General features: G+C 35.9%; 14 protein-coding genes, 1 long non-coding RNA gene and 1 other non-coding gene across 19 annotated transcripts in view; 9 read left to right on the plus strand and 7 right to left on the minus strand.

Moving 5' to 3' along the window:
• The first annotated feature begins 9,826 nt into the window (after positions 1-9,826).
• On the plus strand, positions 9,827-15,791 carry LOC113731222 (protein DETOXIFICATION 46, chloroplastic). Of its 2 annotated transcripts, XM_072074589.1 has the most exons (14): positions 9,827-10,444; positions 10,598-10,692; positions 10,855-10,963; positions 11,067-11,122; positions 11,507-11,562; positions 12,727-12,865; positions 12,992-13,129; positions 13,211-13,279; positions 13,383-13,493; positions 13,712-13,840; positions 14,314-14,391; positions 14,911-14,982; positions 15,223-15,285; positions 15,381-15,791. In XM_072074589.1, the coding sequence occupies exons 1-14, from the start codon at positions 9,964-9,966 to the stop codon at positions 15,480-15,482; spliced, it is 1,698 nt and encodes a 565-aa protein (XP_071930690.1). In that variant the 5' UTR covers positions 9,827-9,963; the 3' UTR covers positions 15,483-15,791. The 2 variants fall into 2 exon arrangements, with proteins under 2 accessions (XP_071930690.1, XP_071930691.1); XM_072074590.1 differs by lacking the exon at positions 13,712-13,840.
• A 361-nt stretch (positions 15,792-16,152) lies between these two features.
• Positions 16,153-17,421, minus strand: LOC140035080 (uncharacterized). The gene is made up of 3 exons (XM_072074592.1): positions 16,798-17,421; positions 16,502-16,708; positions 16,153-16,414 (listed from the first exon to the last, which is right to left on the minus strand). Exons 1-3 carry the CDS (start codon positions 17,314-17,316, stop codon positions 16,349-16,351), a joined length of 792 nt encoding a protein of 263 aa, XP_071930693.1. The 5' UTR covers positions 17,317-17,421; the 3' UTR covers positions 16,153-16,348.
• Positions 17,422-17,512: 91 nt separating this feature from the next.
• TRNAP-CGG (transfer RNA proline (anticodon CGG)) lies at positions 17,513-17,584 on the plus strand. The gene has a single exon. It is a non-coding gene; the product is annotated as a tRNA-Pro (tRNA).
• Positions 17,585-21,570: 3,986 nt separating this feature from the next.
• On the minus strand, positions 21,571-23,911 carry LOC140035844 (uncharacterized). Its single transcript, XM_072077233.1, has 4 exons — positions 23,172-23,911; positions 22,550-22,687; positions 22,309-22,450; positions 21,571-22,235 (listed from the first exon to the last, which is right to left on the minus strand). The coding sequence occupies exons 1-4, from the start codon at positions 23,822-23,824 to the stop codon at positions 22,035-22,037; spliced, it is 1,134 nt and encodes a 377-aa protein (XP_071933334.1). The 5' UTR covers positions 23,825-23,911; the 3' UTR covers positions 21,571-22,034.
• A 6,419-nt stretch (positions 23,912-30,330) lies between these two features.
• LOC113731224 (D-ribulose kinase) lies at positions 30,331-35,000 on the minus strand. The gene is made up of 9 exons (XM_027256368.2): positions 34,707-35,000; positions 34,308-34,552; positions 33,825-33,964; positions 33,477-33,729; positions 33,215-33,347; positions 32,487-32,575; positions 32,030-32,307; positions 30,853-30,922; positions 30,331-30,749 (listed from the first exon to the last, which is right to left on the minus strand). Exons 1-9 carry the CDS (start codon positions 34,771-34,773, stop codon positions 30,546-30,548), a joined length of 1,479 nt encoding a protein of 492 aa, XP_027112169.2. The 5' UTR covers positions 34,774-35,000; the 3' UTR covers positions 30,331-30,545.
• Positions 35,001-43,636: 8,636 nt separating this feature from the next.
• Positions 43,637-54,239, plus strand: LOC140035081 (kinesin-like protein KIN-7D, mitochondrial). Of its 2 annotated transcripts, XM_072074593.1 has the most exons (25): positions 43,637-44,391; positions 44,529-44,626; positions 44,792-44,881; positions 45,076-45,128; positions 45,681-45,746; positions 46,009-46,062; positions 46,330-46,389; positions 46,513-46,591; positions 46,698-46,765; positions 46,997-47,053; positions 47,140-47,244; positions 47,352-47,456; positions 47,672-47,779; positions 47,865-47,996; positions 48,209-48,391; positions 48,659-48,829; positions 49,096-49,236; positions 50,072-50,191; positions 50,355-50,405; positions 50,571-50,618; positions 50,771-50,926; positions 51,410-52,150; positions 53,211-53,340; positions 53,419-53,520; positions 53,915-54,239. In XM_072074593.1, the coding sequence occupies exons 1-24, from the start codon at positions 44,051-44,053 to the stop codon at positions 53,499-53,501; spliced, it is 3,240 nt and encodes a 1,079-aa protein (XP_071930694.1). In that variant the 5' UTR covers positions 43,637-44,050; the 3' UTR covers positions 53,502-53,520; positions 53,915-54,239. The 2 variants fall into 2 exon arrangements, with proteins under 2 accessions (XP_071930694.1, XP_071930695.1); XM_072074594.1 differs by lacking the exon at positions 43,637-44,391 and having other exon boundaries at positions 44,720-44,881.
• A 2,323-nt stretch (positions 54,240-56,562) lies between these two features.
• On the minus strand, positions 56,563-57,712 carry LOC140004266 (B-box zinc finger protein 20-like). Its single transcript, XM_072077234.1, has 2 exons — positions 57,193-57,712; positions 56,563-57,110 (listed from the first exon to the last, which is right to left on the minus strand). The coding sequence occupies exons 1-2, from the start codon at positions 57,376-57,378 to the stop codon at positions 56,589-56,591; spliced, it is 708 nt and encodes a 235-aa protein (XP_071933335.1). The 5' UTR covers positions 57,379-57,712; the 3' UTR covers positions 56,563-56,588.
• Positions 57,713-62,247: 4,535 nt separating this feature from the next.
• On the plus strand, positions 62,248-68,346 carry LOC113731227 (uncharacterized). The gene is given in 12 exon segments (XM_027256370.2): positions 62,248-62,427; positions 62,559-62,641; positions 62,930-63,035; positions 63,889-63,987; positions 64,081-64,146; positions 64,253-64,369; positions 64,630-64,704; positions 66,256-66,358; positions 66,760-66,807; positions 67,452-67,490; positions 67,493-67,563; positions 67,673-68,346. Coding segments are annotated over 12 exon segments (972 nt in total). The 5' UTR covers positions 62,248-62,355; the 3' UTR covers positions 67,766-68,346.
• A 12,451-nt stretch (positions 68,347-80,797) lies between these two features.
• On the plus strand, positions 80,798-83,363 carry LOC113729571 (protein SHI RELATED SEQUENCE 3). Its single transcript, XM_072074595.1, has 3 exons — positions 80,798-81,391; positions 81,941-82,318; positions 82,919-83,363. The coding sequence occupies exons 1-2, from the start codon at positions 81,127-81,129 to the stop codon at positions 82,288-82,290; spliced, it is 615 nt and encodes a 204-aa protein (XP_071930696.1). The 5' UTR covers positions 80,798-81,126; the 3' UTR covers positions 82,291-82,318; positions 82,919-83,363.
• A 4,568-nt stretch (positions 83,364-87,931) lies between these two features.
• LOC113731230 (DNA replication licensing factor MCM4) lies at positions 87,932-93,932 on the plus strand. The gene is made up of 19 exons (XM_027256375.2): positions 87,932-88,086; positions 88,190-88,849; positions 88,953-89,081; positions 89,214-89,295; positions 89,959-90,091; positions 90,203-90,274; positions 90,412-90,534; positions 90,617-90,730; positions 90,829-91,041; positions 91,121-91,219; positions 91,349-91,509; positions 91,759-91,855; positions 91,951-92,112; positions 92,453-92,533; positions 92,616-92,694; positions 92,814-92,950; positions 93,042-93,095; positions 93,207-93,295; positions 93,402-93,932. The coding sequence occupies exons 1-18, from the start codon at positions 88,050-88,052 to the stop codon at positions 93,279-93,281; spliced, it is 2,508 nt and encodes an 835-aa protein (XP_027112176.1). The 5' UTR covers positions 87,932-88,049; the 3' UTR covers positions 93,282-93,295; positions 93,402-93,932.
• Positions 93,933-106,254: 12,322 nt separating this feature from the next.
• Positions 106,255-106,754, minus strand: LOC140035845 (uncharacterized). The gene is made up of 2 exons (XR_011839758.1): positions 106,616-106,754; positions 106,255-106,486 (listed from the first exon to the last, which is right to left on the minus strand). It is a non-coding gene; the product is annotated as an uncharacterized lncRNA (long non-coding RNA).
• A 1,562-nt stretch (positions 106,755-108,316) lies between these two features.
• LOC140035082 (V-type proton ATPase subunit a3-like) lies at positions 108,317-118,847 on the plus strand. The gene is made up of 18 exons (XM_072074597.1): positions 108,317-108,596; positions 109,157-109,201; positions 109,517-109,639; positions 109,718-109,825; positions 110,472-110,582; positions 110,672-110,845; positions 111,521-111,658; positions 113,139-113,246; positions 113,394-113,501; positions 113,690-113,838; positions 114,886-115,039; positions 116,376-116,536; positions 116,616-116,822; positions 116,966-117,149; positions 117,281-117,361; positions 117,501-117,694; positions 117,828-117,887; positions 118,246-118,847. Exons 1-18 carry the CDS (start codon positions 108,444-108,446, stop codon positions 118,448-118,450), a joined length of 2,463 nt encoding a protein of 820 aa, XP_071930698.1. The 5' UTR covers positions 108,317-108,443; the 3' UTR covers positions 118,451-118,847.
• A 551-nt stretch (positions 118,848-119,398) lies between these two features.
• Positions 119,399-122,066, minus strand: LOC113731232 (cysteine protease RD19A). The gene is made up of 4 exons (XM_027256377.1): positions 121,528-122,066; positions 121,143-121,262; positions 120,204-120,450; positions 119,399-119,920 (listed from the first exon to the last, which is right to left on the minus strand). The coding sequence occupies exons 1-4, from the start codon at positions 122,002-122,004 to the stop codon at positions 119,646-119,648; spliced, it is 1,119 nt and encodes a 372-aa protein (XP_027112178.1). The 5' UTR covers positions 122,005-122,066; the 3' UTR covers positions 119,399-119,645.
• A 2,785-nt stretch (positions 122,067-124,851) lies between these two features.
• Positions 124,852-127,648, minus strand: LOC113731235 (E3 ubiquitin-protein ligase RSL1). 2 transcript variants are annotated; one of them, XR_011839044.1, is made up of 3 exons: positions 126,748-127,647; positions 125,294-125,824; positions 124,852-125,182 (listed from the first exon to the last, which is right to left on the minus strand). XR_011839044.1 is itself a non-coding variant. In XM_027256378.2 (2 exons), exons 1-2 carry the CDS (start codon positions 127,443-127,445, stop codon positions 125,008-125,010), a joined length of 873 nt encoding a protein of 290 aa, XP_027112179.1. In that variant the 5' UTR covers positions 127,446-127,648; the 3' UTR covers positions 124,852-125,007. The 2 variants fall into 2 exon arrangements, 1 of the variants encoding a protein (XP_027112179.1); XM_027256378.2 differs by lacking the exon at positions 125,294-125,824 and having other exon boundaries at positions 126,748-127,648.
• Positions 127,649-136,594: 8,946 nt separating this feature from the next.
• Positions 136,595-139,501, plus strand: LOC113731236 (purple acid phosphatase 2). Its single transcript, XM_027256380.2, has 8 exons — positions 136,595-136,936; positions 137,103-137,303; positions 137,410-137,521; positions 137,705-137,934; positions 138,229-138,367; positions 138,634-138,854; positions 138,937-139,058; positions 139,162-139,501. The coding sequence occupies exons 1-8, from the start codon at positions 136,745-136,747 to the stop codon at positions 139,358-139,360; spliced, it is 1,416 nt and encodes a 471-aa protein (XP_027112181.1). The 5' UTR covers positions 136,595-136,744; the 3' UTR covers positions 139,361-139,501.
• Positions 139,502-140,105: 604 nt separating this feature from the next.
• The window catches only part of LOC113731237 (uncharacterized), a 5,012-nt gene continuing 4,922 nt past the window's right edge, over positions 140,106-140,195 (plus strand). Inside the window, exon 1 of the mRNA XM_027256381.2 lies at positions 140,106-140,195. This exon is cut by the window's right edge and continues 342 nt beyond it. The gene's annotated coding sequence lies outside the window, so the exon portion shown is untranslated.

Below are 140,195 nucleotides of genomic sequence, written 5' to 3' on the forward strand. Positions count from 1 at the left end.
GGTTCTTCAAAGTTGATTGATTTGATCTAAATAGGGGGTCGTAGCAAAGCCATTATTTCAAAACTTGCGTGCGGAGTAAATTTTACCCCGAAGAGGACTCACCTATCGCAAATCACTTCGAACCCAAGTGGTCACCTCTATTTTAAGGGGAAAATAAACGTTGAAAGCGAAATATTATTTTTTTTAAAAATTTGATATCCTTTGATCGAACCTTTACTCTTTTCACAATCCAAATAAATTTGGTTTATGTAATGATTAAAATTCACATCTTATATGTATAGTTTAATCTTTGAATAGGAAATGCTACTGCCAAGTGCAAACTAGCGCCCCTTTATTCAAGATCCGTTCTCATTTGCATTGGATAGTAGTTTTAAATATGCTCCACTTTTAATATGTTCAATGAGTTCGAGACGCAATGTAACAATGAAAAGGCATTGCACTAAGTAGTAACATATGTGTATTAAAGTTAATGGAGTATAACTTAATGAAATTTAATATAATATTTAAGCCCAAATGCAATACAAAGAATATATACTTTTCATACAAAATTCCTCGTCACGCTGTAAATTATTTGTTCTTAGTTCCAAACACTACTTAAGAATTAGAACAATTATTGGAATCCTCTTATTAAAATAATATGTTTGTTCTCTTTCTTGTTGCTTCAACTCTGATCCAAGATTTTGCTTCCAAGCGCTGAAACTCGCGGCTAGCGCCGCGATGTGGATATGCTTGGCTTCGTCGTTACTACAAAATTGTATTAGAGGAAAACCATTGTTACGTTGTGTTTGATCGACTAGAGGAATTGTTATCATGAGTTATCTAATGTGGCACAAATGTCTTTTCAACTTGAATAGTCATCTTAATTTAATAGTTTTTTAAATATATTTGGTTGCATGGAGAGCACATGATAAGTAGAAAAAGATTAAACTCACAGCTCGAGTTTTTAAATTATCACTCAGTTGCAAAATTACTAAATTGCAACATTTTTGCGAAGTAATTTACCTTTTTTGATAAAAATAAGAACGACCTACTTTGTATTATGTGTCAATACCAAATAGATGAATCCTTAAATTATAAATTAAAACCATGAAGTTGACCCACAAACCCCCCCCCCCCAAAAAAAGCCTTATTTGCATTGCAATTTTTTTTTAAAAAAAAATTAAGTTTCTGGAATATATTTTTTAATAATTTTTTTATTTCGCAAACATCAAATTATTAAGTACAATTTTTTATAAAAATTATTGAAAATAGCAATCCAAACGGGGTCGATTCATCATTACCTTGTATAAGACTAAACCTCAATCTTCTCCAAAATAAGAAAAAATAATGTGGTTGTAAAAACCATCAAGCCTTTGAAATCGTCATAAAAGAGCGGAGTCACGAAGACGCCAACTTGGGCTTTTAAATCAACTTTAGTCTTTGGCGTATGAAAGGTTAAATTACAGTAGTGACTTCTTTAAATATTTGTCATAATATTGCAGCCTATCAGATAGAGTGTTACTGCATTGACTATAGACGCCAAACGGGAACAAAAGAAGGGAAAAATGTGTTTGGATTGTAATTTTTTTTTACGTTTTTCGTAGACACATTTTTCAGTTTTTTTTTTCAATTCACGTATATCAAATCATTACAGTAATTTTTTATAAAAAATTCAGAAAAAAGCAATTCAAACAAAGCCTAACTTTTCGTTCCTATTGTTTGGGAATTGGACCAATTTGGTCCCTATTATTTAGGAGAAAATATGTTTCATCTCTTACGTTTCAATTTTTGATCAATTCAGGGCAATTAATATCGCTCAATGTAATAGACATTGACATTTAATCACTCAAATTTTGATGGAATAAAGCACATGAAAGGCATGCATTATTAGTAAACAAAAAATAATGGTGACCTATTTCACCATCGCTATGACTTTTTATCCTCAGCCATTCAACAAATTTTGATGAGTTTTATTTGATGAATTTTGAAGGCCTGATGTGTTTTTTCCCCCAAGGTCTTTTGACTAATGGTGCATGCACTTTTACGCGTTTTATTTCGTCCAAATGGAGTGATTATAAAAGTCCTTAAAAAAAAGCTTAAAATTGGCCGTCAAAGCCGACGAGTTCAGCTACTTTAGTCCTGTGCCGCTGAGAAACCAAACCCACTGTCGATGAATACGCAGAGTACCATTGTACACTACACTATACCGTCAACGAATTTCGCCCAAAAAGCATGTCCATATCAGCGACATATGACTAGTTAGGACAGTCGCCAGCTGTTTCATCAAACACAAACTATTAAGTGTCCTTGTCCCGACTCCACCAGCCGACTTTCCGTGTTATTTGATTGTTGTGGAGTAACAAGTTTGAAGGCATTATTGGTTCCAAGTGTCACACGTACTTTAACTTCGTGTGTCACGTTGTTTTTTCTTTATCCTTTTTTTTTAGACTATGTCAAATGCATCAAATCGTACACGATTAAATTATGGTTATTTAATTACTAAAACTAGTTTTGCTATAATTTTTTTTATTAGGGATAGCTGATCAAATCACGTGTCATTAAAGGCCAATATAGTTTAGTGATCATGATTTGCTTTTAAGGAAATCAATTTGCATCCTCATAAAGAAATCAATTTCCCGCACATGATAGTTTAGTGTGAGGCTCAGACTGCCAGACTCGTGAAATCATGGTAAGCCAATCAAAGGCCAATATAACCGTTTTCCCTCCCTTTTTTGCTTTTAAACTGCTCATCCACTATTCCTCAAAGGCAAAAGAAATCCAAGAAAAAGAACTAGCAAAACATCCATCGCGGCGAGAATTAAACTCACAGCCCAAGTCTTTGTAAAATTGCCACAGAAGCTGGTCTAAACTGAGTATTTTTTTTTTCTAATATTTTTCTTGTGGTGCTTGATAAAGTGCTTCCCTTATTCAAGTCTATTTGGAAACAAGTTATCCACAATTTTATTTTTTAAAAAGATTGTTTTCTAAATGAAATTTTCCATCATGTTGTTATTTTTTTCAATTATTTTTGTATTCTGCGTGCGCCATCTTACACAAAAATGTTGAAATATATATTGAATTTTTTCGTCAAAAGATCTGCAATCCAAAAGGAGTTGTAATTTTTGCTTCTCCCCATTTTTATTCTTGTCTACGTCGATGGCTCTGTTTGAATTAGCTTTTTTTTAGGTGTTTTTCAAAAACTTTACTGTAGTTGTATATATGAAAAATTTTTACTATTGATGATTTTTTGGATTATTTTTAGAAATATTTTTAAAATATATTTTTGAGTATTTTTATAATTTACAATTTTTTTGGAATATTTTTTTAAAAATTTTACACGACCCACCACTATCCCCCCCCTTTTCCTCCCCCTCTCTGCTTTCTCTTCCTCTCCTCCTCCCTCTCATCCTCCTCCCTCTTTCCTCTCCCGTCTCCCTTCTCTCCCATTCTCTTATTCCTTCCAATCCCAAACCCCTCTCCTGCTCGCAGGTGGTGGTTGCGACTTTAGCCACCACTCTAACCACGACTGTCTTGGTCGCAGCTTTTGGCTGCTTTCAAATTTGATCGTGACTAAGAAGGTTGCAGTCAATCGAGAGAAAGGAAATTGGGAGACAGGGAAAGGGAAAGAATGAAGGAGAAGGAAAAAGAAAAGGAGAGAGATGAGGAGGAAAAAATGAGGAGGAAAGATGGGCGAAGAGAAAAAGGAGAAATAGTCGTGGGTGTAGGGATGGTGACGGTAAGGTGGTGGCCGTAGCGGTGGACAGTAATAGGTAGTTGTGTATTTTTTTGTATATTTGAAATTATTTTTGATATATTGTATGGATATGGTGTTTTTTGAATTGTTTTTTGTTTATGTATTATTGTAGCACTAGTATTTTACCCCATACTATGCACGGGTTTACATGAGAAGGAGGCGAAATATGGCTAAACACAATATTATTATCCCTTTCTCTCATATTCTCCCCCTTCGTGTCACTTTTGAATATAACTTTCTCACTTCCTTACAAACTTTCGTTGTTCCTTCAAATTCTACTGATTTTTTTTTGTATCCCTACAACCCTTTCTCGTTTTATCAAATTATATTTTCTCTTTGATCTATCTCGCTCCCACCCAATTATCATATCTCTTATCCAATTTTACAGCTCACTTGTCTCCTATTTTACCATATTTTCATATATTTATAAATGTAAATGGTAACCTATTTACTTGGCTCGCCTATTAACAAATGAGTTTGCGTGTGTAATTTAATTGGATTCAAATAAGTGACCAATTTAACCCATTAATTAGTGGGTATGAAATTGATAGGTTTGGATCACTTATTTTGACTTAATTAAATTAGACGTAGATTCAAACTCAATCATTAGTGGGTAAATCTAAATTACTCTAATAATTACATTCTAAATTTTGCAAAGATGTATTCATAATTTTCCTCTTCTTTAATTTCTATTATTTTATTTTTTAAAATTTATCCAACTTCCTCCATTCCTTTCATAAAAGTTTAATAAATTTCATGAATGTTAATTGATTGTTTGCATTATTACCTAAATTATTTTTAGATTGCTGTATAGTGACAAAATTTGAAACTCACTATGATGATCATTTTAGGCTCCTTTCAGCAATTTTTTATATTTTTTCTTTTTCTTTGGGTAAAAATTGATTATTAACTTGATATGTTTATATGATTTACTATTTTGTTACTAAACAAAATGTGGATAAAAAAGTAAATAAAATTTAGTTGTGGCCCGTGAATGAGTGTTTGGATAATCCAAACCCATAGAAAACTATATTCATTGACTACTCGTTTATTTTGAACCATTAATTAAGTAGGAATATATAGATTAACCTAATTATAATTTGTCCAGACTCACATAAATTATCAAATTTGATAACTGTCGCCTAATTTTTACCTTCCCTAACCCTACAGTTCTATCTTTCTAATTCTTTCACTATTTAGGATTCATTATCTCACCTTTTTAAGTGTTTTTGGACATATAAAAAGTTAGAATTATTTTTCCAAGTTGCTGCCCCATTTTTTAAGTGTTTTTAGTCAAATAAAAAGCTAGAATTGCAATCATCGAGAAAAAATAAACTTTCGAATGTTAATTTGGTGAAATACAACCTTTTTATCAAATTTTTCCTAAAATACCACCAAAAGCAACTTTCTAAATACACTTTTATTAATTTAAAATTCGTACATAAATTTTTCTTTACATACATTTTTTGGTGTACATGTGCTCAATTAAAAGTCATCTAGATGCTTGCACGATATTGCTATTGAGTTTATTCTAATTGCAAATAAAATGTCATAATTGTTATTTACATACTCCAATTTAATGTTAGAGTATAATTTCAACATTCAAATTTTAAAAATTTAAACAAACAGACCTATTGACAACTGATTATTGCACCCAGAAAGAAAGCGATAAAGAAATAATTGGGTTAATAACTTAAAAATAGGACTAATTACATTATCTCAAGGATTTGGCTAGATAAATTAATCATCTTTAATGAAGGAATAAAAGGGGTTAAAGTGATAAAGATATAATAGGGTGAATAATTTTAAAATGAGACTAATCAATTATTCTTGAGAATTTTGGCTTGACAAATGTATTTTATTTAATTAAGGAGTAAAAAAGACTTAAAGTATAAATAATAAACTGTAAATGGTTTATGAAGGAGATAGTGGGAAAGTTTTAAAATTTAAATTTGACTAATGATAGGATTAGTTATAACCCACTATTTTAAAGTTTTTAATTAGATTTTATATATTAAAATTAATACAAAAATATAGAAAAAAGAATGAAAAGTTTGGAAGCCATTGAGAGAGTCTCTGCAAAAAACCCACTCTACAATACATATATATATATATATATATATATATATATATATTGTAGATGAAAAAATTGTTTTTCAAAAAACTCCGAATCCAAACGGAGTACAAACAACAGAGTAATTTACAAGAGTATTAATTTGTGTTACCTTACAATTAAGGTGGGTTTTTTATTCTCACATCCCATTGTTTCATTCAATCATTGTGTTTTTTATTTTGAATTTTAGAACACAATACTACTTATTATTCAAGGGGAAAAAAAAGATACAAGACAAATGAAAAAATAGAAAAAAATGCAAAAAATAATTTTTTCATATACAATTTTAGAGTAATACACAGTAAAAAATAATTCTAAAAATACCACATCTATACAATATATAAAAAATAACTCCAAATATACAAAAAATTTAAAAAATAAAATATACACTATATTCTTCTTCTATCTATCACCGCCATCCACCACCACCCACCACTATCACCGTCCCCTTTATTTTTCTCTTTCCTCTTACTCCCTTTCTCCCTTCTCGTCCTTTTTCCTGCCATACTCCACCCCTTCCCTTCCTCCCTAAATATGGTATTGACCAAAGGCTATGATCTAGCTGCGACCAGATCGCGAGATGTCGTGACCAAAGGTCTGGACCTGGCCTCGGTCAGATCCGGGGGAAAGGGGAGGGTGAGGTGTGACGAGGATAGAGAGGGGAAGGGAGAAGGGGAGGAAAGAAATGAAGAAGGAAAGAGATGAAGGAGGAGGGGACAAGGAGGAAGAAAGAGAAGGAAAAGGGGGGGTGGCAATGCTGATAGGTATTGGTGGTAAATTTTAAAAATTTTTAAAATATATTTCAAAAATACTTTCAAAAACATAAAAAATATTTATAGTAAACAGATTTTCATATACATTGTTGCAATAAAATATTTTTAAAATACTCAAAAAACACTTAATTTGAACTAGGGATGTACTCGAGCTCGACTCGACCTATATGTAACTAGACTCGGGTTCGATCGAGCCTAAAAATCGCAACGCAAGGCTTGACTCGAGGAAATTCTTTTAATCTCGAGACTCGATTCGATAAGATTCGACCAAAGATCAAGCCTTATCAAGTCAAGTCTATCAAGTTTTTTGACTCGACTCGAAAAATGTACACTTGTAAATTCAATATAAACTAGTGTGAATACCCGTGCTACGCACGGTGCTTACATTATTAAAAAAAAATTACAATCTATGGAAGAATTTAAAAATAATAAAATATTATTTTACTATAAAATAATATTATAAAATATTATTTTTTAATTAATGAATGGTAATATGTGTATTTAATAGTAAGATTTGAGAAAATCTATCCTTAATTTGGCAATGTTTCTGATAGTAGTTGATAATATTTAATGTTTGAGACATTATTTAGTGGGTGAACTCGATGTGAAATGTGAAGCATGATTTCGACCATATGAGTTTTGAGTCACTATATTTTTTATGATATGTAATTAAACATTTAGAATAGTAAAATATATTTTTTATTATGTTAATTATTGCCTCAAACAAATTGTCAATTTTGGTAGTAAAAATGACAATATATTTATGTTAACCTTTGATATTAGATAAGATTGTAGTGATCCTATTCATTAGAATTGACCACTGCATATGCAATAATAGCTTTTAGTACTATTTGTTAACATGTAACATATTAACAAAGCCATTGGGGAGCTTGCGGTGGCATTTATTAAAGTGCTTATAAACAATTGGTACTATTTCCACATTCTTATAAACAATGAAAACAACAATAATATTATAATATTCGAAATGTTATTAATACTTAGAAGTACAATAATAATCCCAATAATATTCCCAAATTTTAAAGAATACATAAGACCTAAATTTCTAACTTGATTCTTACAAACAATGAAAACAACAATAATAATATAATATTGAGAATATTATTAATAATTGAAATAACAATGGAAACACCAATATTTAAAGAATAAGTACCGTAACGTCTAACTTGATTCTTATAAACAATGGAAACAGCAATAATATTATAATATTGGGAATATTATTAATAATTGCAATTATAATGAAAATGGCAATATATAAAGAATAGATAATACCGGCTTGATTCTTATAAACAATGAAAACAATAATAATATTATAATATTAGAAATATTATTAATAATTGTAAGTATAATGAAAATACCAATATTTAAAGAATAAATAGTGGCGAAACTTCTAACTTGATTCTTATAAACAATGGAACCCATCTAATTCTGAATTGTGCCCATGCATAGCACAATCAAGATGTGACATGAATTTTAATTTTTTTTAGAACCTCATTCCTAGGATCCATCGACTACAACACACACACAAGCTGTTGAGACAATTTTGCGACTAAATATATAACTAAGGTTCGAGTATGTTGGGGGATTCATTTTATTTGACGCTTAAGAAATATAGGATTTTTTCCAGAGTTCGAAATTTAAAAAAAAAAATATATATATATATATTTAAGATTTTATCCGGAGAGAGTTTGGGCACGACATGATTTTATCCCGATTTGAACAGCCCAAGGACATGTAATGCAGTAAGACATAAAATCTGCCAAAAAAAAAACCCAAAACACAAAAAACAAACCTACTCGCTAGTAGTAATCTCTTAATGTCAACCTTCTAAACATCTTATTTCAAAGTAATTAAGAAACTCCACAGATCACAACTCATAATTAATAGTAGTATTATTTTTCGTGATCAAAATTGATGGTACTACAATATGTTACCATATTAAGAGTTTGGGGTAAACACTACATAAGTCACATCATGAGCACAACTCATGATATGATCAGGTTTTCAATATTAAAAGAATATCAATATTAAAAGAATAAATAGTACCGAAACTTCTAATTTGATTGGCGCGGCGTTTGAGTCGATGTAGTCGAGATTTTATCCATCGTAGTTGATGTGAGATTTCTCTTTCGTCGGCGCAAAATTATTGGAACTGTTCCAATTCTTGTGCGGGACCGTGGTGGCGTCCTTTTCGTTTCATTAGCAAATGTTTCCTCCGTTGCAATCTTGCGAGTTTGAAATTCAGGTGTTGATGACATGCCTGTAAACGGCCATGTTCTATTGTGAAGCTAATTAGAGAGGTTCGAGAAGGAAGTTGATTGAAAGGGTTTTAATTGAAATGGAAATGTGGGTGTGGAGTGAAATTGTAAGAGTAATTCCCAAAAGTAGTACCAAGTATATTCCGTGGCAGTTGGGAAGAGATCAGGTGCAATCCTCAATTCCGTTGGATCAGGGGCCAAGTACCAACTATATTGTAAGTGGGAAGAGTTTTAATGTAAGTGGAAGTTATTTTTTTGTTTGAGGGAACGTGGGAGTGTTAGAGTTTTAATGTAAGTGGAAGTTACATTTTTGTTTGAGAGAACGTGGGAGTTTTAGTTGGAATTAACTTCTTATTTGAGGGAAACGTGGGGATGTAATGGGCCCATGATATTTTTTACGAAATAAGATAAATGTAAAATGTTAGGAAAATAGAGTTGAGAGTGGGAAGGGTTGTGGAGGCTTGTTCCTGAAAATCCCTTCTCAAATTTATATAGATATAGATTATACTCATAACAGTCATTTTATAATTATGATACATATATATTATTTAAATTATATATATTAATTAAATATATCCGGTTCGACGAGTAGCTCGTCGAGTCATAAGGCCCAAATTTCTGACTCGAACTCGACTCGAAAGTATATTCGAGTAGCTCGAGACTCGACTCGAACTCGATTTAACCGAGTTTAAACGGGGTTGTTGAGCGAGCTACTCGACAGTGGCTCGCTTACCTCCCTAATTCTTACATCGCTAATTCGGACGAAACCACAAAAAGACGGAGAAAAAAGCAATACATTAATCATTGTTGGTTGTTCGTGGAGTAGAAGTTAGCAGCAGTTGCGTGAGAGACGTCGGAGAATTTTGGCAGCCGCAAATATCTCCCACTTCCCAGTTGCCACAGGGCTCATCCCCAAACCAAAAACCTCATTGCCAGCAGGCTTGCTGCAACTCCATATAACTTTCACGGTTTCACCTCATTCCATTTCATAAAAATCCATTCTCCCATTTATACCATCTCCATTCTCCCGCAACTTTGGACGACAGAAAAGAACCCTCACAAAACATTATGTATTGCTCCAAAACCTTTCCTCAGCATTCCCACATCCTCTTTCTTCAAAATCCTAAATTCCTGAAAGATTCTTTTCTTGTTCAATCCCATTTATCCCTTCCCACACATCCTTCTCCAGCTCAGATATCAGCGGCCGCAGGAATCCCTATCCGGAACCGCCCAAGGGATTGCTGCAATAGAGTTATACCGTCTTGCATTAGTCCGGCCCACCATATCGAATCGGAAACTTCATCAGGGAGTTCAGAAAGTGCCGCTACAGTTTCTTCAATAGAAGAACAAGAAGAAGGAGGAGTGGAAGAAAGTTTAGAGTCTAATAAAAGAGAGGAATTTTCGGCTGACGACAGCCTATGGAATCAAATGGTAGAAATCGTCAAGTTCTCGGGGCCAGCCGTTGGTTTGTGGCTATGTGGGCCCCTGATGAGTCTCATTGATACTGCCGTTGTTGGTCAAGGAAGCTCCATTGAACTCGCCGCTTTAGGTACCCGGTTAAACCCCCCCCCCCTCATCCCCAGCCCCACACAGCTGCCTCCCTAAGAAAAGAAAAGGGAAATAGAAAATAAGATACTGCTTCGCTGGAATTATACTACTATTTTGTTCTTGTTCTAATGGTCGGTTTTGAATCTGTTGGCAGGTCCTGGAACCGTATTTATTGATAATACTAGCTATGTTTTCATGTTCCTTTCAATTGCTACTTCCAATTTGGTTGCTACTTCCCTTGCCAGGCGGGTTAGTTTCTTCATTATGACTATTCCCACTTAATAACAAGGTTCTGTTTGGTTATTCATTAGCTTAATTTCATTAGGAAACAATTCAAACCCTGATAGAGAATCAAATATAGCTTAATGGAAATGTTTTACATATATGGTGTTAAAACTGCGTCTTCTGCAGGATAAAGAGGAAGTGCAGCATCAGATATCCATCTTGCTCTTTATTGGGTTGGTTTGTGGTGTTTCTATGCTTATATTCATGAGATTATTTGGCCCCTGGGCATTAACTGGTGAGTCATCTCTCTCTCTCTCTCTGGGTTAAGCAATGAAGGATTTGCATCATGTATCTAATTCATATGTGGCCCCATTATTTTGCTGATATTGCATTTTCAGTTTTTACGGGGGCAAGAAATGCTGATATCATTGCTGCAGCAAACACTTATGTTCAGGTTAGCATTTAAGTTAATCCTTTCCTGCACCTAATGAGGTTTTACTGATTGTGACATGCTATTCGTAACTGCCTATATCTATATTTATTTCTTCTCTAGGAGTTTTTAATATTAACTTCTGAATCATTTGTGTTCTTCACATTTACGTTTGTGCTTCTTCACGACTAGTTCTCAGAGAATGCATGTCTAGGTGACTTTATCTAATGCTCTTTGACAGTAAAATTGCCATTTATGCCTTGGTGCTGGGGAAAAGATTTTACTACGTTTGACAAGGGAGTCAAGAGTCCACTTATTTCTCAGTGAACAGGAATGAATTTGAGCCTTTTACCCTGTGGATGATTTTTCAGTTTCATTTCAATTGAACCTATATATTTCTGTTCACAGATTCGAGGCTTAGCCTGGCCGGCAATACTGGTTGGATGGGTTGCTCAGAGTGCAAGGTGCCCAACTTTTCTGTTTGTACAACTTCTTTTCAGAGCTGAACAAGAGTTTCAGTCTAAAAAATGTAGCTTTATTGGTTTTTTAAGTAGCAGAAAAAGCAGTGGTGTCTGAATGCATGTCGTGGTAATGCGATTTTGTATTCAGTGCTTCTATTTATGTCATACTTGAATGCTTTTTTATTTGCTTTGTTAGTCTGTAACACGTGACGAAGTGGTTTGCTTGATTTATCGGATGCAACTTTTTCTGATCTCTGTGTACTAGCTGTTCAGTTGCCATAACTCCACAACAAAAGTTGATCTTTTTAGTTGTTATAGTATCTCATGTTTGGTTATTGCAATCCTCTGAGTTTTCCACATAAGAAACACGTCTTTCTTATTATTTGCAAAAATTGTCTTCGAAGAACTTCTGCACATTCAAATTTTGACTAGTTTTTCCAGAAATGTGTTGTCCATGAATAGTTCTCTAGTGGAGGCAATGAATCTGGCCGTTGTTGATTGTATGAGTTTCCTTCTGCTGGAATGAAATATTCACCAGCTTACAAGTTTTTCCAATATTCTAGTGGATATAGTTGGTTTTGTGAGGAATAATTAGGACTGATCTTTTATTTCAGAGACAACCAAAGAAGTAAGCAAATAATCTACCTTTCCTCTGCCTAAGTCAGCCTAAAGATAGACATTTCACTATTCATATTGTAATTCAGATGCGATCTTTTAATGAGATGTAATCAAAAAGGGAAATGGCGCATAAAGTTCATGATCTACAGGGTTTTGTTTGAAGTCATGTGAACATCGTAGTGCTCCATAACTGTAATGAACATGGTGATCCATTGCAATGGTTCTCAAGCTGCATGACTGCTAAAGTTGGGCCTTTAAAAAGGATCCAGACTATTTTTAGTGGGAAAGTATGATATATAGTCTGACTAAAAGCCTCTGCAAAAGTTGCAATACACATATCTATTTATATGAATTGAATGAGTAGTGTTGTTCCTAATTGTGGAATTTCCTCCATTGCTGTACTTGGAATTGTGGAACTTGATGATGTAGTCTTGACTTTTGCACTTTGACTAATATTTTCTGTTCCTTTGTTGTCTTACTGGGAAGCTATATTCTTATTTCCCATTCAAGATAGTCATTGTGCACATTTTATCTGTTCTTTGCCATCAGCCTAGGCATGAAAGACTCGTGGGGACCATTAAAGGCTCTGGCTGCTGCCAGTGTAATTAATGGCATTGGTGACATAGTTTTATGCAGATTCTTCCAATATGGTATTGCTGGCGCAGCTTGGGCAACAATGGTTTCACAAGTATGACCAGCAACTATTTTCACAGTACTTGGTTTCATAATCCCATGAAGATTGTGATTTATTGTGATTTTCTTCTTCTACTTGCAGATTTAATTTATGTTGTTCCTTACTGGACATTGCTTTTAGGTTGTTGCTGGTTATATGATGATTAAAGCTCTCAACGATAAGGGATATAATGGTTTTTCCATGTCAATTCCATCACCTAATGAACTCGTGCAGATACTTGTGCTTGCAGCTCCAGTGTTTGTAACAATGATGTCAAAGGTTGGTGAGCTTGAGTTGCACTTTTGTGCTAATTTCCTGTTCTTATTATAAAAATGTGCATCTGATGGGAAATGCGTTTAGGTGCTATTTTACTCCCTTCTTGTATATTTCGCCGCGTCAATGAGTACGCAAACAGTTGCAGCTCATCAGGTAAGTTTAGTTTGAATCTTGGTCTCGTGAGCTTTTTATATTTGGAGTGTCAATTACCTAAGTGCTTGGTTCTTAGGTTATTTAATCCTGTATTTCATTTTAGGTCATGATACAACTCTACTGCATGTGTGCCGTATGGGGTGAACCGCTTTCTCAGACTGCCCAGTCATTTATGCCTGAGCTGATATATGGAGCTAATCGAAGCTTGTTAAAGGTTGTCCACTTCTTTCCTGTTCCCTTCATAGTATTCTTGTCCTTGCTGCAAGACTTTGTAAACTTCCTCCAAATGTCAATTACGTTGTTTGCATATACTTTCAGGTTTCCTAGAGAAAAATAAGAAAAGTTTTTGGTTCTGGAGATGCACTACAGAATTTATGTTCTTTCATTCAGTAATGTAGTTGTAGGACTTTAATTTATTAAGGTGTCAAGCAGGCTCGGATGCTATTCAAGTCACTGGTGATTATTGGAGCTTTAAGTGGATTTATACTTGGATCTATTGGAACATCAATTCCCTGGTTGTTCCCCAAGCTTTTTTCACACGATCCTCTTGTCATAAAAGAGGTCGGTATTCTTGTTTTTGGTTACTTTCAGTTTTTCCATTTCAGATACCTTTGGTGATTTATTAGTGATTTTTTTTGTCTGGGTGCTTTTAGGTTGATTTTTGTGCAGTCGTATGATTAACAAGCATCATATGGCTTATGAGTTTACTGGGGGGCAAGTCCTTTCCTACAACCCAATAAGTTTTTCCAAGAAGTCAATATTGAGATATTGGCATTGGGTATAGTTTGGTTAGGCCTCAATCTTGGCTTGTTATAAGTTCTAATGCTATGATTGTTGAGAACTTTTAATATTACAAACTAGAGAATGGACTAGTGTACAAAGTTTTAATTCTGTTATTCTACTCTTTGCCTTGATAACTGAATTTATAGATACCTGAATCAGAGAGTCAAACAGTTTAAGAAATGCTGTTGATATTCTGTAAAATGGTGCTGTTCTCACCAGCAAGGATCCTAATTGGGCTTCTGTGACTGCAGATGCACAAAGCGCTGATTCCGTACTTTCTTGCACTCTCTGTGACACCCAGTACGCACAGCCTTGAGGGAACATTGTTAGTAAGTATCAATGCATCACAGCAACAGAACCTTTTTCATTAAAATTTGTTTTGTACTCTTTGTATTGCTTGTCCAGGAGCTTCCTTCTCAATAAGAGAATGAGACTTCAGATCAGGGATTAAAATTAACCTGTAACATTAGACTGTCCCCTGATTCCCTTGAAGAAAAGTGAAGGCAAGGGTCAAGAATTTTGTAGAGCTGCAAAATGGAGAAGTTGAAGAGGGGGGATGGTGGCAATGGGTTGGGGCATCTCGTGTTATTTCATTAGCTACTATCACACCAAGAGTATTTGTGTGATGGCATCTTTCGCTGCTGGACTCGAGTGAATCTTCAACACTTGAAATTCATGCTTCATCTTCATTAGTTGTTGCCTGCCTTACCATGTACTAAATGTGTTAATTAGTATTTTCCCCCCCTCCATATTTTTCCCCTATAAGCCATATTGTTGTAGATATACATATTGAGAACTGATGTATCGGAAACTCATCTAACATCAATATTCTCATTAACTTCTTGTAGGCTGGGCGGGATTTGAAATTTATTAGTTCATCGATGAGCACAATCTTCTGTCTAGGTTCTCTTCTTCTGCTGGTATGCATACTCGATTTTTACTTTCTTGTTCTCAGTTTTATGATCTCTATACAAACTGTGTGTGTGTGTGTACATGTACATGTGTGTGGAAACACCTTTTTAAAAAAAAAAAAAAAAATTAAATAACAAACTTAGATGTGAAATTTCATGTCCTTGAAGCTAAAGAGTAGATAGAATTATTTTTCTCGAACCACTAAGCGCTTGGTGTGGATTATTAAAGCATGCTTCCTTCTTTACCAGGTGTTTAGCAGCAGAGGATATGGCTTGCCTGGGTGCTGGTTTGCTCTTGTTGCATTTCAATGGGTAAATGGCGTATACTTTTATTTGTGCCTAATGTTGATTTACCTTCATCAGGGTTTGTCTGATAGCTTTATTACTGCCTATATATATATCTGCAGTCACGATTTTCTATTGCTCTACGGCGTCTCATTTCGCCAACTGGCCTACTTCACTCAGAAGATCTGACCGGTTACCAGCTGGAGAAGCAAAAAGCAGCGTAGTTTCAGAGCCTAAAGATAAAAGATCCATTAGATAGCTTTTTAATCTTTTGCTGCCTTAGGAGTAGCTGCATTTACAAGACTACTACCGAAAAAGCAGTAGTATTCTATCAAATCAGCGTAGGAGCACCTCTTATAGCCAAAAAAACCAAAAGATGTTGCCGAGTCTTCAGGCGCCGTTAGATTCTAGGTTGTATGGTGCTGCTGTATTTACTATCAATACAAATTGTAGTAGTTTCCTCCAATGTAAATGATGATTACTTGTGTCATTCTTTCCAACCAGAAAAAAAAAAATGAAAATGCTTGAAACTCCTCTTTTTTTTTTTTTTGGGGGCGAGTCCTGAGTTTCTTTCATTGGCGTTTCTTCGGTATACCTGATGCAACATAAAATTTTCTTTCTTTTCGCATTTGAGTGCTGAAAATATCCTGAATTTGCTTTTGACAAAATAAAAACCGACACGCGAAAACCCATAGCCATAAGTGTATTTCTTCCCTTCCTCGTAGATTTGACGCAGCAAGCTTTTTCCCCTTGAACAACCTTTTGTTATTTGTCAAAAATCCAATTTAATAATTCCCTTCAACGGAGGATGAGGTGGTTAGTATAACAGGCTTGGATAAAATGCTGACAGCTCAATCTAAAGCTCAAAATTCTTTAAAGCGTCAACAAGAGAACTTCCAGAATCGCATGTATGAATTTTATCAGCTGAATGAATAATGCACTAAGCCTATATAGTAACGTAGTAGTAGTAGTGTTACGGCACAATCTCTTCGGACAAGTAATATGATATGAGTTGTGTTTTCCCAGCCCACTCATGGTACTAATTCTAATCCTCCGGCGGCTTCAAACGAAGTTTAGCAGACGTAAAATTCTAACCTGAAGCTCTGCTACTTCCTCGGCGGCCACGAGTGGATTGTCTTGGTCGTTGGCTTTTGTTCTGCATTTGTCAAAGAGAAAGGATGAACATCTCTATGCTACGGCTACCGTTACGGCAACAACTACCAGAGTATGTCTATCACACAACCTGGATTTGTCTCAGAGTTGGTTGCTTCTTCACAACAAGTCTGCTACGAGACCGTTTCTTCTTCTCTTCCACCTTCAATTTGGTTAGGCTAGGCCTGTAGAGGATCGCAGTCCTACCAATCCGACCAACAACCACTGATCCAGTGCCCTCCTCTATTTGCTTCACAACTTCATCTAGCTCCCCAGGACAGGTGTTATGTATTTTGAGCTGTAATCAAGACAGACATCGGTTATGCCCATATTTTTCAGCATAGAGGAACGACACACGGTATCATAAATTTTACAAATTTGGCGTACCTTGAGAAGCTCATTGGCTTCAAGTGTTTCAATTAGAGCCATGACAACGGTATGAGAAACCCCAGACTTCCCCACCTGCTGAGATTTGAGCTTTTTCCCAAGACTCTGCGCATAGGAAGCCAATTCTTTCTTCTCTTTCACACTCAAATTCGGCAATTTAGCACTTGTATTACGCTCCAGTTCTTTATCGGTTCCCGCCTCCAAAACCTTGTCTAGACCCCTTGCAGAATCCAATGCTACTCGTGATGTTTCAGCTCCAATATCTCCATCCTCACTCTCAATTTCGTCATCGTACGGGCTGCTGCTTTCCACGTCTTTCGGCACTTCTAGGAGAGCTTCGGAGCAAAATCGAGCGCAGAACCATGAACGAGAGAACGGAAGGAAGCGAGGTGAGAGAGTTGGGAAGGAGGAGATGGAAGTGGTGGAGAGCGATGTCGTTTTCTCGAGGGTAACCGATTTTTGCAAGAGAGGGAAACAGGGAAGAGGCGTGGGCCGGAGGAGTATACGGTGGAGTAACATTAGGCCGGGGCCAACGGAAGAGAAGTGGAGACCGGCGATGACTGACGACGATGAGATACACTTAGAACTGTACACTTTGACTATTATCCTTTTCTTTCAGTTACCAAATTGATTTTGTTTTATTGCTCGAGAAAGAAAGGGCGTCTGATTCCTTCTAATTCTTTTCAGGTTTGGTGGTAGCTACATTATAAATGACGGGTGTTTGGTCTAGTGGTATGATTCTCGCTTCGGGTGCGAGAGGTCGCGAGTTCGATTCTCGCAACACCCCTGATCACTTGCTGCTTGATTGTATTCTTTCTCGAGCTAAAGTGAGTGATTTTTTTTTGTTAAATCAAATTTTTACGTCATCACTTCATGGGAGGAAAGAAGAGCCAAACTGTTTACGTGACATGACCATGATCCACCTTACTTCACGACATTGAATTCACGTCCTGTACGCTTTCACTAAATTCTTCCTGAAGAAGAAACGGTCAGAACATTTGCCTTTCATCTTCGACGTTTAACAGAAACATTTGTCTAGATGTCTTGGAGAAATACTACACAATAGTTATCTATTGAAAAAATTACTTGATGCCAAACAGACAAAAAATTTCACTTTGTGGTCAAAAGACTTAAAAACCATTCTACCATGCCGGATCTTTCCTCTTGCTTTTAATTCTGGGAAAACTCTTTTTAAGCTAGGGAGATTATATGGGAACTAGGGCATTGATTCATCCCGTGCTAGTTCAATCCTGCATGTTTTAGTCTTGGAGTTTCAGTAACAACCAATTTCAAGTATAATGGCAATACATATGATCGATATTCCTAAAAGCATGCATGTTCGATCAAGTTTTTAGAAAATCAAGAATTAATGAGTCGCCGTCAACAGGATATCCCTTTGTTCTTCCTCTCCTCTGCCTCTTAAGCATTTCTATCTGAAAACACACAAGTAACAATTCTCTTTTAATCACTTGATGACAACTATTTCTCTTTTAGTTTCTTGTACATTAATTAGGATTTTTTTTTTATTTTGGCGTGAAGTGAAAAGAAATTCTCGTCCAATTTGTTGACTACTCCAAATGAAACTCCCGGTCCTAGTTCTTATATATTTTGCATCGTTTTATAGAACTTTAGATTTAGAAGGATGATTAAGTAAAGCTGAACGTTTAAAAGGTGAGTAATCCATTGAGCTTTGCATGTCCAACAATTTTTTGAAATCAAATTATCTCAGCGCATTTAGGAAGGAAACGAAGCCGATGGACCTTTCAGACTCAAGCGGCAGCTACTGTTCATGGTAATGGGGTGCATGATGAAAATATATATGGCGTGCTTTCTTTCTAACTATTGACAAAGCCAGGTAAACAAACTACACAACACAACTTCTAACGCTTAAAGAGTTATAGTTAAAGGAGTTTTGCAAGGTCCCAATAGTGGAATTGTACTTAAGCATGGATCCATAATATATAGATTTTTCTGAACCAATAATTATTTAATTACTCCATCGAAAAATGCCATGTGGTGTCAAATTAAGATGATAAAAGTTCGCCAAGGCTTAAGAAAGTTTTGGGATTAATTAAATCTTCTTTTTCTGTCGCAAGAATGGTAAATTAACAAATCAATAGAAGTACAGTAAAACCTCTATAAATTAATGTTCGATATATTGAAACCTCTATTATATAATAAATAATTTTTTCTAGTCTCGATTTAGGTTAACAAACTAAATTAATAATCTAGATAAACTAATGAGATAATAAATTTTTTTGAAAACTTTACATAAGCCTTCTATCTCATTCATATAATAAATTAATAATTCACAGAAATTACATATCATATTTTTCTAAGATATAAGTCTTTGGGATGCTCTCTACTATAGTCACATAATACTTTTGTATTTGATCAGTTATTTATGAACACCTTTCAAATAGGAAGATGTAGTTTAACAATGAGATATATAAGAAATTTTTTGTGTTTGTTTATTATAAGAATATTTTCTTGTCATTTATATATATGTAATATTATTAATTTGATTCATTGCATGTATTTAATAAAATAGTGGTGGACATCTCTCGTTTAGTATTCCTAAGTCTTTTGGACAATAGGAAAATGATATCAGTTATGCACGTTACTAGAATTAAATTATACTTGCAAATCTGGTTGATATGGATTGATTTGTACTTTATGAATTTTCAGCCTTCTTTTAGTAATAGAAGAATCATTTATATTATTATAAATTAAAATAAAATTTTAATTGATTAAGCGAGTGTTTTTTTGAGTTGTAAGGACACTCAATAAAATTAATAAATTATTAATTTATCAATTAATTAATAACTCTTTCAATTAATAGAATTTGTACTGTTTCAAGGTTATTAATTTGTAAAGGTATACTGCAAGTACATGTTACTGTAAGTACTGTGAGTACACGCATCTGTGCGTGTTTTGGGACTGGTTCCGGCAACCTACTAACCGCGGTAATCATTTCCCTAGAGGCAGCAAAATCTAAGTAAGATATACTACTACTCTTTTCACCTATAAATTCTATGATTATTCTAGTAGGAGAAAAACTCGTATAATCAATCACACGTTAACTAAAAGCAAACATGTATTTTTCGTGTATCAATATGCATATACAGTTTTACCATACCAAATATTGGTTTTTCTTTTGAAACTACCATATTGAATATTGGTTAATTTTTTTCAAATCAAGAAACGTGCTGGCAAAATTAAATTCAAACTTGTACTACACAGGAGTAAATTCATTGTCCGGAAAGTCATCCTGCCTGGCCTCCCTCCGCTCCCGAAGAGAGGTTGAGAGAGACAGAGAACACACTACCGTCAAATCTTGATGACGTGAGCCACCAAATCCATTTTGTAATAGTAGTACTTACTACTTACAAGAAAGATGTGTAATAATTTTTTAACTTTTCATTTTCATTTCATATGTGTGTAGAGTAGCAATGATGATAAACAGAAATCAGCTTAAGCTGTGAATAGGGATAATTTCAGAAACGTCCCTGAGGTTTCTAACAATTTCACTGAGCTCTCGTGAGGTTTTAAAAACTACACTTACCTCTTTTAATGTGATAGTTTTAGTAACAAAACCTTAAAATAATATTTGACTTGATCAAATTTTTAAATAAATATCCAAAAATATCCTTGTGTAAAGAGTTTTAATTTACTTTTCTATATAACTATAAGATTATCTGGTATAATTATAAAGAAAAGATGTCAAATTTTTTATGCGCATACCTATTATTTGATAAATAACTATAATAATAATAATTTTATCACTATGATAGAATACTTTCGATGGTATTTATTATGGATTTAGATTTATAAGATAGAAAAGAAAATGTTGCAATAATTTATTTAAAGTTTATGAATTTTTTGAATAGTAAGATTATCATAATTTAGCAGTGATTTTGAATTTTTTTTATTTTAATACAAAAATAGAAACCAAAAATCAACAAAAATATTAGATTGCATATAAAATTAACTCGTAAATCAATAGTTCGACATTTGATTATAATATAAATTAGAAATAATAGTGGTAGTTCTATAATTTTATTGGCAAAAAAAAAAGGAAAAAGAATGAAAAAAAAATTTGAAAAGTCATGCTAAATATAAGCATACAAAAATTCATTAAAATAGTTAAGGGCAATATGTCATTTCAAATAACAAAGGAGGTATGTGTAAATTTTCAAAACCTCAAGGGAGCTGAATGAAATTATTAAAAATCTCAAGGGAGGTATATGAAATTATCCCCTGTGAATACGCAGAACAACTTGCAAAGGCTACATGCAACGTCTCCACTCTTCTCTAAAGCCTAAACCAAGACGAGCTGCCACCAAAAACGCTGATTTTGCAGTTGGTTGAAGTGATATGACTTGAAAGGTTAACCGCAGAGCTTAGAAAGATATCATCAAACATCAAAATTTGTTAAAGATAGATGGTGCCAAAAGTTCATTTTCCGGACAGTTCGGAATGTCTATCAACCACTGTTGGAAGACCTGGGAATTCTAGCAAAAAGACCCCAAACCATTTGATCGTCCTGGAGATGTGTAGTCCCAGTCCAAATGTAAATGAGAACAGAAAATCAAAAGCTAAACCAAACAAGAACATTTTGTGATTGTGCTAAAAACAAAACTAGCTTTTTGTTGAATTGACTGAGTAGTGTCAGACACAAAAACCTTGAATCGAATGGCAACATTTACCTGCCTCACCTAACTAAAAAGTGCAATATCCATAAACAGAAACCTGAATTATACGTGCTAAAACTATAAATAAGGCTGCAGAGCCTTGGAGTTTTGCAGCTTTTATTTGTTACATCTCGCAGTGTTTATATAAAAGATGCACCATATCCAACAGCATCATACTTCATATCACAAGCCTAACATAGGGTGGAACCAATCACCTGACCTAATTGCTAACCAGAGATTCAGGTGCCAGGATCCACCCTCTTTTGTTACAAACATTGAAAACCCTAATCGACCACTCTAAAATTTCAAGTCTTTTTGAAGACTGCGACGACCACTCAAACTAGCAAAACGGATGTAAGGTCTAAGCAGTAAGCACCAGACAACGAGTTTGCATCGTCAGCAGGGCACCACAACTGGAAAAGATAAAAAAGGGTACGCAAGACTGCAGTGGAGGAGAAGAAATCTTTTACTCAAACCACGAATGCGACGTAAAAGAACACTTGATGCATGCCTGGTTTGCTCCGGGTAACCAAACGATGAAACTCAAACGAGGAAGCGATGCTTGGTTTGGTGATAGCGTCCAGAGCCGTTGCTGAGATATCTCCCTCCAACATTTCCAATAGGGGTGAGTTTGACCGAATCCCCGGAACCATCCCTAGGTGGGCTGAAGCACAAGGGTAGGAATTCGTCTGATTCACATTCGAAATCAGTCTTCTGGAAATGTCTAACTAGTGCTTCTTTACCCTGATCAATAGCATAACTTAGGTACAAAACCGAGGCCAAGTTAAAAAAGAGAAAACAGTGCCTAGATACTTACCTGGATACTTGCACAGACAATTTTTCTGGTCTTGGGAGAATCCTTGAAATCCCATTTTGTAGAGTCACATTCTTTAAAAAATTTCCATACAGCTTGTGGTTCAGTGAAGTTCACAAATGCATAGCCTTTGTTCTTTCCAGTTCTGCAAAACCCACCAAAATAAAGATTATGTCGCTAGTTCATTTGAAATTGCAAACTTAAAGGACACAGAAAGCCCAGAGGAGAATGTATAGAGGCTTACCCGAAATCAATGGGCAAGTACAGGAAATCATAAGCTGAAAGAGGTTCTTGTTCAGCTTCTATAGACGTAATCCCCTGCTCAGTCTTTCTATTCTCCAGCACGCAATGCTTGTCCATGAACTCCACAAGCATCCACCGACTACAGATTTCAGTTGCCGAAGCTATTAGATGTACGAGGTAGAAAATCCAACTGATAAGTAAAGAATCAGAAACAAAAGCTTCTTTCAAGCATACAGAATTAGTACTCCTATCCTAATGTCAGACCCCGTTTTGCCTTCCCACTGAAGTGACGAACTAGTAATTAAAACAAGCAACAGACAGATATTACCCCAAAAAGAAGAACAAACAAAATGTAACTGCATGTAAGCAAGATACACAGAATAGAATTTTGACCCAAAAAAGGGAAAAAGAGACACAGAATAGAAAGTGGAGCAGCAAGAAACACATCACTTTATAAAACTTGGTACAGTGGCATTAAATTGTCGAATCTTCAAGTTCTAATACTAACAGCCACCTTCAGCGATTTAACTTTCGGCCTGATGTTAAGTATTAAATGAGGGGAATAAATGAAAGAGTTTAATACTCAAAGTAGAGTGAGCAAAGGAGTTCAGTAGTACTAGTACGTGTATTCATTAGGTATATTCTTGATCATGACAGTAGTTCTCTTTTCGTAGCTTCTAAGTGGTAAGGTGCCATGCTTCTCTACATAAATCCTGCTCTGGTAGCCTCTCCGTTCTTCAAGCATAGAAGGACTAGATCCTCTTCTTCTCAGCCATTCCCTAGAGCTTCCTCTTCTTCGAGACCCTCCTCCTCTTCCCCTACCATTTAGCCAAGAGCCACCTCTTCCAGCTCTCGCCCTGGAAAGCTTTGGCTCATAATACTGTTTATGAGTGATAACTCTTGGACCCCTTCTTACTGGCTCACTTGTTGCAAGAGGAGAAGACACCGCCGGTGGTGAAATTGGTGAGACATCTATATCGGCATCATCCTGTGGTGGTGGTGGAGGAGGAAGAGGGAAGTAACTGGATTGGTGTAGAAGAAAGGAGTCAGTGTAAAAGGGTTCATTGTGGATGTAAGGCGGAAGATGGAAAGCTGGCTGATTTGGATGAAGAAAAGGTATGCAGGAAGTTGGGAAGGCAGGCGGCGCTGGTATGGGGGAGGAGCTTGGTCCGTGTATTAACGAAAGATTATTTAAGTGAGCAGTGATGGACGAGGCGTTGAATAAGGGCATGTATTCAGGAGCTTGAGGATTGAGACGCTTGGGAGCTGCAGCCATGGTTAAGAAGAAGAAGAAGAAGAGACGAGAAAGATTTGGAAATGATCAAAAGCGAGCCATTTTTTATTTAGTACCAAGGAGAGGAAAAGAGGTGGGAAGACGTACAAGTTGATAGGTATAATCTCGAGGCTCGCAAATACTCTAATATACAGAAAGCCAGAAGGAATGAACCCGAGAAGAGAGAGAGAGAGAGAGAGAGAGCACTGGACTCTGGAGAGTATCTTGTGTACCTTAAAAAGTTCCTAGACTTTTTGTTAACCAACTAGTAAAATAATTCACTCGTACTATTTTTAGGATCTGGTAATTTCTTGCAGAATTTTTTCACCCTAACAATAGCTTGTAAGAATATATAAAAATAATAAATACCAAACCTTTTTTTTTCCTGGGCGTATAAATACCAAACTTGATACTAGACACAATTGTAAATATCATGCACTAGAGAATGTTTAATTTTTCAAAATTGATACTATTAATTAGAGGTAGCAAATCAACCCAATTAACTAGATTTACCCATACCCGCCTATGAATAGATGGGTATGGGTATCTTAAAGTTTTGTACTCCCTCCGTCCCACTTTGATAGTCCTATTTCTTTTTTCACACAGTTTAAGAAAAAATAGTTAACTTTATTGGAAAAGTAAATTTAGATTGCTATTTTCCTAAAATACCCTCACATTAAATATGGTACAAATTTATGGGAACTTGAATTGATGGTAAAAAAAAGAATCAATTCTCATTAAATGGGTAGGTTTATAGTAATAACTACTTACATTGAATAAGGGTATTTTAGGAAAATTAAAATACAACTACATTCTTTAATTGGAAAGTGGACTATAATTTGGGACAGATGAAAAAGGAATACAGGACTATCAAAGTGGGACGGAGGGAGTATATGGGTATAAATGGGTTATCCAATAATACCCATTTATTAAATGGGTATTATTGGATAACCCATCAAACTCAATTAACCCATTTAAAATTCTCTTTCTCCAACTCTCTTCTTTTCCCCTACCTTTTTTTTTTCCAAAATTTTCATTTTGTCATTATGTTAACATTATTATTATTATTATTATTTGTTGGTTTTATCTTATTATTTTATTTTTTCTTAGTTTGTTAACTTGCTCATTTTTTAGCATTACCAATTTATGATAAATTTTAGCCTATTTTCTTATCTTTATAAAATGAAATTTTAAATTTATATATGAAAAAAATGTTAGGGGTTCAAAATTTTTGGATTAAGTTTTTATATTAATTTTTATAGTACTTAATTCAAATTTTTATATTCGTATTATTCAATTATTAAATAATAGGTAATTTTGTGACATAGAGTATAAATGAAAAAAATTGGTAATTATGTTTATTGAACATTATAAGTAAATATTTAAAACTAATGATGGGTACAAAGAGTGGTATAAATTGATAACTTAGTTTGCAAAAATGAATTTAAATGAGTTTGCAAAAATGAATTTAAATGAGTTTGCAAAAAGTTAAAATAAATGAGTTATAAATGGGTAATTGGGTTATCCAATTCATTTTTTGACTAACCCATTTATACCCATCTAATTAAATGGGTATAAATGATTTGACTCACTTATACCCATTACCCATTTTACCCAACCCAAACCCGCCTAAGTCACCCATTTTGACACCTCTACTATTAATGTAGCGAATGTCATGTAATCAATAATATCTAGGTTGTTTGTTTCTTAATCAAATTTATCTCGTCATTTGAAGAAACATGTAAATGGGTAACCCTTATTTTAATAGTAGTATAACTTACCCAAATATAAAAGGTATTACAGTTTTAAAAAAATTAGTGTATAATTTAGAAAAAAATAGGTGATACAAATTTGAAGGGTATAAATTAGGAAGAGTTGCACATATGACATCATTCGTAAAGGCCAACGATCTCCAATTTGAAATCTCCTTTTACATTGAAATTGAAAGGAACATGAGTTACGTAAATATGACTATCATTTTCATTTTTTTTTTGGTTTGAATTTTGTTGTGAAATCATTGAAAAACGTACTTAAATGTATCACAATCTTGTTCAAGTGTGATATCTAATGTTAGGATATTTCTCTTGAATATTATTTGAAATAATTATTATAATATTTTTTATAATGTGATGTATATAAAATAAAAAATAATTAAAAATATAAAATAATAAATTAAAAAATATATTTATAATACAAACGAAATATTATTTTAAAAAATCAATTATGCAAATAAAAAAATTTAGTATGTGACATATGCGCTGCGCGCAGACTAAAACGTCCTAAGTCTAACAGTTACATAAGCTACTTTAAAAAGTCGATTACAATAATAAGCTCCTTTGTTGTCATTTCTTATATACTGTAAAGTTGAGAAATCTAAAACGTCTTGTAGGTACACTTGTAACTTTAACTTTCTATGAACTGTGGCTCTTGTTGCGTTTTACCTCTCTGACGGTTAGGTCTGTACTCAATTAACCTCATGATTTATATTTAAATATTAGGATTAATTTTGTCCGTACCGTCAGTATTTGATGAATGATAATTGTGCAAAATTTAAATTTAAACTCCGACTTTTACATATATATCATGAATCTAACGGTAAAAATGTATATATTGTCAATGCATATAAGATTTACTCGAAAGATTATCCTTAATATTTACTTATTATTAAGTTTTCTTTGTTTCCTTTTGTGTCTTCTTCTCTCTCATGTACTTGTCGTCATTTGAAGTGTACAAGTATTTGATGGAAGTTAATGATAATAGTAAGCTATTTATAGGTATAAAAACATCAACCTACGACTTCAATTGTTTAAAAATCTTTAACTAAAGATAAACCACAGTTTGATTGAGTTTGTGTGTTGAACTTTTAATCTTCAGTTACCATGAATGAAAAATTCATTAGTGGTTTTTGGATATCTCTTGATAATGTGGATGGGGAGTGTCCTGGACGAAAATCACGATCATGAGGTCTCCACTATCAGGTAAATATCTAAAGGTTCGAACTTCGAGGAGTGCCTTGTTAAATTTACACGTAATAATTTACTACTTCCTCTCCCACTTTGATAGTCTTGTTTTCCTTTTTTGTCTGTCTCAAATTGTAGTCCACTTTTCCATTAAAAAATGTAATAATCGTTCAAATTATCTAAAATACCCTTATTAAATATATTATTATTAATACATCGTTATTAAATACTAATACACTACATTGAATACATTGAGTTTTTTCAATACTAATCCATTAGCTGTAACTGATATAGATTGGCACTCTTCGTAATTAGCATAAGAGTATTTTAGGAAATTATTAATCTAAATTTATGTTTCCAACTAAATTAATTATATTTTTTTAATCTGTATGAAAAAAAAATCAAGACTACTAAAACGGGACGGAGGGAGTACTTTACATCGATAGACAATGCCAGGGAACATGGCGAGATATTTTTAGGGCTAATTCGCGGTGTAGAATTTCCCAAATAGAGGGTGTAGAGAAAAATTGTAACCAAAAAAAAAAGGGGGAGGGGTGCAACCTTCATCCTATTTTTATGGATTGATTCTTTTGCATAACCCACAACTATGGGGCCAGAGTACAGATCAATCGGTAATAAAATGGACTGGAAAGATTTCGAAAAAGAAAGAAATATATATATATACTTATATAGTAAAAGAAAAGCAAACTATTACCACCCAGGAGAAAAAAAAAAAAAAAAAGGTAAAGCAAACAGCAAAGTCGGTGGTGGCAGGGGCGGCCGGTTGAGTTTAGATATCGATTTTCTGAAGTACACTTGGGGAAACGAAGGAACATTCGCCATCGGAAGCTTCAGACAGCATGCGTGCCTTCCAAATCACTACCGAATCCCTGCATTCAATGCATTACAATCATGGTCTAGTTACCTAACTTTTTTGGGTGTCTTCCACGCGCTCTTTTGTTTTTCCTTCAAATGTTTTGCTGGAATTTGTTTAAACAACCAAATTGTAATAGTCTATGCCCTAAAAATAGTAATACCAAGTATTTTGGTAATAAAAACTGCTAACAAAATCCCAATTGAAAAAGATAGGCCGCGCCGTAAGTTGACGAAAATAGGTTTAATTACATTCACACCCCTTGAGGTTTGTCAATATTACCATAGAAGCCTTGTAGCTTGACTAAATTTTATGTACCCCTGTTAGTAACGATTTCTTAACTCTGTTGAGTCTTGACTGATGCTATAAAATGACAATAATGCCCTATTTTAACAGATTTGGGAAAAAGAAAGAAACATAATAAAAGGCTATTTTTTCGTAGAAGAAATTAGCGGATAAAGAACTAAAACAAGAAAAACAATTCATTATGTGAATTGCCACCCCTAATTCTCCTGCTCCATTGGCACCACCACCTATACGCCCTTTCTTTGTTCTCCTTTCTCGTGTATAAAAACATAATATGCAAACATTGAAATTCGGGCAAGATCTAGAATATGTAGAGGCATTGAAATGTTGTAAGTTATTCATATTATGGTGTTATAATTGAATATAGGCATTCATATTCAACTTGATTTTAGCTTCTAGGATTTGGTATGGACATACTAGCATGATGCTCATGACTTTTGTGCATATTGTTTTTTCCTTTTTTTCGGGTGATTGATGTTGGATTTTTAAAACTCATGTTCTTGGATCACTAAAACCTAGATAGCATATTTAATTTATTTGAAAAGAAGAGGCTGATGGTATAGGAATACAAATATTGAGAACTCTCTTTGCAAGAATCTGCCGCTAAAAGCTGTAGTCACAAGTAAATATGTTAAGATTTTTTGTTTGGCGGATTGGGCAATAAGAGGAAATAAGTGTAAGTGAGAAGTATATAATTCAAGGCCTTCCATAGTCCCACTAACATTATAAAAAAGTTTAACAAAATTTTTTTTGGTAAGGCACTTGACAATATAGCGAAAAGGGCAAAAAAGGGAATTAAGACAGGTCACTCGTTGATGGGCATTTGGAACATTCAACTTGTATTTTTGCTAACCCAATCAATTTTCAAACGGCGATTGACTGACAGTAAGGGGCTAGTTGTCATAGACTTATGATTTTACGAGTTGTTAGGTAATGTGGTCAAATCTCAAGATCTAACTGGTAATATGACTAAACCATGGGGCAGGAAAATGTAGGGCCTGTTTGGAACTTGAGTTTTTTGATAATTTATAAATGTGGCCTGTTTTTTTGGAAAATTTTTTTAAAATGAAAAACTTTTTTTTTTTTTTCTTTTCTATCCTCTCTTCTTTTCCTTTTTCTTCCTTCCTCTCCCCCTTCCCTTCCTCGTCACCTCTGTCCCGCCATTGAAGAACCAGCAGATGGTCACCATTTTTTTTCCTTTGCTTTCTTTTTCTTTTTCTTTCTTTCCTTTCTCTTTTCTTTCCTCTCTTCTTCTTCTTCTTCTTCTTCCTTCACCCTTCCCCGCCACCTCTACCCCTGCTTTGAAGAACCAGCACCTCTGTCCCTCTTTTGCTCTCCCTCGACACCTCTGCCCTCTCCTCCCTCTCCCTCTCCCTCTCTGCCCCTCTTTTTCTCTCCCCCGACACCTTTCCCTTTCCCCACCCCTGCACCTCTGCCTTCTCCTCCCTCTCCCTCTCTATAGCCATGGAATTTTTTTTTTTTTGCTTTTTCCCTCCCCTTCTCCTCCCCTCCCTCGCCACAATTCCCCCTCCCCTAATGCGACCAGATCGCAACCCTCCTCCCCCTTCCCCTTTGCGATCTAGTCGCGCGACCATATCGCAGCTAGCGGGAGGGGGAAGGTGGTGGGGAAGGCAAGAGAGGAGGGGGGAGGGAGAAAGAAAAAAAAAAAAGAAGCACTAACAAATCGGTCGCGCGAGGGGAAGAGGAGAGGGGGTGAGGGAGAGGGAGAGGAAAAAAAAAAAGAGGAAGGCTGGCACTGGCAACCGGAATAGTGACCAGCGCCGGAAGCGGTGGTGAAGGTGATGGACGGCGACGGAGGATGTGGTGGGTTGGGTGGGAAAGGAAAAAGAAGAAAAGTTGAAGGAAAAGTTTTTTGTGTATTAGATTTGAAGTGTGTAAGTTAAAAACTTTGATAAGTTTTTTAGAATTTCTGTAGCAAAAGTTGTTAAAAAATTAATAGCAAACAAACGTGTAAAAAACTTGAGGTTTGATTTACACAAACGATAAAAGTAATTAGAAAGTAAATACAGAATATCTACCGCCAACTACCTAATGCAGCTGATCATGGCTCATGTTCCCTTCCGATTCTGGTAAATTCTTAATCCAAAAGTTTTTTTTTGACGAATTAATTAAGGAAATAAAAAGAATGGTAACAACGCCCGTTCCCCAACTCAGACGGCTGGGGCAGGAATTCCTCAACAGAGAGTCGAAAGCGAACCACGGTCCAGCTGGTGACCTTTTAGGGGGTGTTATGAGGAGCTCGCTTGCCTGCGCATATATTTCACCAAGCATTTTGCGCTTATCAACCTAAATGCCCTTGCTGCTTTATCCGCAGCTTACAGGCTCAGGGTAAATATTCCCCTAATGCATCTATGAAGGCATCAAAATTGATGGTTTTGCTAAACAGTGCGAGTGATCGTTACTAGACAATTTAGGAACGCAGAATTTATTAGATAGAGGGAGACATTGATGAGAGTCATGAGACCCAAAAAGGGGAAAACACACACACACAAGGGGTATAACCAATCATTTTTTCTGGCGTTTATCCTAGTATAACAAGTTTAAAATTTTCCTACTAGTTAAATTACCTTCCTTTCAATGAGGAACCCTTCATTGCTAATAATGCAGCTCCATAGCAAGCTTCTGTCTGCAGCGCCTTGTGCACAGGCAATCCTAGCACTCTTTCTCGAATCTTTATCCACTTGTCATTTTTTGATCCACCTCCAGCTGTAAAAACTTCTTCAACTGGGGTTGCCCCAAGATCCTTCAATAAATTGTAGCCTTTTGCCTATCCAATATCAAAGTAAATGATCTCTCTCTAAGCATATTTAAATGACAAAAAAAAAAAGGGAAAGTGAGGGGTTTAGGAGACTGCCATGCAAGTACTCTACCTCAATTCGGGCTATAGATTCTAAAATGCCATGCAGGTACTCTACATCGCTTTCCGGGCGAGGATGTAATCTGCACAAGCAGGTGGCTGATGTTAGAGGAAACGGGAAAGAAACAGAGCACCCACTAACAGAGTTAGCAGCTCATTGTTATAGGTGGAATGTTTTGTGCAATGTCAATTAACTATAGAAGCACAGGAATGTTCAATTTCATACAAAATCTCAAATGCAACAGAGAAAGAAGCTTTAAATCCTAAGCAGAAAGTCTGCAAACAATATGATAATTATATTGAGTTCTGAAGAAGCCCTCCATTTGCATTTGTTCTCAACAGTACCAATAACAGACAATCCACAGGTAGAACAACAAAGCCCTTGATACATCAGTAAAATGTCGCCTCCAGGATGGCTAATGAAACCCAAGCAGGCTCCATATTTGTGACCAACATTTTTTTCCTTAAATTTTCTCTTTCCCTTTACACCCTTTTCACTGTCAAAGCTATTGGATCTGGGTAAGAAGAGTATGAAGTAGACCACGGCTTCAAAAAGTTAGGAGTAAAATAAAAGCATATTTGAGTTTATTAGTTAAAAGCTATTGCTCTTTGGCCCTTGCAATCACATCCACTCGAAACTTTCTATACTACCCCAGTTATATATTCAGCAACTCATGATTACAAAATTTCAGGAGTACAAATAACTTCAAACTCAACATTTTTACCAGTACCAAGTTGCTCATTCAACTTGAAGCAGAATACACCATTAATCATCAAACAGGAGATCAATAGTTAATCAACACCAATGGATAATCAGGAAACCAAGCTTCAGTACAGTAAAACACATGATTAGTTGCAGATTCTCCATATAAACAGACTGCATGTCAGCAGCAAACGCAAACTTGCAAGAATAGACCCAAGGTTCAGTCATTTGCTTATTTATAGACCGTGGTAATCAAGCCCACAACATAGTTTCCTCACAGCTCTAATTATAGTAATGCATAACAGAGGAATTAGTAAGTACCAAAAATCAGGAATAGCAGAATTTCTCAATTTTGATGAGTTTGCTAACTAGAATCAAGGACTGAAGAATTGGCATAAATTTTGCAGATATGTTCTTTTTTTTTATCATCATGCCATTTATAAACTCTTTTACTAATTTCCTCATAACGTCAAGACCTTTTGCATACCTGGGTTGCATATCTGGGTCTGCCACAGGAAATCTCTCTCCAACTGACAGAAGGGGATAGTAGTCAAGAGGAGATGCTTCTGAAGAATTTATCTTTTCACTTAGTTTCTCCAGTTGATCATCTGTAAACATCTGCCTAAGAACAGCTCCACCAGTGTTTGAAGCACCTCCAACGAGCCATTTATCATCAAGACGATGGCTATACACCCCATATCTTGAATCCTCAATCCTTCTGGTGCTAAGAAGTTTTATGGCAAGTGTGGAACCCAATGACGTGACCTGAGTAAAATCAATTTGAGTATGTTTTATTTGCAAACTCGATACAAGATGAGGTAAGTTCCACGCACAAACTACACCAATCTGCCGGCCCTTTAAGCAAATTTGCACAGCAATGAAGCAACAAGAATACACAACTTTCTGATTTCAGAATTATATAAACAAATGAAGAAGAACCTCACAGCTTTTCCAGGTTGAGTAGCGCGTGCTGCAAGAAAGGCGGCTATGCTATCAGTTGTTCCCGTGCAGATAACACAATTCTCTGAGAAACCTGTCCAGATGATGCATGATATGAGGGCAAGACTGTAAATGCCAATAGCTAGAAGGGATGAGGTGATCATAGTGTAGAAAGCTGTATCATACATTAGTAGAGTATCTCATGGTTAATAATCATGCAAAACTTCAAACTGAAAAAATGACGTCCTTTGTACTACTCTAACCACTTTTATCCAGCATAGATTAATAAGAAAAGCTGCATCATTTGGTCGGGAATTGAAAACAGACTACCTAATTGGAACTTCATTTCCTGTCATAACTGAATATGAATTTGACAATGGTTTTGTCACCAAGAGAAATGACATGATAATGAATGAAAAATAGTTCGATCTCTTAAAAGTGAAAGAAAATCTTTGCATACTAGCAAAGATCTAAAAAAGAACTTCATAGGCATAACGCTCGAGACAAGGACATGCAGACTGTTGAAAAAGGGCAGGCAATTTATAACATCAATGCGGATGTTTACATCAGAACTATAAATGATGGTACAGACTAATTTTAGTACAAATAAATATTCACATCCATATTGGTTGGTGACCAAAATTACATGAGCATATAAGAGGGATATATTGGGTTTATGAGCCGGTTTATGATCATTTACTGATGACAAAAATGTTGTAGAACAAAAGCGTACCAAAATTTGTTCTAACGTCCTCTTTCATATAACCAATTGGAGTACCAGGAGCTTGCACTGAAGGTAAAACAAAAGAATAGGGTTGAGCGAGCAGCCAAGGTGGATAGGAGTCAATTTCAGGATCGTAGCCCACCTGAGAGAGAATTGGCCAATAATGTGTAAAGGGACGCAAAAATCTCAATGCAATTTCCGGCAGTCCCAATGGCTTTGTGGGGGGCGGGGGGGGGGGGGGGGAGAAGATTGGGAATGAATAACATAATACCTTCAGTGCATTATTATAATCAGAAACTCCCAGCTTGCCATGAAGGAGCCACGACAACCAATCTGCTTGATGCAACAGCACCACGGAATCCTTATTTGAACCACAAGAGTTCCACCAGGATACAAGCTTGCAAAGCGTAGAAGATCCTATGCATACTGTGTGGTTCTCAGGAGCAATGGACTTTACCAATGGCAAAGCATCAGGACAACTGTCGTTGTAGAGAAATGGTTTGGATAAAGATTCTCCAGTTTTGCTAAATTTACATTGGAGCAGATTTTAGTCAAAAGTAGGGAATTTGTGAAGCAGAGAAAAAAAAATAAAAATGAAGTCAAATTACGAAGTATCTACCCATCTATGATCATGGTTGTGGCAGAAGTTCCATCAACGGAAATGGATGCAATATTTGACCGAAGACTCACAGGGACATCTCCGAGGAGCGAGAAGAGTGTCTTTTTCCAGGACTGCACCAAATCAACTTTTTCCTTGTTCTTTCTAGAAGATAAAAACCAGCTCCAGGTGTTAGTGATGGAGTAAACAAATTAATTCACTTCTTAATCCCAAAAAAGAAAGAAAAATAATCCTTGTAAATTCACTTCTTAATCCCAATTTAAACCCCGTGCCAACACTTATTAGTTAATTAATTCAGTTCTTGAAATTCAAGTTGCTATACTTCTACGGTTCTACCTTACCTTTAAGCAACAATATACGGGAAGACCAACTTAACTTTAAAATATATATACATATACATATATATATATATATATATATATATATATATATATATATATATATATGATATGGATCAACAAACCATAAACGAAGGCAGGCTACCATAAACGAAGAGTAGTCTCTTTTCCCCTCGGCAAGTATATTCCCTTCCTCATCAATTAAAGCATAGCGTGCTCCAGAGGTACCAAAGTCCATCCCCAGATAAAGCCGCTTCCCCGCTTCAAAATCAGCATTAGCATCCCTTTTACTATTCCGAAATGTAACCATTGGCTGTTTTGATTTTGATTTGTGTCCAATTGTAAAGACTGAACCACTTGATATTATTAGCTTTTTTGAAGTAGGAAGTCCTGAAACATTAAGGTAAAGATTAAAGACAGCTTCACCAGAAATAAAAAATAAAAATAAAATAAAGGTAAAAGATTAAAGACAACACAAATTATCAGAGCAGCGTCTTATTACATTTACTTGCGTCTGAAAACGGAAAGCAGGAACAAGACTTACTCCGTTTGAGGCATGAAGGTTGGACCAGAAGCAACAGACTTTGGGACGCGTAAACAGAGGTCACCATTTTCTTGACGTTTTCTATCTCAGCTCCAGCGGATAAAATTGGTGACCAGCGGAGTAGTGGTGTACGATTAGGAGATGGATGAAGCCGCTACGATTTGCGGAAGCTGAAAGTGTGTTGTTCCCAGGATTTTTATGCGGTGGCTAAAACTTGGCAGGGCGGGACTGCCAGAATAATTATGATGCCTCGCTCCAAGATTTCGTTCCCACTAAGATGATGGTAATAAAGGTTGACAAGAGAAATATTACCCGTAGGCCGTTTTATTAGTCTTCGTGCTCCAAAAAATTGGGTATCCAAACACATAAAAATTTTACTCCGTTTGGTTAAACTGTTTTTGAGAATTTTTTAAAAAAATTTTACTATAATAATGTATATGAAAAATTTTTATTATAAAATTTTTTTAAAAATATTTGATATATTGTATAAATGAGATATTTTTTAAGTTATTGTATATTACTGTAGTATTGTATTTGAAAATTTTATTTTTAAAAAAATGGCCAATCCAATAATTGATCCTGGTTCCTAGCTCTTTATTTCCATTTTTTAAATAAAATTACTCATTTTGTACGTTATGATATTTTATTTTCTTTCAAGGAATAAAGTAATGAGTTCATATCTAAAAAAGCGGTTGAATTTCACCACATATAGGTAATGGAGTAAAGATAAGAATCTTTAAAAAAAAAAGTGAACCATCATTTAGTTTGTATCCATCATATTAATTCTATTAGCATTAAGTGCACACCCAATGTGTCTGCAATTAAGGAATAATTAAAATAATCAATTTTATGTAAATTTTATTTATTACATATAAAAAAATTATATAAAATTTTTGTGAAAAAACTTTGATTTATATGATTATAGTAATTTGGTAGATACAATACGTAGGGTGTTTATGTAGTTTTATTGAAAAATGTGATAAGGTAATTAGAGTAAAAATTAAACTTTATAAGGATTAAAAATTTTAAAAAGGACCAAAATTGTTTATATCAACTGTTATTGCTCAGATATTTATATTGTATAGATTTTGCTTAAAGTAAGATTTTTTTTTAAATAAATGCTTCAAAAATTGTTATTTCCGTGTTTAACTCACTTCACCAAAACTACCACTTGACGGGACAGGGTGAAGATTAAATTACCTAAATGGCTCTAGAACTTTTAAATTTTTATACCTTTGCCCCTTTAACTATTATGTGTGTCACATTGCCTCCTAAACTTATAAAATGCGTACAATATTAGCTATCGCAATTAATTTCCGCCATCAATGTTGACGGAGACGTGTGTATTTTCATGAGATTTTGACATTTGAATGATAGCATTCAAGTCATGATTAACTATCTTTAACTGACAACTAGTAGTTTCAGTAGTTACTAGACAAAGTTGGGAGAACAAGAACTTTAAAACTACGTGGTTTTGATAAAACTTTTGTAAGGATTGACTGATAGATTTGACGAAAGGACTAAGAATATGCAGTCCTTACATTTTCAAGGTGCAATGTCATATACTTCATAGTTGGATGGCCAAAATATATAAACTAAATAATTCAAGTGCCATTTAAGTAATTTATTTTGAAAAGAATAAAAAGGTAAACTCCTTGGTTTTCTGCCGGCTGAGGCCCCTTTTTTATTATCTAATTCAACATTTAAATTTAATAAATTTTAATTTTAATATGTTTAGACATGTTTTATAACAAAAAATACAAATCTTAATTAATTAAGTGATTCCGAATTATTTACTTATCATATGATAAAGAATACACTCAAATTTTAAAATTTCAATACATAACAATTCAGCAATTTAACAAATTTATAATTCAAATTTCAGATTTAATTTTTATCAAATGCACCTAAGCCTAGATTGCCGACTTTGGTCGACGGCTCTTCTGCGATAGCCATCCGTTCTAAACTATAGGTGCAGGCCTCTGGCCGAAGTTTGTTTATGAATGGCTTGGGCTGAATGCACCATTCGCCAAGGCCCAGCCCACTTTTCATCCTAAACTAATGTTCCAAAGCCTATAGAAAATCCTACTTGCCACAAAAATAGATTTCACTTTCACTTTTACCTAGATTAAAAAATGTAAGTTAATGTAATCAATTTTGTTTAGTACTTTACTCATATGCGATACCTTAATACAAGTTTAGTTTTGGATTTATTACTCCTATAATGGTTCATCAATAGAATAGAATGTTTGGTTAACTAACTGCCCATGTAAAAAAGAAAGACGTCTATAATTTGAAATAATCACAAGAGAAAAATGAACTTGTCTTTCTGTGATGGAAGAAATAACTTTTTGGATAACTTTTGATATACTGTGCAGTATTTAACTTTTTTTACACTAGTATGTTTAAATCATGTCGCATAACATGAATTTAAATTCAAAGTTCAAATCGTGGACATGTAGTATACGTTCAAAAATAATAGCGTTAAAAAAAACACTACACTATCAACACATAAAAAGTTAACCATAATTTTTTAAGGGCCCGTGGACAAGCTTAAGATAACTCCCCCACCCCGCCAAAAAAAAAAAAACCACAGCACATTTTTTTTCACCGGTTGAAAGGCCCTGAAGAAAGTACAAAAGAAAAAAAAAAAAAAATCTCGGTTCTAAAGTACAAGAGTTCAATTGTGAACAGGGATAAGGTTCATGAATCTAAATCTTTACTGTAAGGAATATTAATCCATCAACCTCCAAAGTAGCAACATTAGCTTAAAAAATGGTGTGGCTAAAAGTAACTTGCACGCATTGATATTGGACGAAAAACTCCTTTATATCTTATCAACAAACATTGTAAAGACTAATGCAATTGAGCTAATGCCCAAGAGTTAATTTGGACCCAAAAAAAAAAAAGATTAGGCATACAAATATGCAATTCACAACATACATGATGCTGAAGGCCCCAGCCCCGTCCCATTGCGATCGCACGCAAGGACCACAGGCTACTATAGTAGTAAAAAGGTTGCATGTGCTGCTGTCAAGCTATAGAAGAAATATGATGGGTTAATGATGGGAATTGGGAAGTTAGGAACTCCCCACACCACCTATCCTTCTTGTCTTACACTACTCTTTCGAATTTACTCCTCTTTGTAGAATATCAACCAGAAATGCAAAAAGAATTATTAAGCCAGAGCAACTCATTGTCCGAGCGCAAGCAATTGTGAACTCGACGTTTGAATAGCGTATCATTCAAGCATCTTTGTATAGATTATTATTTGAAGTAATTATTATAGTATTTTTTTTTTTTTTACGATATCATATATGTAAATTAAAAATTAGTTTTTAAAAGTTTAAAAAATAATTAAAACACAATCGCTGTTTCTCTCTCTCAAAAGTTATTAGATTAATCTCTCGTGCTCTAGTTAATTGAACATAAGTCCATCTTAAGTAGCATATAATAACTAAACCAATAATCGTTCTCTACTCTTTCTATACTTGGCTATGGAGATGGATAAATAAAGCCGCATGCTCCTGATCATGGATGGAAGAATGCGACGTTTCTGTCTATTAGTATTCCCCAAAAATTGTTGCACGAACGTAAACGTCGAGAAGCGTAGCGCGTTGCTTCTCGACGTTTACCTCGTCTTTATTCGTGCACTTCTCAATATTCATCACCAGATCATTTCGTGCTCGATTGATTTCCACGTCGAACGTTTGTATTAGCTTTTCTGCGATAGAAGGGTAGACACTCGTCCTTTTTTTTATATAAAAAAAAAATCTTAAATTCAGAGTCTTTTATTTATAATTCCTTACACCTCGTCACCTAATCTAATCCTCCCCCAAACACAGTCTAATTAACTTGCTATTTTAACCACCACCACTAAAAACTGGTCCTAAAAATATTTTTTCTATTTTTAAATTTTTAAATTTTTTGGGGGGTAGGTTGGGGTAGTAATCCGATACCATTTTTTTTAAAACAATATGCAACTTCAGTGAACTGGCTGTGTATCTCGCGTGCGTGGGTTGGTTGACAAACATTTTGGTGTGTAGGTTTCATTATCGTTAGGAAAAAAAAAATTAGTGGTAGGTTTCATGTTTGGTGCAATTAAGATGGAGTAATTCGTAGCAAGCCTGATTGGTTTCATTATTCGTCCTGAAGCTACCAGCGATCTTTTCGAAACTTATTGATAATATGTCCATAATACATATACGGGCGAATTTTGTCAATCACGAGTTCATGAAAGCCGAATACCAGCTAAATTTTATCTCTGTTTGGCGTCTTAATCCTGGCATGCTTGAAATGACTCCAAAGGCACGGTTATGGTCCAATTTTATCACCAAAACCCTCACCATTTTCACGTGAGAGAGGCCAAAAAGTAGATGCTGCAAAGGCAGACGGTTGTTGATCTGATCCAACTCCCGATATTCATTACGTTTTGAGGCATCCGATCCTGATGGCGGCGTGGTTATTAATTTGTAGTAAGAACAGGGGTTCGTTCGGGTCTGGGTACTCCGTGGAGCAGAAAGTTTGGGAATTGGGCCAACTCCCAAGCAATTAGTATCTGTAAATTACCTGAAAGTAACCACCTTGCTTTTTCGTATGTAAAAGTGTGTTTGTTCGGCGAAAGAAATCCGTTTGCCGTCTCTCCTCCTTTAAAAATAAAAAAAAAAATCGCATATATGCATGCCGATGTAATTGACAAAAACAAAAAATTAAAAGGAGAGGAAATGCAAGGCACGTTATTGGTGCACTAAGTGATTTAAAGTAGTTCTTATGTCACAAATCACCTACCAAAGACTTCATCACAATTTGTACGTGTTTATTATGTTTCAACTTCTCAAGTTTTTTAGATCATATCTTGACCTAAATCCAGTAAAATTATTAAGAATGTTAAAGTCTGGGTATATTTGTTGATTATTTATAATCCAAACTCAAAACCCGCATAGGGTCCATTTGGAGTTGCAGTAATTTATTAAAAAACATTTTTTCCAAAAGTAGTTATTAATTGCTTTTAAGTATGCTCTTTGGAGATATAATCCAATAAGTGTTTATTGTATTGGACAACGTGTGATTTGAACATTTTTTAATATATTTATCTCTTTATTTAGTTTATAATAATATAGGATAAAATGATTAAATTTAATATTTTATTTTTTAAATCACAAAAACTACCCTAAAAATATCAAATTTGAGTTTTTTGTTAAAAATATTTGTAACACCAAAAGTTTCACTCCTAATTTTATAGAATGATATTCACGAAACGCCTTAAAAATAGTTTTTTACCATGCAACTCCAAACGAGGCTATACTTTCATGCTATGCAACGGCAACGGTACCAGTCTCGTACACACTCTCCTTTCTCCTTCTTGTCCCATACACGCTCGTTGGGCTATCGTCTTTGTAAGCAATATGTTTGTTTCCATAACTCTCAAATTATAGTATGTAGAACAGATTTTATACATTAGCATGTGCATGTCTTTTATACTATCACTCAAAATTTAAGATAAGCCTTGGGTATGGTCCACAGTCTCGTGCTGCCCACTTAATTGGGATTCGGGGTTTTCACAACTATTAGTTTTAATTGTATGGTACGCTGTAAATATCAACAACAGATAAAAGTATTAATACTCCTACAATGTATGTGAAAACCAAAGACTCGTAAAAACTACAAACAAAATTTGGTTTTCCTTCAAAAGTGTGTCACATAATCAATATCAGTCGGTCAATTTCAAATTAAATCCAATCCCGTCATTAATTGCACTGTACAATCAAACCTGTGATTATATAAATCTCAACCCTGGTTAATTGTTAGCTTAATACTCAATGCTGATGGTGGCATGATTGTTAATTTGATCATCTTTGATATGCGAAGCTTAATGAGTATTAATTTGCTTTCAAATAGCTTCTTGTTATTTTTCCCTCATTTTTAACTACGCTTCCAGAATACATGAAGTGAAGGGCTATCTTTTATTTATTTTTTAGATAAATTTACCAAATTGTTCTCTCACATTTTGAAAAAAAAAAAAACCTTTTTTAGTCCTTCACATTTAAAATTAGCAAAAAAAAAAAAAATTTCCATCAAAAACAAAAAATTTGCGCTTGGTCCCAAAAGTCCTTTTTGGTTAGTTTTCTAACCAAAAAAAGCTTGCCTATCTCCCCTAGATGTCTATAAATTTAAAGTCAAAATGGGAACAAAATTCGTTTCCCTTCACCAAGAAAAAAAAAACATGTGACCTCCCTTTTCTCTCAATATTCATCCAACCAAACTCTTCACACATAATAGCTATTTCTTGCACAATTGAGATCCTCATATTGGTTAACTAACTATGAAAACTTTTACTAAGGGGGTGCTCTTGATCCAATGAATATCACTATTTTGGTGTTTATTAGCAGTGGCATACAATCCGCTCTTACGCACCAATTATGATCTTTTATACCGGAGTTGTTTATCTATATTTTTTTTTGCCGTGTCCTTAACAATAGGTTGGTTGCACCTGCAACCCAGATGAAAATTGAGTATTCCATTTTGTCTTGGCAATTATAGGTACGTGGGGTAGCGCACATTTTTTGGTCAGCAAAAATGAGCTCTAGGACCAAAAGGACATTTTAAAAAAAAAAATATCTGTGGGGCTAATTTTGTTGATTTTAAATGTGAGGGACCGAATTGGCAGTCTTTCCTTGTTTTAAATCCATTTAACCAAGAATTTTACGAATTTGCATTTGTTTCTGGATTTTTTTTTGTCTTAAGCAAGGAATTTCGGTAACGACACTGCCAATGTGATTAAGTTTTAATTAGATGTACATTATTGATTTCATAGCTTTATTCTCCGAGAGTCATCTTGATTTTAGACTTTAATAAGAAGAAAATACTTGCACTTCTATAGTTATTAATCACGCTCTTATGATCATTTTTATTATATGGATTTCATTTATTATATTATATGATAAAACAAATAGCGAAAGTGTAATTAACAAAAGATTGAATGCAAATAATATTTCCCTGATAAGATTGTAGACAAATCGAGTTCGTTCAAAACACTCCTGAATCTGTACAAACTATGAGCCCGAATTCATTCTCTTTCATGTTGTTCGGCATGTACCATTGGCTAATAAGCCTGCTGTACAACAAGTTATTAAAAAAAAAAAAAAAAAAGAAAATCCCGCAAAGGAGAGGAGTTAAACAAGAAGCTGGCCAAAATCTGACGCAAAACAAAAAAGTTCAACTTAATCAGCGATGGGTCGTCAGTCGTTATGCCGCGATAGGCAGGATTCGTCACCACGCCTCTCCTTGCCTCGAAACGGTTAATTGCTTTCCTTTAAAAAATATATAATATTTTATTTCAATTTTAAACGTAAAAAATTCAAAATCCCAACATACTATTGTCCACTTATTGCAGACTTGTCCTCAACGGCATTTTGTCATTGAGATAATACTTAATAGTTAGTTTCTTTCTTTTTTTTTAAAAATTCTTAATAAAAAACTACTTAGTAGTTAGTTGATTATCATATACGATGCATAAGTATCATATATTGATTATTCTTCTATGTTGATAACTTCCTATGATCTTAATGTTGTCAAAAAATTTGATTACACGAACATTATTTATATCACTTGTTAAATTAACATTTGGCATTTATTTGTCACATACTAAAGTAAGATCAGGAGAAAAGAAAAAAAGGAGAAGGAACTGTGCAAAATTGAAAATACATCAATGAATAAATAAAGTCCAACTACAATCGCATTGTTAATTAGAATTTGAAATTTATTTAATTACAATATAAAAAAGATGACATATTAGATGGAATTATTGTCCATTTAGTTCAAGTTTAATATATTCGTAAATTTAGCAAAAAATTATGAAGTAGGATTTAGCATATATGAGTAATTGGAATGTTCTGTAACATTTTTAACTACCTTTTTCATTTAGCATATATTTTTATTTATTTGGTAACCAAATTTTCAACTACCTTTTTCATTCAATATACATCCAGTCCTATCATCGGAAAATGGTATGACATATATTTTATAAGTAACACAATCCAAATGATGATGTTTTTAAATTTTTTTTTGAATAAAGTTGAATCAAGAAAACATATTAGTTGCAAAGATGTAATCAATAATGTGAATTGTTCCTGGTATAAATGAAAAATGCATGAAATATATATATATAAAAAAAAAACCCTTTAAATAGTCATCACCGTGTAATTCTGAAAATTGACCAACTAGTAATGAGAAATTTTAAACCATTTCATGGAAAGACAGACAAAGATGACGTGTTTAAGGGAATTTATTTCGAACCAAGTATTTGTTTGTATTTGATGGAACCTACGTTTATGCATCATATAAATAAATGTAAAAGTAAGGCATTTGCAAACTTAGCTAAAAATTGTGTGTATTTCTAAAATTGATGATTTCAATCAATAAACTACCAGATGCACCCAGCAACTTTGGGACGCGGTCGGATTATCCTGCTGGCAATAAACCGTTTGGTCCAAGACTCCGAATATTACCGGGTATTAATCCATTCAAATTAGTTACTCCACTTAACACTTGACTAACAATGCCCTTAACTTTCAAATGATGCCACTGTTATTCCCGCTCATTTTACTTCTCACTATTCAAAATACTGCCCGTAAAAACTGAAAACCCCTTACCTTCAGCGCGGGCTACCGCTGCGCACTACGCAGTTTAAACTCCACCTCCCCGCACCACGTTACTGAATTCTTCAATTCTGTGATTTTTTTAATCCTCATCTCCAGCTTTTTTCTGTTCCAACAAAATACTTACTCCTACTATTACTTTTTTAATTTTCCCACAAAAATCAACTCATATACTAAAATTTAAATTCAAAAAAAATTCAGGACAGAAAACAAAAAACAAATCCTCCTATCGTTCTCACTTCCCCCTCTCTACTACTACTCAGCACTCACCTGTCACTACTCTCTCTCTCTCTCTCTACTCTGCAACTCACTTTGTCTTAAAGAAGAAGAAATGAAGACTTCACACTCTCTCTCTACAAATTCATAAAACCACACCATTCTTCTGTATATATAATTAAATTTATTTTTTGATTTCTTTTCCTCTCTATCAACTGAGCTGAAGCTTCTTCCACACTTGGCTACCTGCATTTGCTTAAAAGCGTGAAACCAAATTAAATAATGTTCTTCACTTTATGATTCACGCCATGTGACCTCTGACACATTCTTCCTCTTCTTCCTCTCCTTCTACTCTTTACTCCTCCCCTCTCTCTGTCCTAGGACACGCACTAGTATATATAGGGAAGGGCGGTGCTGGTCTCTCTCTTTATTTTTTTTTTGTTGTGAATATATCTGGTTGGTCGGTGGGCAATGGCGGCGTCTTCATCGAGAGGACGAAGCAGCTCGCCGTTTCACTACAGAAAGCAATCGAGTCCGTACTCCTCCTCATCGTCATCGTCATCTTTAATGAACGGTCGGCTTATGCCGCGCTCCTGCTCCTCCTCGGCAGCGTCATATTACGGCTCGGCAAATGGATACGCGGCCAGATCCATGACCCCTGGCCGAAGTAGGAGTGATTCGGCTTACTCGCGAGGTTATAATAGCCGTTCGCCTGTTGATTTTCCATCCGCGGATGAGCTTATGGCGGAGCCTGTGGATACATCAAGATCGGGGGATAGTATTTCAGTCACCATTCGATTTCGGCCTTTGAGGTAAAACTGCTAGATCTGATTGGATTGACATAGATCTTTAGGTGTTTGAATTGAAGACTTTTTGAGTAATTTTGAGTTAGGGTTGAGTTTTGGGACAATGTGGCAAGTTTTGTGATTTATTGAACTTGTGGTGGTAGCGAGCGGGAATATCAGAGAGGAGATGAGATTGCTTGGTATGCAGATGGCGATAAAATTGTGCGAAATGAGTACAATCCTGTGACAGCTTATGCATTCGGTAAGGTTCCAAGTATTTTAGTCAACAAATTTCTCACATTGTAAATAACAGTTTGAAAGACTACGAAACGAAGCTGCCGTTTGTTTTTGATAGTTTGCCAGTAGGATTCACGATCGATACAGCTGAAGTTGACGTTCAATTCTTTGTCCATTCTTAATTCGATAGATAGAGTATTTGGACAAAATACAAGTACGCAGGAGGTTTACGAAGTAGCAGCTCGACCTGTGGTTAAGGCTGCAATGGAAGGGATAAATGGTAAGAAAAAAAGGAATTATGTTTACTCCAAAATTATGTTTGAGTAAGAGAAAGAAATAATTCGTGAGGCTGAACTATTTTTCAGGGAACTGGATCTGAAATTCTTTGCTTCCTATAACGATGTGGCTCAAAAAATTGATAAGCTAATTGTTATATTCCTATCAGCTCCTCTATGATTTGTATTAATTTTGTAGGAACTGTATTTGCTTATGGTGTTACGAGCAGTGGAAAGACACATACTATGCATGTAAGTTATTTAAAATAGTGATACTTCTTTCTTTGGTTTTTTCATTCATTATTATGCAGATTCAAAATTCTCCTCAATTCGTTCTGAAAGCCATAGTTAGAAGAAGAGCTGTAACAATGGAATGAAGTCCATTCTGTATTCATATTTTAGTTTCCAGTGTCAGATTTGGGTTTCTCTGGTGTGTCTGCATGTTGGCATTGGAATCATACTAGAAATTTTCTTGAAGTTGTTAAATACAGATTAATCAGAGTTAAACGTGTAATTAATCTATATCTATATGGTAATTAATCCTTCTGGGGCAGTAGGATTGCAGTGTTCTTTATTCTTTCCTTGTTCTAGTCTTTCAAATATGTGAAGTAAATGTCTGTTTCTACGGAATCAATTATATTCCTGGAAGTTAATAGATCTCATAATATCTTATGTACTGGCTTTTCCTTATGTTGCTTATGATGTCTGGCAATTGAAACTTACGACTGCTACTATGTATTATGCATTTCCATATTAAGTGTCAGTTTTCATACCTTTGACATGTTGGCATGTTGGTCCTCACAGGGTGACCAAAACTCTCCTGGCATAATACCACTGGCAATAAAGGATGTTTTCAGCATTATTCAAGATGTAAGCAAGATCCTCATGTCCTTGAATTGTAACACATTATCTTTCAGTTCCCCTTGCCAGTAGAAATTTTTGTTTGGCTGTGATGTTTCATCACTTTCTGCAATTCATTCAGTATGTTATTCTTTAACCATCTTTATTGGTTGTGGATTTCTTTATTGCTCCTTTGCCTTTTGCTTTTCCATTCTTTGGTCTAATTTATGTCTTCACTATCTGGGGATGTTTGGTTCATTGGTTTAATACGTATCACTTGTTTTGAATCCAGACTCCTGGGTGTGAATTCTTACTTCGCGTGTCCTATCTTGAAATTTACAATGAGGTCAGTTACCATTTTTAATCTAATCTTACTTTACTAAGGCTGCAACTCATGAAAGGTTTTAGCATATACAATGTTCTTTTAACTCATGCCATACATGAGTAACTTGAACCGTAATCATACAATCAATTTATACTTCTCAGGTGTGTCAAAAGTTTATAGAGATGGTTGCTTCTGCTTTTCCTTCTTCAGTTTTTCTTGTATATTGACTCATGAGCATTCTTGTTGAAGCCAACTGAAATGCACTTTTCTTTACGTTTCTAATGTTAGGTGATCAACGACTTGCTGGACCCAACTGGTCAAAATTTACGTGTAAGAGAAGATGCACAGGTTTGTGTAGTTGTTGAGGCAATTTGGTTCTCAATTGACATCTTGCTTTGCAGATCTTCTATTCCTTGAAATACTCTGTACCTTAAGCTCTTTTGGATTTGTAACACTTGCACAATGTCGCAGGGAACTTATGTTGAGGGTATAAAAGAAGAGGTTGTTTTGTCACCTGGCCACGCTCTGTCGTTTATTGCTGCAGGGGAAGGTATCTAAGTGATTCTTTTCACTTCTCCTATCTTTTAATTTTGTAGATAATCATAATATCTTATAGGTATTCTCTACTTATTTTACTGATTGTCCTTTAATCGCAGAGCATCGACATGTGGGTTCAAACAATTTTAATCTATTCAGTAGCCGTAGTCACACAATATTCACTTTGGTATGTGATTTGCATTTTGTTTAAATTTCAAGTATGGTGCTTAACGGAGAAGACTGTCAACCAAATTTTCATTTGTTTTACTTTAAAATCCATTTTTAAATGACTATGGGTCATATTGCTGGATGGGTTTTATTTCTCCAGTTCTTTGCATGATTTTTGTTCATATAGCTTTTCTGTACTCCTAAGTTCCTTTTTTCCCCTTGTTTCATATTGTAATGTCTGTGTCTGCAGATGATTGAGAGTAGTGCCCACGGAGATGATTATGACGGAGTTATATTTTCTCAGCTTGTACGCCTATATTCCTCAATAATTTTAAATGAAAGCTTTTTGTCACATTTTCCATTTTGCTTATGTTTATTTCCTCTTTGATTCAGAATTTAATAGATTTAGCTGGATCTGAAAGCTCTAAGACAGAAACAACTGGAATTAGGCGAAAGGAAGGATCATACATCAATAAAAGTCTTCTAACTCTTGGAACTGTGAGTCTCAAAAAATCTCTCTCTCTCTCTCTCTATCTCTCTCTCTTCTGAATTTTTCTTCTCTGTTACATATTCAGTCTTACTTTCTACTCACTGTTCTTCTTAAGGTAATTGGAAAACTAAGTGAGGGCAAGGCATCTCATGTTCCATATCGAGATTCTAAACTCACCCGCCTACTGCAATCATCACTGAGTGGGCATGGCCATGTTTCTGTAAGTATGGTTATCTGCTGAAATTTATTTTGGTTTTTGGAATGACATGTTTGTTCAAATTCTTCGAATCTGTATATTCTGGTAAAAGAAGTATATATTTGGGTTTCTAAATTTTTCTTTGCAGCTCTTAGGAAGTAGTTAAAAAGCATATTTGTGTGAATTACTGCCTCTCACCTCTTGTTTCCTCAATTTCTGTTTGATCCTTCCTCTCCCAGCTTATATGCACTGTAACTCCTGCATCAAGTAACATGGAGGAAACTCATAATACATTGAAATTTGCAAACAGAGCCAAATGTGTAGAGATTTATGCCTCGCGTAATAAGGTTTGCTAACATTTGCCAATGTCTCAGAATTAAGCTTACAGAGTGTTGCATTAGTTCAATGTTATTTTTTCTTTTCCTTTGTCAGATTATTGATGAAAAATCGTTGATTAAGAAGTATCAAAAAGAAATATCATGTCTTAAAGAAGAACTTGATCAGCTAAGAAGGGGCATGCTTGTTGGTGTGAGTCATGAAGAGATTATTAGCTTAAGGCAACAGGTATGTCTCCCAACTCTCAACCTCTTTCAATTGGAAACTGCAAAAAAGCCACTATATTGAGGGGCCTTAACTGGACTTTGTTAATGGGCTCATCGTGTTTTGTGTGCGTGCATATACATATACATATATATACATATATATGTGTATATATATATGTATGTATGCGTGTGTGTGTGTATGTTTGGCTTCTGACTTCTTTATATTGTTAATAGTTGGAAGAAGGACAAGTTAAAATGCAATCAAGATTGGAGGAAGAGGAAGAAGCAAAGGCTGCTCTGTTGAGCAGAATTCAGAGGCTAACCAAACTAATCCTTGTTTCTTCTAAAAATACAATTCCAGGATGCTTGAGTGATGCATCCAGCCATCAGAGGGCTCAATCAGTGTGTGAAGATGAGGTAGGTTTCTTGCCATGATCATTTTGTTGGAATCAGACATCATGTGGGCTTAATCATTTGCATAGATTATTTTGACTTTTCATTGCCTTTCATTTTTTTTTTGGCTGAACAATTTCCTCAAATATGTTTTGTTATTGCCTTTTGAACCAACCTAGTTCCAGAATCATGTTATTGACTTTCTTAATCAATATTTGGTTGTCTGTTTATGTGTATAAATAGAAGCATAAGCTGTTGTGACTTTTTCCCTACCCTTTTTTGGTCCATCAGAAATTGGATGTTCTACGTGATGGTTCTTTGCTCATAGATGGAGAGAATCAGAAAGATTCCTTATCCAGCAAATGGAATGATGATATGTCGCAAGCTGGAAGTACGATTACCGAATCAACTCATGCGGGCGAAGTTATCAATGGTTCTTCCTGTAATTTGAAACTGCCCACGGTATGTTTTAGCCTTTCCTTTTCACGTGCTTCTCTTTCTTCTAAGGGTCATGGACTCTTTATTTAGTTTTACAGTCCCTTTACTGCTGCCTTGCCCAGATAAATATGATGTTGCTGCTTAATTGACTTTACATAACTAAGTAGTTTTCAGATTGGGGCTAAATTGCATCTTAATTTGTCTATAGGCAATGGTTCAGTTGTTGCCAAGTTATTAATTCATTATGGTTTTCTGAGGTATCTAACATGGTGTCTGATGTGGGCTATCAGGATGGGATGACAATGTCAGATCAGATGGACCTTCTTGTTGAGCAAGTGAAGTTGCTAGCTGGCGAGATTGCATTCAGCAGTAGTACTTTGAAACGATTGGTTGAGCAATCTGCAAATGATCCGGAAAGCTCAAAAGATCAAGTAAAATTTCATTGTCCTACCCGAAAGTTAATTTTAAAAATCACATGGTCAGTTCAATTTTCATAGGCCAGGATATGGCTAAACAATCCTACAACCCCCATTGAAAACATAAATGGACATGATGGTGAATGGCCATGCTGCAATAAGTAATTAGTTTTGCATGGAAGATATATGAAAAAAATGCAAAAATAGAATACAATTGGTGCCTAATTTAAAGCGGCAGTTGCCAGATTCTTTGTGACTTTCGTTAAACTTCGTAGAAGAATGTTTAAGTCAGCTTTGATACGGGTTTTATCTGAATCAATTGACATATTTACTAGATTAGTTTCTTCACTCTGCTTGCTTTCTGTTCCACTTATTGGAGGGCTGAAAACTGTTATAAATTTGAGACTATTTTAGAGATTAAATTCTCTGTTGGCTTAAGCAGGTTCTTAATTAAACAGGCATGATCTTGATTGCTTCAGTCTTTCACATTAAAGCAATTTTGAAAGTATAGTTTAATGCTTCAAGTTTTAAATGCCAAAACATGTTTTCACAGCTGGTAATTAACATTTTTGTTGGCTTAAAATGAGCTCAAATGAAAAAACCAAAAAAATGCCTGAAAAGGGTGCAGTTTAACAAATATTGGAATGAACTGATTTCTAAGTAATGGAAAGTAGGGCTGAAATTATATCAGCCCAATGAGTAAGACCATCCCTAAAATTGTCTGACATCCCTTTTCTTGGCTTATTCTCTCAATTTGCTCCTACATTCACATATTAGCTAGATATGATATCTTTTTCTTCTGCAATCGTTTTTGGAGTGATAAGACTTGCCATTATTTCTTATGGTACAGATTCAGAATTTAGAACACGATATCCTAGAGAAGAAAAAGCAAATGAGGATCTTAGAGCAACGCATAGTTGAGAGTGGTGAAGCGTCAATTGCTAATGCTTCTATCGTTGAAATGCAGCAGGTTATCCTTTATTTCTATCTCTGATTTTTTAGTTATTCTAGGAGCAGTTTTCTTCCTTTGCTGGTAGCAGGGTGGTTTATATTCTGTTCATATGCCTGTTGATGGTAATGTTTTGCGATGTGGACCTACTTAATATTTGTCTGAATGCTGTGTGATTCTACAGACTTTGATGAAACTGATGACCCAGTGCAGTGAAAAAGGTTTTGAGCTTGAGGTTAGTGCCATCAGCATTCTTGTTATGTCTTACCAACTTTGTAGTACTAAGAGCACAAAATTTGCTGTAGCTTTTTGAAAAGTGATAGTTGTATGCTTTTATCTTGCTTTAATGTTATAAAAACATGTTTTAGGGTTTGTTTAGTATTTTGATCTCTTGTTGCAGATAAAATCAGCAGACAATCGTATCCTGCAAGAACAATTGCAGAACAAGGTCAGACAGAGGAATACTAAAACTGTATTTTAAACATTAGACAGTTTTGCCAAGTTAGTTATTTAGTCACTGTTTACTCTCAAGGTTACCATGGCCAGCCTCTGTCTTGTCATCTTCTTTTAGTCATTTTGTTGTCCTTTCGCAATTGGCAGTGTGCAGAAAACCTGGAATTACTAGAGAAAATTAGTTTTCTGGAGCTCCAGCTAGCATCAGCCACTGGTGACAAATCATCACCTTCTGCACCCTTTCCTGAGCATTGTGCATCAGATGAATATGTTGATGAGTTGAAAAAAAAGGTTCAGGTTCAGGTGATTCATCTACCTTGTAGATTTAAAGTGTCTGCAATGTTGCATGATAAATCATGAGGTCTGCTAATTCTAGAGCCTTTAATCATCTTTTGTTTAATCCTTTTGAAATGTAAAAGTTCATATGGCATCTCTCAGTCATGGATTTGATGAACAGACAGACTAACTGTATCATTTGAGTTGTTTCAAAGAACATATTAAATAGTTTACTTATCCTATGCACCGAATTCTGTTTTTATAGGTTTTGTGATTTAACATTGGGCAACTAAAGCCGCTATTCTGCTTCTTCCATGGTCTTGTTTGCCTCTTTATGCCACAACATCCAATTCATTTTCTTCTTCTCTTAATGAATAACGTCTAACATTTCTGAATTGAAATTCCAAAAAATTGCCAAAATGCTGTAATCTGGTCAATAAAACAAAATGTCTATCAGTCATGCACATTAGGGGCATTTGAAAATGGTTGATGGCTTTCTTTCTTTGACAGGAGATTGAAAATGAGAAGTTAAAGCTTGAGCATGTCCAGTTTCTAGAGGAGAACAGTGGCTTGCGAGTGCAGAATCAGAAATTGTCTGAGGAAGCTTCCTATGCAAAGGAACTGGCTTCTGCTGCTGCCGTGGAATTGAAAAATTTAGCAGGTGAAGTGACAAAGCTTTCGCTGCAGAATGCAAAACTAGAAAAGGAATTGTTGGCTTCTAGAGAGCTAATAAACTCTAGGAGTTTGAACGTGCAATCCGGAACTGGAGGCAATCGTAAGAATAATGAGGGTCCTAGGCCTGGACGCAGGGGCCGTGTATCTAGCCGAGTAAATGAAGTTTCAGGACTGGTCCATGATGATTTTGATGTATGGAATCTTGATCACGAGGATCTGAAAATGGAGCTGCAGGCTAGGAAGCAACGAGAGGCTGCCATGGAGGCTGCCTTGGCAGAGAAAGAAGTTCTAGAAGATGAATACAGAAAAAGGGTTGAAGAAGCAAAGAAAAGGGAGGCAGCCTTGGAAAATGATTTAGCAAACATGTGGGTGCTTGTTGCCCAGTTGAAAAAAGAAGGGGGTGCTATACAAGAACCAAAGCACAATGACATTCAGAATGATAGTGGAGAACATCCAAATGATTCCAAAATAGATGTTGTTTGTGAAGATCAAATTGTAGTAGAGGTGAAACCTCCGGATCCAATAACACTGTCTGCTGACATTCACCGTGAAGAACCTCTTGTTGCGCGTCTTAAGGTAAATAAGATCCTTGTTGCATGCATGACATAGTTGTGTCTATAGATTTTGGATGTGATTTTCCCTCTTTATTTGTCTATATTCATCTACTTTTTTCTCTCTCTTCTCACTCTAGGTCGTCTCGAGTTAAAAATGAGAATGTTCTTCCTATGTTTAAGTCTGTGTGTCGTATTCCAATAGTTTAGTTTTAAACACTGTTTGGGTATCTCAAAATTGACATTGTAACAGAAACTTGATTAATTTGGGTACATTCCAAGGCCAAAAGAAAAAAAACTCGCACATGCAAGTTGGAAATATGAGATAGAATAATGGTAGGGCTTGGGGAGAATCAAGTGGATCTCATAACTTGAGGCAAGAAAAGGAAAATAGAAACTAAAATTTGGAATTCAAACAAAATCTGTTACTACCAAAATGTAAAAGTGAAGCTAATTTTTTTTGAACTCAACTAACAAGATTTGGCATGAAGTTTTTGTTGTTTTCAGATCATTCAGAAATTGAGTTTCCAAATGGTTAGAGTTTGCATGATGTTGAATTGGTTCATATCACCAAGACTGAAGTGTAAGAATGTGGTTTTGATCAAACGTTTCGGAAAGTGGCATTTTTATTTCTACGTGGTCGTAATAATATTTGTTCTCTGATTAAAAGACAGTATAACATACTACTTAACAAAGAACTGGGAAGCAAACTTTGTTAATGTTGTCATGGGTTTGCAACTTCCTTAGCTCTTCTAAAAAAGGATATGATGTCGGTCCTGTATTTCAAAAGTTGCTTTTATGTTCCCTTGTCCACGTATAAATCAGGTGTTGAGAAAGGATATATAACTTTAGAAGATGGTTTCTTTCTTTTACAGGTTTTTTATTTCGTTTACAGCCTCTAGTACTTGGAGTATCATGTTATTAGCTGCTTTCTGATAAATTATCATCAGCTTCATAAATATGCATTCTTTGTTGACCTTGTGATCTGATCATCGAAAAATTAATCAGCTGGGCAGAATACTAGTTAATGTTGGTATAGTTTAGGTTGCCTGTTTGATTGTTCGTCCTTTTCTTTGTGCCCCTAGGCTCGGATGCAAGAGATGAAGGAAAAAGAACTCAGGTACCTCGGAAATGGAGACATAAATTCTCATGTCTGTAAAATATGTTTTGAGTCCCCTACAGCAGCAATGCTTCTTCCTTGCCGTCATTTTTGTTGTAAGTTGCCTACTCTCTTAGCAATTCTCTTTCTGGGTCATCATTTTGCGTTGTTCATATTGCCTGTACTTTTTGCAGTGTGTAAATCTTGTTCCCTTGCATGCTCCGAATGCCCCATTTGTCGAACTAAGATTGCTGATAGGATTTTTGCCTTCACTTGACAATGTAATCCAACATAAGGTAAGTACTTTAAGTTCAGCAAATTATGTTCAACTTTCAACAAAATGCTTGTCTTGTGCCTTCTTGAGCTGTGGTACTAGTGCAGACCTAGTCAGTTTTGGTGCCTTTCGAAAATGAAGTGTATGAATTGTTAGACATATTTAATTTAACTTTTTATATAGACTCTTGTCAAAACTGGAAAAAGAAATTTGTTTTGGTGATACTTTCATATGGGATGCATGGTCCATAAGAGGCGTTTTTTAAAAAAAAAAAAAAAATACAATTCTGGTTACGTTCATCAGGGAAATTGTTTTTCTTATATCTTAATTCGCTTCTTTTTATTCTCTTAAGTGATTGTCGTTTTCTGCCTAATATGGTCGACTTTTTGACCTTTTCCTTGTAATTTTTTCCCCAGGGTTTGGTGTCTTTCACCAGTTTACCGTTTTAGCTTTGGCGGGTAAATTCTTTTATTAGTTAAACTGTATGTAACTCTTTTAAGTGGCATACAACTATATTTTCTTCGTATTTCTTCCTATGGGACTTTAAAAAGAAAAAGAAAAAGTTCACCAAATGAGAGAGAGAGAGAGAGATGCAATCTTATCCAGCAAGCTACTGCTTTAATTCTGAAAGCGTAGTACTATGCCGCATTTTTTCTGGGCTGTAATGTACAGAACACATTATCTACCATGAGGGGTGTCTGCCCCCGTTTGTATAAAATTCTGGTTTCTTGATTCTTGCCACTTTTACCAGTTTTAAAGTAAGCTTGTATCAAATGGATGAATTTGTGAGCCAAGGAATATAGAACATTGCGAATTTTTGAGAAATGCAATGGATCATCAAGTTGAACCTTAGCGATGAGCCAAGTATTCCTAGCATTAAACTTGTCTAGCACTCTTTACTGACAGTTGTAGCATAAGCAGGCTAGTTATATCCCGACGTTTGTCCTCGAGTGGATCATAAAGTTGAAGTTTAAGGAACAATTTGTCTTTTAACTGAATGAACTTGAAGTGGTTTTGGGAAATGATATGGATCTCATGTTTTCTTGTCCTCAAAAGTGGCCACAAACTCCATTTTAAAGAATCCTTTTGATCTAAAGTTTGAAACTAAAGATGTTTTGTACACTGGCCTATTCGGATGATGCAATGGCTTCGAGGAATTGTGTTGGGCCCCCAGCCCCCGTTACGGCGTCACTTTTATAGCTTTTTTTGGGAGTTTCAAACTATACCTATCGTTTGGATGGAGTAAGTTCCAAGCTACGCAAGTGAAATGATACGCTTGCACTTGAAAATCTACTTTTAAACTGACCTTAAATTCTTGTACAAGCTGAAGGGATATGATTCTCTTTTGTTGGGTCGGTGCAGGATGTCTCTCAAAAACCTAAGAGAAGTTGGCATTTCTTTATAGGCTTATGCAACAGCGGAGCCAAAACCATCGCTACTCGTCATTTGTTACTGGCCCCCATTTTTTGGCTCAATTTCCTTTGTTTTTTCTTTGAGTGAATGGTTAAAATAATCATTAAACTATTCAAAATGATAGAGTTGGTCACTAAAATATTTTTTGGTAAAAAAAATCACTCAATTACAAAAAATGAGCATTTTGGATCATGTAAATTAAAGGGAATTACAATTTTTCAGAGACAAAATATCCAAATAATGCCACGTCACTCTCCTCTCCATCCCTGCCGTAGCAGCACATTCTAAATTAATTGGAATTACAAATTTTCAGTGGCGGTGGGTGGTGGAAGAGGAAGAGCTTGATATTGGTATTTTTTTTATTAATTGTATTTACCTCCTATAAAATTTGGCTAAAATAGGGATTAATCCTTAAAGTTTGGTTTTTCTTTAAAGAAAAATTGTGTTTTTACCCTTTAGAACTTACAATAATAGGTCAAGTTTGCTTCTTTTTTTTTTCCCATTGATTTACTGATCAAATTGGTCAAAATAATCCTATGGGCTTGTTTCGGGGAGTTGAATGACTTTTTTAATTTAAAAAAAATTATTCATTCATGGTTTTTTAAATAATTTAACGACCATTTTCGTGATTCAATCTTTTTCTTTATTAGAATTGAGGACAGGAAGGCAGTGGATAGCAAAAAGCGGCGAGTGCACTTTCCTTGTGTACTTGCCAGCCACTAAAACGGGACTTTACAGATATGTCCATTTTGTTTGGTAAAAAAAAAAAAAGCAACGTCGTGTTTGGTATTCTTTGTGCTGGACTTCTCAGGTGTATCAACAGAAAAAAAGGCATGAACAAAGTCACAAACACGCGAGATACAGACAACTAGATTTTTATCCATCTTTGAAAAATCAAATCCACAGACATCTTGCAGAATACTCGGTTAAGAGCCAAAAGGTCCAAAAGTCAGCAGATGAAAAAGGCAATGATGTATGTACTGTATATACGGTCATAACCAGTACGTCCAGTCTGTTGACTACAAAAATTTGTTTCTTTGGTTTCTAGAAAGACGGTGGATCGATCGGCTTCCAGTTTCATGTTAAACTTTGTCACATGTTTCAATTCATCAGACTCTTCATCCCCTCAGTTTGAAACTATATTGGAGCTTGCGGTACCCAATGGCCTAAATCTTTTACATTTGAAAAATAACCCGCAGTGCATTCAAATTCTTCGTAGGCAATTGGTGACGTCGTCTGGTCATGAGTCTGCAATGAATCAGTCTGGAAATTACTGCATCAGAAAAAGGCCATAGTCCTTAAAGCCAATACAATGCTTTCGATTATGCCTCATATACGTAGTCTTGTTTGGCAAGCAAGTTTTTTGTCTAAGTTTATCTGCTACAAGTTTTTTAACAACTTTAATTTTTTTAACAACTTTAGTTTAGTTACAGTAATATCAAAAATTTCTTAAAATTTTTAAACTATATACTTCAAAATATCCAAAAATTTACATATTTCAAAAAAAAATTTCTGCAACTTCTACGATAAATTACAGTAAAATTTTAGACAAATATCTAAAAAATTCACTTGACAAACAGGGCCTTAGTTTTACTAACATTATTGATTTCTACTATTTATTAATGTATTGTTATTAACAGTCCTAATGGCTGTACTGCCATGTTTTCTGTATCAGCATCACTCCATTCCACCACCAAGAAAGGATATTATAAAAAAGAAAAAGGAAAAAGAAAAAGCAAGAGTGCTGCAAACCTTACAGAAACCATAAGGAAAAGATGAAGGTGGATCAAGAAAATCTTCAACATGCCATCCTGGTAATGTCTCCGTGAGGTACTCTGATATACTACTGGTAGCGACAGAACCTTCTTGGTTCGTCCAGTGACTCTCAATCTCAAAACTAAGATGATTTGATGTTGATTTAGAAGTCTTTGCAGTTGAGTTGGCCCTGAGATTGTGTGGATCATTAACACTCGAAGCACTCTTGCTTTCAGTTTTAGCAGTTCTTGTGCTGCCAGCAGCGTACGAGACACTTGAGGATGATGGAGTTTGGTTTGCGGATGAAGAAGCTGAGAGCCTTACTCCGGTAAGAAGAAACCTGTTATGCTTTTGGGTATGTTGGTTGGCTTTGTGTATTGGAATATCACATTCCCTGCAAAGAAGGGCTCTATCTTGCTGACAAAACAGCACTGCACGCCTTTCCTGCAATATTACAATCAAAACGATGCTATAAAAGGAATGGAACAGTACCTCTTCAGTTCACAAATAGTATAAAAATTTGTACCTGGCAAATGTCACAGATAGGGGAGTCTTTCTGGGGATGGTGTAGAAGAGAGAAACGATGATGCTTGCTAGCAAGCTTGTTTGCGTGATGAACTCGATGGTCGCATGCTTGGCATAGAGCTGCTTCATCCGCGGAACAGAAAACGGATGCCTCTTCTGTATTGCAAACGTCACACTGGATCTTCATTCTACCTATTAAGGGGTACAGTTCTGTTTCTCAGGAACGAGATTGTGTCTGTTTTCAGAGTATTGTAGTACTTATTCCTCTGTCTAAGTCTGAGTACGAAGGAGAGTGCTTTGATTATATAGTACTATTCGGAGAAGTAGTACTCAATTTGGAAGGTGTTATAAAGAGGTAGAGCTGCTTGGTGGGAGTAAATTTGGGAATGAGACGAAATATTATGGGCAGACCTCAGAGATGGGGCAGGAAAGCACAGCTAAGATCTCAGGAGTCATAAATCTATTCTTTCTGACTAAAAGAAAGCTCTGGAAAGGAGACTAGAGAAGACATCAGACGGCTTCATAGCTACCTCTGTGGATAGCGCGCTCTCTCTCTCTCTCTCTATATATATATATATCTAGTAAGTATTTCTCTACTGATAAGAATAGTTTGTCCGTGTTGTGCAGGAACAAAGACGCAGGCAACGGGTTGGCTGTAATTCAATTATCCTGATTTGCTTTCGCTCTCAGTTTTGGAGTGTCTGTCCTTTCTGCAATCTGCACCTTGAGGCATGGCCGTATGGGCTAAGACTTGGGAGGCCTTTATCTACTCATTTATTGACCCTTTCCATTTTCATATGAATTGAATAATGCAAACAGATCCTGGCAAAGTGGTAGGTCCAGAGTGGATTAAGAGCACAATTTGACTCATTGGGATTAATTGGTCCAATTAACTAATGCACATTGGCAAGTAAAATATATATACTTTTTAAGTAATCATTTCTTCCCTACGCTGCGACTTGATTTAACCGTACAACTTTAACGTAGATCTTTAGTAGCAATGACAAAGTAAATGATATACCTCTCTTATGAAAGTGTAAGAGTTAATAATAATTCAGGGAAAGAAAAAGTCAATACGTGAACGCTACCTGATATGACCATAAATGGATGATGTGGAAATTGCTTTATTCAATCCCATGCTCGGCGCTTTAAATGTTGCCACCCAATTGATGATATGAAAACATAATTCGACGGGTCAAATCGTCATACTTAACTAGAAAGGCTAAATTTGTTACATTCAATTGCGTGCAGTCACAGCCTCTTTAGGCCATGCGGCAGTTACTACCGAGGAGTTTACAGATGAGGAATCCAGGCAAAGCATTTATAAACTACGGTAATATACTCTTTCAACGATTCACATTTCCTAATTTGCTCTTTCTTCACCTTCTTTGCCATTACTTGATCTATAAGAGAGTGGGATAGATGATTATTTGAAATAGTTACTGCAATATTTTTTACGATATAATTTATATATGAGATGAAAAAGTAATTATAATTCAAATATACTGAAAAAAATGATCACTAGATTCAAGATTATAATAGGTGTAATTTGATCATTGAATTATTCTTTTATAGGAAAAAAAAAAGATGATGATCTCACCGATTCATTCATTATGACCTTATGGCACTTTTTCTTTTTCTTTTTTTTATAATAAATACTATATCATTTGTCTTCAGATCTAAATGTATGTAGAGTAAAAAATATATATATGATCAGAAAACATTTAAAGGGAAAAATCAAAAGATTTTTTTTTTCCCAAAACAACGGCAATTCAAAGCCTTTTTTTTTTAAAACAAAGTTTTAACCAACTCTTGACTCAAGTTTTGTTTTGAACAACCACTTTGATTCATACTTTAAATTGATAATGAATGAACTAATTGAACTGATGACACAAATAATCGACCAATTCTGAAGAAACTCATCTTCATAACATCACAATAGTTACTCTGGCGGGGTATTCGTGTCATATACTGAATTTCTGACTCTAATTCACATTTAAGATCGAATACATTTCTTAAACTCAGATCTATTAAATAAAAAGAATATCCAGCATTGAGGTTTCCAACCTGTTTGGAAAGATTAAAAAAAAAAAAAAATTGTAATGGCTGATCATTTAAAAGAATAGTCTACTAATGCTGGTACACTAATAATAATAATAATATATTGATCTGCTGACGCGATGGCTGACATATTTCCTATGAGTCAATTATGTCAACTACAGCGCCAAACATGCCAATAAACCACTGCTTGCTTCTACTGATTATGTCCCCTGAGAAATATAACTATGCCATGAGCATGATACGGAATCGGAAGGCATCGCGAATTCCCCGCAAAGCTGCTGTAGCTTTAGTTAGGAAAGCAACTACTTTGATGGACACTGAATATTCTTTCTCCGAAGGCAAAATAGTTGAATGGAAATTTGGCACTTCTTTTCTAGTTGGACTTGCGGCAACCAGAAGGGAAGTCAAAGATTCAGCATGACATTTGTGTCACGTTTTTCGGATTGTAATTTTTTACCAAAAAAAATTATATTATATTTTTACGTAAATATATTTTTTAATTATTTTTTTATCTCGTATATATCAAATCATTACAGTAATTTTTCAAGTTCATAACATACCATCCAAACAACATTATAATTACTGCTACCATAACCCTAAGGCACAAGTTCTTGGACCAAAACTAAACAAAATGACAAAAAGAAGGGAAAAAAACGGTAATACGTACAGGGAGACTGATAATTGGATGGTAGGTGGGAAAGGAAGCGTGAAACCGGCATTCCGAGCTACAAATTTTGTCAGAAGCTCAAATAATTGTGATGTAGTCCCACGCTTTCCTTGTTTTCTCATTATCAGAAACTCACGTAGAAGTCAATGATCGAAATGGAATACAAAACATACGACTACCCTCCTTTGCAACGTATGCTTAAAATCGAAAACTGAGGCGGAATTAAATTGAGAAACCTTCAAGTCTCTTTTGTTTTTTTTTTGTTTTTCAATTATTTCCCATATCTGACTTGTGGATTGCTGAGGATTCAACGGCACTGAGCTAACAAAATTAAATACGTGCACGTCCCGTTAGACGAGACATCAAGAAATTAGACATATGAGAACGATGATGGTGGGGTTCACCAAGCACTAGATGACAAATAACACTTTTTTTTTTTTATAAAATTTTTCTCATTGAGATATGGATGATGTCTGCGAATCTTTGATCATACACAAAAGAACTGAAGAAGCAGAGGACTCGGGGCATCTGCAACCGTCCCGGATAATTTTGATCATTTTCAATTACACGTAACTTTTTTTTGTATATTGTGTAATATTTTTTGCACATCGCGTAACTTTAGAGTAAATTTTTGTGGGATCCACATATGGCGTGAAAATCGAGTTACAACTTATAATCTCAGCCGCACAAATTTTTGAAGTCAGATCATGGTCATTAACCGTTCAGGGACGGTCATATCCCTGCCCCATTTCCGAAGAAGTATGTTGATGTGCAAGTTGTGGCAAAACTCATCCATACAGTGAAAATTGCAACTAAAAGTCCAAAACAAAAGAACAATAATAATGTAGCTTAGTATATTTTTGTTTGTATAATCCGCAGGTATTTGCACTAGTTTTATGGTCAGCAATTAATCTTATTCGAGTCGAGTCGACTCCTTATAAAGGAAAACTTTTTTAACGTTGTCTTTTTTATTTCCATGAGTTTTGAATTCGAGACCTCATGATTAAGGAATGTAAGTCCCTTCCACTTGCACCAATATCGGCCGCTGGTACCTAGCATATGACTGTGGATACACTCCCAATGCTTCTCACATGGAAGGGATATATACATGTGGATCGAAAAGTGAAGCAAGCTCATGGGCCATAGCGGTACTAGAAATTTGAAACCATGCGTAGGTTTCTCAAGCGAAGCAACAGCAACCATCGATAATGGTAATGACTATTCTAACTTGTAAAACCAAGAATAACGGCCACCTACGAAAGAAAAGAGTGATGAGAAAGTATACGGTGGATTTTAGAAACACAAAGCATGAAGTGAGAGAATGACTTAATATAAGGACTTCCGCCAATTTTAGGCAGTAGTCGACCATATAGGAACGATTCACAGACTCACTTGGATTTGTGTACGTATAGTATGGAAATCAAACGTTGGGTTGGGCATTTCATCGAGAGAGGTAGGATAAGTGTAGTTGCTGATTTTCAAGTATTGCATGGCCAATGTTGTTCCCTGTGAAAAACTAGCTGTAGCTGGAAGCAAACTTCCGTTCCATTCTGAACATAAAAAAAACAAGATAAAAATAATAATAATAAAACAATGCGCGTCTCTCTCTCTCTCTCTCTCTCTGCGTCTCTTCCATTTTTTTTTTATTTCTTGGGCCGGGACCCAATGACCCTTTAATTGGACCGAAGCTCCAAAAACGAAAATGATAAAGCAATAGGAGAATCCTGAAGATGGCGGAGGCCCGATTTAAGAAGAGTTGATATTGTTTGAAGCCAATTATGTCGGGGCAGGCTGGGACTAAGCTGTTTTGTCTGTGGCCCACAGAAATATCTGAAAGCCCTATCTCCAATGCATGAATCCATGGTCATCCTGAAGCATTTGTAGCTGTGTTAGGATGTAAATGAGTCTAATCAAATCAAACAGTTTAGTTTAGTGCTCGTTTTTGTTTGATTATTTCAATGATTTTATTGAATGTGGATATTATCGAATATAAAATGTCATTCAAATTTGGCAACAAGTTTGAGTTTTTATCAAGTTTAATTAGGCTATGTTAGGGTGTAAACGACTCTAATCGAGTCAAACAGTTTAGTATTCAAACTTCTTTTATTATTTTTAACAACTTTGAAATTTTGTTTAAGTTTAACTTATATATTTTGTCGAATTTAAATATTATCGAATATAAAAGTTATTCAAATTTAGTAATAAAGTTTTTAAATTTTTACCAACTTTAAATTGATTTGATTATTTTAACGAGTTTAAAATTTTGTTGAAATTCCAAAATGTGAGTAACTTGATTTATTTCAACCTTACCTCTGAGGATGGCTTTATTATTGTTGCTCTCGGTTACTTATTTGTTAACACCAGAAATGCCCAGCACCTAATCCTCATCTCTCGGCAGGGAAAGTTTAAAAGCAAGCGAAAAAAAAAACCTGAAAAATGGCAACATCTGTTATCACACCACCTGCTATACCATACGCCTTGCATTGGCCGTCGCATAATCGTCTTCCGGTACGATTTCACTCCCATCTTCTTCCAGTAGTACGCACTCTTGTTACTTTTCTTTAAATGTTTGGATTAATTTTATTTTGATTTTTGTAATTTAGTTTCAATTTTAGTGTTATTTTTCCACAATCATGCAGTGCGTAGGCTCTCGTCGACAATGCTTTGCTCGGAAGCTTGCGTTGCAATTCTCGTCCACAAATTTCCCACAACATTATCGCCGGTAATCAATTAAATCTTCTTAATATCTGCTTTCTTGTATCCCTTAATTTTTCTAGTTTGTTGAAATTTCAGCTGTTAAAACTTTTTCTGCGCTGTTTGGCATATCAATTAACCTATGCTGATATGCCAGAAAAGATGGTTTTTGTACATTTTTTGACAAAGCAAAGCAGTCTGCTAGTGTGATGGCAGTGTTGCTGGTCAATTACGTCGAATTCAACAGGATTTCTTACTATTCGTCATGTGGTAGGCGGAGCTGTTCATAATCACATTACTTGCATATAATAAGCAGGAGAACTTCGGTCTGGGCAGTAAATCAAAATGCTGAGGAATCATTCAAAAAGACCGTGGCAGTAGACAGACTCATAGATATGCTGAGGGATGCTAATGATAAGGAAGTATGTCTTGTTTTGCTTTATAAGTTTTTTTCTAATCATCAATTTGTTTTATACCATTAGATGAAATCGTCAACCATGTTGTGGAACCTATTTGTAGTAGCATTTCCATCAACCATATGCTGTCCACGGGGGTTCTCAAGTCAGCTACACTTGATGTGGGATGTGGTAACTGGTTTTCCTATCCCGATCAAGTTGCTATGGCTTATTGCACATATTCCATCACCGTTTGCTAGGGTGGATAAATGAAGGAACTATAAGCCCAAATCCTGTTCAAAAGATTGCTTGATTCCTTTCTATGCCGGAGTTGTTGTGCTGTAAGATAACTGGTCAATGTTGTTTGCAGACAAGATGCTGTTTATGCACATTTGGATGATCTTTTACATAGACCTCGCAACAATATTAATATAATTAAACCTACGGAAGAAAATCCATCCTTTTGATGTTGCAAAAGTTGGACTGCACAAGTGAAGTAACTTGATAAATATTTGTAATACAAATTATTTTGAACTTACTAGCTGTGCTTCTTTACAAAAAAAAGGTTCGGAAATTAAATGCAAGTTGTATTAATGTGTTGATATTGCCGCAAAAACCTTTTACTACCTGTTTCTCAATATAGTCCATTTTCAGGCATTCAATGATAAAGATATGGAAGACAGTCCCTCCTAATTTTGGAACCTCCGTAGCTTCTCTCAACTTCCTTTTTTTTTTCTCATTTTTCATCATTTGCCTCCATGCCCTTCAGTGCAATTTTTTTGGAGGTAAATAGTGCATGTTACTGTGTTAGTCCATTTGTAATGAGGTCATCAAGCTGAATTTGGGTAAAGTTATTTTATTTTTTTCTTCCCTTTTGCAGCTTCAGAAACTTGTTGCCGAAAATATTCTTGCTTTCAATGAGAGCTTTTGGATAAGACTTGCTGCTAGATCTGAAACCTGCAAATCTGATGATGATAAAGCATGGTTCTAAGCAATTTGATTTTTTTTTTTTAATTCTAACTCTACTCCTTACTTTATGTATATAATCGCTTGCTTTTTTGTTGTTTTGCAGAAAGATTACGAAGAACTGGCATCGTTGTTAATGAACTTGGTGGATCGTCTTGTCGACAAGACCAATGTGCTGTTGTCTTTTCCCCATTAATTATGCTTTTGCACTTTTTAGGATGAAATCTGAAGAATTTGAGTTTATTCTTTTCCTTTTAATCTCATTCTCCTCTCTACAGGAAAAGATAGAGTCAGCTACTGATGTTCTGAAGGCAATTTTAAAACCTGTAGTTGATGAAGTAGAAGAGATTCCTTGGCCTCCTAGGGACCCTGAAACTCTCAAGCTCATGGAGAAAGTATGTTTTCTATCTTGTTCTAGTTGAACCTACCTCACCTTTTATCTTCAGGTGTTCCAGGAAGTGATGATGAATGATTTTTCGGTGGTTTATTTTATGTTGACGCCTCTTGTATTGTAGTTATGTTTCAAAAAACTGGCTTATATGACTAGGGTAAGAGCAGTTGAAGTTGACTTTTTTTTTTTTTAAAATACATCTTATTAATGATAATTGTTGCAAAGCTTTACTAATATGTGCAGCTTCACAACTGAAAAAATCAGGAATTAAAGCAAAGGGAGCAAGAAGGCCATCTGGATGAAGGGTTCTTATCGGAAGTTACTGCACAGTTAAGGCAAGTAAGTCTACCCGATCTTTTACTCCTATTGGAATCATTTGTGTGAGGGACGGAACAAGAATTTTTGTTTATGGGTGACAGACATCAAATTCACGATCCTACAAGGCTGCCCTAATTTGGGTCAAAATTTGATTAACTTTGTTAGGTAATACAAACATTAAAGGAGAAGGATATTAGCTAGTGATTGTAAGGTCTGTAGTTTGGCTGTCAAGCCCTCCCCTTGTGAGGTTTAGAATCTTTCCTTGAATAAAAGAAAAAATTATAGATATCAAACTCTCAAGTCTCTTTCAAGTTCTTCTAAATTAAAAACAATAATGGTGCACCTTTGTATTCAAACCATCTTTAAGTATATGTTAAATTGATTTGTACAAAAAAAAAAATTTTTGAAACAAAAATTATCCAAGCTCATAGCATAAGGGGAAAATTTTGACAATTGAAAATGTTCCCAATAAAAAAGAAAAAGAAAAAAGCTTTAGGTCAAAAGTTAGAGTCTAATTGACTCCAACATTGAAGTGAAATTAGTTATTTGCCAACTTACTCTCACACCTTACTTTTGTTTGTTATACATTTTTTATTTCACATGTAATAGTTGTAATATTAAAATTTTAGTTTAACTAGGTGTTAGTTTTTTGAAAATATGTCGGCTCTGTTTGGATTGGCCTATTTTTCAAAAACTAGTTTTTCAAATACAATGCTATAGTAATACACAAACAAAAACAACTCCAAATCTATGAAAGTATATACAAGGAGTAAAATTGTTGTGATTGTGTGTATTCACATGGTAAATTACATATAATTTAGATGTGTTAACAACTGCACAAAAAACATCGTTAATAATTTTAGAAGATTCACTTTATCTATTATCCATATTTTTAGTTCAGTATACAAATTCTATCTTTCTTATTTACCTCTTTGCCGAATTTATCCCATAGAATAGTCATTTCAAAAAAAAAAAATCCTGTTGTAGAGAAGGGGAGGTAAAGGATAACCATGAAAAGTTTTTGAGGGGGCAAGAATTATGAAACTCTGGATTTTTGGTTAAACCCTGTGGTACAAATTAAAGGTTTTAAAAAATTTTGAGGGGTGGCTGCCTTCCCCACCCCCACCCCCCACCCCCGCACAAAAAAAAAAAGAAAGAAAATCCGTCTTTGATTTGTGCTCTGTTGCGAATGGATTGCATGTGACCCCACTTGACATAATGGTTGAACCTCAAAGTTGTTGTCAAGTATTATTTGTGAACATAAAAGCTATAAATATTGCAAATGTTTATGAGCGAAGGAGGCTTCCTTGTTTTCTAAATACTGTAGAGATGTCAAGTTTTATGCAAATGGCTTCAATGACCTTGGTTAGTGATGGAGTTATTAATTCCTACAACTTTCTCTTATTCATGTCATGCTACAGAAAATTTTTTCTTTGAACAATGTATAGATTTTGCTGTTTCTTTTTTGAGATAGTGGACATGATATCAAACTGATAAGTAAGATTTGCAAGAGTTTCCCCGGCAAATGCTTTGGGAGTTTAGTAAATGATATCGTTCTCCATGATTTTTCAGGCAAAAGAAGATGGAGACAAGCCAGGGCTTGAGGCTATGTTGCAAAAGGTTCTGCAACTCTATGCTTCCCGGATCCTCTCTAAGCGTAGTTATTCCACAAAAGGTACCTTTCTGTTAGTGAGTTTTGTTAGAATTATCAACTATAGTAATACGTGCTGTTTTTTGTTGCATAGCTTTTTAATTGTCTTTAGATCATGGTTTGTTCATTTTAGGAAGTTCTCTATCATAGAACAAGGTAGGCCAGGAAAGAGCTGTCGCTTGCTATAAGTTGGAGTTTAATTAGGTAGTCACTGGCGGTTTGCTTTTTCAATGAAACCAAAGGTTAAGGTCTGTCAAGTTTCCACTAGTAATAAGTTATATATTACTGATCATGTAGCACTTATGTCAAAAACTATTTGCATTAAGTTTGCAGTTCATGTTTGGACCCAAGCATCTTCTTTCTACTTTTTTTTGCTATAAAGAAAATACCATGCTTTATTATTCCTTGCTTCTGTTCCTTTGCAGGGAATGAGGTGTTAAGAGATGAGCAGTTCCTGGAAACAATAATTAAAGGTAAGTTTATCTTTAGTCTTCTAGCCTGGTGTACTTCTTTTCAAGCATGAGATTGAATAGGTTTGTGATGTAAATTTAACAATTAGACTTGCATTATTAGTCCACTCAATGGTTGGTGGAGCCTTCATGTACTCAACTTAATTTTAATTGAGGTATTATGCATTTTCTCACTTTTGCCTGTGGAGATGAAGCTTCTTCAAAGCTGGAAGAATTGGAAAAGTTTGGATGATCAGCCATGCAGCAAAAGTGGCTGAGAGACAACTCTCATTTCTTAGGAATGATGAGTCGACCTTAAACAAGCTAATTTTCCTTCATGATGCTCACTACATACCTTGGAAAAGGGGGAAGAAAGGGAAACAAGGGAAATAGAAAAGGAAAGTGCATAGAAGTTTAAGTGTTGCGTAGTGAATTGCTTTTCTTTCTTCAATCCTTTTTGTGCCAAACGATGGTGTGTGCTTGCCGCTGTGTATCTGATTGTAATCTGGTTGCATTTCACTCCTTATTTGTACTTCTCAATTTAATAAGAAACTTTTAGCCTTCTCAAGGTTTAACTTCCTAGTTCACAGAGTTTTCTTTCCTCATTTTATTGCTTATTCTGGGATAGTTGTCGAAGGATGAAAACTGACCTGCTTGTACTGATGCAGCTCCAGAGGGAGAATGGAATAAGATGTTGATTGATGGTATGAAGGGGAAATTTCACCAGAGGAACTGGACAATGTTATTAAGAAACGAATTGAAAGGACGTTGATTCGAACAGTAGGCTAACGTTTCCATTTCTTCTTTTATTTGAAGTTCTTTTTCACTGTTAGTGAATTTGGCGTGCTCTCTCTCTCTCTCTCTCACATATTGATCTCTCTATTACTAGGAAGCGGGCTCTTACCAGCAGCGAGTTCTTGTTGAGTACCTGAAAGGCATTCAATCAAGATCAGATGAGATTGTACAATTACTCCAAGGATAGACTAGACAAAGCATTAGCAATCAAAAATGGTGTGAGGGCGTTGATTTACTGCAAAAGGTTATTGCCATGCTCTGGATTCGACGGATACAAAATACACGTGGAATAGGATCGGTTCGGAATACAGTTTATTTGGGCATCAGAGATGTAATCAGTATGAAGACCTCGTTACAGCTCCGTGCACAAACTGCAATATACTACTACGGACGTAGACGTAACTCGTTTTATCCCTTTCACCAATCCGCCCTCTTAACCTGCAAGAAACCACAGTGCATTCGGGTTCTGGTTTGGGCCAAGGTTAATGGTGCTTACTGTTTACAGTTTACTGGACTGCCTTGGATGCATTGACCAACTTAGCAAACTGTTTCGATGGGGGAGGGAACCCAAAAAAAAAAAAAAAGAGTGAGAGGGAAAGGAAATTTTTTATGACAAAATGTATGGTTGACTAGTTTCTCATCATGTTTTTAATCCTCTTCTTATTTTAAAACTAGAAGTGATTATTAGTAAAACTGTATAAAAGTGTAAAAGTCCCCCAAAGTATTAGAAGTTTGATAATTCTCGTAAGGTTATGCCTTTATTGTGTTTTCCGGCTAACTTTGACAAGTATTTCAATGGTGGATGAGGAATTTATACGTAACTAAAGGTAATACGTGTTTGACAAGCATTTGCATTACAATAATTTTTTCTTCTTTTCTTTTATGAGTCTATTACTTTTATTTTTATTGAACCATTTTTAATATTAACTTACACAAAACCAATGACAGATATTTGTATGAAAAAGTTATTATGATTGCACGTCTATCTTGAAAACTACTAAAATTTTAATTTTAGAGACTTGAAATTTAGTGTATGGATTTAACCCCTCCATTTATTGATTCTTCAGCGATTAATTTAAATTTTGAAATAGATGAAAGACTAAGGATTAATGTTTGGAAGATGGGCTCCTTAGGTATTTGGCAAAATGAAAAGATCATGAACAAAAAAGTTTTTTTTTAAGAAAGAATAACAATTTCTTGTGAGATTGAAACTATCTAAGCCCCATTTGGATTGCGGTGCTTTTAGTAAAAAAAGAATTTTTATATGCTAAAAATACTTCTAAAGTGTTTGGTGAACATTATTTTATAAAATTAGGAGGAGAGCTTTGGTGTTAAAAGCACTTTTAACAAAAACTCAAATTTGGTGCATTTAAAGTAACTTTTATGATTTAAAAAATAAAATATCAAATTTAATCATTTTATTCTATATTATAAATCAAATAAAGAGATAAACACTTTAAAAAATTTTTAAATTATACATTATTCAGTATAATAAGTACTTATTGAATTATATATCTAAAAAATATATTTAAAAACATTTAAATAATTAATAAATATTTTTATTAAAAATTTTATTTACAAAATATTTTTCAATAAACTATGGCAACCCGAATTGCGCCTCTAGTCTCCCACTGTAGGCTACAACTTGAAAGTGGGAAAAGTTTCTTGCGAGAAACGGCAGGCCCTCCACCACTCCACGTACTATAAACCAATGGCTGTTGAACAACACGCTTCTGGGCCAATACTCATTTCTGAGCGCCACGTGGACTCTTGCAGTTATCTCGGCCGTTCAAGATTAGTAGCAGGGCGGGGGAAGGGTCTCTCCATATTGTTAAGAACCCAAAAGTGTGTTGATTTCGATTTGCGTCTTCCAATTGCGGTGGTGAACATAAAGAAAGTCGCACCCTCGACTCTACCGCCCTGCCCTGCCACTTGAAAATAGCAAAAATGTTGAGAATCCTAAGCCGGGAGAGAAAAACCTCCACCGCAACAATGGTTGTCGCCGGGTCTACCCCTTCTGAATCAGTTGACGAGTACGCCGTCGTTGTGGATGATTTGTCCGAGGCGTGGGAGTTCGTCAACGCAACCTCATCCGACGATGATGAAGAGGACTTGGATGATTTCTCCTTCAGCGAAGAAGAAGAAGAAGACGCCACGCCCCGTGAGGTCTCCTCTGGGCCCAGCAAAGAAGAGGGACCACTCGAGTTGGGATCCCCATCTTCTGACATCTCCATGGATTCCTTCTCGGCCCAACTCCATCTTAATCACGATGATGGTCGTGGTGTTGACGACGGCGATGTTGGCGATGAGTATGACAATTATAAGAACGATGATGATGGCGATGACTATGATGATGGGTATGATTTGGATGACGAATTGGTGCCGTGGGGATTGAGTGATAAGTTCGGGGGGAGACAGAGGATACGGAAGTTGGGGAAAAGGGTTGGTCCAAAGTTGAACAAGGCCAAGAGGTTAGCCTATCGTTACAATCGCCCAGGCTGTGTTCATGGCAAGCATGGCTTTGGGGTGCAGCACTGTTACATTTAGTAAATACATGTATATTTGCTCCTATCTATGATTTATGGAGGTAATTTGACTGCAGATATGTTTGGGGTGGGATGATTGTTTATCTGACTCTGTAAATAAGTAGGACCGGTTGGACTGCTTTCATTTCTGCTGGTGTTTATTAAACTTTCTTATCTTTTACTTAAACTTATGTGGCCGTCTGGATTTTATGATTGTAGGCATGATTATTTTAATGTATTGTAATTATGAGATGTGGGCTGCAAAAGAGGTTTTAATTGAATGGTTTGTGAAACTGTATTGGTCAGTGGGACTATGGGAGGGCTTCTAGGTACAACCTTCGTCTTTTTTTTTTTTTTTTTGTAATTAAAATTTAATGCAATATGTCTGTATTCTTAGTGGCACGGTAGTTGGTCTTCCAGATTCCAGATTGCTCAGACTGGAGAGGTATGGAGATCTCGACGCTCTTGTTTCCAAGCTAGGGAATCATGCCGTTCTATGTAGTTCTCTTTTGCTTTGGAATTATGTTCTAGGTCTAGGCAGCTCTTACTTTTGTGTTATGTGTGAGACATACAGAAGTAGGACTGGTGTAGGTCTACAAGATTTTCAAAAACCCGAAGGCGAAAAGTATTTGAGGAAGGTATATTGGTCTTGCAATTAGCAGATTTGGGTATAGGGTTTAACAGGCTCTGCATATGCATGCTAGATCTTCCAGGTTGAAACCGCTGATTTAATTCTCTGGGGTATGGCATTAATTCTTTAAACTGAGACAGAAAGAGAAAAGAACCTAGTTAGCTGATGAGAAGGTATCTGAAGGTTAATAATCATTGTTTTGGCAAGCCCATTGGTCCTTCCTAAGTGCTCTTTTATTAGTTTATCTCTTTTGGTTCCTACTTCCTTCAAATACAGCACCAAGTAGGTGAACCATCATGTTGTTTTTAAACACAGGGCTCCGTATTTGCTTACGGAATTTAGGAGAGACGATGATTTCTAATATGTGTTAAGACAAAATTGGACAGATAATGCTACGCTAGAAGTCTAACTCTTTGGCCCCTCCGTCGGTAGTGGGTAGAGTGTAGTTTCCTGAGTTACATACCTCCTTTTGCAGCAGTAGACTTGTGGTTGTGGATACTGGTGGTGCTACTGCTGCTTAAGCTTTTGGTTGAGTTCGACTGGATATCAGTGAAATTGCAACGTCTAAATGGAGGGACCATGTATGGATGTGAAGAACTTGGTGGTCAGCTCTTAAACGTTTTTTTCTGAGTTCTTGTTGAGGTGCCTTGGACAATTACTCAGGTCTCGTGTGCTTTCTGCACTGCTCTAAATAACAAGTAGATATGTTCTCCTCTCCTTTGGTGAGTATCTCTTGCGGTGGGATTTTTTAAGACAGACTTGACTGATTTGCTTGTATCATGTGGATTAATAAAGAAAAAGCTAACCGGATTTGAAAGTTTAATTAAGGACTTGTTTTAGGATTGTAATGAAAGAATTTAGCCAAGATACTGAAGACGGTTTTTCTGAGTTTAAGAGATATCATATGCTCTGCTTGGATGAGGGAATTGATACCATAAGATGGGCTGCGAGGTTCTCTCTCCTCCTTCCAGCTGCTCGGCGGATGCTGCTTAAACCGTTCAACCCATCAAGGAAACGGAGTAATTATGTACCAGTTTTTGGCTGGTAATGAGGAAGATGTTTCTTTGAAATTGTCTAATGGAGTGGAAGGCGTTATGGTTATACCTGCTGGCTGCTTCGTATTTGTTAGAGGACAATTTCCTGTGACTCAGAATCAAAGAGGCTGTCTAATGCAGTGGAAGAAGTTAGAGGCACATGAACATCTGTTAGATACTTCATCTTTCTTGAGGATAATTCTCGCCTCAGAATGAAAGAGAAAATTCCGGTGCGCCAAACCAAGTTCCAGTGGCCTGTCTATTAAATGAATTAGTCGGTGTCCAGTTCTCGCTCCTACTCCTCTGCGTAAAATTTGGTCATTCGAGAGGTTATATTCTTCTCCAAAAGTGTTATGGGATAAATTTCCGAAGTGATTTATGGAAATGTGTTCAAATTTTCCAACTGGTTATATGCCCAAGTAACAAATCCGGACGCATATAATTCCCCAACTCCCATGCCCACGAAGTCATCCCAGTTTGTAATTTTTTTTCCTTTGCAATCAAAGAGCCCCGTTTGGATTTGTATTTTCTGGAAAGTTTTTAGAAAAAAAAATAGTATGGTACTTTTTTATTATATGATGTGTATGAGATAAAAAGATAAATAGAAATTGTATTAAAGGAATACTCGCAAAAAATATAAAAACTTTCTCTAGAAAATGACAATTCAAATAAGGTCAAAGTCATTGGGCTTGGAAGGTTAGAAACAAGTTTAAAAAATCAAATTATTATCACTTTACCCCCTTAAATTATATCATTATTGTCAGTTTATTCCTTAACGTTATCTTTTAGTCACTGCACCCCCATAAGTAATTCAACTCAACATATTAATAAATTTTGGACAAAAATATCCCTTTATTCTATAGCATTACTACATTGTTATTATTACTTTATTTCTTTAAATTATAGTGATATAATCGCTTTAATTCCTAAGATTATTTTCTAGGCATGACTTTATTTCTAACATTATTTCCAACAACTTTTTTTTAACATAATTTTTGAAAATCGCTTTAATTCCTAACATTATTTTCGCTTTAATTCCCTTATATATATAATTAAAAATAAAAAAGTTGAAATGATTATTTTTCTTTTTTTTTTCACTTTAAGAGATTCAAAAATACAAAAATAAAAAAAATTTCAAATTTCTTTTTTCACACTTATTAATATTAAGAAAAGAAAAAGAGAAAGAAAAAAAGAAACAGAAAATTAGATTTTACAAAAAAAAAAAAAAAGTCTTACATTATCGTATTAATTTAAGGTTGTTGGAATTATGATTGAAATTTGGTGGTAAATAATAAAGTGAAATAATTTTAAAATAATAAACGTATTTAATTCTTTTTTATTTGTATTTCTTAAAAAAAGGAATTGAGTTATCTCCCCCCGCCTCCCCATCTTTCTATTTTTTAATATTAATAAAATTGGCAAGAAGAAAGAGATTAATATTTTGACTTTTTTTCTTGATACTAAAGAGGAAAAGAGCCACTCTAAATTTTTTATTATTTTTGTTGTACAAAAAGGAGGGTACTTTTTTTTAAAAGTTTTTTAACTTATTAAGTTGGTTTAATGGTGGAATAAATAGCCTAAAAAATAAATCTATGGGGTAAATTGATAATGAGGTTATAGTTTATGGGGGTAAAGTGATAATAACTTTAAGGGTTAAACTTGTCTTTTCACTTTAATTAACAAAACTCCGTTAAGTTTGACCCTTAGTTTTGAGTGTAAAATAACTAAAAGATAACGTTAAGGGGGAAATTGATAGTGTCACCAAATGTTAAAGGGATAAAATAATAATAACCCAAAAAAAGAGAGAGAGAGAGAATTCTTTCTAAAGCATTTTTATGATCTTTATCCTGACGCAATAAACTTACCATTCGCATTGAAGTTGTAGTTCATTTTCTACCAACTGATTTTGCTCGTTGCTGATTTTAATTAGTTCGTTGAAAATTAGTCGAGTTCAATTGAATAGCTTGTAAGCATATTTGATCAAAAACTCTATCAACATGAATGCAAGTAGTTGGAGCTACTTCATGAACTCGAGTTCGAATCTAACATGTGAAACTCAAAAGCTTATTGAGTTCAATCTCTTCCGAGTTTCACACACACATATATATATATATATATATATATATATATATGTTTTTTTTGAAAATTTTTATTTATTAGTATAAAAATTTTTATTTTGTCCCTTATTTAAAATTTTATAAATTATAAATTTATATTTATTATACTCGATTAGGCTCGACTGACTTCAAATTAAACTCAATTTGACTCAATTTGCATGAATTCGAGTAATGCATAACAAAATTGAATTCGAATTTAAACTCAACCTTTTAAGGGCTCGAAATGCTTGAACTTGAATTCGAGTTCAAGCTTTTTTAACTCAGAGTCACGCTCGTGTAGTGTATTGAGCTCGTTTAGATTCAATTACACAGTGCTTAACATAATGTCATGTTGCAGGGCCTAAAGCAAAAGGAATCCTTTCGGCGGCCAAATATGGGTCAATTCGGCACCTTATTTTCTTTGACCGTGTTCGTTTTCCGAGAAAAACTGAGACTGAATTCCCTTTTTCGCCAAAAACAAAGAAGGGATAATTTCATAAATCTCCTCTGAAGTTTTTAATAATTTCATTAGTCTCCTTTGAAGTTTACAAAATAACACTAACTTCCCCTATAGTGTCTTATTGAAGGAAAATTACTCACATGCCCTAATATATTATGCTTTATTGGAAATTAATCTCTAGTAATTAAGTAATTGGGGCACTAATTAATTGAAAGTAACTAATTAATGAAAATAGTTGTTGAAATTTTTTTTAATGATGAATAATAACTGGCAATTACAAAATAATGCTAATTGATATACCAAATATTTGTTCACTCTTAGAAATTGATACACCAAATTAAAACACTAAACAGCAATTTATTTGGATTTTTTGTACTCTAAAAAATCTTCACAATTGTTTTGCGATTACACTCGCAATATTCATTCTTGATGCTAAAGTATGCGGGTGAATTTTACGATTTCCTCCTATAGCTTGACGGGGCTATAATTTCGACACCTATACTTCACTTTCAGCTTGTAAAATCCACACAAAATTACTATTTTTTCATCTCAAATTTTACTACTTCAAATGAAAGTGAGTTCTATCTTAATGCTTTTTGTTGTCTTTATATATGAAATGGTAAAGACTTGAAAAAATAGTCGTTATAATGCAATGCACTAGCCGTTGGTCCAACTTTGTAGAGAAAGTCAATTGTTACTTATTTTTTATTCTTTGTTATTTGTATTTACTTTTCCTCACTTCTATTAATATATTTTTCACTCATTTACAATACAACTTGTACACAAGTATAAAGAGCATTTCTTGATTAAAAGTTTTATCTCCCTTCTCAAAGTACCCTTTTAATGGTTTTTTTTTTTATATTTGGATTGATTTTGTTACCAAAATCTTAATTTCAATGGAGGTTAGTGTAATTTTACAAACTGTAAAAGAAGTCAGTGAAATTATTGAAAACGTCAAGGGAGGTTTCTGAAATTATCCCAAAAAAGAAGCACCTGTCCAGGAGTCTCTCTGCAGCGAGAGGCAGTGAATCTGAAAGCCTATTTAGCACCTCCCAAAAAAAAAAAAAAAAAAAACTACTAATGAAATTGGAAAGCTGTCGGTCTCCTGACCAGACTCGCTGCATTTCAGGCGCGTTTCCTTCGTTCTTTGAAGGAGGGTAGGACCGTAGGAGGAGAAGTACCATTCTGGTCTGTGCTCTGAGATATGGAACATGTCGGCAAATTGTCTTGAGATACGCATGGAGCCCCTATCACTGTCCAGTCCCCTATCACAGGTCAATTTTGCACAATACCACAATCAAAACAAAACGCAGTACGTAAAAAATCTGCAACGAAAAATTATGGGATAGAAATGGCTAAACGAGGAGGAGATATGACTCTATATATTTTACCAGATGTAATGTAATTAAACATCTCTTACGTTACAAGGGGAAATGATGGGTTCGTTTAGTGGCATGGCTTTTTAGCCTTCCTTCTATCAACGGATAAAAAGAAAAAAAAAAACATGCATACAAACATTCTATCAGAAGTGTATATTGTTTGCAATTTTACTGGATGTTTTCCTATCTGGCTCCGTTTTGGTTGCTATTTTTAGAAGTTTTTGTAGAAAAAAATGTATTGTAGTAATTTGATATATGTGAGATAAGAAGGTGATTTCAAAATTTATTTATGAAAAACATAAAAATTTTTCTGCAAAACCACAATCCAAACAATCATGCCTCGTTACAATCTCTAGTGAATATTTGTTGGGAACAATAAAGCATACAGAGATAAAAGCAATTTTTTATAATTTGACAAATATCTATATCTATATCTATACTATATATATAAAGGGAGAGAAGAGAATTTGGTACAAACATTATATTGTCACTTTATTTACTTTCATTTTTACCCATATAGAAACTAATTTTACTTTAATTACTTACATACATTTTGTCAAGATGACGACTTACAAGCATTTCTTGATTTAATATTTGAATATTTTTTTCAATGTAACCACTCCTAAGCAGTAACTACCAACATGACAATCATTTTGTCAAAATAATTTAGAATATTAAATTTTGCTATAACAATAAAAATTTGTATAAAATTCATTCACCATAAATGTTATGCGTTTCTTTATTAACATACATTGAGTGAGTATGCGTTTATCACTAGTATACATCATAAGCATTAGATCCATGATAACTAATTTGAATTTGAATTTGAAATATAAATTATATATATAACCCTCTGATGTATATACTATAAGATTAAACGAGAAGGATATATTTTATTAAGCAATTCTATCTCCCTATTATTTTTTTTATTTCGAAGTTTACTTGCTAATTAGTTCATTCAATCCCCTTTTCGCGAAACATAATAACGAAACAAATACTAAGAGGCTGCTTGGTTCAGGGGTTTAGGTACTTGGAATTACAATAATTCCAATACTGCGCGCTTAATCCAGTGCAATGGGAATTGAAATATTGGAACCATATCTTAAAATTTGGTCATTTATGATTCTTGACCAAATTGGGAGGAATTGATCAAAACCTCATTTTAATTCCAACAGTGAACACATGAAGGATTAAAAAACTAAAAATTTCGAGGCAAAACTCTTTCCTCTTCTCCATCAATTATCCTTTCTCCCCTCTCCTCATCATTGACCCTCCGCCCCCTTACCTCTAACGACTGCATTCTCCAGGACATTTAAGAAACTTTCCCCCTCCTTTCTCGCCGCTAACCACATTCCCCCTCACACACCCAGTGGACTCGCTAAATTCCTTTTTCACTATCAAATCGTCCCTCTCAGCAGGCAACCCAACCTCATTCTTCTCCTTGTGAATAGCAAAGCTAATGTTTAATGGCAAGAAGGCTGGTGGCCATAGGTGGATTGCAGTGGTGCTTGCAAACAGATTTCAAGGATTGGGATGGAATTCGCCATTTCATTTTGGGATTTTGGTGGTGGTCTGGTAAAGTTAGCGGTGGTGAGGCATTGAGCCAAGAAGACAAAAAGTCCAAAGGAGACAAAAAATAAAAAGAGAAGCAAAAGTAAATTTTAATACGCATCCCACACCAAGAATTTGTTCTGTGGGAATGATAGCACCAGTTCACATTATTCCATTTCCCTTTCCAATTTCAAAGCATGAACCAAGCGCCCCCTAAATGGTTCAAGTGATTGTCGCTATTAGATTGGGAGGGAATGTCAACCGTGCTTTTCTTTCAGGAAATCCACATTACACGCATTTAGGGCAAAAATAAGATAATACAAAAAAGCCATGGAATTAAATCAGCTTCAACAATGACGTGGTATGATTGTCCAATTGTTTCCTTACACATTCAAAAAGGTAAAAGATGCAAATCTACTGCCATTTGAAAAAAAAAAAAAAAAAGCTTGAACCCATAGACTTGGCATCATGGAGAGATTTCTTTGGAAATTGATGTCACGTCACTTTATAATGGTACCACTTTGTTTTCATGATAGGTTAATTTTTTTTTTTAAGTAGACATTGTACTTGGCTTAAAAAATAAGTATGTGTTTAAATATATATAGAGTAAATCTTATATACACTGATAGTATATATATTATCACCGTTTGATTCATGATATGTGTATAAAAGTTGAATTTCAAATTCAAATTTTATATAATTGTCATTCATCAAACGCTGACGGTGTAGGAAAAATTAATCATTAAATAAATGCACTCTAGTAGCTTCAAAAGTAAATTGAAGCATAAATGCTATTTCCCTTTTCTTTTCTTCTTAATTTTAGTTGATTATCAATGGTAAATCGCCTATTCAACCTTCAAATACGTAATGCATGTCATTTTAATCACGAAATGCCAAATAAATGTCCAAAAGAAAACATAAAACCTTTTCTCGGTCTTGTTTGGATTGCTATTTTTTGAAGTTTTTTGTTTTCTATAAATATTTTTAATATATTTTTTTAATTATATTTTCACATTATATATTACATGTCAAAAATGGCTACAATATTTTTTGTCAAAAACTCTTAAAAGAAATGCAATCCAAATGGACAAAATCAACTTGCAATGAACTTATAAAATGAGAAATCAGCAATAGGTTTTGAAATTCATGTGACTTTCTGTATTGGATAAATAACCATATAACGAGAAAGACAAAAGTAACGTGGTATATGTAAGATAAAAAGTTAATTTAAAAAGTAAAAAAGGAGTTTAAACATTATTAAGTTGATTTGGAAGATACAGGAAATGGAAGCAAAACTGAAAGTACGTGATGCTACTCTATGCAAAGAGAATTACTAATAAAATAACAAAAACTTGTGGCCAAAAAGTCTAAAGTAATTCTTTTTTTCTTTATGGGTAGATGATGGTGCCTGTGTATTAAGTGCTCCATAATATTTGTGCTCCTGTAAATGGGGCACTAGACTATAGGACTTTTTCTTTACCCTCCTTTAGAAAACATTTTTAACTCAATTCGGATTGCTTTTTAAAAAAAAGGGGTTAATTGTAGCATACGTGAGATAAAAAAGAAATTAAAAATTAGAGTTTAAGAAATTTTTAAAATTTTGTTTTGCGAATAAATAAATGTACACAAAGAATGAACCATTTCAGATTGCTACTTTTGCTACCAAGCTGGATTGGATCGACCTTTGTTTTGCTCGTTTGGCAACCGGCAGTAGCATATGCTATTATGCTCCTCCAGTCAAATCACTTAAGTCAGTCTTATTTTTTCTCCGGACAAGGGCCGAAGTATTCTCAGAAAAATCATTCGGAATGATGTTGCGTAAAATGCACGCGGCGTAACTTTGCATGTATACGGCGTAACTTATTTTCAATAACATGTAATTATAAAATAAAATTTTATAAGTCTCACATGTATTATAAAAAATAAGGCACAAAATTTGAACCTTACAATTTTCTTTTTTTGCCAAATTTTGGCCATAACCTGCCAGAGTTCGTGCCCCTCTTTCTTTTTCTCCCCGCTTCTTTCATTCATTGATCCAGTCTAGAAGGACGAGGGGTCACAGGCGCCAGCAGCGGGTTTTCCGGAGATAGACACAAGGGCGTGAAAGCTGTCACTGTCTCACTTGCTTGCAAGCTGAAACTTAGACCGGGAATGGGATCTCAAGTTCCCAATCCCAGTGATAATTCCAATCCCACGCCCCCACACCCTTCATTCGACATTGAGTAACTTATTAGTTGTCCCGCAAATTGCTCAATAATTAATTAAAATTTGTGAATTAGATGATTCATGTGTTCATTTATAATAGTAGTAGTGTATGCTAAGTCACTATCAGTAATTTTTTTTTTATCACTTTGGGCAAATCTATAAAATCAAAATTGTTGAAGTTTGCCTTTTTTTTTTTTTTTTCTTTTTCTTGAGAGCATTCCCATTTTTCCCGTAGACTGCGGAATTCAAGATGTCTGTGTGCTGGCAAAACTCTCATCAAAGATAATAACAACGTTTTTCTCTTTGGTTTCAAGCCTGCTTTCGGGAACAAATTTGCCCTTATGTTGAATGAACATACCTTACTTGGCAACGCGTGAGCAAAATATAGTGAGATTGTTTGGATGGTGGATGGTTAATGGAAATAGAAGAGACAGTTCAATTCAATGTACTTGCTTGCTCAGGTTGTACTTGCGTTTTATGATCAAAATTTTGCTACTCCCTTGACACTCTCATTCCCTATTTTAAGATACTTTTTACAGAGAACTATTGAGAAACATGATGATTGCACTACGTGTTTATTCCACAACATTTTGTGTCCTTCATTGCTGTGCTTTTTATGCTTGGGTTGCTTGCTAATCTATTTTTTTTGCTTAAAGACTTTTTCGATTAAGTTTTAATTGACTGTTGAACAACTTGTGAAACAACCTATAAGTCACTCAATGAAAGAGACAATAGTAGGCTACAATAAGTAAAATTCTGATTCAGCATTATTTTGTCAACTAAATTCTTAATCATTTGGTTATTAGTAAGTTTTAATTGACCGTTGAACAAAACGTAAAACAATCTACGAGTCGCTCGATGATGATAGTAATGTTTGCCATACTTATTAGTAGATTTCCGCAAATTAAATTAGATTAACTGATGGTTCCCTGCTGGCAGACTTGTTAATGCTTAAACCAACGCCTGAAACTCGAGTCTTTTATGCGTTCCTTCAAAAAAAGAAAAAAAGGAAGGAGGTCTTCTATGCGCCGCTCAAGTATAGCTGCTCTCGTACTGCCGTCAATCCCATTTCACGAAATATATCACTAGGAAAAAAACAAAATATTTTACTGATTGATAAAGTCAAAAATAACTTTACCAAACCACAAATGTGTTAGTGAGCTTACCCCAAAAACAAAAAAACAAAATTGGGAGTTTGTTTGTGTGTTTCGTTTTCCTTTCTTGTCTATGTAGCATATGCTTATTCATTACTTGCTTTGTTTTGTTTAAATGCTAGGAATCAAAATCGACTGTAGTACGTGTACGTACATATTTTGGTGGGGAATGGGCTGGGGAGGAGGGGAGGGGGTGGGGTTCCTTTTTTTATCAAAAATAATTCCGTTTAGCACAGAGGTGGAGTGAGAGAGAAAAGCTTCGAAGCAGATCCCTTATGTAAGAGCAGTAGTACCACTCCTGATATGAGCCATGAACAACATAACAACTCATCAGTTCGGAAACCTGCAGGAGCCAAACAGATCTTCCCAAAATTAGCAGCAAAAAAAAGGCACAGACCAAGAATTCTTCTTCTTCTTGGCAGAAGAGATGAAGGGTGCCGACTTGAGAAAAACTCTTCGCGTTATAGACTCCAGAGAGTGCGGCAAATGATTACTAACTAGTCAATTAGGGGGATGATGAGACAAGACGAATCAGGTGGAGCAGTGGGAAGCAGCTCATCAACGACAAGGTGCCAAGACTGCGGGAACCAAGCCAAGAAGGACTGCGTTTACTTGAGGTGTAGAACTTGCTGCAAGACCAGAGGGTTTCAGTGCCAAACTCATGTTAAGAGCACTTGGGTCCCTGTCTCCAAAAGGCGCCCCAGACATCCTCACCAACTAATTTCCTCTACTCCCCAACACCATCTCTCTGACCCAAACCCTAAAAGATCCAGAGAAGGTACTCATCCCTCCTTTGGTACTTTTACCAGTACACTCTTCGCTCTGCCCTCTTATACACACACTCACACATCTCTTTTACCTTATATTACTATGTGGTATGGGACTAATTAAGTTGAAATACTGGCAGTGGTTTTTATCATCATGTCGAGCAGTATATAGTACTTTATGACATTTTAGCTTACTATGAAATATGAAATTGCTACATATGGTACATACCCAATATCCAAAAACCCTAGGTGGCGGCTTCTGTTTGTAAGAAAATACTACTACTGCTAGTTGCTTGTAGTATTTTGGATGCAACCCCAACAAAAATATATATAGTGTATACATATACACATATATATATATATATAGAGAGAGAGAGAGTGTGTGTGTGTGTGTGTCTGTGTAATTAAATTAGGTGTAGTTTTAATCTTGAGAGACTACTAGCTAGCTAGCTAGCTAGGTAAAACTAAACAAGTGCCTAAATTCATTCATTATACTATTCCCTATTCTTTAGTTTGTTTGGATTAGTTTTTATTGTTAATGTTGAGCTCTGTGTTTCTAGAGTTAATAGAAGGGAACTTTCCAGCCGAATTGAACGTTCCGGCTGTATTTAGATGTGTTCGAGTTAGCTCCATGGACAATGTGGTGGATCAGTTTGCGTACCAGACGTCGGTGAACATAGCGGGACATGTCTTCAAGGGTGTGCTTTACGACCAAGGCCCTGACAATCAATACAATATTCCCGGCGAAAGCTCCTCTGGTGGTGGTGGCGGCGGCGGCGGCAGCTTCCAGCAACCTAATCTCATCACTCAGACCACTTCAACTAGTACACCCTCCCCTCATTCTACTTACCCTAGCCCTTATAGTGCTTTCATGCCCGGTGCACATTTTTTCCCCTATCCAAAATCTTGAACGAGCGTGCGGTAGTCATCATTCACTGGTGAGGCTCCTAGCTAGCTGGCATTTTATGGGCATTATTCATCTAATTACTCGACATTTAACTTGATCAATGGAGAAAAAGAAAATAATAGGATAATGATTTAATTTCCAATTTGATTACTCATTCATCATTGTTCTTTTCTAATTCCAATGAAGAATTATTAGTTCTTGTCTGTGATTATTATATGACCGGCTAGATTGCTCATGGTCTTACAAATTTGTCATGTTGTCAATTCATCTCCTTTGGCCTTGCCTCAAATTAAATACACTCGTACTAGCTGGTTGTTTTTTTTCAGTTGTTTATGAACTTCGAAGCCACTTTTCTCCCTAATGTCAGTCTGTTTGCCGGGCTCATATGGGTCGGAATCTGTGTCTAACACCAAATGTAACAAGCTGGAGGGTTCTAATGATCACCATTATTCATGTCATGTCTCCCCATTCTTACTTTTTTACATCCATTTCCAGGATCAAGAATGAGTTTATAATATATGCATGGAGACCACGGGAAAACATTCATGGCCGACTAATCTAAATGTGTATCAACCTTTCGGTGTCTGAGTTATTAGTATATGATGGAAGAATTAAATTTTACTTTATGCAGTTTCTGGCCACTTATCTCTTGGACGGCTGAGTTGGGCTTCGCCGAAACTACACTGGTAGCTTTTTTCACGCCCTAATCCTTATTGTCGTTATTGATAACCCCCCCCCCCCCCCCTCTTTGGGTGGTCTGTGACATCAAGCAGAATCAGGGAATTTAACCAAAAAGAAGAAGCAGCTAACCTAACCATCAATAATATTTATTCGCGGGGGGCTAAAAGGAGGATGGAGAAAAGCATCTCGTAAATATATATTTGATGATAGTGACTCCAAGCGAAAGGCACCTACTAAGCCACATGTTTAACCTTTTGTACTAAAGAGACATTCACACTAACGCCAAAGGAAAAGATTGATGCCCCCTCGAGTACTGCTCCTGAGAGTGAGATTGACACAACCCTAGGAATATATCCTTGAGTACTAAAAGGAGTAAAAAAAAAAAAAAAAAAAAACCAAAGTTCATCATATGCAAAGGTTCTGTTAGGTTTAGATGCAACTAGAATCAACAACATCGATCGATCGTGATCAGCAATTCTAGGAAATATTCAGAGTGCATTCTCCCTCGCTCGCTCAATCAAAACCAGCTGCTGCTGGACTACTTTCCCCTTCCGTCAAGATTAAAAACTCCTTTTTTGGAATGAGAAACCAACTTCCAATGCGAGTTCTCTAGCAATAATATGCGAAACAGATAGTGATGTTTTCTTTGATTATAATACTGGGATAACAACTTTAACATGCTTAGATAAGCATCCTTATTAGCAGTCCCTTGGGGCCAGGCATGCATCAAAGCGTTTCCGAAAGGAATACTGCCTCCATTTTCAACTTTGCTCCTTGGACTTACTGAGGAGGAAATGGTTTTCTCGTATTCTGCTTTTCTGGCTTGCGCACCTCATGGGTAAAGATAAAAGAATCAGTACTTGTACGGACTCCATGCATGTGGATTCTCTTTGTGTAATACCATACTATAATATATTATTAGTGGCATTTTCATAAAACAAAATTATCTGAGAAATAAGAGATGCCGCTTAATTTTGAGACAGGCATGAGCTTACTTATCTGAGATTAGCTGATGAGGTCTATCTTAAGTCTTAATCTGTCTAAAAGACATAACGTTCAAACTTCCCACTTCTTCATTGACGAACCAGACGATCGACCAAGTTTTTCACTTCCCTGGATAATAAAAATTATGTGCAGGGCTTTGAGTTTTAAGACTTGGCTGCGCTCCTCCGATTGACAGATTCCCAATAAAACCTGTAGTAGCTCTTTTTTTTTTTTCCGTCAATTTTTTTTAAAATTTTAAGGACTGCCTTTTTATTTCTCGGAGTGCAGTTTTTGATTCGGTGAAGAGAGCCATGCAAATAATATATAGGACTGTTGTTTTCTCATGCGAGCAACTTATTATAATATAATCCCATAATCTACTCTTTAGTTCGTGAAGATGAATAAATGAAAGGTATATACCTTTTTTTTTGTGTCAAACGACAGTTATATACCTGTGTGTTCTTAAATATAATGTACTACGCTAGCATTTTCAAATCAATAATGTCCATCAATCAGCATACACATATAAAAATATATATTACAGACATGCACACACACATATATATATATATATATATATATATATATGTACATATAACGACCCCGAACTACAATCACAAACGCAATGATGGATCCAAGGGGGCTGAGGGGGCCCAAAGTTTTGAAAATTTTAATTCATAATATGTAAATATATGTATAAGCCAAAGTTGGCCCCCTAATTTTTTACAATTTTAGTTTATATTATGAGAGTTTATATATATATATATATATATATATATATCTGTGTGTGTGTGTACGAATTAGCCACTTTTTGATTTAATTTTTTCTTCAAAAAAAAGTTATTTAATTTTTATTGTACTAATTATTTAACATTCAAAAAATTAAACATATAATTTGATGATCCATAGTAAATTGACCCAATTTGATGTATTATAATAAAAGACTCAATTCATAATTATCAATGGGCTAAAATAAAAATAATTACTTTATTGGTCCATATACAAATATACACCTTAGCCTAATTGATAAAAAATTTAAAATTAGTGATCTATCCTCTTGTTGACTCGTATACAAATATACAAATAATTACTTGAAGGATGATCAAAATTTAGCACTGATTCAATTATAGATGAATTTAGTTTTATGAAAGAACGTAAAACTCAATTTGCTTTTAAGAAAAGAGGTTGAAATTTCAAGGTATGCTAACATAACTTTTATCTTTTATTAATTGAAAATAGTTATATTATATTGTATAGTTATATTTTTATTTTTGCACAAATGACATATTGAAGCATCTTCTCATAATGTACAATTTGGGTAGTTTGTTATGTTATAAGATATTTAATCAAGGTTATTTTTTGTCCTAATTTTTGTTATGACTATGAGCATATTTATGAAATAGACATACCTTTCTAATTAAAATTAATATTTGATATTTTAAGATGTCATATATTTAAATAGATGAAAATTATTTTGAACATAACATATTAAGATAATTTTGTTCGGAAAAATTTTGGCCCCCCTCCCAAGGAAAAAATCCTGGCTCCGTTTTATAGTCTATAGAATGGACATTTTTCAATTATGAAAATAATCAAAATAAAGCTCCAAAACAAGATAAAAGATCATTTCTTGAATCATTGCCTAACAATGTACGCAAAAAAGGAAGTTGTTTGAAAATTTAGCATTGATTCAATTAGAGATGAATTTAGTTATATGAAAGAAGATTTACTTTTAATAAAAGAGGATGAAATTTTAAGGTACATTAACATAACTTTTATCTTTTTTTAATTAAAAATAATTATATTTATATTACATAGTTATATTTTTGTTTTTGTTTTTGTACAGGTGACATATTGGAGCATCTTCTCATAATGTGCAACTTAAGTGGTTTGTGATATTATAAGATATTTAATCAAATGTTATTTTTTATCTTAATTTTAGTTATGACTATGCTACATATTTATGAAATAGACATATCTTTATAATTAAAATTAATATATGATATTTTAAGATGTCATATATTTAAATAAATAAAAATTAGTTTAAACATAATATATTAAGATAATTTTGTTCGAAAAAAATTTGGCTCTCCCAAGGAAAAAATTCCGTCACTGCACAAACGTGAGACAAAAGATTATCAGAATTGATGACTTTTTATTTGGTTCCACAGAAACTTTAAGCGCTTAAACATGACTTAATGTTTCTTTAATTATATATCGACAATGAGTAAAGTCTCTGCCTTTTCAAATTATCAAGGCTGTTAATGGTAGACCTTCTTGTTTAAGTGCTTGTGATTGACTTTAAACCGGTCCGTGTACTTTAACATGGTTTTTAGTGATGTTTAGTCCGAACGTATATTTTGTTGCAAAACTTGGCCATTGTGAAGGATATTCTTAAAAATCTTTCTTACCAAACCCTAGTCCACGTATCTAAATCTTTTGCTAAAATCTGTCGAGTAACTTTATGGATTTTAACTCTCATCATCAAATCCTCTTGTTTCGGGTTCGAGTTACCTATTGGAACTCCACTACTGACTAATTTGAATAGTTCAAAAAAGGAGGATTAACTTTTATGAACTAAAATTAGTATACATCATGTTAAATCAACATACTACTTTGAATTTTAAATATGGGTAGAGTCATTGAAAATTTCAACATTTTATGAAAGGAAAATTTGACAGTCTTTCAAAAGAAAATTCAAACGACTCTCCCATATTTTTTCTATAAGAAGTTGTACATAAAACATGACAAGTAATAATTTACAAGACGAATATGTGTGTTAGTTAAATACTCACTAAACTAAAGAGAATAAATAGGTTCCACGGAGGTATCGATCCCTTGACACACACACGTACATACAAATACACATACACACACATCAATATAGCATTCTCTTATTAAACGCTATCGGATTACTTGTCGATAACCTCTCATCAATCTCAAATTCTAATGGATTACCCATTGACTATCTAATTGGATTAACTATCAAGTTGAGTACCCGTGGATATTGGGTTTTGCCCTTCCCGCCGCCATCCTCAGTGAAGTTTTCATTAATCTAAGTTGATTTGCGTTTTTCTTTCCTTTCAAACGTACTTTATTTTTCTTGTGTTCATCAAGGTGATTTAGACTTTTAGTTGTGTGTGCAATTTCCATTTTTCTTCTTTAAGGAAGAGTTTTGAAAAAGTATTATTACTACCCTCTGATAGTAACTTTTTTTTTCCCAACCCAAAAGAATGTTGCGGGGAAAAAAAAAGCGATAGAACAAATCAGGATAATTCTATACGATCTTAGGGAAGTGGTGAGAACGCAAGCAGGGAAAGTGGAAGTAAACTCAGGCAAAGAGAGAAGAGGGAAACTACAAAAAATTTTAAGACCTGCGTTGTAATAATTTTTCGTACTGTAAATCATTATCCTTTTCTAAAACAGGCATTTACGGGAATTGAAAGGTGGTTTTTGTACAAGATACTATGGGCCAAATTCTCCTCAAGTTGGACAAGGTCGGTCCAGCACAGTCCAGTAACAACTGACTTTGGAGTGGAGGACCCAGGGCATGACCGTAATCTTTTTTCTTTTCAAAGTATCACCGATTGGTGGTTTGTACCCAAAAGTATCAGTTGTGGCGCTCTAGAGAAATTACTCTATGAATTCATTGTTCAAAGTTGTTGAAGCCCATGATAGTGGACAAAAAAAAAAAAAACTTTAGTATCCGTTAGTGAATATAAGAGTATTTTATATGCAAATTAGGGGTAATAAGTAGAAAATTTTATTGGTTGTCAAGTAATCTGATTATTAATGTTTAAAAGTACTAAATAACTAGCACAAGTGGAGGCACAAGTGGAGGCATGTTATTTCCAAGGATTAATGCCTTGCGGAGGGTCCAGGCATAGCTTCTCCCCACCTGAAGCCCATTTACAAAGCCCAATCAATCACGCAACTGAGTGACGACTTCACCTCACCCGCCAATTTGGCGCCAAAACTACCAATCCTTCCCGCCAAAAACCAATCAACCAGACCAGACCTGACCTCCCCCGCCAGCATCTATCCAGCGCCAAATCCTCCCCAACTTCTCTCTCTCTGTCATACAGATCCGCATCGACCATGGCTTCCGATTCATCTCCGGGCAACATCAATGGCGGTAAATTTCCTTCTCTCTACCGTGGAATACCTTTAGAACAGTTTACGTTATACTTTTAAAGTTCTTAAAAAAGTAGATTGATTTTAGTTCTCTCTCATATCAGGTCCATCATCACCTGATGACATAATTTCGAGCCCAATTGGGAACACGCTGTCATCCCCTGGAGATAGCACTCGCCGAAAGCGAGGTCGCCGCTCCACTGCTGCATATGCCACCCCACCGCCGCCTGCAAGCTCTCGTTTCGCCACTCCCGAGGGCACCCCAACCCTATCCAGCACAAATCCACGCCGAGGCAGAAGGAGAGTATCTACCGCTACCCCCACTGGTGCTGCAGCTACGCCTTCCTCCACCGATGACGGCCCACCTTCTTCTGAAGCCGGTGACGCTGATGATGCTGATGAAACCCCGCCAATGTATGTCTGGGGAACTAACATAAGCGTTCAAGATGTGAATGCGGCAATTTTAAGGTTTTTGAGGCATTTTCGCGAAAACCCTTCTCAAACTGAAGGGAAATACATGAGGGCTATCAATTATGTAATTGAAATTGAAGGGGATTCACTTGATGTCGATGCACATGACGTGTTTGATTATGATAGCGATCTTTATGCCAAAATGGTTAGGTACCCTCTTGAAGTTCTTGCAATTTTTGATATTGTGTTGATGGATATGGTTAGTAGAATCAACCCTTTGTTCGAAAAGCATATACAAGCAAGGATTTTCAACCTAAAGGTCTCCACTTCAATGAGAAGTCTCAATCCATCTGGTCAGCTTTTTTTCTTTTCTTTTCTTTTTTTTTTTAATTACGTTTCAAGTTTTCTTACAAACAGCTAACTAAGACTGAATTGGTGATTTTTTTGGTTCATTAGATATTGAAAAGATGGTGTCGTTGAAGGGAATGATTATTAGATGTAGTTCAATTATACCTGAGATCAGGGAAGCAATTTTTAGATGCCTTGTATGCGGCTACTACTCTGATCCTGTTGTTGTGGACAGAGGTAAGTGATGGCAATGTTATTCCAGTTCACGCCCTAGTTACCTAGAAAATGTAGAATATCATGGATGAACGATAATATTGAACTCTACTATTTTTTTTTTTTCCATCTTTTGGACGTTGTGGGTGCTGACAGGAAGGATTAATGAGCCTTTGATTTGTGGGAAGCAAGAATGTCTTGCCAGAAATTCCATGACCCTTGTTCATAATAGATGCAGGTAATGCACTAATACACTTCGTTTCATTTGTTTATTTCTGGATGCCGTACTTATCTGAATTAGAATACAATACTTCTAGTTTGATGTAATGCTGGCCCGGAATCACTGGTCCTTTTGCCATTGCTGCTGCCATCGGTATATCCTATCATTATCCATGTTGCACGTTTTTTTTGTGTCCTCATCTTCCTCCTGGTGGTATATTGATCAGCATATCACTGTTTCTGACAATTCCTGACCATTGAAAATGAACTCTCTTGTCTGTAGACGTTGTTTGATGACCACTTGCCTGCTTATCCGTTTCCTTTGTAGCATAGGGCATAGCATTCATTTTGCTATGTCAGTGGCCTAATTTGATGATTTAAGACTCACCTTATACTTGTCAAAGATGCTTGATTTCATGTAGAGAGTGTTTTGGAATTAGATTCATCTTGAAAAATAGTGGTGCCATTTAAAAAATCAGATAATATGTGAAATTCCAATTGAGAGGCAAGGAAATTGAATGCAAAAGCTAACTTATGCTTTTTATAGCATAAGCTGAATATATCTTCTAATAGACATATAAACCATGTTTCTTCAGATATTGTACTTGGAAAAGCCTAAGCAAATCCTAATCTAATTCAGGTCAATTAAAACATCATTTACTTGTAATGCTTTGGAAAACAGGTTTGCTGATAAACAGATTGTAAGACTCCAGGAGACACCTGATGAGATCCCAGAGGGAGGAACACCTCACACGGTAAGCTTGTTAATGCATGACAAGCTGGTAGATGCTGGGAAGCCTGGTGACAGGGTTGAGGTAAGATCATCATATGTAAAATTCTTTGCCCTTTTAAGATATGAAATTTATTTGTCATGTCTCTTTTGACTTCTTCTATCATTTCTGATTTGTGGGATTCGTGCTTTTCAGGTAACAGGAATTTACAGGGCTATGAGTGTCAGAATTGGGCCAACACAGAGAACTGTGAAATCACTGTTTAAGGCAAGAAATCATTTTGTGCTTGACTTCCTGAATTAATTTGAAAACTTGGAGAGAGCTTAACTTTGAATTACTTTAACTATTTCAAATGTGGCCAAGAAGTTAACTACAATTTATGGTTGAAATTGTCTTGGTCTCAGACATACATTGACTGTCTTCACCTGAAGAAGACTGACAAGTCAAGAATGCAAGCAGAAGATCCCATGGAAACTGAAAATGGCACTGCTAGAAGTGATGACGACACTATTGACTATGACAACAAGGTAGTTAATGTGTTTCTTTCTTTGTTAACTAACGAATTTTATTACCAATATTTTCCTAAAAAATCTTCTAATTGAATTGCAGGTGGAAAAGTTAAAGGAACTTTCTCAGCTGCCTGATATATATGAACGGTTAACAAGATCTTTGGCACCAAACATATGGGAGTTGGAAGATGTAAAAAAGGGACTTCTTTGCCAGGTACATTCAGTGAAAAATCAGTTGAGTGGTGAGAAAGATATCAGTTGCTGATACTGATTTTATTTATACTGATATTGAGGGTCCTGCCTTGTGTGTAGCTTTTTGGTGGAAATGCATTGACATTACCATCTGGGGCAAGCTTCCGCGGCGACATTAACATTCTTCTAGTTGGTGACCCGGGAACCAGTAAATCCCAGCTTCTTCAGTACATTCACAAGCTGTCTCCTCGTGGAATCTATACAAGTGGACGAGGAAGCTCAGCCGTTGGACTAACAGCTTATGTTACCAAAGATCCCGAGACTGGTGAAACTGTATGACATGTATTCCATTGATTTATCGGTTTGCAATGCAACATGGGGAACCTGGATTTGATTTCAGTGATGATTGTAGGTTCTCGAAAGTGGAGCCTTGGTTTTGAGTGACAGAGGAATTTGCTGTATTGATGAATTTGATAAAATGTCTGATAATGCAAGGAGCATGTTACATGAGGTAAGACCCAAGTTATACTCCTTTACTTTATATAGGTGAAAATGGAGCTTGAAATCTGGAATTCTTTTGTTACTTCATGGTTGCATGAACTGAATTGTTGAATCGCTTATTTGGCTCCAACCTTTGCAGGTGATGGAGCAACAAACAGTTTCAATAGCCAAGGCGGGAATTATTGCTTCACTAAATGCTAGAACTTCAGTTTTGGCTTGTGCAAATCCAATTGGTTCACGTTATAATCCTCGTTTGTCAGTGATTGATAACATACATCTTCCTCCTACCCTGTTATCTAGGTGAGATTCTTAGATCTAGTGCTCCAAGGATGTAACCTTCAAACATGGATGAATTTGGTATTATGATGAAAAATGCTTCTTAGTATATGCTCTTGTAGGACTCTTACATAAATTAAGTCTAGTAGAAAATATAGGCCTTTTACTGAGGACACTGGCGAAAATACCCTTTGTTTGTAATTCATTTTTTTCCACTGTTTATTAGACTCAGACTTCCTCCAGAACACCCTGACCAATCACTCATTGTTCCAGGTTTGATCTCATCTACTTAATTCTTGACAAGGCAGATGAGCAGATAGACAGGCGTCTTGCAAAGCACATTGTTGCACTACACTTTGAAAATCCTGAGGTTCCTTTTTTTTTTTATCTTTGTAATTTTGTTGACTTTATAACCATTTCTGGAAAATCCTTTATGTTCATTTGCCAATTTTCATTTTCTTGCAGATTTTGCAGGAGGACATCATCGACCTTCCAACTTTAACTGCTTACATGAGCTATGCAAGAAAAAATATACATCCTCAACTTTCTGATGAAGCTGCTGAAGAGTTGACTAGAGGTTATGTTGAGATGAGAAGAAGGGGAAATTTTCCAGGCAGTAGCAAGAAGGTAAATTATGAGGTTTTTATTCTTTTCTTTTATTGCTTTTGGTTGTTGTATTCTATCTAGTGGTACCTTTCGATATTCATAATTAGGTTTTTAGAAGTAAAATTTTTCTTATTCCTGGAGAAGTCATTGTAGTCTCTTTAAGTTATTTGGATGTTTCGCTCACAAAATTACATTCAATTGTAGTATGATGGCTTTAATATGTTCCTAAACATGGAGTTTTGTCGTGATGTATCGTCTTAAAATTTGTTCTGTCTTTCTGCCTGCAAATGTTTTTCAAAGAACCAGTAAATAGTTCTCGGGTATAAGCTTTGTGGAGTTACTTGCCTTTTATCTTCTTCAGGTCATAACAGCAACGCCAAGACAAATTGAGAGTTTGATACGCCTGAGTGAGGCTTTGGCTAGGATTCGATTCTCTGAATGGGTGTGTATGCTTTTGCCAAGTGACCTTGCAGGCACATTGAGGAAATAAATGATTTACAGTAATTATTTTCCCATGCACATAGGTCGAAAAGCAGGATGTAATGGAGGCTTTCCGGCTTCTTGAAGTTGCGCTGCAGCAGTCCGCAACAGATCATTCTACTGGTTTGTTTCTTCTATTGTATAATTTTTTTAAACTTTTACTACCTGAAGTGCTTCTTGGCTCCACTTTAACATTTTCCTGATTATGTCTATTGTGGCCAAATTTGTGATTTCTTGAATAGGAACCATTGACATGGATCTAATCACAACTGGAGTTTCTGCAAGTGAGCGGATGAGAAGAGAGAATTTAGTATCAACCACCCGCAACATAATAATGGAGAAAATGCAAATAGGTGGATCCTCAACCCGCCTGCTGGAGGTACGAGTACAACTAGTTTTCCAAGTCTACTTGGTCTTTTAGCTTTCACAACATATTCAGAAGCTGATTTATGCTGAAAATCTGTAATTAGTTGCTGGAAGAGTTGAAGAAGCAAAATTCTGGTGCTGAAGTTCACCTCAATGATGTAAATGTCTTTCCCCACTCTTTACCCCTCTGTTTGTCTCTTTCATGCACGCAGTAAAATAGTCCACAATGGCACTTAACAATATCTATTGCCGTGTTCTTGTTGTATCAGCTGCGGAATGCTCTAGCCACTCTTGCAAGTGAAGGTTTCGTTGTTGTCCATGGTGACAGTGTGAAAAGAATATGATTAAACCTTAACCGGTACGGGACACTTGCTAAAATAGTTTCAGATTTTGAGTTCATTATACATGGCACCGAAAATTGACGCAAGAGTTTCCATTTTCGGGTCTACATGAATGTTTATCAGGAGGAGTTGGAATGTGACTGGCAGGCCATGCACTTGGTGCTGGGAAGCGGTTTTGATTATACGCCTAGAGTCTCTTGCAGCTCGTAAACTCGTTGTGCTGCTCGGAATGGCCAGCATCTTGCATTCATCATAAAGTCGTTTTGTTCTGCTGACATGGAGCTTCGACCTCCTAATCTGTATCGGGGCATGTGATGCTAGTTGGACAGTGATGTCGCGCGTTAAATGAAAATCTTGAAAGAGGTTCTGAAAAGCTGCTGTGATGGAGAGGTCATCCATATTGTAAATTATGTAAATTTCTTTGCTAGACACCGGGAAGGATGCAAATGCGAGATCAATCATCAATGAAAGATGAATTGACTTGAGCAGCATGCCTTGATCCTTTGAATATGAGTTACTCCGTCGTGTCGTACGGGTGCTTATTATTCTTCATCAGTTCTTAATTTCCAATTTTTTTTTTTTGGTTCTTTTTTCCCTGGAGAACGCTATAGCTTAAAATATTTTATGAAAGAAGTCCTGAAATATTAGCAATCTCGCCGGTGGCTTCCGCGATTATATAAAGGGTAAATTATATTTTACCCCCCTGTGGTTTATCCTTTTTTTACATAACCCTCATATGGTTTCAAAAGCTATACATAACCTCCTCATGGCTTGGATTAAAGTGTCAAAGTAACGGAAATAGTCACTCGTCACGGAACTTCTAAAAATGTCGAAATTACCCTTATAAATACATGACACATTAACCCCCTATGATTTTTATATTTTATCATATAACCCCCTTATGGTTTAATACTTTACCATATAACCCCCTTATGATTTTCAAAATATACACATAACCCCCCTTGGTTAATACATAAATTTCAACCTTACATAAGGCTATTTTTGACATTTTAGGTGACGCCGTTACGAGTGACTATTTCCGTTACTTTGACATTTTAATCCAAACCATAAGGGGGTTATGTATAACTTTTGAAACTATAGGGGGGTTATGTGAAAAACGCTAAACCACAGGGGGGTAAAGTAGAATTTGCCCTTATATAAATCAGAAAGGGGGAAATTGTAATTAATCCCTTTTTATGCCCATAATTGACAACGGACAGTTTCTTCCTGTTGTCTTACCCTCAACTAATTCTTTAATTGCATCTTATTGATTCTTTTGGTCCCTAATTAACCTTAGCTAATATCATCTTTAAATTAACGATGAAAAGTTGATAAGATCAAATTTAATACGTACTTCCACGTGATGTCAGGCAAGAGGGAAATGGTATTACAAAAAACATTTAAATTGTAATAAATAAGTATAATTATGATACAGTTAGAAGATCTAATAGTTGCAACGTGTAATTTTTTAATTCACATTTTGATCCTTGTAAACAAATGGCATTGAGCCTTTCCGCCTAAGCTCTTTGGACCGAAGTGTAAAAAAAGTAAAATAAGATGATAATGGATAGAAATTGTTTTTTCCCCTTTTGTAGGAAAAAGTTTAGAAGAAGAGGAATGCCATACCATTTCAAACGCTGAAAGTTCAAATATTAGTGTATCTCCATGAGACGTTAGGCGGAAGGAAAATGGTTAGACAAAGGTCATTTAAATTGTAATAAATAAGTATAATGACGATTAAGTTAGAAGATCTAATAGTCGCAACATGTAATTTTTTTTATTCAAATTTTGATCCTTATAGACAATTGCTATTGAGCCTTTTCACCAAAGCCCTTAGGACCCATAATGTAAATGTGAAAAAAAGGATAAAAATTGGATTTTTTTTCTTTTTGTAGGAAAAAAGTTTAGAAGGAGAGGACCGTTATATTGTTATGTCATTTTCAAGGGCATAGCAAACTATCAATGTATTTTTTTCAAAAAATTATAGTAATTTTTACATATTCCATATAAATAAAACTTATAATGATTCTTACATATTTTCTAATAATGAAAGACTTATAATGGATTTAAATGAATTTGGGGGCGGGGGTAGGGTGAACAAGCCTTATTAATGTACTTGGCCAAAAAAAAGGGGAATTGACATCACTAATGAACAATGAAGATAAGCCTGTTGTTTCTCAAGAACCTGAAGTAGATGGCTGTTCTTATGCATCATTTGATTAGAATAGAGACCCCTCCTATCTTTTGTCTCCAAAGTTTCAACAACCCCGTGTTACCACCAGCCCACCAACCAACAGACTAACTTTTTCTTCAATTTCTATGTGTCTGTCTAGTGTATGTACCTAACTAATTTTTTCATGTTGGAAGAGGATGACTTCTTAGCAATCCCACTTTCCTACTTACTCGAAGTTTTTTTAGGGGTAGGGGGGCCTTACACGTAATACCCAAATATTAATATCTATCACTCTACTGGGATTACGATTTTTTGTATTGTACATTTTCGAAACATACAAAAATTTTGATGCAACATATTCCTTATCAGCCAAAAAGGCCTAAAACCAGCCTTTTGCTTGAAATAATAATTGGAAGGAACCTCAAAAAAAAAAAACTTCAAATTCACAACTGCATAAGATTAGCAGCATCAAGCTTCGACATCATCCAGTAATAATAAGTACTAGATACCCATCTCTGCTGATTGAAAGAATTTGAGACTCAAAATTTCTCAAATATAGCAGTAGCAAGCATCAATACCTGCTGATTACACTAATAAATAATAGTAGCTAGCATAATATCACTACAGATGTTTTCTAACGTCATTAGTTAGTTTTACAAACCAGTAAATGTCTCCAAATAAAAGCTGCAAACACAGGTCGAAACAGGGATACCCCAATTTACAAATATCAAATGCACACCTTGCAAATAAAAGTAGCCAAAAGAAGCAGAGAATTCTGCTGCATCAACTCTTCTAGCAGCTGCTTTCTCTCCTTTTCTTGATGCTGCACCAAATGAAACCCTGCAGAACATTGATGAAACTTTGTTTAACAATTCAACAACTTGAAAAGTAAGTCAATTGTGAGACAGAAAATGGAAAGCAAGGCAAGAAGATCACACGATTAGGAAACAAATTATCACGTCCAGAGGTCAACAACAACTTCATCCTCCACATCCAAATTAGGCTCATTGGCATTCACAATCTTGGATACCATCAAATCATCGAATCCCATATCAATCCTCGAGTGTTGCTTCAACAGTTGTTGCTCCGACTCATCCTCGCTAACTGAATCATCTCTCATGAACTTCTTCCATAGTTTCTGATCAGCAATTTTTTTCAATTCTGCCATTGAAGTGTTTGCCTCCTGATCATCTTGGTCCATGCCACAAGCTCCATCATCCGTGGACTTTGTTATGGTTTTAGAGCTTTGTGGTAGAATCACTCTTCTTCTCTTCATGGTCTGAAGGATTTCAAGTTCTGGTTCTTCCTCCACACGCTGAATTATCTTCTCAACTAAGGCGGGGCTGAATATTTTGGCTAAGACCTTGATCAATACTTTTGACTTAGCCTCCATTATTTTCACATTTTTCTTGAAAGTGGCTATGCTACTCTCAAGTTTCCCCATATGATATTTTGATCTTGTGATGTCTTCCTTCAGTGCATTCATGTGATCCTCGAAAATTTTCAGCTCTGCCTCCATTGAAGGCCTCGTAGCCGTTATGTATTGTTCCCTCGGTCCTCGTCTTTTCCTGATTGTTGGATCTTCATCATTTCGCCTTCTAATGTTCATTAGCAAATGTTCCTGCCCTCTCTGAAACCATTTATTTTCGTATTCATATTGCCTCAGTCCAATCTTCCTGAATCCCTGTTAAGTTTAGAAAACAAACAATCAGAAATTAGTGGGAAATGATCCCATTTGTTGTTGAATTCGAGTCTCAACAAGGAATTTATTTGACATTCAAACTGCAAACACAAAGCATGAGCAAAAGTAGCAAGTATAAGTACAAGAAAAAGGCATTTACCTAGGTTCATGAGTTGTGATAGACATAACAAATTCTTGCAGAAACTTTCTAATTGTGATAAACAAATTATCTAACGAATACGATATCCATGCTATGAAAAAGGATTTACTCTAAAAGGTATGCAATAATCTGAAATGCATAAACTCACATAGTTGTTGAGTTGGTAGATGAAGCTTGAGAAATTGCTGTGCTTGAAATATTTTGGTAGAACCTCTGCAGCAAATTTGAGATGGTCCAGGACTATTAGGCTGGTACCTTCAGAATTCCAGGAAATCATGTTGTTTGTCTCTGTATCCTCCACCATTTGAAAGGTCTTCATCAAGAAGGGGGGCGGAGTGAAACCACGCACTCCCTTCATGAATTCCATCTTTTCTGAGGCCTGCTTGAAGGGTAGCGAAGATGGCCTAACAATCCCACCATTTCCGGCTATTTCTCCACCACGTACTTCCATTGTATCTTGACAAGTTGTTTTATATTCCATGAGGTAGTAGTCAAGACAGTTTTTAAGTTTGAAGATGTTTAGATGGGCTAAACAAACTGCCCCTGCATGCAATGGCCGTTCTTAAGTAAAATTCCATCCCATCAAAAAGGTTAGTCCCACTCTGGTGAAATCATGACTCTCAATTCACTATTTTTTAATTGCCAACCTTAGCAAGAACGAGTCTAATACTGTTCTATTATTGCCTTATTCACCAAGAATATATTCCTCTTGCAACTTATTTCGTAAACAAAGCACAATCTGATTTTTATCTCCATATTTGAGTGGCCTTGATTGTTCACCTAAGAATCAAAGTGAGGGGGAGGACAACATCATTTTTAAAGCATGTTTCTGATGTCCTTGTACTTCAAAATGAGTTGTTAATAGAAGCTGCATTAGTGTACTCTAGGCTTATATAGATCAGCAATCTACCTCGTTTATTTTTCTTTCCTTTCCAAGTATTATTCGAAAACAAGCAACTAGGATGTAGCTACGATTTGTGCCATAACCGGCCTTGTTCCTTAACGTGTCATGTAAATTAACTTTGATGCTATTACAAGATTGAAGCATTTTGGAATCTGAGGGGAAACAAATTGAAGAAAAGAAATGAGACATATGATATGAATTTTGATCCATCTAGTCATTATTTAGTTTTAATGATGAATTGGTTGTCTTTTTCATAATCCAAAGCACATCGATGTACAATTAGGACAAGGAGGCAGGATGATAAGTGAAACTCCTGTTATTTGTTTTGGCAAATGAGTACAACTTCTGTTAGTGTGACAGAAAAAACTGCGGAAGATTAACAAACATTTCTGTATAGGAAAAGAGATAAAATCATTTATCCGTTTATAGTGATCACCTCTATTCCTAATTGATAATGATAGATAATCATAGTTAACTGAAGAATTTGGCCTATTTCCTAGAAAATCTTGTTTCAAAATGTTTATTGCAGTGGGGGACAAACCTTGCATTTGGAACATTTTCTTGTTTGTCAAATATGAGCTTTTACAACAGTAGTAAAGCAACAAATAGAAACATGAGGATTTCTCAATTGAAAACAACTTAGTTTTTCCAAAGAGAACATGTGATACTTGCAACTACAGTGCAATACCTCTTTCCGCATAGGATACAAGCGCAAGCTTAGTAGCTTTAACACTTGAAGTAAAGTTCTGGTTTCATTTACTGGTGTTATTGTGATGAAAAATAAAACCCAGACCAGATTGTAAATAGACTAATGGAAGAAAATTTGTTCCAAATAAAAGGCACTTTGAAACCATGTTTAGAGATCATTGCTGAGTTCAAACCTTTGCACTAGCAAGGCATCCAAACAAATTAGAAAGAAATGTAGTTCAATTGATCAAGACATCTTTTACCTTTAAAGTACACTAAAGTAATACAGGTCTCAAGAAGTCTGACAAAATCAGTAGCGAATAAATTGAAATAGTCTGATGGACAAAAGAAAAAAAAAGAAAAAAAAAGATAGAATAAAAGTTGGACATCATTTGATATCCATAGAGGGAATTGCTCCTGAATTGGTTTTGCAAGAGCTATGGCAATCCAGTGAAACACAATGATGAGGTATCTGACATAGAATAGCAGATAAATGTGATTAAGAGAAACTAATATCTCAATTGTGAAAAGAAATTACAGGTCCAGGTAATACCAGTAAAATCAACTCTTGAACTCCTAACTCCTGGCTTTGTTACCTATCCCTTTGGCAAACTCATTCCAATCTGTCGGTCCTTCAATCAAATCCTCCAAAGGGATGACATCATTTTGCTGAAGCTTTATTCTTTCTTCTTCAGGCACATTCTCACAGCTTATATCATCCATTAGCTGCTTCTCTGGCAATGAGTATGCTGCAGTATAGAAATCAGAAACCATGAAAGCAGTACAATCCTCCTCCTCCTGAATAGCAATGCTCAAGTCAACATTTGAAAATATCTTTCCCGTACCCGATTGTGCCCTAAGAGAGTTTTTCCGGCTTCCATGAGATGTTTCCCCTTTATTTAGGAGCTCTACTGAGCTCTCAATGCTTTCTGCTTTGCAGCTTTTCTTATCAGAAGTTCATGGATCGTATGCTTTACCATATTTTGTAGCTTGGATGTAATACACTGAGCTTGTTTCTCAAGGATTTCCATTTCTTTCTCTAAATTTTCTTCCATGTCTTTCAGCTTCATTGTTTCCACCTTCAACGCATCATGTTCTTGTATTAGACTTTCAAATTTCTTTTGTTCTCCAGACAAACTCAATTGTCCTTCAGTTTCTAATGGCTTACATAGATGTGCATTTTGCGTTCCTTGAATTCTTCTCTTAATTTTTTTTAGCCAACTCTTTTTCCCTTTTTGAAACCACGCATTCTGAAATTCCAATCTATCCCAATTGATCTTTTTGAACCCCCAAAATGTTATAACAGCACAAATTAGTTATGTCTCATTTTTTTCTAATTTCAAAATTCTAGTTATTCGTCCCATGTTACTAAAGGAAAAATAGAAAGAACCATGATATCAGATCACACAGCAACAACAAAGAGGAGATTTTATAAGATATGCAGAATATGATACCTCACATACATTTATACTAATACTGGTAAGCAAGTTCATTTGACATTCAAGTTTTCTTGCTTTGATTTGCAACTTATGCACTACAATGCACATAAGAAGAGCGAGAACTCTTAATATAACAGTAAAAAGTGCCACTTCAAAAGGAAACAATTCGCAAAAGTCACATACACTAGGCAAAACATTATTAAATAATCAAAGAAGTCTACATGAAGATGAGAAAATAGGAGACAATGCAAGTGGTATGATTGAATGATACTCACGTATGTGTTGAGTTGGCAAATGAAGCTCGAAAAGTTGTTGTGCCTGAAGTATTTTCCAAGAACCTCAGCAGCAAACCTGTGAGGATCCCACACAACGAAGCTGGTGCCACTGGAACTCTAGGATATGATGGAATCTGTCTCAGAGTTCTTCACTATGTCATAAACCTTGAGCAAGAAGGGAGGTGGGGCTCTCACCCATGAGAATGAAGAGGATGCACCATTAGCATAACCTTGTTTCGCAAAGGGAGTTGTAGAAACTGCAGCAGCAGCTGTAACAATAGCATTGCTACTACTTTCACTAACATCAGTTTCCATTGGTATTGTTGGATTCATTCTCTCTCCCTCATTCTCACCGTTTTTCAGCTCATATTTGGTATAGTTTGTTACCTCACTTGTCTCCTGGTTTGCTTCCATAATTGGCAAGCAGATTTCTTTATTCTTTTGGAGAAAAAAAATTACAAATATTTTTTCATAATAAAAACTGTAGCAACTTGGCAACTTGATATTTGCTAATGGTAACCAACCCAATTCTTCAGGATGAACCTCTAAAAGCTTATGAATCAAAGCTTTTGTTTTGAATGCCAAACATGCACTAGTTACTATACCATTTTCTCATCCCTAATTCTATGTGAAATGTTTCGATACATTAGAAGATTGTAACTCACCTCATATTCCTTGTACACCACACCATCTTCACTTGTTACTCTATCTTGGTAAAGAAGCAGTGCTATTTGTCCTTTATATTTCGTTTTTCATCGTGATATTCCAAATGTACAAGGATAATCAGTCCGCTGTTTAGTTGTAAAAGCTACACTCTGTTCAATGATTATATATTAAAGCTCTATTTCTTCCGTGATCTAAACTGCTAAAAAGTTCTAAAATAGGTACACAAAATTTTACTTTTTTTTAAAATTATTATTTATGAAGTATTATTATTATTATTCTTTTTCTTTTCGTGGGGATGGGGGGAGGGGTGGTAGGGGTAAGATAGAAGCCCCATTCTTGACATACGGGATAGATTGTATAATTATTTAGTGCTATTGCGTGTAACCCAAGAGGACAATATGATTAACCGAATTGAATTGAATAAAAACATTTTGTTTTCTGTTGGTGAACTTAATGCTTAATAGCCGCATTATCCCATTCTTTAATGATAGATACTAGTACCCTGGGGGAGAATGTGAGAACCTTGAAATATATATAAATATCGATGCATATTTCATTTGCATTTTTAATTCTTTAATAAATTATAGCATTATAACTACTTGTTTTTAAATAAGAGTGTAAAGATAATTTTTATGTTTTAAATAATATAATTGTGCCAAAATATTAACATACTTGGTTTCGCTATGTTAAATTAATATTTCTTGAGTTAGAGTAATTTTAATGCCTTAATATAAATTTTTCGAAATTTCGATAGCTCATTTTAATCCCTAATAAGGTTAAGTGTTAATTGGAAACTTAGCATTATAACAAAACCGATATAAGTATACTAAGTATACTTAGGACATAAAAATTTCGATAATTGAACTCTCGTAAGATTAGTACATTATTAGGCATTCAAATTACATTTGGGGTAAATTTTGGGAATTAGATTAGAATTGAGGTCTTAGGTGGAAATTCGAAAGAAATGTGAAAAGACTAAAATAGCCTTCACAATTTCGGAAAATTACCATGCAACCACACAAAACACTTTCGGCCAACCTTAGAAATCACCAAGTCATTTCCATTCTGCCGTAGCACATTTTCCTTTCACCTCTCACACACTTCACCTCTCAACCGCGAGCCATTCTCACTATTTCTCTCCACTATCTCGCCCCACACCACCCCAAACTCCACTACACATTCCAATTCCTGCATTGGACCGAGAGCAAGAGGAAGAGAGAGAGAGAGAGCCGTAGCCTTGGTATCATCGACGAGAAAAGAAAAGAAGGAAATCGCGAGCTGAATCTTTTTCTGTTCTGTCCGTGAGCTAGAGGGAAGAAAGGAGAGAAACACTATGTGAGCTTCATTCCTTGCTGCACCCTCAACCAGCTGCAAACCATTCCCTAACCGCCACACCATCGCAACTGCAACACCACCAGGACCAACCATTCAGCCGCGAGCAAGCCGAGAGAAAGAGAGAAAGAATTTCAGTTCTGTCACGCGTATAAGCTTCCAGCTGAGGTAGATTCTGGTTTTAGATTAGCTTACTAGAGGTAGACGAATTTTTTAAGGGCTTGCATGTGTTATCTAAGCACTCAGATGATGAATTAGGACACCAGAAATGTGATCATGAAGGAAAATTGAAGCTGCCGAGAGCTTGAGTTGGAAATTTCAACTTTTCAGCGGCCAATTTGTGATAATCTGAGATTAGACATGTGCTTAGCTAACTAAAACTTGGATGATTAAGCTAGTTATGGCCTTGCATGTTGAGTTTATGCGTTCGGATGATGAAATCAAAAGCACGAGAAAAATCTGGTTTGATGGAAATGGAAATTGCCATGAGTTAATTAGGAAATGCAGCTTTTAATTTGCTTTATTGTGATGATCTGAGCTTGTAATTGTGATTAACCAACTAAAAACTAAGTGATTAAGTCTTGCATGAGGATAGTTAGATCGGTTAGGCAAGAAAAATAAAAATGAAATGAAAGCAGCTTGCATGCATGATCATCCGAGGCTAGCTGGAAAATTTTCTGGAAAATTTGATGATTATAATTGTTGTTTGAATCTGGTTTTGAACTGGAAATCTTAATTAGCTAGCTAAATGTTTGCATGACGAATTTGAGTATCTAAAACCATGTTTCAGCCGAGGAAAAATTGGATTTATGAACACCTAAGTGTTGGAAAATTCTTGATAGCCGAGAGGTTTGAGCAGGAATTTTCAGTTTGTTTTTGGAAATTTTAACTTGTTTCTGGAATTTTTTTTCCGTGGAATATAACGGTTTAGAAATGCATGAGCAATGTGTGCTTTAAGCCTAGTAAGCCACGTAGATGTGAAACTTCTGATACGATTGATAATTTGATTTTTATTATGACTAAAATGTTGAGATGAAATTCTTGGCATTGGAATGGATATTTTGGAATAAAAATTGCTGGAAAATATTTAATCTGTATTTGGTTACAAACAATGAGATTTTGGTTGAAATCTTGGATAAGATAGTGTTGCAAATTTTGTCCCTGTGTTCATGTACCTGTTAGTGATTCTAAACAGTTAAATTTTTGGCTAAATTGCTATAAGAAATTATTGTTGGATGCTTGAGGCTAATGATTGACGAAACCTTGGTCATTTGTTTTATTTTTGATCAGAAATGAATCTGTTGAAACCTAGGGCTAATGATTGACGAAACCCTAGTGATATTGCTGTTTGAAATGTGATTTTGCTATATTGGCAAATCTGAGACATAATGTGCTTGTGAATCGGAATCTGAAAAGTTCGTTTTGACCCCGTGAACATGAATATTTTCAAATCGGGTTACGTGAATATATTTTACTCTATGTATTAAACTACAAAAATTCATCTTGTACGATCACGTGAGAAATTCGGGATTTGAAATACATTGTCGACTAGTTATTTCTTCTCCTGGCTTAAATTAGCTTTATTATTTTTAGGAAATGATTTCACTTGTTTTTAAAATCCTAGGTATTATTTTATTTTCTTTTCTTTCCTTAAAATTTGTCCCTGACTAGTTGTTTTTGAGAAACTCATTACAAACGCGAGATTTTAATAATTTTAAACAAAAGGCGTAGAAAACTTGTTCGATAAGAAAACTCATTTGACATAAATAAGTTCTATTTGCTTCTCTAGAAAGAAAGTATTTCTTTTAAAAGAAACCATACGGAATGTTTTATCACTTTTACTAGTTTTAATTTCAAAAGAATGGTTGAGTTACTTCGAAAAAATAAACTATTTATATACTAGAGAATCTTTTATATTTATAAACCTAGAACTTGGATAGAAAACTTATAGTTCTTAAAACTTGGTTTTCTAGGATTTAGCGAGGACGCAGATTTTGATTCCCAGCTTGGCTGGTGACTCCACTCTTGGTGAGCGTCCCTGCTTGTTCTATACTTACGTGATTAAAGCGCTTTCTTGACTTGATATGTGACATTTGGGAAGAAAATGGTTTCTGATCCATCGAAGTGAGCGGTGTGTACTTTATCACACTAGTCGTTCGAGTGGTGGCTTGTTTGAAATGTTTTCATGAATACTTGCTTGCACTTGTTAATCACTAGGCAGGGGAGTGTACTACACCTTCAGGGTGAAAAGGACTCTTACCCTGACCTGGTAATCTTGTGTTTGACGTAACGTCGTTGGATGAATTCCTCAACTAGTCCCTAATCTCGTGTTGGACGTAACGTCGTTGGATGAATTTCTCGATTAGTCCCTAATCTCGTATTGGACGTAACGTCGTTGGATGAATTTCTCGACCAGTCCCTAAGGTATACTCGAGTATTACCACTATCGTGTTTGGCGTTCGGGCCCAATAAAGGGGTATGATTGGTGGCCGGAGTTAAGAAAAATAAAAAGATCTACATGGACCTTAGGTAGTGAAAGTTGACGAAGGGTCGTCTACGGAAAATTTTGATCAAACTCGTGAAGAAATGGCTCCTGAGAGCTCATGTATCCTATCTTGTGCTGTTACACGCTTTCCTATTTGTTTACTTTAGTTGAAATCAATACGTATTATTTGTTTTATTTGATTGCATGTTTTGGGGCACCACTGAGCTATAACTCACCCCACGTTTATTTGTTTTCCTTAACAGGTCTTGGTATTTGAGAAATCTGAGCCTGCTTATATTTTTCTTATGAATGTAGTTGAACTTTATGACTTCGCTTAGCGGTTTGTAATGTATTTCGAATCAAACAATGTACCTTTGTTTTAGGTTGCCGCTTGAAGCTGGAAAAGTGTAAACCCTAATTCTGATATCTGGTTTGTATGTATATATCTGAGTTGTATGAATTTATATGTATTTGGGATTGTACGACTTTATTTCTTGTAAGTTACGCGTGAGGTGTCTAAGAGCCGTCGATTGGCTATCTTCAAATGCTGTTATCTCTGAAGTTAATGTGGCCTTAACAATTGGTCTATTTTGGGAGATTCGTTAATGTAATAGTTTAAGTTATTCTTCGGAAGGTTTTGGGCTAGATTGCTTGCGTGAGTCCTGGCGAGAGTTAGGCAGACGGCCCGCCAACCCTCTGGTTCGCCTTAGGGGGAAGTGGGGTCGCCACAGAGAAATGTTCCTGAAATAGAACGACATTCCCATCCAACTGTTGCAATTTCAACAAATTTATAGATAACGGATGTCTTGACTTTTCAACAACCTTCACCTTCACTAAACTGAGGTTAACTTACGAGAGATGAATCGTTCTTTTTTGCCCCAATCAATAATCGCAGCCTTCTTTTATCTATATCGCTTATGGTCATTTGAATTCTCTTGCACAGGACCCGAACTTGGAAAAGCAATGCATCATGCACGTATCGAGTATAATAAGCAAGCAAAAGCATGAAACCAATTAAACGGAAACAATAACGCCGTTTAGTCAATATATCTCTTGGTAAAAACACCCGCTTTGTCGCCTTTTGGTTCCTCCGCTGCTTTTGTAACAAACCAAGGAGATTACGTACCCCCTATAAACCAACATTTAGATTTAACACCAAAACTAGCTGCAAAAATTGTGATCTCTAATGCCTTTGTTCCAAAACAATTGACACCAAGTTGCTTAAGACAATTGGGAGAAAAATTTGAGATAGATTAATTGCAAAATTTCCGTCAAAGCCTGTAGAGTTAATGAAAGCAGAAAATGAAGCCTTGCTCTCTCAAAGGTTGCTGGAGTCCCTGCCAAAAATGAAACGCCTCATCCAATCTGATACAACCAATGCCCTTGTACGCCAACTGACTTGCTTGCTGACAATTCAAAGATAGTAACCAAATGAATCATAAGTATAACAGTACGTGGACATGTATCAATTGCAAGATCTTGCAAGTTCAAAGGACCTTATAGTAGGTGAAGTGAAGAGGAATTGAGTAGCAAACCTTGCATAAACTGAGTACCAGAGCCACTGGGTGCTTTGCCCAATTGAAACTTAATTTCCTGGAACTTGGGCAGCTGTTTGTTCACCTCTTAAAGGAGCAAATTGTCCAACATGCTGGTACCTGAAACAAGCATCAAAGTACATTGCACAAGTAAGAAATCTACAAGCTGCTCATGCAACAACCTTGCAACTTTTCAATAGATTTCTATCTTTGCCAACTCTATACAGACAAAGTTTTTTCTTCTGATCCAAGTATCATCCTTATATGGTGTTTCTTAAGAATCTCTTATCATCTGGTAGAATAAACTACCTCCAAACAAGCTAACATTCTCAAATTGCATTCGAAAAGAAGATTTTTTAATCTCCAACTTCATCTTATTCTCCAAATTGCATTAGTAGGTGTCAGAAGAGTGGAACTGTTAATGAGTGGGGATACAGAAGATATCTAACTAAAGGTTCCCCTGATACCTGAAAGGGCGAAAACGATGGCGTCCTTCTCCCCTAAACCTAAGAGGACCTTCTGGATTTGTCTCAACCTCCTTCATCCGATTGAAACAATAGGCAAGATAGACACCTTGCTGAGATGCAACCTGTAAAAATATCCTAAAAAAATATTGCTTCCTGTAACTCGCATGATACGATTGACCAAATTTGGACATCATAGTTAACAAACCTGGGCAGTTGTAAGAAGATTCTTCATCTGAGAATCAACTTGGGAGATAGCCGATTTAAATTCTTCAATGTTCACCTCAACGGATTCTTTTACATCATCCCCTTTTGAATCTTTCAAAAGATCAACTAGACTATGCATCTGCTTATTTTTCAAACATAGTTCTAGCGGAGGATATCTCTCACATATGTCATCAAGGACTTTTTGAAATTCTTTGACCGTAAGAGCACCAGAGTTGTCCTTGTCCGTCTTTTGAAATATGGCTGCAACATCCTCCTGATGAATTGGCCAAAAGACACTGATAGCAAAAAGACTAAGAGAGTTCTCATCTATCTTTTAAAAATAGGTGAGACGTAGGTTGTATTCATTTGTTCGATAAATACAAATACTAATTTGGAAATGGTGACAAATGTATCCGTAAAACACTAAATATCGGATCGTAAGCCAAATTCAATAAGTTTAACAGATTAGTGGGTTAATTCCACATTCCACCCCTTTAACCATACCTAAATTTTCATTTTAGACCTTAAACTTAAAAAATGGGACACCTTAATCCCTCGCTTATAAAATTTATCCCACTTTTTTTTATTCTGAAATTTGTCCTACTTAAGTAATATTATTAAAAAAGTGAGACAGATTTTATATTTACAAAGGGTGTATATTAGGGATTAAATTGGGATATAATTTTATACTTTAGGAATTAAAATGGACGAGTTCTATATTTTAGGGATTTAGGTACAGTAAATTTTATAATTTAGGGACTAAATCATCCCATTTTGAAGTTTAGGAATCAAAGTGAAAATTCGGTTATAGTTAAAGGGTGCACAGAATTAGCCAGCAAAAGTTTAGGGCGTGTTCTCACAAGAGCGAAAGATCAGTGGGCATCTTATAATAACAATAATGAAAGATTAGATAGATACTAATGCAATAATCTGAATATTGGAATGCAATAAATGAAGTGGAAGATTACTGAAGGCGGTAAAGAAATACTGTGATTGAATCTGTTACAGCTCCGTTACGACGGAGAGAGAAAGAAAGATAAGTGGGGGACTGCATACATATAGAGTCGGGGTGTAATTTTATGACAAGGACTCGGGGAAACAGAGGGACAGGAAGATAGAGAGAGACAGAGAGAAGAATCGGGAAGGGGGTGTAGAAGATGGCAGAGCGGCGTGGAGGAGGAGGATGTTGCCCGCCAATGGATCTGATGAGGTCAGAGCCGATGCAGCTGGTCCAACTTATCATCCCCGCCGAGTCCGCTCACCTCACCGTAGATTACCTCGGCGAACTCGGGCTTGTTCAATTTAAAGACGTCCGTAATGCTACCCTTTTTCCCCCCTGAATTGCTATACGATTTGCATTTACTAGCACAGACTTAGATAATTGTTGATATTATCAGTCAAAAGCAGAGCTGATTGGATTTTTGAAGATTGCAAAATTGCCGATGTTGTTCAGTTAGGGTTTCTCTTCCGAAGATTGTCAAATTAGTTGTCTCTTGCTGAGTTTTCTACTATTCAACGTTGAAAATCGTACCAATAGTAGGCATCGCAGAACGGCGACGGAGTTGAGATGTTCATTCATCGGGAGGAAGATTATTTGATCTTTTCTTCTCTGTTTTTTAGCCTAGTAATAGGTCTAACTAGGATTTTATTGCAAAACAATGAAATCAGGCCTTGCTAGCGTATTAGCACTGTGCAAATGCTCACAGTTTTTCAGTTTTCCTGTTGATTGAACTGATTTTGCTTGATTTGATCAAAAAATGATAAGTTTAAATGTAGAGCAAGTGCAGAGCTTTTTGGTTCGTGAATGCTTTTGAATTTTTATATTTGTTGGATACCTATACTGATGTTTTCCTATATTTGGTGCTATCAGCTGAATGCTGAAAAGAGCCCATTCCAGCGGACATATGCAACTCAGGTACATGTTTGTTACTTATGGAACATGACTTCCATGCATTTTATTGCAAGGTGTTTGTGCTTATTCACATGATAGATGTCATAATTGCAAGAAAATGAATGATAATGTTTGGAGTTTTGTTGTAGATTGTGTAATGACTATAATTGCATCACAATCTGATCGTTATCCTAATTGCTGTACTTACCTAGACAACTACAGCTATGGTGATAAACACTCCCTTTTTTTTTTTTTGGATACAGTTATTTAATTATGTTACATCAAACTCAATTGCTTCTAAATCATTGCTGCCACATACTAATTTGAGTTCATGGACAGATAAGAAGATGTGGAGAGATGGCTCGCAAATTACGATTTTTCAGGGATCAAATTTCAAGGGCAGGACTGTCACTTCCTACTGGATCTGTATCGGAAGCTGTTCTCAATCTGGATGATTTGGAGGTACTCTAAATGTCTACCGACCCTTGAGTTCTTTTAGTTTGAAGCATGCTAACTGTGTTTCTTTCACTATATTGCCAGATAAAGCTTGGGGAACTTGAAGCTGAGCTAGTTGAAATTAATGCGAACAGTGAAAAGTTGCAGCGCTCCTATAATGAACTAGTAGAGTATAAGCTTGTGTTGCAGAAGGTAGATCTTGTTATTATAGTTGTCCCTCTTTAGATAGTAGTAGCTGGTCATTATCCTTTGTACTGTTTGAATCCATCAAAATAATGTATCGAAGTGGTGCAAGAATGCCCAAGTTTGTTTGTTAGAATTTTGAAAGCTTGGGCAGAGCCTACTTGTTAATGGTACTGTAGAAGTTACTTCGTAAAATTGACATGAAAGGCTCGTAAAATAATGGGTTTGAGTTCTTATATAACATTGATTTGGTTGTCTTTGAATGTCTAATTCATCAATATGTAGGTTATAACACTAACTCTTTCATATGAATGCACTTAAATTTTTTGATTGCTTTGTATGTATGTATTTATATGCTCTTCTGCTTTAAGAGAGTTGAGCAAAAATGGTAGTTGGAAAAGAAAAAATCGTGAATGCTATATATGTATGTTTATATGTACACTAATCTGTAACTTCATGATTGATACAACATGTGAATTAAGATGGCTGTAGTGGTTGGATGCTAGTGATGCTTGGGACACAAATTCTTATTTTCTGCTGGGGGAATAAATTTTAACTCAGCTTCAGTGGATCTGGAGCCTTACAACAGACAGTTTGTTGTTTACATGATGAGCTTGCTTGCATTAACTAACATAAATGTTATTGTCCTCCTCAGGCTGGTGAATTTTTTCAGTCTGCTCAAAGAAGTGCCGAAGCACAACAAAGGGAGTATGCATCAAGTCAGAGTGCTGAAGAATCCTTAGAAACTCCTCTTTTAGCAGATCAGGTGCAAAATGACTACTGAAGACTACCATTGTGTAAATATCTGGCTTCTTCCATAACTAACCTAACTCCATTTGGTCCCGTTTCATATAGGAAACTGTAACAGACCCATCCAAGCAAGTTAAGTTGGGGTCTATCTCTGGACTTGTTCCTAGAGAGAAATCCATGGCATTTGAGAGGATTATATTCCGTGCTACCAGGGGTAATGTGTTTCTGAGACAAGCAGTAGTTGAGGAGCTTGTCACTGATCCTCTTTCGGGAGAGAAGGTATGCACCACCACTCCTATTTATGTATACAGACAGATAAACAATGTCTTTAAAATTAGTCTCATGCTGACATAAAAGTGGAGAGAGCATAAGATGGAGAAACTCTTCGTCTGAGTGAGTGATGATCATTAAAGTCATTTTTGTGTGGTTCAAGGAAGGCGGAAAAGGCTAGAGAGGTCCACATGTACTTGTCTTTCCACTTGTTAATTTTCTTTTTGATTTTGAAGTACAGAATATGATCCTTATAGTTGTCTGTGTTTCACCTCCTCTTACCCCTGCTATCTGGGTGGGAAGAAAAGTTGGGCCTGGAGGCTGGAGGGATATAATATCTCTTAAGTTTTACTTTTCTTTGCCATTTCCTTTCTTATGGGACAATGAATTTGAACTTGCGTTTACTTTTCTTCTGCATTTTCCTCTTTTTGTCCCCTGCGGAGCTGGTAAATAGGGTTTTGCGATATGTCCAGGCAGTTTCATTGATCAGGATGAGTGGTGTTTATTCCTATGCATGCTTGTAGCAGTCTTCTAAGCCTGTTACTAGCTTAATCTTTCTTTCCTCTTGGATCATCAATGAGTCTTCATGCAAAGAACTTGCATTTAAGCAATTTATGACCCACTTTTGTATTTTCACTTATCATACTTGTGTATCATCTTTGATTGTCGATTATGATTGTGTAGGTTGAGAAGAATGTGTTTGTTGTATTTTTTTCTGGAGAAAGGGCCAAGAACAAGATTCTTAAAATATGTGAAGCATTTGGGGCTAATCGTTACCCATTCAATGAAGACTTAAGCAAACAGGCTCAAGCAATTACCGAGGTACTAGTTAAAATTTCGAGGTCTGCTGTCACCTGTCCAACAATATCCAGGCTGTTTCACTGGTTTTCAGTTATTTTAAATTACATAACTGTTTAGAAGAAAGTCTAGCTTAGACTTTGTTTAAATCGTTCATTTGTCTGTGAGCACTTGCCTTGTAAACCACATGCAAGATTGTATAAATCATTCATTTGTCTGTGAGCATGTACCTTCTTTTGTATGTTTAGGTTTTTCTGGTTAATCTTGTGGATGTCTTTATCCTTTGATTGCGAAATATTGACTTCGGAAGTTGGTTGAGATTCGCTTCGATGATATACTCAACTGGCACAACTGAGTTGTTTATATTATATTTTTAGGGTGGTGGAGGGTTTAGAAAATGGTTTAATATACATTGAGCAATAACAACAAGCTATTGGTTTTCTTATTAGAGCTTTTGCCACTTCATTGGCACATGTTTGAAAAGTTTTGGTTGGTTCACCTTTGGTTGAAGAATTAGGTATTTGGTATTCCATCATCACTATGTTAAACAATTTGTGAAGTCTGTTGATCTCAAATGTCTCAAGTAAACCAGATAGTGTACATTCTTGTCAATTTCTCCAAATGAGAATACCTGTCTGGCCAAATATTTCAATCTCTTCTCTGTACGTCATTCATTAGTGGGTGTGGAGATATAGGTCTTTATTATTATTTTTTCTCTCTTTCTTGATCTACATATGTTAGATTCCTTTGTTGCCTTTTGATTCTTGACTTCAACACGTGATGCTGACTGAAAATTATGAAAGATGAAAAACTGGGCAAGTGTGGATACCATGATTATATCTCTTGCAGCTGCGTCTGGTTTACTGTATTGAAAGATATGAAAAGCAAGTGGTTGCTTGTTTTCCACTAATATATCTGGAGATGATCAAATTCGACAGTTAAAACTTTCTTTCTTGCTGGATGTGCGGGCCAGTGGTTCAAAATTTTGTAAGCTCATCAAAGTGTCAAACATCCTCTTTAGTTGTTTCATTTGCTCTTTCGTATTGAAAGATGTGAAAAAATAACGTGTTGTTACTAATCAGTAATAAAGTTTCTTTTCTTCTAACTTGTTGCTGGAGAATATTTAAGGTCTGAATTCTTCACTTGCAGCTTTTCCTCGCTGGATGTGCAGGATTTAGTGGTTCAGAATTATATTGTAAACTATTGAAAGTGACAGACATCAACTTTAGCAGTTTTAATAGATTCTCTTTTGTGATTTAGCCGAGAATATTTAATAGTTTTTACTAATTCAACAATCAGCTTTTCTTTTCCAAAATTTAAAATTGACTTCTGGGAAAGAGCAGCATCATCTTTTGTTGGTTCTGATTGGTGATTGAGTACTAATGACTTCTAGAAAAAGTATATAGCTTTGTCTGGTTTCACTTTTTTTGTTTGGGGTTGAACCACTTGTTTTCTATCAATAAGTTTTGGAATATGCTGTTTATGTTGTTCTTTTGCGTATCAGGTTTCAGGAAGACTTTTGGAGCTGAAGACCACAATAGATGCTGGACTGGTGCACCGTGGAAATTTATTGCAATCTATTGGAGAACAGTTTGAGCAATGGAACCTTTTGGTGTGTCATCTTAATAGTTGTATCTAATGCAATTGTTTTCTGATTGAGTACCAAGTCACGTGCTTGTCTATGTATTTGTCATTAGCATTAGCTAACAAGCGAGAAAAGATTTTCCCTTTTTAGCTTACCAGTTTGTAACTCCTGCAGGTGAGGAGGGAGAAATCCATTTACCATACACTTAACATGCTTAGCTTTGACGTAACTAAGAAGTGTCTGGTGGCTGAAGGTTGGAGCCCAATTTTTGCAACAAAACAGGTAATTCTGTCTTGACTTTTTGATTCTGCAATTGGATTTTGTGATGTGGCGATGTGGGCCAGGTCGGTGTGGTGTATGACATGTGCTGGCAGTTCATAAATTACAACAATTTTGGTTGTGTAGCTTGTGCACTCTTCTGTGTTTATATAAGATATCGAGTTATTACATTGTGAATGTGATTCATGCAGATACAGGATGCACTGCAACGGGCAACATATGATTCCAATTCACAAGTTGGTGCCATATTTTGGGTTTTGCATACTCGAGAGGCACCTCCTACATATTTTCGAACAAATAAAGTTACTTCTGCATTTCAAGAGATTGTCGATGCATATGGGTTAGTTTTACTTTTATATCATTTTGACTAAGTAATTCAGCAAAACTATAAAGGGGTATGGATTCAATGTATGGAACATGTGTTGTTACACAAATGGGACATGCTTGTTTGCTGTGACTGTCTTGAAAGTTTTTCTAAAAAGTTGTTTAGAAATTTGAAAAGCTATTTTATCTCAAAAGCTTCAGAATGCAGAAGCTTTTTCCTACTGCTTTTGTTGAACCGAAAATAGCAAAAATATGTCTTAAGAGAAATAAGTGATTTGAAGCAAATGAAAATTACCGTTTGGCAATTTCTTTTGGACTTGAAGTTAATTCAGTTCTGGGGGTTATAAGTTTTACAATTTTCATCCATTGGATAATATTTAATTACTGGAAAAGTCTCTTTTGAATTGTCAAGTTTGTAGACTTCATATATAAGAAACTGGTAATAAAAACACTCCATCTAGAAGATGTGAGACGGAAAATGTCATAAACCTGCTATAGTACTCTCTATTCTGTACTTGGCAGTGATGAGTAATTTTCTTTCATCCCAGCCTTTCAAAGGTCCCTTTTACGTCCTTGTAAAATGAAATATTTGTTAGTTATGCTTTAAGAAATGGCACAATAATAATAAAACAAAATATGACAGACTAAAGAGGGAACAAAGTGTCGGTAGATAGAAGAGTACGAGATTTAAATGAAGAATTTGTTAAAATTGGTTTATCTGTATGATATTACCCACCTCTTCAAAATTGTGAAGGCTTCAGGCATTGGCTGAATCTACCCTTGGTTAAGGTAAATAAAAGAAAGGGTCCATATTTTTGGACATTCACCTGAGCAAAGTTCTTTGAGGGAAAAAAAATAGATACTCTGTATGTCTAGTTTGCTTCCATACCCTTGAGATGTGTCCATTAGTTGCTTCTGTATCTGCCCCGTCTATGCATAAATCTTTTAAGCCTTATATATTATTCTTTCATTTTTTAAAATGAATATTCCCTTGTCAGTCTCCATTTTTTCTATCTATTGGATATGAGCTGAGATATTCGCTGCTTTATTTGCCTTTTCCCAGTGTGGCTAAGTATCAAGAAGCAAATCCTGGGGTATTCACCATTGTCACATTCCCCTTCCTTTTTGCGGTCATGTTTGGTGACTGGGGTCATGGTATATGCCTGTTGGTTACAACATTATTCTTAATAATTCGGGAGCGGAAATACTCCAGTGAGGTAAGCATTTTCCTGGTTGTGCAAGGCCCACCGGCTAATGTTCAAGTAACATCTTTAATAATATAATGGTTTCTTTTGGAACTTGAGTTTCTTAGTCCTGCATTTATATTTAAATTTGGGTATGACCACATTACTGGTTGTGGTTAAGCTGAAAAGGTGGCCTTTCCTTGCTTCGTGGAGCACAGAAAACTGTACCTTAAACTTTAAACTAACATTTTGTGAGGGCTAGCTAATACTGGCTTGTGAATGTATTTTTGCTGCTTGTGAAATAGATAGAACATTCTTTCTCTAGTTTCTTATACTTTTGGTATATGAAGCTATTTATGACAAAAGTGAGGCTGCTGGGTCCCCATGTTGGCTTAAATGCATGTTTTTGAAAGAAATAATGATGACCCAAAGTGTGGAGGCTGCTGATGTTGTTGTTCTTAGACCTCTATTATCATACCTGTTTTCTTCTCATCTTGAAAACCATTAGTGGATTCTGGCCCTTGTAGATAGCATTGTCATAGCAACTGGTGCTGAGCTTTTCCAAGATCTGCTGGTTGACTCTTAAGCTCGTCTCTTGACCCAAGTGTTGCAACCTCTCTTTGGGGCTTGCATGTGACTGCATTTTTTTTCCCTAGGGAGAATCTAAATTGTTTGCATGAACATGCATTGCTAATGCTACTTGACTGCTGCTTCTTCTCTCTCTTTTTCTAAAACAAAACTTTACCTTGACCACATGAAAACACCGCAGAAAACAAGAAGAAAATGGTTTTTGCTCAGTGTTTACCCAGCATATGTTTGAACAGATCTTCGATAACTGTGGTTGTTTCAATTAAAGGAACTTTCCTTGTATATGCATATAGGTTAGTATAGTAAAAGTGTTGGTAGTTAAATTGATCAAGTATCCCTCAAAAAAATCAAAACATCCATGGCATGGATGTTTTTCCCCTGAAGTAAGTAGCTGCAATATTTTAGATGGTGAGATATGTTAGAATCTAGCTTTTTGATGTGCAACTATGATTGCATTTTTCATAGGAATTATCCTTTTCTTGTGAATGGGCTCCCACGCTTCTGGGAGATTAAAATATCCAGTATCCATCTGGTCATCCTGTAGAAAATTCTTCTGACTTTTCACATTTGCACATCCTAATAGCAGCAGTCTATTTTTCTGTCCAAACTCTTTGTAACTCAACTAAAATTCGTGAGCATTAATATTCCTGTTGTGTGTTTCTAGGGAAGTATCATAGCCATTTTTGATCCTCACTTTCAAGTTGCTGTTTGTTTTTCTATAAGGTTATTAATGTTCTTGATTGATCCTCACTTTGAATCTGTTTGAATCTTGTCACTGCAGAAGCTTGGAGACATCATGGAAATGACTTTTGGTGGGCGTTATGTGATTCTGCTAATGTCACTTTTCTCAATCTACACGGGGCTTATCTACAACGAGTTCTTCTCTCTCCCATTTGAATTATTTGGTCGCTCAGCATATGCATGCCGTGATGCTTCTTGCAGGTATTTAAGTTGTTTGGATACCTTGTTGGTATTTTTTGTAAGTTGCAGTCTCTCAAAATGTTAATTTGCTTCTTTGCAGTGAAGCTACTACAGTAGGCTTAATCAAGGCACGCGATACTTATCCATTTGGTGTGGATCCTGCATGGCATGGTACACGTAGTGAATTGCCATTCCTAAATTCATTAAAGATGAAAATGTCTATACTTATTGGTGTGGCCCAAATGAACCTTGGGATCATATTGAGCTTCTGCAATGCTTTATTCTTCAGGAACAGCATTAATGTATGGTAAGTCTTATAAGATAATGTTGGTCCTCATATCGTCATCTCCAATATCTTTAGGCTTGTCATTGAGCACCTGAATGTTGCTTAGTTGCTTCTTGTTATAACTGTTATTTTCCCATACTTGCAAACTGACTCTGGAATTTCAGGTGCCAGTTTGTTCCTGAGATGATATTTTTGAATGGCCTCTTTGGCTACCTTTCCATCCTGATTATTATAAAGTGGTGGACTGGTTCACAAGCTGATCTGTATCATGTCATGATATACATGTTCCTTGGTCCTACGGATGATCTGGGTGAAAATCAGCTTTTCCCTGGCCAGAAGACAACTCAGGTTTAGTACTCATTTTAGCACAATTATGTGTTTCAATGACTTCTTCTCGTCTTTAGTTCAAATATACCAAAAACTCTTGCAACATATACTCTGTCTATGGCTGATTAACTAATTTTTTGCTTCTTGTCCAGATTGTACTGGTGCTGCTGGCTCTTATTTCTGTTCCATGGATGCTGATTCCCAAGCCTTTCCTTCTGAAGTTGGAACACGATGTATGTTCTTGTTTAACGTTCTGCTATTTTGCTTACTGACACTGCTCTTCTCCTCCCAGCTTAATTGTTTGGTTGCCTTGCAGTTTTGTTTTCTATTTTGTTTCCTTTTTTTTCACCATTTGGAATCTTGCTGCTGCAGAGACACCATGGTCACTCTTATGCTCCCCTCCAAGACACGGAAGAGTCTTTGCTGGTGGAGACAAATCAAGATTCACACGGCCATGGAGAATTCGAATTCAGTGAAATTTTTGTCCATCAGCTTATACATACTATAGAGTTTGTGCTTGGGGCTGTCTCAAATACAGCATCTTATCTTCGTCTGTGGGCTCTCAGGTATGCTGACTCAGAATCACATATTTACTTGGCTCAGGAACCTAGCTATTACTGTATGCCTCCTGTGCTTCTTGGCACATCACACATATCTGTTTAGTTATGTGCTGATCAGTTGTGTTTTTGACATTTTCAGCCTTGCCCACTCGGAGTTATCAAGTGTGTTCTATGAGAAGGTTCTTCTCCTAGCTTGGGGGTAAGTTGATCTATCTTATGTCCCTATTCTACACAGTTGAGCAATAAATTTAACAGTGACAGAGATTTCTTGCAACTTCAAAACCTATGAGATATTGAGATATAGTACATATTTTAGAGAATGCAATTCTCAAACAATGCCCTACTATGGTATTAAAGAATAATGGGTAAATTTACATCCTTATTACGGAAGGAATAGAAGGGCCTTTTCTTTTGAACTTTTTTGTGGTTTTAACGCATTTGAACAATTTCGGACTTTAATTGGGAGTTGTGACAGGTGGTCTCATAGATGATTAAGATGTTACCTCATTTTTAGAGAGCAAAGAATGAATTTCCGTTAACTCATCTGTTTGTTGCAGGTTCAACAATGTAATCATTTTAATTGTGGGAATCATAGTATTCATCTTTGCAACTGTTGGAGTATTGTTAGTGATGGAAACATTGAGTGCCTTCCTCCATGCATTGCGACTTCATTGGGTGGAGTTTCAGAATAAGTTTTATGAGGGCGATGGGTACAAGTTCCACCCGTTCTCGTTTGCCTTACTCAATGATGAGGAGGATTGAATATAAGGCTCCAAATAATCTGGTTTTGCACAAAACATGGAGTTGTCCGCAATTATTTTACTTGGATGGACATGTATAAAAAAGGGCATTGGGAATGAAGGAACCTCCTCTACAGCTCTCTCTCTCTCGCTGGTGTTCTAGTCTTTTTTCAAATAATGATTATTATATGCGGAATGCTGTTGTTCTTAGAGGTGGTGGTGCCTTCACGATGTATAATTATTCAAAGATAAGATGTCCACATGCATTGTAATATTTATCGATTTGTTTATTTAGGTTTATCCAAGTGTATGCGCCAGTTGTTAAGAAAATAAGGCTGTGCTCTCCCGTTTTTTTAGTACGATGTTGGATTCTTGGTTGCTGATAGAGGACATGCACATCCTGATTGCAATTTGGGAAACGGCACTGATATATTCTCTTTCATTTCCTGCTTTATTTTTCTTTTTATTTATTTTGAAAAGGATCAATAGTGGAACTGAACTCCATTCACTTTATTGGTGATTCGAAGCAGTGACCTCTAGGTAACGGTAACGTTGCTCAACCAATTTAGTTGATGCGCGTTGTTGTCTGTTTGTGGTGTCGAATGGCCGGGTTCTTGGTCGCTATGACCTCTAGGTCCCGGGTAAAGTTGCTTAACCAATTGAGTTGAGCTTTGTTGTCCGTTTGTAGTTTCGAATGGCTGAGTTCTTGGTCACGGTATGCAACAATAAAGTAAATTGCTTGTTATTTATGTTTCTTGGTTTTGTCGAAGGGAATGCTAGAGCGATCTCAAAAATTCATTGTTCCTATAACCTCCGTATCCTTGCTCACGCATTTTTTTCACACACACACATTCAAACTGAGAGCGGGGAAGAATTTAAGAGCCTTCACTGGCCGTTAGGCTGATCCCTCAGTCATCTGAAAAATCAAGTGTTCATCCGAAAGATAGCTGCGCGTTAGAAGTAAAGCATATTTATGAGAGCAACAATTAATAATTCATTAGTTAAACGCATATTTTGCTGAGTTTTATGCTTCACGAGGATTACAGAACTTAATATAGAAGGAAAAAGTTCCGTTTTTCAAGCAATGTTGCCAGTGAACTTATGGCCCCTTAACTACTAGGCATAACAATCAACGGACAGGGAGCAGCTTCATGCAGTCCATACTCCTACTATATACAGAGATGATGTCAATCACGTCATCACCACAGCCACTCTTTTTAAGTGCTTGTATGAACTGCTGCAACGGTTGATACCATGGAGTCCACCCCACAAATGTTGTGCCCTCGGCAGATCTTGTAGTAACCATTTTCCCCCCAATGTTCTCCCCAGGAATTCTTAATGATCCAGTATGGCTTCTCTTTCATCCGGATTGGAGCATACCCTGATGAACCATAGCCTACCAATAATACACCGTGATCTAGTCTTTTAGAACATATGTATGGGCATGAAACACCCCCAATATATGTCTGCATGAAAACTGCATTAATAGCCACTGCATACAAGAGAAGTAGAATTGTCAAACTTATGTTGTCTATGAGATCATTTAGCAAATCAAAGCTCCAAAATTGAAATGAAAATCAACATTTTTTGCTGCAAAACGTTTGTGCTGAGAAAGAGAGATAAGGAGCGCATAGAGACGAGAAAAGTAAATTTTATACTGTGAGCTGAGCATCATTTAATGTCTTAGCTTAGAGAGGGAGGTATAGTGGCTGCAACAGGTGGAGAAACTACTGAATAACTAAACTATTAAGGGATCAAATTGAAGAGCCTAATACCTGCAAGAGGACCATTTTTGACGAGATTTGCTGCAATTTGTTCTTCATCAAGGGAAACAACACTGAAGTTGGCAACCTTAGCTGCAATCTTAGTTTTGTTAAAATTGCAGGTTCCACGATCTGAACCAGAGTAGGGATAGTCCTGTTCTCGCATTAGTCCACCAGCTTTTAGAGTGTATTCGAAGGCACTGTTCATCAGTCCACCATTGCACCCGGAATCACACGAGTCTGGTTCTTCAGGATCACACTACAGACAAGGAAACATGTATGACACCAAGCTAAGATATTAAGAAGGCAATATTGTATTCCTTGGATGTTATTTCTTCACAATATTGTAATTGAGCAACACACATCAAACAATCAAGCAGCTGTTTTTTATAATATTGCACGTTATTTATGTTGCATTCTCTATCTCCTTGTTTTGCTTAAAGAAAATAGTTCTTTTTGGTGGGGTGGGGTTGCAGATGTGTGAAAGAGATGGACTTTGTCGAGGACATATACGTTGAATCGTGCATGTGATTTGTTTATAGAGAAAGGATTCTGTCGTTTCTTTCCCATATTTACAAATTGTAAGCATTCCAAATTAATCCAAATAATAACTTTACTCCAAGATCTTTACCGAGGAAATAGAGATTTGAATGATTCTTTCAGCTAATATCTACAGCAACACCTCAAACCAATGGGACAATGTGTTCAATCAGATCAGAATACAGAATCTTATTTCGATTAAAATATCTTTCAGGAGAAACTATACGTACAGCTACTTAAGCAAAACCCCAAGAAGCAAGCATAAAGCCACTAACGTATGTATCAATCAAACAGAATAGAGTTATAGCTTTGCTTCTTGAAAACAGTTAAACTTACCAACCAACCTACAACATATTTTTTTGAAGTATAAAGAGCAGAGGCGGGATTTGATTCTAAAGAGAACAGACGAACCTCATGGTCACAATCCACAAGCTGTTGCTCACTGAGGCTCACAAGCTTCCCTGTTGCCAGGAAATTTGCACCTTCCAGAGCTCCTGTCGCACTAAACGACCAGCAGGACCCACATGAACCCTGGTTTTTTACAGTCATCAACAAATATCCATCAGAATCATCATTAGTTTAAAATACCCAACGGCGCAGCGACAGAGTACAAGAAAAACCAGTCAGATTTCAACGTACAACTATAGTAATAGTACAAATTTACCAGAAACAATACATTAGGAGCAAAAGTAAATATCAGAAAATCAACTATCAACGTCTTGAAACCCTAATCCAATAATTAATTAGCACATTGATGATTTTACAGTTCAAAGCCGCGAGAAAGTAGAAACTCTACCTGATTCTTCACCGGCGTGACTGCGCCGTGCTCTCTCCAATCGAAATCTGTAGGTAAATTATCGGTCGGAAGGATGGGAGCTTTGTTAGCATGAGCCGGAAACTTAAGCCTTGGGCGCAAGCCGAGAAAGTTTCGGCGGAACTCAGCTGGAGTCAAATCAGAGAACTTGGTGACACCGTGGACGGCGGAAGGATCGAGCTTCTGGTGGCGCAAAGCTCGGCGCATGTTAGCCTTGAAAACAGCAAACCTGTAATCGTGCTCCTCTTTGGAGGCGTACGATTTCCCGAACTTCTTCTTGAATAAGGAGAAGTGGTGGTCGGCGGTGAGCAGATGATCATTGTCGCCGACTACCTGACGGATCAAAGGATTATCGTTACTGACGACGTCATCACGTTCTTCAAAAATGGCGGACGACGCCGTCGCTACAGCTAAAAAGAAAACAGAGAGAAATAATGGGAGAGAGGAAAGAGGTGCCATTGTCGATGCCTCGAGCTTTCTGCGAGCGAATCCTCCGCCTTTTTATATATAGATGTCGGCCTATAGAGACAGGTAGATTATGAGTATCTACCAGTCGATTGTGGAGGTTGCTTGGGCGTGGAGGTTAACGTGTAACCAATGATCATGGGACGCGTGGCGAATTTGGATTTGTGTGAGGAGCGGTAGTTGCTTCCTCCTTTGGTTTTTTGTTTTTGGGTTGGTTGAGGGCCTTTTTACCTGTGGGGCCAGCGGGGTATTCCGGTTGCGGATAGGACAGAAGACGAAGGTGCACTCCTAAGTCCTAAGAAGGTTTGGCTAAAAGGATAGGTTAATTTCACTTTACACCCTTTGACTATTCTCAAATTTCATTTTAGCCCCAAATTTTTCAATGTCCACAATTCCCTAATTTAAACTTTAAAAATTTCACAATCCACTACAGTTGACTAACTACGTCTCGTAAGATGACCCTTTCAACTTTCACTCCTTTTCTTTTCTTTGTTTGGTCCTTAAAATTCCCTTTTTTTTCTTTGGAAAGGTGTTAAAACTCTCTTTTTTGGATAGGGTATTTGATAGTAGGAAAAGAATTGAGCTTTTACTAGCTCTGAATGAGAAGAAAAAAAAATTGCAACAAGAGCAAGGTTTGAAAATACTTTTACGAATTGTTGGAAGATCAAATCAACTCGAATTTGTTGGGTATTTAATGAAAATTGATGTGATCCTGTGAAGAAAATTGATGTCAACAAAGAACTTTCCGATTGATTCTAGACCAATTACTAGACATGCTTAGTAGTTGCTTCGACCCAACAAAAAACTTCTCGCCGGTGAGTTATGCAAAAACCAGTTATCTAAACCTCTCTTATTGAGCAATAACAAATGGGGTTTGAGTGACCTTCATTAAGATAAGTCATAGTTGATTAAGTATAGGTAAGTTCCACGTAGTCTATTAGGCCGTTCCTTATTATGACTGGCTAGTGCATGTGAAGACCAGTTATTCTTTCGATTTTAAAATTTTCATATAGTACGATAGTTGATGGACTCTATCCGTATAGCGGAAATTAATGGACAATTTTTTTTTAAAAAAAAAAAAAAAATTTCCGGTGCTCCTACCTAAATTGATGCTTTTGCTTCCATTTCAGCAAGCGGATGCATTTACGCCTGTTTATGTGTTGCCTGGCAAAAACTTTCATCATCCAACAACTTGCTGCCGGTATCATCTTCTACATTACCTGTTAATTACGTTCAATTCTGCCACATGACGTGGTGACAGCTATTTTAGTTACTAGGAGAGCCAGAAAGTGGCTTCATAGGCCGCAATTCACGAGCACTACTTCAGATCGTAGACATAACTTCTATCAGACTCAAAGAACAAATCGTCGAACGCGAGCCAGCAAAAAGGAGCTGCTGGTTGGGGTGGTCGAGCCTTTCCGGTGAGGTGGGACCGTGAAAGTTGAGAGAACCTCATGGTGGATTACTCTCATTTATAGTTCCCAGGTTGTTTGGAATATGGTATAAAGAATTTCTCTTGGCGACAAGAATCATAAGACTAAGAATAAAGCAGCGGCACACAGACTTAGTTGTTGTCTCGTCTCTAATGGTAAGATTAAGATGACTAACACAGACAGTCTGTCACACAGTTAAACGTGATTTTTATATTCTAATAATAACTAGTTGTCGCGCCAATCTTCTTCTTCTTCTTCTACTCCTCCTCCAAAAGAAAGGAAAAAAGGTAAAGGGCCTATGCATTTGTTGCTCATTACTAAGTCTGGAGCTCGTCGATCGATTTGTCCCGGGTTACCCGTTACTAAATCTAAGCACGTCCTGTTTAAGCCGTAGTTGATGGCTACGAGGAATCATGGCACTTGTCACTCTACCGCCTACTCTTATACTGGTAACCTCGTAAGCGACAGCCCATGCCTGCGTATCTATATGAGGAAGTAATGCTAATCACGCTTAAGGTTGGAGTATTACATATCAATCATCTAATCATTATGAGGAATGGTACCAAAAAACCTACTACATGGCTGGGTATACCAGCGGGGCATCGTATTTGTGAATTTGGGCTCGGAGTGTCACACCTGACCCAAACCCAAACACCGTGGGAGACTTGTGGGCTTGAATAGAATCTCATTTGGACTCTATAGAGATAGAATAGACTTGGCCGATACCACTTTATGCATTGAATTAATAAATCTTTCTTGCATGTTGCACCATTCTCCAACCATAATTTTGCCACTTGCAAATGGTGATTAAATCGGATTTCCCTTCCGTTTAAATTCCATGTCTGTGCATATTTTTAGCTTTCAAATTTATGATATTTAATAGTGCATTACCTCTGGATATCAATTAGGATTTGGATTTGGGTACAGTTCTTCTTCTTCAAACCCGATGGGCTTTGGATGCTATTACAAGTCTAAGAAAATATCTTGTTTCGAACTGAAATTAGTGATTTCAACGTAAACCTTTACCCATTCACGTACCTGCATTTAACACCTATAAATTTATAGGTCAAAATCCCTGAGCATGAGAGCATGCTAATCACACTAAACCTTTTCTTTTTTCTTTTTTTTTTGTCAATAAAAAGTAAACCAAGCCAAATATGCTCCTTGTAATTTGCTGTAAAGAAGCACAAGTATACATCGCACCCTTGCACACCTGTAATCATAACCTGTGAAGGGAAGGTTTTTTTGATGTCCTGATGACACAGTCTATGAAACTCTAGGCTATTGATAGACCTGTAGGACGAGAAAGCAGCAGAAAAGGAAGTAGCAACGAAGCAAAATTCTGATCTAACACTTCAATACCAGGAGAGAGTTAAGTGAAATAATCATACACAAAGGCCAATCTCACTAATGAAACTGCTGCCAAAGTCCCCATATTTGAATTGTCAAAGGCAAAACTTAGCCATGTCCATGTACATGTAGATGTTCGTTTGAGAAGGATAATTTAGCCTGACAACTTTCTCTATACCAGCTCTAAATTAGAGTAGGGGGATGTGTTAGAAGACTATACATTATGTTTGCGACTTTCTGTATTCCAAAACAGGAAAAGGACTCCGAAAACACCAATAAGAACTGTGAAAATTCGAAGGAACCATACGCAGCACATAGAAGTACTGTCGCAAGTACACCAATGCTGATAGACCTGTCTTCCACATTTGTAGCAAAAAGAGGCAAGGCATCTACATACAACATCAAAGAGCAGACGGAAAAAAATCAGATCCCATCATTCAAATCCTTGTTCTACCCTTTTCTTCATCTATTCAGCAATTAAAGGTAAAGCATGAGTCTACCTAAGCTGTAATGTTGGTCCCATGCTAGTGGAGTACCCTCTCCCCGGTCCCTCTTTGCTATTTCCCTCTCAAGATAAGATACTAATTGACTTATGTTAATTAGAATCAAATGGAACTGTGCAACTGCAGTGAAAATTAGGTTAACATGTAACCAAGGAACTTGAGGAAAGTTCGCATAGCTGAGCCCACAAACGACTTGTTAGGCCTCTTTACACATTCTCGGATCATCGTTAAACTTGGCAATCCAGTATACGAAGTAACTTCTCATATCAAGATGGCAGGATGAAGAAACTTACCAAGTACAGAAATATTTGAAGTATCCCTATCCCTAAACTTTAATATACAATCAAATTCCTTTTAGCCTATGTACAATTTCTTATGGTATCAATGATCAGAAACATAAATGGCCAGAAAGTTAAGAGGAAAAAGAGAATCAAAAAGAAGCATATGCAGGCCCTACGAGGTCTCTGACAATCGCACCAATGTCGATTGACCTTCCCTCCACACCTGTAGCAAAATGTAGTAGCACATCTACATGCAAAAAGTAGCATATATGCAATTAGATCTCATCTGCATCATTGGGTTACCTAGCTAACTTTAACATTCACCATTATCTGGCCTTTAGGTGATGGCATCAGCATCTAAACCAGTTTCTTAACGGTAATCTAAATTGCTTTTAATCAGATACTTCCAGTCATCTCACTGAAGAGGATAGATACAACAAAGATTCAAATGTGAGGATTGCCAATCTAGCTGGTTATACAAAGCTTGCAAAGCTCTATTTTTTGCATTTAATACGCTTTCCCTTTTTTTTTTCTGGTTGCATTTAATGTGATTTCCCCCTTGTCTTTAGCCACCAAGTAGACCATACAAACTGAGTAAATGTCAATAAGACAGAACGAGCACGACAGACATCTATGATAACTTGTTCACACCGCAGGAAACAAACTGAACTTTGTTTTGGTTTGGAATCAACTAAATTCTCCCCCTTCTTTCCTACTCCCCCAGCATCCCTTGTCTTAGCTGGAAGGTTCAGCAAAGCTGAAAGCTCAACCTATTGCCATGCTGTAGAACAAAATCCACTAATACCCTGTTGCAGTAATTTATTACCCTTCCATGACAAAATCCTGAAAGACTAGCCATCCATAGCCCTTTCATACGCTCAGCTCCCAATTAAATTCCATACACTTCCTCTCCTACCCTGCTGATACAAAATTTTTCTTTTTTGTTCTGTTTTCCCTCACCTAATATTCCAAAACACAGACAGCCTTCTATCGTCCACAAAATACCAGCCTCCACCACCATCTCTATTAGAAGTAACAATTACTAATCAAGACTAATTGCTACAGCCAATTAATCTTAAAAATTGCTCTCTTTTGTGCAATTGACCATATTATTATCCTTCATTTAAAAAAAAAAGAAAAAAAGAAATAGTGTTTAAAAAAAAATTGTACCTGCATTTAACAATCTGACAACCTTCAATGAGCTCAACAAAATGCTGACACTGAGGACACCTCATCCAATTCTTCTGCTCCACAAGAACCCCAAATGCACGGTCATTCCTATCCCTGAATTCCCCACTCTCCTCACACCTAAAACCAGCGTGCCACGGAAGCTTGCACTGGAAGCAAAAGAGCCGCTTGCAACAGGGACACGTGGCCTTCTTCACAGTCCCGCCGCACTCGTTCACGATCAACGCCGAGCAATTCCTGTTGGGACAAAAACTCCTCGGAAAACCCATCACCGCCGACTCGCAGAGCGAGTCGCACCATTTCACAAACAGTTGGGGGCCCACAAGGGTCCGGCAAGCTTGAGGATCCAGGAACTGGGAGCAATTCAAAGCCGGGCAGGCGATTTTGGAAACGTTGTCGTCCAGCTTCGCTTGGATGTACCTGATCATGCAGTCCTTGCAGAATGGGTGGGGCCCGCATTTGTCATTGTTTGGGCTTTTGAATAACTGGGTTGGTGAAATAATGGGTTCGATGCAAATTTCGCAGGTGGAAGGTTGGTTTTCTTGTGGTAGTTGAGGCGGTGGTTGTGGTAGTGGTGAGAGGGGCAGCTGCTGGGGTGGCAGTGGTGGTGGTGGTTCATCTTCGTTGGTGGGGTCTTGAGATTGCAGGGGCCTCGCCGGGGTTGCCAAATTGTTCCCCATTCGCCTCAATTAAGGTTTGTTTGAATAATACTAGCAGAAGGCATGTGATCAGGGCGAAGAGGCTGGTCGAAATTCTCAGTTGCAGAGTTCTACTGCGAATTTTGGGTTTTTGTATCTCACATTGGAGTTGAGACTAATTTATGCAAGCGGTGTTTGATAATTACTATTCTTTTTTTATTATTAATTCTTGCTGAGGTTATCTTTTTTAATTAATTCTTGCAGTGTTTAATAATTATTCTTTCGAGCGGTGTTTAATAGTAGTATATCTTTTGTGCTGAGGTTATTTAGTTTTTGAGAAAAGAGATTTAGTTGCTTAGTCTTTTTTTTTTTTCCCTGGCAACGATGGCATCCGCTTAGTTGCTTAGTCAGCGGTAGTAAATATGGGTTATAGCATCCAAAATTTTTTCTGCAAATTTTTTTTTTGACAGCTGTCCTTCATTAGGATGCAGAATTGAGAGTGACATTGGACGGGAATTTGACTTTTTTTTTTTTCCTAAACTTAGATAGTAGGAAATACAGCAAAAAATAGCAATTAGAGAAAAAAAAAAAAAAAAAGCAGAGAATTTTTGGACTGTCCATGGTACAATTATGGAAGAGTTTCTTTGGTGACTACTGCCGACCAGGCAAGCAAGATAGGAGAAAGCACATGAAAATTACAATTGAAGTCCCTTTTTTTTTTTCATTTTTAAATACAAAGATCAAATATCATCCAAGAGAAATCCTCACCGTACAACCAGGAACAGCAGCTGACCAAAGTGATTACCAAATGGAGTCAACTGCGGGCCGGTGTTACGAATTCTTTTTGTGATGTGGTGCATATGAGATAAAAAAATAATAATTAAAAAAATAAAAAAGTGATTGAAATTTGTGAAGCAAATTATTTTATTTGAAATCAAGGCGATCCAAACAAACCAAAACTTTTTTTTTTTTCAAGTGTGAAGTGATCTGTAGAGAGCACAAAAACAAAAACTGGCCGCGAATAAGATCAAAATGTCGTTTGTTGTTGTTAAAATCGCTATAACTCAGCAGTAGACTGGGTTTTGTCTCTTTTTACAAGATACATACATGTTTCTTTTCTTCTCTTTTGTCTGTCACGTTTTCAGTTTTATTTGCTTCTATTGTAAGAAAAAAAAATCAAAAATATCACAGTACATAGGCAAAAAAAAAGAGATAGTACTAGATAAAGTAGTTTTTGGTGGTGACATCGAAGAAGTTGCCGGTGCATTACAAAGAAGATTAATTCCCCCATAAGCCAACGTCTGCCCAAGGACACGAGGTTACAATGCAATACAATTTCCGTGAAATAGGTACGGGAGGGGGAAAAATATACTATTGAGTGTAGAACGGTAAAAGCACCTACCAAACCAATCATGCGCTTCGTATGGAATGGGAGACTGGAAATTGTTACGCAAATTAGAGGAGGACACGGCTCGAGAGTTTTCCCACGCATTTCTTTCCATATGAAGGGACTCAATTAAAGACTTTGAGAGCCAGTTCCCCGCCCAAGCCTGCTTCCCAGCCCCAGGTCATGTGGTCATTTGTTTCTTGTGGACAGGTGAATGTGACATTGAATTTCCTTTTACTGCAAACTGAAAACGCCTGTACTTCCTTTCGAATTTACCCTCCCAGTCATCAATAATTGCACCGAAATTGCTACGAAGATTCATCGCATGAATTTGATTTTGATGCATTTCCATCCCCCCCTTCCAATCCCTTTCTCCGCTGAATTTGATTTCGATGCATTTAATAAACAAGAAGAGGGAGGAAGATTTGAACACGTGTCCATGCCACTTAATCTCAAGTAAGCATCAATGTGAAGCTTAGCATAATGCAATTATGCTACCAAATCTTGCATCAATGGATTGGATTGCTACTGTTAAAAATTCACCGTGTACTTTAAACCTTTTTTTTTTTTAACCAACAATTGGCTAGCTTTAAAATTTGATTTTTTTTTTTTTTTTGCCTTACAAATTATAAATCAGACCATGTTACACGGATTTGGTTGGGCTCCAGAGTCCCATTTGCACCTCTCTTTTGATTGTCCACGAGATTCCAATGTGGATCCATTCACGAAAGAATAAAAGTAGGGCCCGTTTGGGTATACCATAGATCGCAGTTTCGCAACCCCGTTCGAGATAGTTAATGCTGCATACAGCGCAACAATGATTTGTCCAAGATTTTTTGGGCCAAATTCATCAAACGTATCGGTTCTGCTAAAGAGGACGTGTTGGCAAGAACCTGACCTATACATGCATTTCAAGTTTAATCAACTTCCAAAAAAAAAAAAAAAAAAAGGCTCTTCGAAGTTGAGAGTAACTTAGGCCATGTTTGATAATCTAATTTAGCACTTAAATTTAATGGATTTAAATCTTAATATGTTCCACGCATTTGATAATCAAAAATTGAATATTTGAAATAATTAAGTGGCATTGAATTTCCTAGACAAAAATTGCTCCAAAAAATAAACGATAAACTATTCACTTATAACTAAATGTGATATACATTCAAATGTATTAGATTTAATACTTAACAATTGAATAATTTAATAGATTCAGATTTCAGTTTTATCAAATGCAGCTCTTAGCATACGCGTTTGACACTGTAACTACTACATCAAATAAATTTCCAAAAAAAAAAAAACCTATTATATCAATTTTGACTTTTAGAATATCAGAACCACGTAGACACAAATTTTGATTTCAATTAGAGCATAGCGGCAAATGAACACCATAAACTTTAAGAGTAGACATTAGGGCAAGGGCAATTACTTGATCCATTTACTCCAAGTCAACACCTTAAGAGCGAACATTGGATTGTAGTTTATTTGCATATTTTTTATTTGTTTATATCATCAACATATTTTTCAACAATATTTTTATTTCATACTACAATATCCTTTTTTTTTTTCAAAAATTTATCCCAAATAATCTATTCAAAAACCAGTAACCGAATAAAGCAAATCTAAGGACTTTTCCAATTTCGCCTCTCTTCATGACGCATTTCTTTTCAACTATTCATCGCACCTAGAACGATCCAGGCAAAACCGTGAAGCTTCTCGTGGAAGATAGATAAAGGGTGAAATGCTCAAAACTTAAAAGGTGCTAACAAACAATCAATTTCTGGTATAAAATATCTCTCATCCCGCTTCTTCCTTAATTAGTTAGCTTAACCTGATGCGATGCAAAGTGCTTAATGCAAATTGTTCCCACTGGATAGGTACAATTCCTTTTAGAAAAACACAATTGATTAGCCCGACCGACATACCAAAAACATTTAAGATTGATTGATTCGTGTGACTGATAGGAATGATGATATTCCTTGCGACGTTCTTCCAGTCAGGAGCCAGTCTGCTCCTCGCGATATTAATATTGGTGACCGCGGGATCATGGAAAGGCCAGTTTGAGCCCAGAAAAATGACTTGTATCTGTCGCTAATTAATGCTTAAGAAATGGAGTACTACTACGATGAATTTCTACGTTATCCATCATTTAGAGCCGCTAATGAACGGTCCATGCTAAAGACTGTACGGATCAGATCATAAAATGGACTCCATTATTTGGGGTTTACAAGAAAGTATTGTATATAAATTTTCATTTGTGCCCCAAATTAGTTTACAAACATTCTGAATAAATAAATTCACATTTTGTTGAAATACACGAAATCATTCCAGCACATGCACTGCCTCCTTCCCAATGTGATGAGCCACGGCCAGACCACTTGGGGGGCTTCCTGGTGGTCCCGCCATTTTGGAAATCAACCATATATCATCAACTCCACGCTTACAATCTTTTGCACCTCAATCAAAGGTAAGTTACGCTTTGAAAGCTGATAAAACTAGTGGTTTACAGTTACAATTGGCGTCCTATTTAGCTGCTACAGCCAGTCCTTTTATTTTAGAAAACCTTTTGGATAGGTTCGATTTCGATCACCATCACAGGTCAAGACATTTTGGATCGTCTTGGCTCCAATCACCACCATAGGTCACTTACAAAGACTGTTACAGATTATCTATCAATATAATTCTCGTATTAACAATAGAATTCGAACGTGACTTTTTTACGAGAAAATGAGACAGTTGATGACATAAGTGCCTTGCATCTTTGGTTTTCCATATTACATCTTTGGTTTTAGTTGTTTTGCGTCAGATATGTTTCCATTTTGTGTTTATTTTCTTAAAATATTTGAGTCAAACACGCTAATCTTGTGTTTTCCCTTTTTTCCATTTTGAGTTTATTTTCTCAAAATATTTGAGTCAAATACGCTAATTTTATGTTTTGCCTTTCTTTTTTTTTTTTTTTTTGCCTTCTCACTTTCAACTATCATGCATAATATTTGAACCCTAATTTGGCCATTTTACATTATGCTTGCCCCTAAGCCTCGTAGCAAAAAAGACCTTAAAAAACCCTTCCCGGACCACTTGGTCGTTGCGATTGCATTTTGCCTCGCTTGCATGTTTATTAGCATTGCTCAACGTCCCCATTTGACAGAATTGCCCATCTTCTCTCAGCTCATCCGTAGTAACCACTATAATATTAGAAATGGCTCCAACTGGAATTAGACTGACTATCATTAATCATGATCAGCAGTGTTACAGAATCATGAATGCACCACGAAAACTTGTAAAGAATTTTTAAATTTCCTTTCCAATATGCTGACTTTTATAGTCAAACGGGGAAAATAGATCACAGAATATGGGTTACAAAAAGTGAGTCCTACGGGTGGTTGGTGCGGCTTATTCTGGACCATCGCCGGTGCCTTTTCGATTCAAGGTTTTTGCATTGACTTTAGGTGACCATAATTACTAATTATAGGTCCATAAGAAAAACTTCGAAGCGATGGGAGTGGAGGACTAAAACCTATTACTCTCGCTCCGTGCAAGTTGTATTTTGTTCGTTTTCTTCCTTCCTACTTTTGGCTAGAAGTCTCTTCCAGATTTCATGATGCGGAGGATAATCATTCTCTAAAAAAATTGCGTTTTTCATTGAAATGATGTTGAATTCCAAATCCCAAGCGATAGTTTTTTTTTTTTTTTGTTCTGCGTTGTCCTGATAAATCTTGATTTAATTAGTTTAGCTTGATTTAGTTGTTTTTCTCGATAAGTGGATTTTGATAATTGATATCAGTTGTGAATTCAAGGCGCTGGATATGACTTTTTTTTTAAAAAAAAATAATGATGGAAGGGTGCACTTTTCCACTGTATCGGCCAATAATGGCCCGTTCTGATCTTCTCTGTCCTTTTCTCCAACTAGTTGTGCGGACTATCTTTATGCCCGAATCAACCTATATTTTACTTTTTCTTTTTCTTTTGGTAGAATCTACGTACGTTCCCATCCCAATAACCAATTACTCCCTTCCTTTTTTTATAACTGACGTTTAAAAAATTTACTCTAGTGTACTTTTATCTGTCATCTTATTATCTCCATACAGTATTAATTATTTTTTCACAATTTTACCCTTTTATTTCTCTTTTCCAATACAGGGTTCTTAATTACTACTCCTAATAATTATTGCTTCTCTCTTTGCAACAACCCTAGTAATTATCTGCCCCATTTAGTACTCTAGTGAGAGAAAACATGGGTGAATTGGATAATTAATGAGGGTACAAAAGGAAAGTAGTGTACAGATTTAAGCAATAAAAAATATTTCTTAATTGGTGTACAAAACCTTAAACGTCAGTTATAAAAGAAGGGAGGGAGTATTTCATCGCTTGAGATTCGAATCCATTTTTTTTTTTTTTTTGGGTAATATGCTTTTCAATGCCAGCCAATCTTTTCCCTTGGCTAATTCACCTCAAAGTAATAGTAGTGTGGTATCAATACAGCAGTGTTATGCTAACTAACTACTTTATGTTTCCATGATTTATCTTTTGCTAATTTTACCTATGAATCATTGTATTTTCACCATTAACGTATTTTACAACCATCTTTTTATCTCACATATATTACATAAAATATGTGTTACAGCATTTTTTTCAAAACAATTATTTCAAAAAATTTACTATTCAAACACACTTATTCATTTATAGTTTTAACCTTCCATTTAATTGCAAATCTACAAGAGGTTAGAACTTATGACGACACATTATGCTAAAGTCAATTGCAAATCACAAGCATTTTATTTCTATAAATTTTTTCTTTAATTAGTAAAACTAAAGCCTATGTACAAAACCCTGGACTCCAAGGAGAATCTCATAGTCGGTGAGAAGTCCTCAACGGGCTATTTAACAAAAACAAAATAGATAAACACGTAGAAGAAAAAATAAACAGAGCAGAGATGGGCTACTGATATACTGAGTGAGTGTGTTTTGATAGGAGATTATTTGAAATAATTACTGTAGTACTTTTACGATATATTGTATGTGAGAAAAAAATGTCATTAAAAAAAATGTGTGTTGAAAAAATTGTCTTTGTGATGTAAACAAATAATTTTTTAGTAAATAATTACTAAAGCTAAACACACCTGTTGTTTACCTTTTTGAAGGGAAGTGGAATGGGCCGGATGGAGCTCTACCCTCAACCGTATCCGAAATGACAAGATTTTTTTTAACAAGAAGTTCATAAACAACACTTAAATTTACTCCACAAGGTACAATCAAAAGGTAATTGTTGACTCTTAGTTGCACCTATGGAACTTAAGTGGTACTCAAGCACACGCTCAACAAACGATGTGGGAGAGGGAATATGGGAGCCTTTACTAAACACTAAGGAACGCTCGCTCACTCTGATTTTAACCTCATCAATGTTTTTTTCTTTTTCCGAAGCGACAAGATTGGAAGAGGAATTTTTTGGCGAAGAAACAATCGTATAAGATGTCTACCATTTTGGACATAGGAACGGAAAACATGTAGGACCGGCGCCTTTACAAAACTTAAAGGGAAGTCTGAAACTAAAAATTGGAAAACCAAACGTTGAAATCATTTAGGTGAATTCACATTGTTTGATAATCAGTTAAAGATGAGCCTTGAATTGGAATACTTTCTTTTCATGTATGGTATATTATTCAATAATCATATAATATATATTTCACATTCCATTAATATTTTAAATGTTACTTTTCATACTAATAGACGATCAATTACTAATAACGTTTGTTTTTTCTGCGTGAGAGAATAGAGAGATTGTGCAAGTGCGCGCGCGCTTTTGTGTGGGTACAGAATGGAAAAAATATATTCTATACGAATTAATAAAGGAGCAATGTAAGGTAACTTGATCAGAGCCATTAGAGACATGCTGAGGGATTTTTGTTACATGCGGGTTTCACATGTGAGAAGGAAGAACAATGTTCCTGCTCATTTATTATCTCATTTGTCTCTGTCACTCGAGGGAAGTCACGTCTAGTTTGTAAACTTCCCAAAGGAGATTATGTACGCTGCAAATGCAGATTTACTTTAATGAAGTTCCGCTTTTATTTTCAAAAAAAATAAAGGAGCAATGTATGAACATATTTTTGAAAGAATTAAAACTGCGTGTCTGTGAGAGAACAGGTAGCGTGTGGTATGTTTGATAAAGGATGCGTGTACGTGACAAGGTGAGTAAGCATTACTGCATTAATCCAATAATACAACAACTTAACGATACTTGTTTTTAATTACAATTTTGTATATAAATTAAGCAATATTAATGTATTCAAATTAGATGAAATTATTATATTGAACAAACATAATATAAGAAGCAGTCAAGTCACAAATTATTAAACATTTAATATAGTTATCAAACTATTATTATGGAAGTAAGGTAGTAAACATTGACAATAAAATGATTGTCAAATCCAATCTGAGTCCATTTGGATTGAAATTTTTGTAAAAAAAATATACTATATAAAATGGTTGTGTCAGGGACATGGTTTTTTTAATGTTACTATTTCGCTTGAATTGCTATTTTTAGAAGATTTTGTGAAAAAAATTTACTATAGTGATTTGACACATGCGAGGTAAGAAGTTGATTGAAAAATGTATTTACGAAAAACTTTAAAAATTTTCAGTAAAGAACAACAATCCAAACATGGTTGAAAAAGATAACTCCAAAACGAAATTCGGACAAAATTCATGCGGATAATCTATCCTAGATTTTTCATGATCAGCTTATGAGTGTGAAATTATCTACGAGGTTTGATTTGGACAAGTAAACTTTGAAAGTCAATGCTTACAAAAGTTAGAGGACTCCACAGAGCTGAAACGTCACGAAGAGCCAGTAGTATAGAATTGCACATCGGGGTTCTGGGGGGTTTGGGGTTGGTTTATAAGTTTCTGTGAGACCTCAAAAGATATCGATTTTTGGGATTCTCACGGGATTTAGGGTTTGTAAAACAATTGTCGAAAGCCTTTGGGCTTGGATAAGAGAAACAGCTACCGGGGGGGGGGTCGTGTTTCCAGTTGGGCCTAGTAGCAGGCTTCCTCCGTTTGTGGTGGCTTTGTCCCACATCGGGGTTCTGGGGGGGTTTGGGGTTGGTTTATAAGTTTCCTGTGAGACCTCAAAAGATACCGCCTTTTGGGGTTTTCACGGGATTTAGGGTTTGTAAAACAATTGCCGAAAGCCTTTGAGCTTAGATAAGAGCCAGTAGTATAAAATTGATGGAAATGGGGCAGGGACGGTTGCAGGTGTCCCTGAGCGGTTAATGACCGTGATTTGGTTTCAAAATTTTGTGCGGCTGAGATTACAAGTTGTAACTCGATTTTCACGCTATGTGTGGATCCCACAAAAATTTGCTTTAAAGTTACGTGATATAGAAAAAAAATTACACGATGTACAAAAAAAATTACGCGTAATTAATAATGACCAAAATCACCTGGACGATTGCACCTGCAACCATCCGTGCCCCAGAGTCCAAAAATGACGCGCTTATGGTCCTCCGGCGCCGTTTACGCTTGCGGTACCGTGGTCAGAAACGGTGCGCTTTTTGTTGTTGTCGATGCATGAATTTCTTTCCTTCTTTTATTTATACTAATACGCTTCATTTGTTGCAACTTGCAACTTACAAGTCAACTCCCAGGGATAATTACTTTCGATTTCGAATTGATTTCTTGCTTATCTGTTTCCAGTTGACCCCCAATTCTTTGTCGATCCTAGAATAGAACGAATACTGTTGACCATTGAAAATTTGCAACTCACCCACGTCGTATAAACTCTTGAATATTCCTTTACTCCCCCGTCATTTTAGAGTAATATTCTTCTTCTTCTTCCTCAAATAGCCGGTCACCAGTTATATAAAACCAAGCTCAGTTCCGACGCGTACAGACTTACATACATACGCCTGGTTTAGGCCGAGAGGGAGCTGAGGTTTTTGGTGCTGGCGGGGGCAATATGGGCGTGACAAGGACGAGATTTTCTTCTCTCTCTTTCGTTCTTGCAGTTGTGGGCTTGATCCTTAATGCCGCAAATTTTTGTCGTGGAGGAATCACCAGCAGTTTTTTGAGGGTCGATCGGAAAGCCGTCGATATGCCTCTTCACGCTGATGTCTTCCGTGTCCCTCCCGGCTATAATGCGCCTCAACAGGTCCCTCCTTACTCCTCCTCTATTTTTCTTTCCTTGGTTTACATTATCCGATTTTGGAAACAAAAAATAAGAAGAAGAAGAAGAGTAGTTTAAAGCAACTGAATTTGGATGTATTGAAATTCAACCGTTGATGTGTTTATTGATGTTAAAGTGAATCATTTTATAGGTACACATCACTCAAGGAGATCTTGAGGGAAAGGCGGTGATTGTGTCCTGGGTTACAGTGGATGAACGTGGTTCAGATACAGTTCTGTACTGGAGTGACAACGCTACAGAAAAACTCAAGGCTAAGGGAACGGTGACTAAATACAAGTACTTCAATTACACCTCTGGCTATATTCATCATGCTACCATTAAACATTTGCAGGTAAATTTTCTGTCGTTTCTTTCTTGTCATTTTGTTTTTTCTGGGTACAGGGCGTGTTTCATTTTGTTTTTAATTATTGGTTAATGTTCTTTTCTTTTGATGGCAGCATGACACAAAGTACTACTACGAGGTGGGAATTGATCACACAAGCCGGACCTTCTGGTTCGTCACCCCTCCAAAAGTTGGCCCTGATGTGCCTTATACTTTTGGTCTCATAGGTACTCAAAAAAAAAAAAAAACTTTCTCCTGATAAGCCTGTGTATTGTGTTAACTTAAAACAACTACTTTGCTTTTAGATTACATCATAAATGCAATGCAGTATGTTCAGTACTATTTGGCCAACCCAATTGAATAGTAACCTGGATGGGGAATTTATGACTTGTTGAGACGCTTCATTTCAGGGGATCTTGGACAGAGTTTTGACTCGAACAGTACACTAACGCATTACGAATCAAATCCAAGCAAAGGACAAGCGGTACTATTTGTTGGTGATCTCTCATATGCCGATAACTATCCTAATCATGACAATGTGAGATGGGATACATGGGGAAGGTTTGTGGAGAGAAGTGTTGCTTATCAACCATGGATTTGGACTGCAGGAAATCACGAGATAGATTTTGCCCCGGAAATTGTGAGTGTCATTCTAAATTATTTGTCCCCCTTCCTGCTGCCATCATATCGTCCTCAAAAACTTGAGAGGATATCTTGCCCAGACAGGGATTTGTTGTTCTGGTGATTGTTTTTGCTTTGCTCATTCTTGATCCTTAATCAATCCTGAACGGCATTAATACATCAGCTCTGCTGTTTTATGAACTCAAATTTCAGCTGATAGTTGTATTTCAGCTGTTGCATTTATTTCTCACCTCGGGAAATGTTCCTCTTATCAAAAACAAGTCATAACAAAATGGCAATCATTTTCCTGCAGGGTGAAACAAAACCTTTCAAGCCTTTCACTCACCGGTATCATGTTCCTTATAAAGCATCAAATAGTACTGCTCCATTTTGGTACTCAATCAAGAGGGGTCCTGCATATATCATTGTTTTGGCTTCATACTCAGCTTACGGTAAGCTCATTATTGCAGTGAAAGGTTTATATGTTGCTTCAAGTAGAACAATTTGCTCCGATTGCACCAGCATGGTAGACTTGCTGGTTAATTGGGACTCTGTGGTGGTTTCAACACCAGATGGCAAAAATTTTGACCAAGTATAATGTGCTCAACCAAAAACGAGCCACTTGCTTCTGTTTCTAGCCATTTATGGAGGGAACACTGCTATGCTCTGTTGCGTATCATAACTGGCTTTTCCTTTCCCATTTCAACCTTTTGTGAAGGTAAATACACTCCCCAGTACAAATGGCTTGAGGGAGAGTTTCCAAAAGTCAACAGGAGTGAGACACCATGGCTGATCGTTCTAATGCATTCGCCATGGTACAACAGCTACAATTATCACTACATGGAAGGAGAAACCATGCGAGTTATGTACGAGCCATGGTTTGTGCAGTACAAAGTTGATCTTGTATTTGCCGGTCATGTTCATGCTTATGAACGATCGGTACGTGAACTTTTTAACCCTTTGCCAATTAGTTGCGCGACTTTATGCGGCTGACTGACTGCCGACGATTCATTGTTCACAGGAACGCATATCAAACGTTGCATACAACGTTGTAAATGGTCTTTGCTCTCCTGTGAGTGATCTTTCGGCCCCGGTATACATAACCATTGGTGACGGAGGAAATCTCGAGGGTTTGGCCACCAAGTAAGATTGACTTGAAACATCAGTAACGGCTGATTGCCCTTGATGGAAGGAAGGAAGACTCCTCTTCTAATAGAAAAAAAAAATTTTTACTTGTATTTTGCAGCATGACGGAGCCACAGCCCAAGTACTCGGCTTATCGCGAGGCCAGTTTCGGTCATGCCATTTTGGACATCAAGAACCGTACACACGCCCGCTACGCTTGGCATCGCAATCAAGATGGAAACGCTGTTGAAGCAGATTCTATGTGGTTTTATAACCGACATTGGCACCCAGTTGATGATTCTACGACTGCCAAACTATGATTGCAGAAACTGTTGTTGTTCCTTTCCCCACCGTTTTTCTGTTCCTTCCCTTCTAGATGGCAATAAATAACTACCCAGGTTATTTTGAAACGGGCGGTAATAGCAACTGGATTTGGAATCAACGCAAGTTAAATTTGTTAATGATTCCTCCTTTCTTCTTTTTTTGTTTTCGTGCACTTTTGTTTGTGCGGTCGTCGTGTATGGAATTGGATGTAGAAACGAACTGAGACTGAGATTGTAGGAAACATCTCCCGGCTGCTGTTCCTCTACTGTGTCGCCTGACATTTTAGTGGAAAATTAATAGACTTGGTCGACTGTATTATTATTCACGCTGCATTCTGCACTAGGTAAGGTAGGTACAAACATTTTGCATATTTGCCACCGTTTCTATAACTCCACTAATACTGAAAATTATATTTTGGATGGCTTGTACAGTAAATATCAACTAATACTTACTCCAATTAGTCATTTAGTAGCCTTTCCTATAACTCCACAAATACTGAAATTATTATTATATTTTGGATGGCATGTGTGGTAAATTCAATGACTTGCACCAATTAGCATTTTAATTAATAAAATATTCAACGATAAAATAATAATGTATACATTGTTAATATATATATATATATGTGAATATATATACACACATACATTATTATATATATATATATAAATACATACACACGCACAGACTAAAAGTGTATGTTTATATATATATGTATGTATATAATGTGTGTATATACACACACACGCACAGACTCATGTCTGGAACCGCAAACAAATGCGATGCTCCTGTCTTGGTCAAAATGTGAGGCAGGAGAAGAGACGACCACGA

This window comes from Coffea arabica, chromosome 2c (genome assembly GCF_036785885.1).
Source record: "Coffea arabica cultivar ET-39 chromosome 2c, Coffea Arabica ET-39 HiFi, whole genome shotgun sequence".
NCBI classification, from domain to species: domain Eukaryota; kingdom Viridiplantae; phylum Streptophyta; class Magnoliopsida; order Gentianales; family Rubiaceae; genus Coffea; species Coffea arabica.

Coding starts and splice junctions, on each gene's coding strand:
- LOC140035080 (XM_072074592.1), bottom strand. CDS start 17,316: ATGTTACTCCACCGTATACTCCTCCGGCCCACGCCTCTTCCCTGTTTC. Junction 16,709..16,797: donor AAGCCAATGAGCTTCTCAAG/GTACGCCAAATT, acceptor TCTTGATTACAG/CTCAAAATACATAACACCTG. Junction 16,415..16,501: donor CAACTCTGAGACAAATCCAG/GTTGTGTGATAG, acceptor TGACAAATGCAG/AACAAAAGCCAACGACCAAG.
- LOC113731232 (XM_027256377.1), bottom strand. CDS start 122,004: ATGGCACCTCTTTCCTCTCTCCCATTATTTCTCTCTGTTTTCTTTTTA. Junction 121,263..121,527: donor TCACGCCGGTGAAGAATCAG/GTAGAGTTTCTA, acceptor GTAAAAAACCAG/GGTTCATGTGGGTCCTGCTG. Junction 119,921..120,203: donor CAAAAATGGTCCTCTTGCAG/GTATTAGGCTCT, acceptor TCTTGTATGCAG/TGGCTATTAATGCAGTTTTC.
- LOC113731222 (XM_072074589.1), top strand. CDS start 9,964: ATGTATTGCTCCAAAACCTTTCCTCAGCATTCCCACATCCTCTTTCTT. Junction 10,445..10,597: donor CATTGAACTCGCCGCTTTAG/GTACCCGGTTAA, acceptor ATCTGTTGGCAG/GTCCTGGAACCGTATTTATT. Junction 13,130..13,210: donor TTGTAACAATGATGTCAAAG/GTTGGTGAGCTT, acceptor AAATGCGTTTAG/GTGCTATTTTACTCCCTTCT.
- LOC113731235 (XM_027256378.2), bottom strand. CDS start 127,445: ATGGGGAACAATTTGGCAACCCCGGCGAGGCCCCTGCAATCTCAAGAC. Junction 125,183..126,747: donor TGTCAGATTGTTAAATGCAG/GTACAATTTTTT, acceptor TGTTGTATGTAG/ATGCCTTGCCTCTTTTTGCT.
- LOC113729571 (XM_072074595.1), top strand. CDS start 81,127: ATGATGAGACAAGACGAATCAGGTGGAGCAGTGGGAAGCAGCTCATCA. Junction 81,392..81,940: donor CCCTAAAAGATCCAGAGAAG/GTACTCATCCCT, acceptor CTGTGTTTCTAG/AGTTAATAGAAGGGAACTTT.
- LOC113731236 (XM_027256380.2), top strand. CDS start 136,745: ATGGGCGTGACAAGGACGAGATTTTCTTCTCTCTCTTTCGTTCTTGCA. Junction 137,522..137,704: donor TTATACTTTTGGTCTCATAG/GTACTCAAAAAA, acceptor GCTTCATTTCAG/GGGATCTTGGACAGAGTTTT. Junction 138,855..138,936: donor TTCATGCTTATGAACGATCG/GTACGTGAACTT, acceptor CATTGTTCACAG/GAACGCATATCAAACGTTGC.
- LOC113731224 (XM_027256368.2), bottom strand. CDS start 34,773: ATGGTGACCTCTGTTTACGCGTCCCAAAGTCTGTTGCTTCTGGTCCAA. Junction 32,576..33,214: donor GGACGTTAGAACAAATTTTG/GTACGCTTTTGT, acceptor TCATCTGGACAG/GTTTCTCAGAGAATTGTGTT. Junction 32,308..32,486: donor CTACTCAACCTGGAAAAGCT/GTGAGGTTCTTC, acceptor GATTTTACTCAG/GTCACGTCATTGGGTTCCAC.
- LOC140035081 (XM_072074593.1), top strand. CDS start 44,051: ATGGCGGCGTCTTCATCGAGAGGACGAAGCAGCTCGCCGTTTCACTAC. Junction 44,627..44,791: donor TGTGACAGCTTATGCATTCG/GTAAGGTTCCAA, acceptor TTAATTCGATAG/ATAGAGTATTTGGACAAAAT. Junction 50,406..50,570: donor AAAAAGGTTTTGAGCTTGAG/GTTAGTGCCATC, acceptor CTCTTGTTGCAG/ATAAAATCAGCAGACAATCG.
- LOC140004266 (XM_072077234.1), bottom strand. CDS start 57,378: ATGAAGATCCAGTGTGACGTTTGCAATACAGAAGAGGCATCCGTTTTC. Junction 57,111..57,192: donor CTATCTGTGACATTTGCCAG/GTACAAATTTTT, acceptor GTAATATTGCAG/GAAAGGCGTGCAGTGCTGTT.
- LOC113731230 (XM_027256375.2), top strand. CDS start 88,050: ATGGCTTCCGATTCATCTCCGGGCAACATCAATGGCG. Junction 89,082..89,213: donor TCCTGTTGTTGTGGACAGAG/GTAAGTGATGGC, acceptor GGGTGCTGACAG/GAAGGATTAATGAGCCTTTG. Junction 90,731..90,828: donor AAAAGGGACTTCTTTGCCAG/GTACATTCAGTG, acceptor CCTTGTGTGTAG/CTTTTTGGTGGAAATGCATT.
- LOC140035082 (XM_072074597.1), top strand. CDS start 108,444: ATGGCAGAGCGGCGTGGAGGAGGAGGATGTTGCCCGCCAATGGATCTG. Junction 109,640..109,717: donor TCAATCTGGATGATTTGGAG/GTACTCTAAATG, acceptor CTATATTGCCAG/ATAAAGCTTGGGGAACTTGA. Junction 113,502..113,689: donor CAATTTTTGCAACAAAACAG/GTAATTCTGTCT, acceptor TGATTCATGCAG/ATACAGGATGCACTGCAACG.
- LOC140035844 (XM_072077233.1), bottom strand. CDS start 23,824: ATGGCTGCAGCTCCCAAGCGTCTCAATCCTCAAGCTCCTGAATACATG. Junction 22,688..23,171: donor AATATACCTAATGAATACAC/GTACTAGTACTA, acceptor TGAAATCTGTAG/TCGGTGGATGCTTGTGGAGT. Junction 22,236..22,308: donor TTGTCTGTGCAAGTATCCAG/GTAAGTATCTAG, acceptor GCTATTGATCAG/GGTAAAGAAGCACTAGTTAG.